This window comes from Glycine max, chromosome 2, assembly GCF_000004515.6.
Source record: "Glycine max cultivar Williams 82 chromosome 2, Glycine_max_v4.0, whole genome shotgun sequence".
NCBI classification, from domain to species: Eukaryota; Viridiplantae; Streptophyta; class Magnoliopsida; order Fabales; family Fabaceae; genus Glycine; species Glycine max.
This window is the reverse complement of record NC_016089.4, coordinates 26,590,234-26,734,412: the sequence shown is the minus strand read 5'-3', so window position 1 is coordinate 26,734,412 and position 144,179 is coordinate 26,590,234. Positions and strand designations below refer to the sequence as shown.

Below are 144,179 nucleotides of genomic sequence, written 5' to 3'. Positions count from 1 at the left end.
GTAAATCTACATTCTTATACATGACAAACTTTTTCTGTACACGCATTAGAACTCTTCTCTTTACGTCACACGGTCTATATACAAACCCTATTTACATTCAAAGATTTTTCATTTTTCCCAACACACACTTATGGTTCACACAAAAGTTTCTTCATATACACTCGTTGCTCACACACACAAGAATTCCTTTCCACGCATCATTTACACACAAGAATCCTTCTATACACATTTTCCTTTTACATACATGTATAAATAAAAACCTTTTTCTTTTCTTTATGAACATGACTTTTATTCACAACGCTTCTTTCTTTTTATTAGGATTTTTGGTTCATTTTATTTTTAGAACGACGTTCCTAAATGAAAAGCTCTACACGGTTCCGGAATTTCAACAAACACTATTGACAACAACGAAACAAGTACCGACGTAACAACTCAAATGATATGTATGTACAAAACAAAAGTCAAAACATGAAACAAACGTTAGTCCCTTAGTCAAACAAAAATATATAAAAGGAAAAATAGAAACAAAAAGAAATATGGATCAAGGGATCTCCCAATCATGTGGTCCCGCTCCCTCCTAAGAAATCAAGTAAATCGGTCATCTCCTCGTCATCATGGGCCTCATCTGCCTCGTCGGGAGCCTCTACTGGTGCCTCTGCTGGCGCCTCTCCTGCCCGGGCCTCAGGCCAATCTCCAGGCCATGCGACCTCTGCCCTGAACTGGTCCGGAGTAGGGCACGAAAAATAAGTAAAACTCTGGCTCTGCAGGCTGAGGCTCATCTGGTAAAGACAATCATGGGTCTGTACATGAGCCCGGTGGTTGGCCGCCTGTTGGCGAACCAAATGCCGCAAATACTGCTCCGTATCAAATGATCCGGCTGGACCAGCCTGATGAGGTGGCGGTGTGTCTGCGGCCTGCGGAGCATCCCCCTGGGCCTGTCTCTGTGTGCAATACTTTTCAATAAAAGCTCGGGTGATGGGCGGTCGAATTACCTTGCTAGGTGCGACGAGGACGCCGAACGACTGGCAGAGTCCTGTGATCAAGGCGGGAAATCCCAGGGCCCTGTTGGACTTATCCGGGTCCAGAGGGTGCCTGGTAGGCGCCATACCTGCAAATATATAGATGGCATCAGCGATTAAATGAGCCACGTGAATGCTCATCCGTGTCAGGATGAGATACACCAACTGACACTTCGGCAGGGGGAGGTCGGAATTATGATCACTGGGCTGGATGTTGCTAAGCAGCAAAGTCATCCAGATCTGAGTCAGGGTGGTCATGTTGGTGCGCATGATCCGCACCCGTCTCCCGGCAGCAGTCCGGGCAAAATCCTTCCCCGGTATACATAGCAAATGGGCGATGGCCTCCTCATCGAACCCATCGGACCGGTTCCTCCTCTGGCCATACTCGCACTCCTGACCCTCTTCCAGCACTAAAGGATATCCCAGGAGCTGGCCGATAGCATCTGCATCAAACGGGATCCACTGACCCCTTACCCAAGACCTCATATCTCGCACGCCTTCCTCCGTAGGCCAAGCATTGGCATAAAATTCGAGGACTATGTCTGGATCAAACTTGGCCATGGGGGTAACCAGTGATGCCCACCGCCGACGAACTATCTCCTCCTGGAAATCGGTATACTCATCATCCCTGAGCTGGACGCGTCGCTCCCGGAGAAATAACCATCCCTTGATGGCCTCGAAGCGCTGCTAGTGTTAAGCGCTCCTAAAGCGGTGACTATCATACTCGGGAGCAGAACTAGTTCCTTCGGCCGCTTTATCCTTCCTGGATCTCTTTGAGGCAAGTTTCCTCGGGGCCATTTCCTGCGAGAACAAACATTTAGAAGTTAGTTTTACAAGATAACGCTTATCTTAACGCAAAAAGGTCATGCTAATCCCTCTGAGTTAGACCAAACTCATGTAATCCATTTATGCACATGTGTATGTGTAGAAAATATCCTATTACTCATGTCAACATGCAAGAACATCCAACATATTCTAACTGCCATACACCTATATACATTCTGAAAAAGAAAACACACTTTCATGCTCAAAGTGTTGCGTCAAACTTTACACCTAATTTATATCCTAAACATTTGCTATTTACAAACTACCTACATATGTTTGAAATATATATCATACAAATTTTTTTATTGTTTCATTCACATTTATTCATATTGGCAAGCTATTTACATTATGCACACACTTGCATTCAAAAGGGAATTCCTTGCTATCATACATTCATTTAGGAAGACAATCATTCACACTTTGCTAGGAATTTCATGCTCCTTATATTTACCTATGTATACATACTATTGCAAGGCTTTTTCCACGCTACCTCTATGTAAAGTATCAAACATGGGGCAGCCCAAACTCGAGCAAAAACTCTCACAAGCAAGTCCTAATTTTCATGTTTTTCTAATTCTAAAACCAAATTTTGGATTCCTAGCCATAAGCATGTTTCCTTGCATTGAAGCTACAAGTTTGGGTTCCTAAGCTCGAAATTGCATTTGGGTACCTATTTTGAATCTCTTGTGCCGTACCTACATATAAGAAACAGTCCCACTCTCCCAATTTCACAAAATCATATTCATACATCATTGGGGCATTTCACCGAGCACTTGGTGAGCGCATGTTTGGACATAAATTGCAAGAGGATGGGGACAATGTGGCACGCCCCATTGCTTCGGAATACAGCATAGGCCTAAGGCCTTCTCATTCAAATCCTCAATTCAAGAAAACAAGCATAAAAACAAACCAAAACTGCCCCACAAATACAAGCATATTCCCACAATTTGGAGCACCAAAAGATGAAGAAAATATACCAATGGGAAGCTGAAAACATCAAGGATTGAATACTTACTTGTTGGAGTGAACAATAACACCAAAAATGAAAGCAAAAGGCAACCAAAAGTGGCTTGAGGGAGCAAGAACCGCAAGCCTTCGTAAGTCCTTTCTTTTGAATGAGGGGGGGGGGGAGTTTTTGGATGCAAAAACGTTCCCCTCCCTCGTTTTTATATTTTGAATGCAGGGGTTGCTCGCCCAGGTGAGCTTAGCTCGCCCAGGCGAGCTAACCTGCCACATTTTTTTTTAGGGGAACATTAACCATGTCCCCTCCTTCCTTATGGGTTAGTGTTTTCCCACTTGAACCTACTTAAATTAGAATTAGGTGTCGATTATTTATTTAAAACAAACAATAGTAAAAGAAACTGCGAACACAAAGGATACTGGGCTGCCTTGCAGCGACGTTCTCTGCTTGTTTAGCGCCGGGAAGGGGCAACGATCGGTCGGTCGTAACCCTATCCCCACTTGCATCCGTCCCTATGTACCTGTAAGTAGGAAACAAAAAATCCAATGGCTAATCGTGTCCGGTCATCGTCTTGCCTCGGTTGATTTCCGCAGTCGGCTTGTCTCGACTTCTAACCGTGACCTAAGAAGGCCCTGCCCCTGTTACCACAAAATATGCATGTGTATGTGCATGTATGAATGTTCCTAATGCGATGAATTTCTTAGTGAAGGCTGGTTAGATTCAATTTTAGATAAGCGTTTGGGGCACCCCATACACCGAGCGAAGAGGGCTCAAGTTATAACAAATCTAAAACACAAGGTTTGAAACCAAAGGGAGGACTGAAACCTCGCCCATCTTTTCTTTTCAAAGAAACGAGACAAATACAATGAATAGGAATCCCTAGAGGAAACCAAGAAGAACGAGAAAAACTCAGAAATAAAAACATGCAACGGTCCTCTCGATTGCCCCAGACTCCAAGCGTAATATCGTTTAACTACATCGGAGTTCACGGGCGAGGGCAACTCCTCGTCATCCATGTTGGTGAGTATCAGAGCACCCCCAGAAAAAGCTCTTTTCACCACGAAAGGTCCTTCATAATTCGGGGCCCACTTGCCTCGACTATCCTTAACAGTGTGGGACATCTTTTTCAGCACGAGGTCCCCCTCGTTGAACTTACGTGGACGTACCTTCTTGTCGAATGTGTTCTTTACTCTTCGTTGATACAGACGCCCATGGCTCATGGCTGTCAAACGCTTACCTTCAATGAGGTTGAGTTGGTCGTAGCGTGCTTGAGCCTATTCCGACTCTTCTAGGCCAGATTCTGCTATTATCCTCTGAGAAGGAACTTCTACCTCAAATGGGAGTACCGCCTCCATCCCATAAACCAAGGAATACGGCGTTGCCCCAGTAGAAGTTCGCACCGAGGTGCTGTATCCGTGCAGGGCGAAGGGCAACATCTCATGCCAATCTTTGTATGACACTGTCATCTTTTGAACAATCTTCTTAATATTCTTATTCGTAGCCTCTACAGCCCCATTCATCTTTGGCCGATAAGGGGTAGAGTTATGATGCTGGATCTTGAAGTCCTCGCACATTTCCTGCATCATCTTATTGTTCAGATTGGTACCATTGTCAGTAATGATCTTCCTGGGGAGTCCGTATCGACAAATCAGCTCCTTCTTTATGAATCTAACTACCACATTCCTTGTGACATTAGTATAAGAAGCTGCTTCGACCCATTTGGTGAAGTAATCTATCGCCACAAGAATGAAGCGGTGACCATTCGATGCTTTGGGTTCGATGGCCCCAATGACATCTATTCCCCACATGGAAAAAGGCCAAGGGGCGGACATAACTTTCAGAGGATGTGGCGGAACATTGACATTGTCCGCGTATGCCTGACATTTATGACATTTCCTTACATGAGCGCAGCAATCGCTTTCCATGGTGAGCCAATAGTAACCGGCCCTAAGGATTTTTCTGGCCATAGCATGCCCATTGGCATGTGCCCCAAAGGAACCCTCGTGGATCTCCTCAATCATGAAGTTCGCCTCTTTGGCATCTACGCATCGTAGGAGAGTCATGTCGTGGTTTCGTTTGTACAGGATGGTACCACTTACAAAGAAACCAGTAGCCAATCTCCTCAACGTCCTTTTGTCATTGTCAGAAATCCCTGGTGGGTATTCCTTGTTCTCGACATACTGCTTGATGTCGAAATACCACGGTTTCCAATCCCGCTCTTCCTCTATTGCATAACAATATGCCGGCCTGCCTTGAGATTTGAATTCGATGTACGGCAGATCCCCGTGTGGGGCAAGTTGAAACATGGATGCCAGGGTGGCTAATGCATCAGCCATTTGATTCTCTTCCCGAGGTATGTGGTGGAAGGAAATGTCGTCAAAGTACTTGGCTAACCTCAAGATGTGAGTTTGATAGGGTATCAACTTCGGATCCCTAGTTTCCCATTCTTCTTTCAACTGGTGTATCACCAAAGCTGAGTCTCCATACACCTTGAGTAGTTTTACATCAAAATCAATGGCCGCCTGAACCCCGAGGGCGCATGCTTCGTACTCGGCCATATTGTTGGTACAATCAAAACCTAGTCTAGCCGTGAAAGGAATACACTGATCATCCGGGGATACAAGGACTGCCCCTACTCCGTGGCCCAAAGCATTAGATGCCCCATCAAAGCAAACAATCCATTTGTCTATGTCCTCGTGCGTCCGCTTCTCTTCAAACAAGGCCATGATATCTTCATCTGAGAACTCGGGGTGCATCGGCCGATAATCCTGGAGGGGTTGCTGGGCCAAATAATCTGCTAAGGCACTTCTCTTTACTGCTTTTTGGGTGACGTAAACGATATCGAATTCAGATAATAGTACCTACCACCTAGCGATTCGTCCCGTGAGGGCCGGTTTTTCAAAGATGTATTTCACGGGATCCATTTTGGAAATAAGCCACGTGGTATGGCTGAGCATGTACTGCCTAAGCCGATGTGATGCCCATACCAGAGCACAACACGTCCTTTCCAGCATTGAGTAATTCATCTCACATGTGGTAAACTTCTTGCTCAGATAGTAGATGGCTTGCTCCTTTTTCCCAGAATCATCATGCTAACCCAACACGCACCCCATAGACTCGTCCAACATGGTCATGTACAGGAAAATAGGTCTTCCTATTACAGGTGGCATGAGCACCGGGGGATTCGCGAGACTCTGTTTGATCTTCTCGAAGGCCTCTTGGCAGTCACTGTTCCATAGGACCGCTTGGTTCTTACGTAACAGCTTAAAAATGGGCTCACAGGTAGGGGTGAGTTGTGAGATAAATCTCGCGATATAATTCAACCTGCCTAAAAACCCCCGAACCTGCTTCTCCGTGCATGGTTTTGGCATTTCAAGGATGGCCTTTACTTTCTCGGGATCTATCTCTATCCCTTTCTGACTTACGATAAATCCTAGCAGCTTCCCTGACTTCACCCCAAAGGTGCATTTGGTTGGGTTTAGTTTTAATTGGTATTTCCGCAACCTTCCAAACAGCTTACGCAGATTGACAAGGTGTTCGTCCTCAGTCCGAGACTTGGCAATCATGTCATCTACGTAGACCTCTATTTCCTTATGCATCATATCATGGAACAATGCCACCATGGCACGCTGATAGGTTGCCCCAGCATTTTTCAGCCCGAAGGCCATCACTTTATAGCAGAATGTCCCCCATAGGGTGACGAAAGTGGTCTTCTCTACATCTTCGGGTGCCATCTTTATTTGATTATACCCCGAGAAACCATCCATAAATGAGAAAAGGGCGAATTTGGCTGTATTATCTACCAATATACCAATGTGTGGCAGGGGAAAATTGTCTTTAGGACTGGCTCGGTTCAAGTTCCGGTAGTCTACACACATTCGAACCTTGCCGTCCTTTTTTGGGACTGGGACAATGTTGGCCACCCACTCCGGGTACCGCGCCACAGCTAAGAAACCTGCATCAAACTGCTTCCTTACTTCTTCTTTAATTTTTAAGGACATCTCGGGTTTCATTCTTCGTAACTTTTGCTTAACCGGGGAAGACCCAGGATTCAAAGGCAACTTATGCTGCACAATGTCGGAATCCAGACCGGGCATGTCTTGATATGACCACGCAAAGACATCTTGATACTCTTGAAGAAGGATTATCAAGCCTTGACGGATAGGCGCGGTCATACCGGTTCCTACCTTTACTTCTTTCTTTTCCTCCATGGTCCCCAAGTTTACCAATTCGGTTTCTTCTTGGTGAGGCTTCATTTCACGTTCTTCCTGAGCGACCAACCTCTCCAACTCTGGTGACAAGACGTCCTCTTCCTCTTCCTCGTTTATCGTTTGGCTTATATCTTGATCGAAATCGATTGTCAAACCCTCGTTGTTAGGATCCTCAAAGAATCGACCCTCATATCTATACCAAACAAAACAAAAGAAACAAAAACATGCAAAATGATATGAGAAAAGGTGGGACCGCAAGAACAGATGAAACAAGATCTCTTTGTTTATTTAATAAGGTAGGTTTCACAAAACAAAAGAGAAAGGAAATCTATAGGCTCTAATTACATTGAATCAGCGGTATAGACTTCTGACTGGCTTATCACGCGCCAGTTCCCCACTTGGGAATCGGGGTGGCATGGTTGCACAAAACTTGGTGGGTCTTGAGGGAATTCCTCTTCTATTGCTGCCACCTCCTCCTCAGACACCATTCCAGCGCTGGTGAAACACTGGCTAATACGGCCGGGCCATACTCTATCTGCCCGAAATCTTGACGGCACGTTCGTCCTCCCCGGCATCCCGGGTTCATACCCTAATCCATACTTGTATGGATTTCCCTTGATATCGACCACGTCGGCATTCCCGAGGCAGTCCTTGCCTAGACCCATTCCGGGCTCAAATCCGTTCCTGAGCATAACGCGTGCCACCATTATGGCCACTTTGGAGAGAGAAGGTAGCGACGAACTTGGTTCCACAGAGGCGCAGCTCACCACTTCAAAGGATTGGAAAGCCATTTCCAATGATTCTTCCGCCGCTTCTACGTATGGTGCGGAGGAGGGGCAGCTCACTAACATGTCCTCTTCACCTGACATTATCACTAAAAGTCCACCCACTGCGAACTTTAATTTCTGGTGAAGCGTTGAAGGGACCACTCCCAGGGCATGAATCCACGGTCTTCCCAAGAGGCAGCTATAGACGGGATTTATATCCATTACTTGAAACACCACCTTGCAAGTGTGGGGGCCTATCTGAATGGGAATGTCGATTTCCCCCATCACTTCCCGCCGAGTACCATCAAAGGCTCGCACCACCATCGAGCTTGGTTTTAAACGTGACGCACTAAAAGGAAGCTTTTCCAAAGTGGTCTTCGGCATTACATTTAAGCTCGATCCATTGTCGATAAGTACCTTTGCGACAACGTGGTCCATACATCTCACCGACACATGTAAAGCCTTGTTGTGTCCTTTCTCCTCAATGAGAATCTCTTCTTCCGCAAACGCGATATAATTGTTGGTGGTTATATGATTAACGATGCCTTCGAAACCCTCAACTGAGATATCATGCGCTACATGGGCATCGTTAAGGACCTTCATCAACAGCGCACGATGAGGCTCGGAGTTTATGAGTAGTTCAAGCAAAGAGATCCTTGCTGGAGTTTTATTCAGTTGCTCGACTACCTTAAACTCGCTTTGTTGGATGAGGCGGAGGAACTCATGGGCCTCTTCCAAAGTCACTGTTTTTCCTTGAAGTCCCTCTTTCTTTTCGGCCCCTCTTACCACTGGAGGATCTGCTTCTTTCGAGGGGGTGGCTATATCTGTGGGCTCTTGGACCATGGGCGCTTTCCCTTTAGAGGGCAATTCCGCCGGGTGAGGGGAAGCGAACACCCGACCACTGCGGGTTACGCCACTGAGGCCGGTGATGTTGGTTACCTTAGCTGATAGGGAGTCAACTTCGGTTGTAATTCTTTCGCTGGACGCGGGAGAGGTATACTTCCACGGAACGGCCTTATTACTTTGATATGCAAATGGTGTTGGCTTGGGTGCCGTTCGGGGGTATATGGGTGTGGAGCCGATCCCCTTCCTAGTAAAACATATCACTAGGGCCTTAGGGGTTAGAGGAACCTTCTTTTCTTCCGACTGCATGCAAATTTGTGGTTCTTCCCTCCCTCCTATGGACACTTCAAGCTGCCCGCAATCCATGAGCCGCTGAAGCAATTCTTCCACCACGGGACAGGTTTCCATGTCATGCGACTCCCCGAGGTGAAACAAACATTCATCCCTTTCATCTCCACCTCGGGAGACCATGCACGCCGCTTGCAGTGATTGATAGATGAAGCGTCTAGAAGTAGTCACCTCTCCTAACCTCTTTGTCCGTGACGGCCCGTCCTCTTCGACGGTGTTCACGCTAACCCCTCCATGACTAGCTAGCGGGTTGGTTTTAACATTTGGGCCTTCCTCCTGAAACGCTAGCCAGCCGGCACTAATCAGGTGCTGCACTTTATACTTGAACGGGATGCAGGAGTCAATATTGTGTCCGGGAGCTCCACTATGGTACACACACTTGGCACCCGGGTCGTACCACTTAGGGTAGGGTGGCTGGAAGACCTTCCCGGGTATGGCCACCACCAAGTGATTCTCCAATAATGAAGGCCATAACTCGGAGTATGCCATGGGAATAGGAGAGAAGTTATCTTTCGGGGGCGGGTGCTGTGCATATTTATAGCTCGCGCCCGGGGCTGTATTATTAACTGGCCGGGGAGCGGTTGGCGCTGTGCGTTGGGCCAGCGCTCTTTCTGTTGCGGGTGGTCCTTTTACTTGAGTCGGGAGGGAATTCCCGGCTCGGATTAAAAAATTTGGGGGATTGGGCTGGTACGAGCTTTGGATATTTTGGGGTGCTTTCATCCACGTCGGGGCGGTGGTGACTGCGTGGGCGTTTCCTTCCGTTTTCCTCGTGCCCACTACTGGGGCTCTTCTGTTGTTGTTGGGGGCCACATTGGAAGCATATTCGAACTTGCCTTTCCGTAGTCCAGATTCAATCCTTTCTCCGGCGAAGACGAGATCCGCAAAGTTAGCTGGCATGTAGCCTATCAGCTTTTCATAGTAGAACGTGGGTAACGTATCTACCATAATTGTGATTATCTCCCTTTCCGTCATGGGCGGTACGACTTGGGCTGCGAGATCTCTCCATCTTTGGGCATATTCCTTAATGGACTCATGCTCTCGCTTAGTCATACTCTGAAGCTGGTTCCGATCGGGAGCCATGTCCGTATTGTACTGGTACTGCCTAATGAAGGCAGTTGCCAAGTCCTTCCATGATCGGATCTGGGAAGCTTCCAGATTGGTATACCATGCTACAGCTGCCCCGGCCAAGCTGTCTTGAAAGAAATGGACCAACAATTTTTCGTCCGCAGAATACGCCCCCATCTTTCGGCAATACATCCGAAGATGCCCCTTCGGACATGTCGTCCCTTTGTACTTATCAAAGTCCAGTACTTTGAACTTGGGAGGAATGACGATATTGGGCACGAGACATAAATCCGCTAAGTCTGAGAATGGGTAATTGCCAAGGCCCTCGACTGCTCTTAACCTCTCTTCAAGCGCCTCAATCTTTTCCTTATCTTCCGTGAAGGGAACAGATTCTTTTACGGGTGTGGGTGAGGCCGGGATATGGCGGACTATGTTCGGCTGGGGTAGTTCATGTGGGGATGGATCTTTGAGGTGGAGCAGGGGGCCAAGATGGGTATCTCCTTCCTCATCGTCTTGCCCGGGATAGTCGTCATAAGGCGGGAGTTGCCCCTCAAAAGTAGGGGCTTGGCTTAAATCTTCCGGGGCGGCACGGGGAGTGAAATCTGGAGGCAAGCCATAAGGATAAGCTTGCGGACTATACCTTCGACCAAACACGGCCGTGTTTCTGTCTCGGCCCGGAGTTAAAGTGGGTTGCAGTACCGACTCCGCTTCCCTAACCGTACTGGAGGCGGTTGTCGTGGCTTTATCCTCTATGGTTTTCTGGAGTTTTAACATGACCTCCGAGATGGAAGCCATTTGATCTTTTAAGGCCGATAAATCGACCTTCATCTGTTCCTGCACGCCCTCTTCATTATCCATTTTTCTGGATCAAGTGTTATAGGGGTGCCTTGGTGTTTTCTTAGTTATGATGAAATTCCTAAAGAAATAAACAACAGTGAGTATGCCACCAAAACATGAGTATGCAAATGGATGATCGGAGCACTTGGATCCACCCCAAGGTTTTTAGATAACGTAATGAGTCCAGAACTTCTCATTTTATAAAAAGAACAAAGCTTTCATCTAGCCAAGATTATACAAAGGTGTTACAAGAGAACCTAACGATTCCTAATTATATGGGCCATCAAATCTATCATGTGTTGACAGTAATTGATTAGCCCATGAATCTCCTCGGGGGCCGTACACACTTCGGCCATGGCTTTTGCTTTGGCTAATAGACGCGGGAGGTCTTGACTTCCATTCAAGGTCAAGGCGAACCTATCCATCCACATAGTCGCTTCTTGATGCAATGCATCAATCACCCTCCCTCTTGCTTCTTTTTCGGCGTACACTTGTGCAAAATCCTCCACTAGCTTTTGTTCATGGGCCACAGACTGGTTCAACTCTTCCTTGTATTGCCCTATGATAGCTAGCATGCTTTGCTCCGTGGCTTCCAAGTGTTGAGCCAAACTCCTTTTGGACCTCGCGCAAGCAACTAACTCCTCTTTTAAGATCATGCCATGCACCCGTGACCGATCTCTCTCCTCTCTTCGGAGCTTGAGCTCATTGTTGCTACCCCACAATGCTCCTCGGAATTTCTCTCGGCCATATTCCTCCTTGTGGGCCCTTTTGGTTTCTTGTTCAAGGGCTCTTGCAGTGGCCGCGTTTTCCTCTTGTAACTCGGTGCACACCTTTCGGATGTGTGTAGCAGCTGATTTGAACTTCTCCTTGGCGAGTCTTGCCTTCCCTAGCTCTAATTTTAGAGCTCGGACTTCTTCATCTTCCTCCAGAGCTTCGAAGTTCTCCTCATCGATAACTTTCAATTTGGAGAGCCAATCTAACCCTTGCGCATGAATTCTTAGCCATCCATGATAACCTCCAATGACGCCATTTTGGATGCCCCTAAGCTCCTTGTCTTTCTTCAACGGACTCCTCCACGCCTTGTGGATTCTTTGTATAACCTTGAGACCTTGCGCGCCTAGATCCCTCACAAGGAAAGGCGAGAGACTTTCTTCGATTGGCGCTCCCCTCATGGGATACCCTAGCTGTCTTATGGTGAGTGCGGGATTATAATTAATACAACCCCTAGTCCCTATCAGTGGAACATTAGGGTAGTCCCCACACGAGAAAAGAACTCCTTCCTTGCCTTCCTTCCAACGAGGAAACCAATTGATCGCGCTGCCCCCTATCCCAGCCAAATGTTGGTCCCAATCGACTCCTCCTTTTTCGGCGCATGAGCGATAGCTTTGAAGCGGACACGGGTGTCTCGTGTCTTGTCGGAATAGGTGTGAAATCAACCACACACAGAGAGCGGGTAAACAACAAACAATCCGTGCACTATTTTTCTCACACCTCCGGTCAAAGGTGTCAAACAAATCTGCCAAGATAGCCACCACTGGACTTTCCTTGCTATGGTGATATGCGAGGAAAGCATCAATGGCGGCTAAGTCTACCAAACCGTCAACGTTCGGAAAGAGGACAACCCCAAAAATTAGCAAAGCTAAAATATCCGCAAACGGGCCCCACTTCTCTTGCCTCGCCATATCCCTTGCCTTGCCTTCCAAGTATTTCCGTGGCAGGCCCACTATTCCATTGTGAGTTTGTTTCATGCGATCCAACTCTTTTGCTGAATCTCCAATCACAGCTGCAATCTTGCTCAAGGAAGGAAGAAAGCCGGAGAAAAGATACGATTTTCTCCCCCCAAGAGGGCATCCTAATATCTCCTCAAACTCTTCAATAGTTGGTACCATTTGGAAGTCCCCAAACGTGAAACACCTCAACGGCTGGTCATAGTATTGGGCGAGGGATACGACAGCTTCCGTAAATACCTCCGCTGCGGCCAAATCTAGAATCTTCCCGTACACTTTGCGGAAGGCTTGCCTTTGGAGAGGTCCCATCAATCGTCCCAATTCCTTGAGGCTAGTGACATCTAGACTTTTAACCTTGACTTGATAAAACCTTTTGCCGTTTTGATTTGTCCCCATCATTTACCTAAAAAAGGGGTGGATCAAGACTCCGACATGAATGATGCGATGCGTATGCATGAAACGGAAAGAAAACAAGAAAAAGGGGTAATTCATACATACGAGACCGCAGAGACCCAATTTTAATGCTACGTTTTGGGCATGATGGCGCCTCAACGTAGCATTAAAAAGGTTACGTATTACTCTAAAGAAACCAAACATCACTAGCAAAAACTATAAACCAAAAATGCATGAGAACGAATGGCACAGGAGCGTGTTTGCTCTTTGCCCCTATTTGGGAACCTATATGACAATATCTAGGGGTCTCTAATAACTACTTCCCAACAATTTATAACTCACACGGCTGTTTTCTAGAGGTATTATCACTCAAGATGATAATATTGTGGCGGTATGGAATACCAGCGACAACACATTATAAAGAGAGAAAGCTCTAGACGAGGTTTCACTATTATCAAGCAAGTCGGAGACCTAGCATGATGATAGATTCACCTCCACTCCTTAAATTCCCATGAACCCGGGTATAGGGCCCCTTTCTTACTCAAACCCGTGGGTGCTTAGAATGCAGTGTAAAGAATGCGAAATAGACAACAATTATTTACATTTTACACAGTTCAACAAATGCACACACAAAGTTTCACAAATCCACAATTCCTTAAAATAGGCCTAACTCACAAAAATAGTCCCCAGTGGAGTCGCCAACTGTCGCAACGTGCCCTTTTGCGGGTGAGCAAGGGCGAGGCTCATGGGTGCGCTTTCCAAAGGAGGAAAGATGCGCGGAGTCGCCACCAACGTTTATTTGTGGGAAACATCGGAAAAACTGAAGGAAACCGGTAGAAATGAAAATTCTAAGTTTGGGAGTTGTATTTACGTTTGTGGTTACGGCACGACCGAACGGTCGGAATTCATTTTAATCGAAATTAACGGATGATACAATTCAAACGATCGGTGAAAATTTATTTTATTTTTAGATTAGGCGAGAAATGATTTAAATAAATGGCTTAAGCACGTCAAAAGGGGGTATAAAAAGCAAATGAAAACGAGAATAAAAATACATGAAACAAAATGTGGACCACCACGGGTACATAGAATGAATTGAAAAGCTCGGTTGGAGGTACTTACCCGTTGAAGACTGAAAAAAAATGAAGAACGAACGATGAATCTTGAAGAACGGTCGAGAATCTTCTCGTAATTACTCACGGAAACGTTACGGAAGCGCCTCGGCTTGGATTTTCTTCACGGAAACAATTTTCCTCAGCAATTTCGAGAGAGGGAGAAGTGCCAAGAAGGCTGAACCCTTTTCTTCTTCACTCCTCCCACTATTTATAGCAAAATAGGGGAGGAGCTTGCCACCCAGCTCGCCCAGGCGAGCAAGGTTGCTTCCTCCAGAAGCAACAGCCTTCTGGAGGAAGGATCTGGAAGGCCCAAGTGGGCCAGATTGCTATTTGTACCCCCTTTTTTACTAAATGCACCCCCATTCTATTTTATTTGGTAATTCTTTTTTCGTAACGTTACGAAACTTTACGAATTTCGTAACGATACTTATTTTCCTTCCGCAAGGTTACGAATCCTTACTGAATATATACTTACTCTTTTTTAGCTTTCGAAGAAGTTACGGAAACTCACGGATTACGCAAAAACACCTCTTTTCGATTTCCGCCACATCACGGAATTTCACGGATTGCGCTAGCCTGCTTCCTTTTGATTTCTGACACGTCTCGGGACTTCATTTATTGTGCAACAAAGGACGCCAAGTATCTCAAAGCGGCTAACCAAAGGTTGCATGTCAACAAGTAATAATCCCCGGACGAAATTAGGGTATGACAGTTGCCCTCTTTACTTACCTTTTATCGGAGATAAGAGGAAAGCAAAGATAAGACACTGATTTCGTCCGTCTTGCCCTTTCCGTGATTAGTCCATGACAACTCTCGTCTCTACTCCTTCTTCTTTTCTGCACAACACAAAACAAAATACAATCAACAACAAGAACAACAAACTATACATATACACATTTGGGAAAGGAAACAATCGCGAACATATCAACGATCACATTTCCCAGTCAAGAGGATCCACCCTTGACGATGAAAAACTCTGGAGAATAGAGGATTGCACTAGAGGGTCCTCACTAGTCAATCATGAAGCATAGCTCCAAACTCTTGGGTGGAGGACGCATGAACGAAAACGCAATTCATGGGGCTCCGAAAAAAGGGTTGAGAATGGAGAATTGCACTAAGCAATCACTACGCATGGCTCCAAACTCGTGGGTGGAGGACACATGAACGAAAACGCAATTCATGGGCTCCGAAAAAGGATTGAGAATGGAGAATTGCACTAAGCAATCACTACGCATGGCTCCAAACTCATGGGTGGAGGACGCATGAACGAAAATGCAATTCATGGGGCTCCGAAAAGATTGAGAATGGAGAATTGCACTAAGCAATCACTACGCATAGCTCCAAACTCGAAGGTGGAGGACACATGAACGAAAACGCAATTCATGGGGCTCCGAAAAGATTGAGAATGGAGAATTGCACTAAGCAATCACTACGCATAGCTCCAAACTCGAAGGTGGAGGACACATGAACGAAAATGCAATTCGTGGGGCTCCGAAAAGATTGAGAATGGAGAATTGCACTAAGCAATCACTACGCATAGCTCCAAACTCGAAGCTGGAGGACACATGAACAAAAACGCAATTCATGGGGCTCCGAAATGATTGAGAATGGAGAATTGCACTAAGCAATCACTACGCATAGCTCCAAACTCAAAGGTGGAGGACACATGAACGAAAACGCATTTCACGGATTGCGCTAGCCTGTTTCCTTTTGATTTCTGACACGTCTCGGGACTTCATTTATTGTGCAACAAAGGATGCCAAGTATCTCAAAGTGGCTAACCAAAGGTTGCATGTCAACAAGTAATAATCCCCGGACGAAATTAGGGTATGACAACCACTCTTACACAGATATGGATGACGTTGCTACTTAGCAACGTTTTGCCCAGCGATCGCAATGTCGATCTCCCCCTGCGGATGTATCAGTTGGGATCATGCCCGCAAGACACCCAGTGGACCCGGAGAAGTCCAACAGGGTCTTGGGGTTTCTAGCTCTGATTACGGGCTTTTGTCAGTTCTACGGAGTGCCTGTCACCCCCGGTAAGGTCATCAGGTCCCCTACTAATCAAGCTTTCATCAAGAAGTACTGCGCCCCCAGACTGGCACAGAGCAAAACACCACAGCAGCCTGGGGATGGCTGGCAGCGGGCAACAAAAGCACTGCCACCACCTCTAGAGTTCATCTCAGCTCATCCACAATAAGGTTAGAGCATTGCCTACGACACATGGCCGACCAATAGGCGACCATAGTCCAAAGCCAAAGGTAAGCAAAGTACTAGGTCCGTGACCGACAAGTCATCATGCGTCCAGCTCAAGACGTTAAAGAAGCGCTACTAGGAGGCAACCTAGTAACTTTTAAATTTCTGCTTGTTATTTGATCACCTTTTGTTTCGCAAGTCATAGTAGGACACACCTAGTTGCTCATGATCCTAGGAATTTAAATAAAACAAGCGCAAGCAAGGAAGGTAGTCATACCTCACAAAATATATGTATGTGTGTTTAGGTAGCAAGATACCTTAGATATGCATGTATGTAGCAAAAAGATATCTCACAAAATATATATATATATATATATATATATATATATATATATATATATATATATATATATATATATATATATGTATGTTTAGGTAGCAAGATACCTTGGATATGCATGTATATAGCAAAAATATCTCACAAAACATATATATGTATGTTTAGGTAGCAAGATACCTTGGATATGCATGTATATAGCAAAAATATCTCACAAAACATATATATGTATGTTTAGGTAGCAAGATACCTTGGACACGCATGTATATAGCAAAATACCTCACAAAAATATACATATGTTTAGGTAGCAAAATACCTCATGGAAAAAGAAAAAAAAGAAAAAGAAAGAAAGAAAAGAGAGGAAATGAACAAATGATAAATAACTTAAAAAAGGAAAAGGAAAAGAGAGCAAGTAAGGAAAGAAAAAGAAGGAAGGAAGGAAAAAAGAAAATAATAAGAATAAAGAGTTGTCTAGCTAAAAAACAACATGCTCGTGAAGAGAGATAATTTCCAACTTTTATTTGAAGGAAAAAATTTGCTGATCATAGCTAGTTTTTGAAAAAAATGTGTGTACACATTTGAAGGGTAAATGCTGTGAAATTTTTTCCGAACACCTAAGATAGACTCGGATGAATGCACAAATTGATAAAAGAACATATTTTGGAAACACTGGGTTGACTAAAATAGGGAAAATGAATTATGAGCCCTAGCATCACATGACCAAAAAATTTTCGACACTTGAGTGTCCAGATAGGTGCATGTATGATTAGTTTTGCATAAAATTTCCAAATCATCATTATTGCATTTTTGTCATGGAAATAATGTGGGACATCCCCTTTTATCCTAGGACCAAACCAAACCCTGACATATATCAAGTCCAGCCATGCTACAAGCCTTGAGCCAAAATCCCAATTTACCATAAATCTTGACCCAGGGTGAGAATGTCAATCCTTGCCCTCGGAAGAAAACAAAAAAGGGGAAGCAAAAAGAGAAAATTCCCAATCAAAGAGCGAGAGAAAGCAAAAAAAAAAAAGAAAAAAAGAAGAAAGAAAATTCCCAATCAAGGATTGGAATAAAAACAGAAGAAATATGCAGAAAAGTCTTTGGATCAGACAATATCTGAACAATACAGAATTGTCACCAAGTAAAAGAAAGGAAACCACGACCTAAAGTGGTCCTCTCCCTTTGATTGCCAACCTAAATCTTGTGCGTCGGTGACTTGTTCACCTCACAGTAAACAAAAACAGAAAAGGAAAAAGTCAAAAACACTCAAAGCCAAAGTTCCCACCAAATAAACACCATTCCCAAGAAAAAGTCTTATTGATCCATGATCACGCATGTAATCTTTGATTTGATCGGAAATAATTTGCAAAATCAAGTCATGGCATATCTATGGTTCGGAATTAGGATGAAACACTTACCCGTGTGAGATTGATACACTTTGAGTGATTTTCTTCTATTTTTGTTGAACCCAGTGTTTCCTCTAAATCCTCATTTAGAAGCGAAATGCTAACATAAAAAATCTCATTTATGGTTATGAGAAGATTTCATCAGTATACTTCCCTTCCTCGGTAGACACATTGTTTTTCATACGAAAAACATATGTTGCTCTGATTAGTTGGAAGTTTTCTCTCTTTACTAAAGCATGTTCGCATTTTAGTGAAGAAAACATCGAGACTATTTTTAGTCTCACAAGTTATCCAGAACTACGTAGGTTTGAGTTCCTCATTGAGGATACGTAGGAGCAAGAGCCTCGCTTTTGTCGGCCGCCCCACAATTTATGTCATACTGACACTAGAGTCACGTGACATACGGAGATACCCGAGTGGTTATCCGTTTAAACTTTCAGCATGATAGCACGCATAGACTAGCATCGTCTTCTGCACCCTTTGTCAATCGCGGCCAACAAGCTCGTTGACACGCGGAGATTTACGTCATCTTCCGCACAGACAATTTCTGTCATACTGACACTGGAGTCACGTGACATGCGCAGATACCCGAGTGGTTATCCGTTTAAACTTTCTTTTGCTATCTCTAAGACTCAAAGCATGATAGCACGCAGAGACTAACGTTGTCCTCTGCACCCTTTGTCAATCGCGGCCAACAAGCCCATTGACACGCGGAGATTTACGTCATCTTCCGCACAGACAATTTCTGTCATACTGACACTGGAGTCACGTGACATGCGGAGATACCCGAGTGGTTATCCGTTTAAACTTTCTTTTGCTATCTCTAAGACTCAAAGCATGATAGCACGCAGAGACTAACGTTGTCTTCTGCCCCCTTCGTCAATCGCGGCAAACAAGCCCGTTGGCACGTGGAGATTTACGTCATCTTCCGCACAGACAATTTCTGTCATACTGACACTGGAGTCACGTGACATGCGGAGATACCCGAGTGGTTATCCGTTTAAACTTTCTTTTGCTATCTCTAAGACTCAAAGCATGATAGCACGCAGAGACTAACGTTGTCTTCTGCCCCCTTCGTCAATCGCGGCAAACAAGCCCGTTGGCACGTGGAGATTTACGTCATCTTCCGCACAGACAATTTCTGTCATACTGACACTGGAGTCACGTGACATGCGGAGATACCCGAGTGGTTATCCGTTTAAACTTTCTTTTGCTATCTCTAAGACTCAAAGCATGATAGCACACAGAGACTAACATCGTCTTTTGCACCCTTTGTCAATCGCGGCCAACAAGCCAGTTGACACGCAGAGATTTACGTCATCTTCCGCGCAGACAATTTCTGTCATACTGACACTGGAGTCACGTGACATGCGGAGATACCCGAGTGGTTATCCGTTTAAACTTTCTTTTGCTATCTCTAAGACTCAAAGCATGATAGCACGTAGAGAATAACATCGTCTTCTGCACCCTTTTTCAATCGCGGCCAACAAGCCCGTTGACACGCGAAGATTTATGTCATCTTCCGCGCAGACAATTTCTGTTATACTGACACTGGAGTCACGTGACATGCGGAGATACCCGAGTGGTTATCCGTTTAAACCTTTTTTTGCTATCTCTAAGACTCAAAGCATGATACCACGCAGAGACTAACATCTTCTTTTAAACCTTTTGTCATCTAGAGGCGGCGGACCCGATGACATGCGGGAACCAGTTGGTCCCGCATCTTTACCTTTATCATTCAAGAGTAGCAAGTTGGGCGGTAAACGCGCATAGACAAATTTTGCGCCTTTGTCATCCAGGGACAACGAGTCAGTTGCATGCGGAGATATCTTATGGTCACCCACGACTTTCGTCAACCGAGAGGAACAAAATTAGTGTCTTATCTTTACTTCCCTTTTATCTCCAATAAAAGACAAGTAAAGAGGAGCAACTGTCATACCCTAATTTCATCCGGGGACCATTGTTTGGTGGCATGCAACTTTTGTTTGACCACTTCGAGGTACTTGGCACCCATCGTTAGGCAATTCGTGAAGTTCTGTGACATGCCGGAAATCAAAAGAAAACATCGTTGCACAATTTGTGGAGTTCCGTGACATGCCGGAAATCAAAAGAAAGCATCGTTGCACAATTCGTGAGGTTCTGTAACATTCCGGAAGTCACAAAAAGGGGATGGTTGCGTAATCTGTAAAGTTTTGTGACATTACGGAAAGAAAACAAGTATCGTTACGTAATCCGTAAGGTTTCGTAACGTTACGGAAAAAGAATCAGCAAAGAAGGGGGTGAACTTATCAAGATAGGGGTGTAAATAGAAATTTGAATCTAGGCCCTTCCGGAAAATTTTGGAAGTTGGGTTGCTTAAGGAGGAAGCAACTGGGCAGCAAGCTCCTCCACGTTTTTGAAAAATGGTTTCCGGGGCTTCCGTCGCTTCCGTAATGCTTCCGTAAAATTTCTGAAAACCTTGGGTAAGCATATTCCACTTAACATTGGTGAAAGGGAAGAGAAAAAAAGATGAAAGTTAAGTCATATATGCTTCCGTAAGGCTTCCGTAACTTTTCCGTAAATTACGAAAGAAGGTGGGGTGAACTTATCAAGATATGGTTGTAAATAGCAATTTGGGTCTAGGCCCTTCTGGAACATTTTGGAAGTTGGTTTGCTTAAGGAGGAAGCAACTGGGCGGCAAGCTCCTCCACGTTTTTGAAAAATGGTTTCCGTGGCTTCCGTAATGCTTCCGTAAAATTTCAGAAAATCTTGGGTAAGCATATTCCACTTAACATTGGGGAAAGGGAAGAGAAAAAAGATGAAAATCAAATTCGAAACACTTCTATAAGGCTTTCGTAACTTTTCCGTAAAATACGAAAAGGGGGTGAACTTAGTAATTCGGGTGCGCTTAGAAATCTTCTTCATTAAGTCTCTGGGCGGCAAGCACCTCCCTTTTTTCCTATAAATAGGGGAGGGGGAGCTGTTTCAAAATGTTCAAGACTCCTTGGCTATGCATTTCGGCTATTTTGGGCAAAAAACACGTTTTTGTGAAGAAAAATCGAGTCGAAGTGCTTCCGTAATGCCTCCGTAAGCGATTCTGTGGAAATTCTTCATCGTTGTTCGTCATTCTTCACCGTTCTTCATCCATTCTTCGTTCTTCAACGGGTAAGTTTTCGAATCCGAGACTTTCAATTCATTTCTTGTTTTGTGTACTTTCACTTTAATTTCGTTTACTTTCAGTTTTCTTTTCTTCTGTTTTTAACATGTTTTAGTCATTTACTTAAGTCATTTTCTCGCCTAATCACAAAATAAAATAAATTTCCACCGATCATTTAAATTGTAACATCCGTTAATTTCTGTTAAAATGAAATCCGATCGTTCGGTCATGCCGTAACCACGTTGGAAACCAAAAAGAGGTAAAATAATAATATAATAATAAAAAATATCTTTTAGTAAAATAAATCAAAAAAATCAATCGGATGTTTTTCTTTGGGATTTCTCTTTCTTAAATCGAATCGACTAATAACCAAACTGAAACTAAGGCTAAAATCAATTCATAAACCAAACTTTTGTCATCGCCTAAAAAAGCCATTTTCAAAGGTCCAACGCCTTGAAATGGTCTTTTCCGCTTTTATTGGTTAAGTGTAGATTTCTAAAAAGCCTAAAATCAATATGTAACTTTGTTACCTCATTCAAAAATAAAGAAATCATTAGTGGTCCAATGTCGTAATGTTTTCTCACTTTTCAAAAGAATCAAAAGATTGTCTAATGGTCCAACGCCTTAAATGACCTTTCATTCAATAAAAACTAAAAAATAACTTAACCAAAACGCTTTGTTCACAAAAGAACTACGTAGGTCTGATTTTCTCATCAAAATTGAGGAATACGTAGGAGCAAAGGGAAACGCCCTTATCGACCACAAAAAGATAAAAACATAAAAAGGCATAAAAAAGACATAAGAACGTAAAAAGGGAAAATAATATAAATTGAAGTCATATTTGCACATTTGATTAAAGGCTGCCGTCTCTTGTGACGGACGGGTGGGGTGCTAATACCTTCCCTGTGCGTAAATACAACTCCCGAACCTTTCACTTAAAGTTCATAGGCTACGTCTTTTTCGTTTTTTCCGACGTTTTCCTCAAATAAACGTTGGTGACGACTCCGCGCGTATTCCTTTCTTGGAAGACGCACCCGCGAGCCTCGTGTTGCCCTCCCGCCGAAGGGTAGGTTGCGACACCTCCCATGTAGGTCCCTAAAATAGGGGCACGAAGCAAACACGTTGCGTGCCATTTTAACACTACCATGCATGTAGTCAAATGTCGTGTACCCCTTTGGTTATATTTGTTTGTGGATATTGTCGTGTTGTGCCTTTCGTATATGCATCATGCACGGGTTTCATCTTGATCCCCTCACTTTGGCAAACCAACGGAGGGTCCGTGTCACCTTCTTAAATACATATGTCGGGTGTCGTGCTGCCCAAACGTTGTATCTAAGAAGGAGACAATTTCTCGGGCTCCCGTATTCATAAAATTTCATCTGTGTCATGCATTTCTTCATGCATTCAATCCATTCCACCCATGATAGATGTCGGAGTTTTGATTCGCACTGGGTTTTGTTTCACCTTAGTAAAACATGGGGACAAATCAAACCGGAAAAAGATTCTATCAAGTCAAGATTAAGGGCCTAGATGTCACCAGCCTTAAGGAGTTGGGGCGATTGATGAGACCTCTCCAAATGCAAGCCTTCCGGAAGGCGTACGGAAAGATTTTAGATTTGACCATAGTGGAGATATTCACGGAGGCCGTTGTATCACTCACCCAATACTATGACCAGCCTTTAAGATGCTTCACATTTGGAGACTTCCAATTGGTACCTACTGTTGAAGAATTTGAGGAGATTCTAGGATGTCCTCTTGGGGGAAGAAAACCGTATCTTTTCTCCGGGTTTCTTCCCTCCTTGAGCAAGATTGCAATTGTGGTCAGGGATTCGGCAAGGGAGTTGGATCGTGTAAAGCAAACTCGAAATGGTGTAGTGGGCCTACCACGGAAGTACTTGGAAGGCAAGGCAAGGGATATGGTGAATCAAGAGGAGTGGGTCCTGTTTGTGGATGTATTAGCATTGCTAATCTTTGGGGTTTTCCTCTTTCTAAACGTGGACGGTTTGGTAGACCTAGCCGCAATTGATGCTTTCCTTGCATATCACTATAGCAAAGAGAGCTCAGTTGTAGCTATCTTGGCGAACATATTTGATACATTTGACCGAAGGTGCGAGAAGAGTAGCACACAGATCATCTGCTACTTACCAGCTCTTTGTGTATGGTTGGTTTCGCACCTATTCCAACAAGACATAAGACACCCATGTCTGCTCCGAAGCCATCGCTCGTGTGAGAAGAGTAGATTGGGACCAACACTTGGCTGGGATAGGAGGTAGAACAATCAACTGGTTTCCTCGATGGAAGGAAGGAAAGGAGGGAGTTCTCTTCTCATGTGGGGACTACCTAAACATCTCGTTGATAGGGACGAGGGGTTGTATTAACTACAATCTCGCGCTTGCTATAAGACAGTTAGGGTACCCCATGAGGGGAACACCAGCGGAAGAGAGCCTCTCTCCTTTCCTTGTGAGAAATTTCGGCACACAAAGTTTCAAGATTATACAAAGAGTCCACAAGGCGTGGGAAAGCCCGTTAAGGAAAGATAAAGAACTTAGGGGCATTCGTAAAGGCATCATCGGTGGTTATCATGAATGGCTGAAAGTTCGTACACGAGGGTTAGATTGGCTCTCCAAGTTGAAAATTATCAATGAGGAGAACTTCGAAGCTCCGGAAGAGGATGAAGAAGTCCGAGCTCTAAAAACAGAACTAGGAAAAGCAAGACTTGCCAAAGAAAAATTCAAGTTAGTCGCTACAGACGTCCAGAAAGAGTGTGCCGAGTTACGAGAAGAAAATGCAGCTACCGCAAGAGCCCTTGAACAAGAAACCAAGAGGGCTCGCAAGGAAGAGCATGGCCGAGACAAATTTCGTGGAGCTTTTTGGGGCATCAACAATGAGCTCAAGCTTCGAAGGGAAGAGAGAGACCAGTCACGAGCACATAGCATGGTCTTGAAAGAGGAGTTAGCTGCTTGCTCAAGGTCCAAGAGAAGCTTGTCTCAGCGTTTATGCGAGACAGAGACCAACATGTTAGCCATCGTCAGCAAGTACCAAGAAGAATTAAATCTAGCCATGGCCCACGAGCACAAAGTGGTGGACGAGTATGCCCGAGTGTACGCGGAAAAGGAGGCTAGAGGAAGGGTGATCGACTCGTTACATCAAGAGGCAACAATGTGGATGGACCGATTTGCCATTACTTTGATCGGGAGTCAAGAACTTCCCCGATTGCTAGCCAAGGCCAAAGCAATGGCGGACACTTACTCCGCCCTCGAGGATATCCACGGACTTCTCAGCTATTGTCAGCATATGATAGACTTTAATGGCCCATATAATTAGAAACCGCTAGGAAGTTTGTATTGTCACTCAGATCTTGACTAGTTATAAACTTTCTGAATAAAATGAGTTTATCCCGCATTTTTACTCCAAAGATCAGTGTGAATCAAATCACTCCCGCATTTTATCTTTAGCATGCATTCATTTTTCTTTACCTACTCCTCACGTTTGGTTTTTTAGGAAAAACACCATAACTAAACATGCCCCAAGGCATCCCTATCGCACCAGATCCAAATCTAGGACGATGGGTGACTAAGAGGAGATACAGGAACAGATGAAAGCCGACATGTCGGCTTTGAAAGAGCAAATGGCTTCCATGATGGATGCCATGTTAGGAATGAGACAACTTATGGAGAATAACGTGGCCACCGCTGCCGTTGTTAGTTCGGCTGCCGAAGCAGACCCAACTCTCCCAGCTACCGCGCACCATCCTCTCCCAAACGTGGTAGGACGAGAAAGAAGCACATTGGGGCACATCAGCAACCCCCATTTGGGATACAACCGAGTGGCTTACCCTTATGGGTTACCACCTAATTACACGCCACCAGTCATCCGTGATGACGTGGGTCATGTCCCTTCCCCCATCCTTGAGGGGGAGCCTCCTCGACAATCGGACGATGTTCACAAGGATCGTAGAGAGTATGCCCAAGGAGACATCGATTTCTACCCCCCGGTCCCCATCGAGGGGCCGACACCCAACATACTCCCTCAGCCCAACCTCCCAGCACAGTCAATATTCTTGTCCACAGAAGGACCACCCCCGGCAGCGGAAGAAAGAAGGAAACTCGATCTCATTGAAGAGATATTGAGAGCTGTTGAAGGCTTTGGCGACTATCCGTTCGCGGACATGGCAGATCTTTGCTTAGTACCGGACGTCGTCATCCCCCCAAAATTCAAGGTACCTGATTTCGACAAATACAAAGGGACGACTTGTCCTAAGAACCATCTCAAGATGTATTGTCGCAAGATAGGGGCGCATTCTAGGGATGAAAAGTTGTTAATGCACTTTTTCCAAGATAGCTTGGCTGGAGTCGCGGTCATTTGGTACACTAATCTGGAAGCTTCCCACATCCACACTTGGAAGGATCTGATTACTGCCTTCCTTAGGCAATATCAATACAATTCCGATATGGCTCCCGATTGCACTCAGCTGCAGAACATGGTTAAAAAGGAAAGTGAGACCTTTAAAGAGTACGCTCAGCGGTGGAGGGACCTGGCAGCACAAGTGGCCCCTCCCATGGTCGAAAAGGAGATGATTACCATGATGGTAGACACCTTGCCGGTGTTTTACTATGAGAAGTTAGTGGGCTACATGCCCTCCAGCTTCGCGGACTTGGTATTCGTCGGAGAAAGAATTGAAATAGGTTTGAAGAGAGGGAAGTTCGATTACGTCTCCTCCACAAGTACCAACGCTATGAGGATCAGAGCAACTGGGGAAAAAAGGAAGGAAGGAGATACCCATGCCATCACTTCAGCGCCCACATGGATCAAGCCACCGTAGACCTCTCGCGGTACCCATCAGTACGTGCAACATCACCCGAGCTTCTCAGCTCGCGCCGAGGACTCTTCCAATTTAGCACCCATACAACCTAGAGCGCCCGCGCCCATCCAGAGGGAGGCCCCCCAAGCTCCGGCTCCAACCCCGACTCGCCCAGCCGGCAACGCCCACTTTGGCACCGGTTCCAACGCGATAAGGAACTTTCCCCCGAGGCCAACTCCAGAATTCACCCTGATCCCAATGACGTACGTAGACCTCTTATCATCCCTCATCGCCAACCAGATGGCTGTGATATCTCCCAGGAAGATCTACCAGCCTCCTTTCCCAAAGTGGTATAACCCTGACGCAACCTGCGCTTACCACGGGAAAACCCCGGGCCACTCTACCGAAAAATGTCTGACCCTTAAATACAAGGTCAAACATTTGATAGACGCAGGATGGCTGACGTTTCAAGAGGACCGGCCCAACGTGAAAATGAACCCGCTCGCCAATCATGGTGGGGAGCAGTTAATGTCGTCGAGTCGGGTAGGCCGCGTAAGTCCAAGCCTTTGAAGGACGTGACGACCCCTAGGAGGTTTATCTACGAGGCCCTACAAAAGGGGGGTGTAATTCCTCGTGGTGGGCACGGGGAAGATTCCTGTTTGATGCATCCCGGTGAGCTACATAACATGGAAACATGTTTAGCAGTGGAGGACCTGTTGCAACAGATGATAGATCGAGGCCGGCTGGAAGTCGACGATGAGGGGAGTGAAGAGCAGCATATATGTATGCAGTCCGCAGATGAGGGAAGTTTTGGAAGGCCTAAGCCTTTGGTGGTATATTTCACCAGAGACTCAACTCCCCAAACGCCCCGATACCCCTCGGTAGTTAAACCTGTTCCGTTTCCATACCAAAACAGCCACGCAGTTCCATGGAGGTATGCACCTCCAAGCGAAAGGAAGGAAGAAGCCTCCGACATCAGCTCGTTGTCGGCCAAGGTAACCAATATCAAGGGACTGAGCGGTGTGACCCGCAGCAGTCGCATGTTCGCACCCCTTGACCTGCCGACACAACCCGTAAACGTTAAAGGGAAGGCAAAGATGGCGGAAGAACAAAATGACAAAATGATCCCCACTCCGAACGAGGATATTCCAGTGAAAGGTCTTCCAGAGAAAAAGGATGGTTGTGGCAAGAAAGAAGTATCGCTAGAGGAGGCAGGCGAGTTCCTCCGCATTATTCAGCAAAGCGAGTTCAAGGTCATTGAGCAGCTCAACAAAACCCCGACCAGAGTCTCTCTTTTGGAACTACTCATAAGCTCTGAGTCTCATCGGGCTTTGCTAGTAAAGGTCTTGAACGAGGCTCATGTAGCCCAAGACATCTCCGTAGAAGGCTTTGGAGGACTCGTCAATAACATCACCGCCAACAACTATCTCGCCTTCGTTGAAGAAGAAATCCCTGTCGAGGGGAGAGGGCATAATAGGGCTTTGCATGTGTCAGTCAAATGCATGGACCACGTCGTGGCCAAGGTACTCATCGATAACGGTTCCAGTTTAAACGTAATGTCCAAAAGCACGTTGGAGAAATTGTCGTTTAACACTTCCCATCTAAGGCCAAGTTCCATGGTGGTCCATGCCTTCGACGGCAGCCGCCGAGAGGTGAGGGGAGAGATCGACCTCCCTGTACAGATAGGCCCCCATACCCGTCCAGTTACCGTCCAAGTAATGGATATTAACCCGGCTTACAGCTATCTTTTGGGACGCCCATGGATCTACTTGGTGGGAGTCGTTCCCTCTACACTCCACCAAAAACTGAAGTTCATAGTAGAGGGCATTTGGTCATTGTGTTGGGGGAGGAAGACATCTTGGTATGTTGCCCGTCCTCTATGCCATATGTGGAAGCCGCGGAGGAGTCATTGGAAACAACCTTCCAATCTTTTGAGGTAGTAAGCATTGCCTCTGTAGATTCCTTCTCTGGGCAACCTTGTCTGTCCAATACAACAATGATGGTGGCCCAGGTGATGTTGGGGAATGGCTACGAGCCCGGAATGGGTTTAGGCAAGAACAACGGCGGCAGAACCAGCCTAGTAACCACCAGAGGAAACCGCGGGAAGTTTGGATTAGGCTATAAACCCACGCAAGCGGACATAAGGAAAAGTGTCGCGGGAAGGAAGAGCAGAAACCAAGGTTCTCAATTGGAACGACAAGTCGAAGGGGGCTTGCCCTGCCACATCAGTAGAAGCTTTATAAGTGCGGGTCTAGGACACGAAGGCCAAGTCATTGCAATATGCGAGAATGACTCTTCGGGTGGGTCGGATTTGTTACAACCAAGCCCTCCTGGTTTCCGACTAGGAAATTGGCGAGTGGAGGAGCGCCCGGGCATTTACGCGACAAGCATAATGTAACCCTTTGTGGCTTTTAAACTCTACGGTTGGGCCTAGGCTTTAGAGTTTCCTTTTGTTAAGGCTTTATGTTTTTTGTTCCTGAATTTATAATATAAAGATCTTTCTTCATCTGTTCCTGCGTCTCTACCCATTCTCATTCATTTGCATGTTTATTTCTTTACGCTTAAAACGCCAGATCCAACAACGAGTCCCTCGAAGGTACTAATACCTGGGACCCGACCATCGATTTCAAGCAAAAAGTGGATCAGACAGAGAGTGAAGAGGACGAGGATGTGGGACTTCCCCCGGAGTTGGAGAAGATAGTCACCCATGAGGACCAAGAGATGGGGCCACATCAAGAAGAGACGGAACTAGTAAACTTAGGAACCAGCAGTGGGAAAAGGAAGTGAAGATAGGCACAGGTATGACCACACCCATCCGTGAAGAATTGATGGCCCTGCTAAAAAACTACCAAGACATCTTTGCCTGGTCATACCAAGATATGCCCGGTTTGAGTTCTGACATCGTACAGCACAAATTACCTCTAAATCCTGAGTGTTCCTTGGTAAAACAAAAGCTGAGGAGGATGAAGCCCGAGACATCCTTGAAAATAAAAGAAGAGGTAAAGAAACAATTTGATGCTGGTTTTTTGGTTGTTGCTCGGTACCCAGAATGGGTTGCCAACATTGTACCTGTCCCTAAGAAGGATGGGAACGTACGAATGTGCGTAGATTATTGGGACCTGAATCGGGCCAGTCCCAAGGACAATTTTCCTCTGCCAGACATCGATATCCTCGTGGATAATACGGCCAATTTCGCTTTGTTTTCCTTCATGGATGGGTTCTCCGGTTACAATCAGATAAAAATGGCACCGGAGGATATGGAAAAGACTACCTTCATCACCCTGTGGGGGACGTTCTGTTATAAGGTGATGCCCTTTGGACTCAAGAACGCTGGGGCAACTTATCAACGGGCTAATAGGTTCCTGAGGCTAAAACGCATGTTCTCTATCTAACAATGCTCATGTATTCCTATGTTGTCTCCTAGACTGCTAGACCCCGATTCATTATGATAGCGAAGCCTAATCTTGATCAAGCCTCGTCCGTAGATTCCTCTTGTAAGACTAAACTCAACCAGAACCGCATTAAGACACACATACACAACTAAGTTCTTGTACCCCTATTCCTCGTGATAGTACAACAACTTAGCCCCGTACTATCAAGGACTTTAGAATCAGACCAGTTTCCACTGTTGAATGACCCCAACAAAGCATGCATCTACGTGATCAAGGTAAAGGCATACTGGAATGAAAAGCAGATAGTACAGAGAACACACAAAACATCATTACATAGATAGAAATATATTTACATCAGGTACTTACAGGGAAGATCCAATAGAGGATTTAGCTTCCCATAGTCCGGAAACCTCCTTTACAACAAAGAGAAGAACAAGATGAAAGATTGCAAAAATACAAGTGGTGAGGATGTCTCCTTCACCTATAGGATCTCACAATCACTCGCAAACTCATCTCAAGCTCTCAGAACGGCTTCTGCTTTGAGCTCTCATCTCTGCAGATCTTCACATAGAAAAATCTCTCAGAACTCTCTAGAACTTGGACCTTTCTCTCTCTAGAACTTCCTAAACATGCAAAAGCTTCAAGCTAAGGCCAGACTCTCGTGCATGCAGAGGCTTCTCAAGAAAAAATGTCAAACTCCTGCAAAAAATCTAATTTCAAGCTTAAATAGGTGGGTTGGTCTGTGCTTATAATATTACAAAACAACTGTAAATTGGAGAAGTTTGATATAATATAGACAAGTTTTATACACAAAAGTTAGTCGTATTCATTGACTAACAACTCCCTCAAATTTACAGTTTTTCTTGTCCTCAAGCAAAAGAGAACAGCTCACTTGTCCTCAAGTTGTAAAACATGCAATGTTTATGTACAATGGTGTATGCATCAAAATTTATTGATTGCATGATGAGAAAGATGAAGCAATGTGTACCTATCACTTGTTTTCACAAAATATGCAGGTAGACAAAGAGGAGAACAAAATGTGAACTATACAGTTAGATGAAATTAATCATAAGACAGATAGCAAGGAAAGTAGCTCAAACCATAATCTCACGGCTACTATTTCACTCAAGCACAAGTGTTTAAGCTATTCATTGATAACAACTAACAGGAGGTCCAATCTTTGCATTTCATCTCATGCCATCAAGTCAAAAATGTATAAACAAAATCAGAAGGACTTTTTCAGGCTTGTAGTGAGGTTTGGCTACAAAAATTCATTGGTTTTTCTAGGATTCAAAGGTTTAGATTCTAAGAGAGCACAAGTCCTAGACTTATCCCAATGATCTTTTCTTGTATCATAAAAGTAGCCTTCTCATTATTTTTCTTCTCTTAAGTCGCTTTTGACCTTATTGAAACAACACACTTATTCTTTTCTTCTTCCTCTTTTTTTTTTAACATATAACTTATTTGTTGTGTGTGCTAATGCTTAAGTTTTTTCTTTTCATTCTAATTGACTTTCTTCCCCCAAATTTAGAGTAAATTTGCCTTGAACCATATGCTCTCCTAGAATCTAAACAAGGTATCAGGAGATAATCATTTAAGTTTAGGGTTCAATTCATGACAAAAATCATCCAGCTTATAGAAGGAGCAAAAGATACGGTTATCATTCAAGGTGAGCTATTTTGTCAAAAGAGCTTGTGTATATACAAATCATGGCCTTCATCATGTTCTAAGCTATACATATCATTCTAGAATTCAGAGATTCATGCAAAGATCATTACTCACAGTTAGTTGTTCACTCATAGAGTAAGGTCACACTCTCACCGGTTTTTGGTTCAAGCTTTCTCTTTCACAATCAGTCTGTCTATTGACTAACAATTCTACTGCAAGTTCACACTCTTGTTCTTTCTTTGTTCAACATGCATATTTGTTCAAATTCATGAAAGGAAACACAAACTCCATCACAATCATGCATTCAATTCAAAAGGGAAGCATACATCCATTTTTCACAGAAAGATAAAAGTGTTTCACTGCCATGTCATCAAAAATAAGTTAAACTGTTCAAAATGCTTCAAGATAAGCATACTAACTATTCATAGATAAAACTAGCAGTATATATAGACATAAAGGAAATATTGTACGAAAACCAAAATTATAATAATAATAAATAAATAAAAAGTGTCATCAGGAATTAAAATTCCTGTGACTGGTCCTGATTGTCCTGTATCTGAACATTCTTCTTATCTGTTAGATGCCATACTGGAGTAGCTGGAGGAGAAGTGTCCAAAGGTAGAACTGGTATGGTCTGGCCCTCATGTATCTCTAAGACAGGAATGGAAGAGTCTACTGCGTGCAGAGGTGAAGATGGATCCACTCTTGGAAATGGTGCATCAGTTGACGCTAGCACTGGTTCATGATGAGCAGCCTCATTGGATCTCGTCTCTAATCTTCTTTTTTACAATCAACAGCTCCAAAGATGGTGGTTTCAGATGAGTGATCATTTTCTGGTTCTGGCTCATGCTGTTGAGGTGCCTGGGCTGTAAAACTTTCATTATCCCCCACAAAAGAAGGTCGGGGGCTCCTGGCCAGGCCACCTTCTCAACGAACTGCTCTATACTCATAATTGGTCTCTACTGAACTAGTTCCTACAAGCTTTGTATAATGAGAATCTATCCTTCAAACAAGCTTTGAAATTTGGCATCTGAAGTCTGAGAGCTCTGGGCAGATAAGTCTGCTAAAGTTGGAGGTGGGGCCGAAGTAGAAGATGCAGGGATGCCAGCTATTGGTGTAAAGGAATAGGGAACATCAGCTGCTCTGAGCTTGGTCTTCCTTGTCTCTGGAAAATTAACTGTTTGGTCATTCGCATTCCAATAGTTCTTTATGATATAAGCTAAGTCAATGGCCAGTCTTAGGTTTTCATAGGAGGTAAGGGCATCAGATCCAACTCCCCTTGATCTACACAAGGCTGTGATTAAAGCTGGGAAGCCTAATCGAGAAGGGTTAGACTGGGCGATCATGGTCATTTGTCCAGAGATCAAACTGCCAATGTTCATCATGTCCATCCTTGTGATTAAGCCATAGACCAACCTAGCTCTGTCTGTGTTCAAATTTGAAGTGTGGGAGGTAGGAACTAGGTTTGAGTACGAGAAAACGCTCCATGTCTGAGTCAGGGTGGTAAGATCTTTTTTAGGAGCTTCCATGGTTGGCCCTCTATGTTTAGAATAAAGCCCTTTGTAACGACCCGCCTCGTCGCTACGGTATCCACACTCTAATATTGGATAATTTCAATTTTTATAAAAAGAACTCCCTTAATTTTTTATTATGAAAATAGAAGTGATTTTGTCACAACATAAATTCATCCAACAACACGTCATTACTTAAGTGAATATGCATAATTACATAGAAACAATAATTCAGTACATGTCATACACATAACGAAAATTAAATATGTTCATATATATATAATTAAAATTCCAGTTTTACATCTTTAACTCAACAAAATAAAACTTAAAAGCCAACTACGGAGGAGTTGATTACAAAACACAACTCTCTCCCAAAATAACGCCAACATCATCACGTCGGCTCGGCGGCTCCTCACCAGAATCTTACTCCCTACACCCTGCAACTGTATTTCTGCTCCCACGAACAAGGTTCGTGATCATCACAGGTATCAACCACACGATACAAAATTGCAAGGGTGAGTTTATTATAAAAGAACCAATACCAATTCCAAATAACCACAATTAGCAAGGAACATAGGCAAACATGATAAGCATACACAACAATCATTATTCAACACTCATATCCAACAAATATTCATCATTCACATCCAACAATTACTCATCATCCATCCATGGACCCAATCAAGACTGCACAGAATGATGCATGCACCTAACTCAACACTCAGATGCAATGTGGTACGTACCAACAACAACCAAACCTCAGGAAATAGCCTAAGCGTGTCCACACGACACTCTCACTTAGGGAACTGTGCTGAGTTTGTCGAGACCACCCGGTTGTGCACGTAACAGCCCCCCTCCCATAGGTGATCAGCTTGGGAGCCCAAAGGTGTTCCCTACCAGGTGACAACCCCCTAGTACAAAGTACACTTGGCCGCAGTTACTCTATTTCCTGTGTCGTATGAGCTATGATCATGGCCAAAAGTAAGTGCCAAAGACCATGGACCAATTAAAGCACCTAAGCATCCCCTCAGAAATGCTTAGATTCTCTAACCACGCTAGTTACCCACGTCTGGGCCATTCGACAAGGTCAGTGCACTCTACCCCCCATGACATACACTTCATACGACGTATGATCGTGGCCAAAAGCTAGTGCCAAAGACCCTGGAAGGTCAGTGCACAGTGCCCTCCACGATCATACACAACATCCAACGTATGAACGTGGCCAAAAGCTAGTGCCAAAGACCCTGAAAGGTCAGTGCACAATGCCCCCCACGAACATACACAACATGCACATGCCAATGCATTTCCAACATCAATCAAAAAATCGTATTTCCATGTCATTCACAACATAAATATCATCTCATCTCGATGACGTTATCAACAACAACAACAACCTCATTTCATATTCACATATTCATCAATAATAACAATTCATGTTGACATGGTCTTTATTAACAACATCATCTCAAATCAATATCATCATAATAATCATTATCATCACATATCAATTAAAATCCTCAATAGCAACATCAACAACAATTCAAACAAACACAACAATATCATTTCCACACGCACGGTCTTCAAACAACACATTTCAAACAACCAAAACAATAGCATTCATCACAATACATATATATATATATATATCGCATCCCATTAGTTAAAACGTAATTTTCTTTGAAGAAAAATCAGCATGCAACAGGGACAGGCAGATATCCTCATAGCTAGGTTCCCTGACCCTAACTATGGTGTTAAATCGGTAAATTTTATAATAAACTCCCCTTACCTATCGTGAGCTACCCCACGGATTCCTCATCGTGTCACTTGAAGATTCCTTTTTGTCCTTGCTCGTCGATTCCACGCAAGCCTCTACTATGCCAAAACGAAGGAGACTTAGTATGGATTTCAAAAAACAAAGCTAGTAACAGTGCTCTGGGTCAAACACCCACATCACTACATGAAAGAGCTGAGAGCATTTCGGTTTTTACAAAGGAACATCATTTGGAAATTCCGACCACGCCAATGTGACCGGGGTTCAGTGTAGGTTACGAAAATAACATGCATTTCATGAAAGGATAACGTTTACAAAGTCTCTTTCTCTAAGGTTTTTCAAAGGAAGCATAAGACATGCAATGGCGGTTCCAAAGTCAGAAAAGATGCAAAGACAAGATGAAACTAACAAGAAACAAGCATAGAACCATGGTTACCTCGAAAGAAAATGAAAGATCAGATTAGGGTTTTCGTTCTCTACCGGAACCACAAGCCAAGTTGGAAGATTCCGCTTTGGTTGAAAGGTTCCTCTCGGTGTGGGTTTTCAATGGAGAACAATGATGGTTTGTGGTGGCTAATGGTGGATGTGGGTGATGGAGAAAGTTCTTGGAACTTTAGAAATGGCTTTGGAAGAAAGAAAGAAGAAGAAATGACATTTTTCCTAAGCTACACGAAAGGAAAGGCTGAAATGCTTAAATAAGAGATGCTCTCGGGAACGGAAGCTTCTAGCACACTCCAGACATCTTCTCAAAGATCCCAATGGTTAGATCATGGAAAGTTGTCTTTTAAAGTTTCAAACAAAATTTCGAGATGATCCAACGGTTAACTAAGGCTGGGCAGCATTTTTACCGAGGCAGCTACATGTAGTTTTCTCTAGAAGCTTCATTAAGAGGCTTCCTCTAGAAGCTTTATTAAGAGACTTCTAGCACACTCCAGACATCTTCTCAAAAATCCCAACGGTCAGATCATGGACAAGTGTCTTGTGAAGTTTAAGGCCAAATTTCGAGAAGATCCAACGATTAATGAAGGCTGGGGAGCGTTTTTACCGAGGCAGCTGCATGTAGCTTTCTCTAGAAGCTTCATTAAGAGGCTTCCTCCAGAAGCTTCCTCGTGGCTTCTTTGAGAAGTTTTCTCAACAGGCTTCTTTGAGAAGCTAGATCCTTATCTATCCACACCCCTCTATTAACTAAATTAACTTCCTTAAAAATAATTACGGATGAAAATAACGTAACAAATAATCAAACATCAAACATAATTACTAATAATATATAGATATATATATCAGGGTGTTACACCCTTGCCCAGAATGCACAGTCTAGCCTCCATCTCTCTGGGATCAAACCTTAGTCTTCAAAATCTAGAATAAGTGGGTAAAGATTCCCCCTCCTCTAATAACACTAGAGTCTGGAGGAACTCATTTAAGTTGTCTGTACCTATCTTGATTAAATGGCCTCTTATTTTTAGCACATTTAGGAGCTTGATCTGCTGGACTATAGAAATTGGCATAAAATTCCTTAACCACTGCCACATCTATGCTTCCTTCCTGAAGGTTGGCGAGACATTTGTGCAGGTTTCGCCTCTCCAATTCTATTTTAAACTCGTCAAATTCAGAATGATAAAGTTCCACATTCCTTTCTGGAAGAATCCTTCGGTCTAAAATATTATCGATATATCGATTCCAGGCTTCCTCTGATTGAAATCTCCTGTTATCATTCTGATCCTGTGGTCTAGAATCGCTATTCCTATGTTTCTTAGAGGCCATCTGCATATTGAGAAACCAAACAATAAATCAGTACACAATTATTCAAAATTTAAAAAAAAAAACTAAAAAATAAAACTGAAAAAGGCACTGGCCGCTTAGCGAGACAAAATTCGCTTAGCGGGCCTTCATAAAAGACACACACCCGCTTAGCGAGACATAGGTCTCTTAGCAGGCTTCACAAAAAATGACACTTGGCTTAGCGACAGAGGAGTGCCGCTTAGCGGAAAATGCTAAGTTACCGTGTCTGCAAAGTTGGCTTAGCTGGCAAGGAGCCCGTAAAGCCTAAGGTTAGCCGCATAGATTTGCGCTTAGCCAAGGATAAGTTGCGCTTAGCGGCACTAAACTGAGCAAAAATTTCACTAAGTTATGTAGGCTTAGTGAACAGGGCCGCTCAGCTCAGCAAATGCCGCAAGGAATTGTGCTTGGCTCAGGAATGCTCGGCTTAGCGCGTGGCTATCACCAAAACAATTGGTTAAGTTACCTGGGCTTAGCGATTTAGCCTCGCTTAGCCATAGGTAGTTCATCAAGAGGATGAGTGTTCATCCTCAAAGGATGAACTCTCTTAGCGCGGTAAGCATGCTTAGCGAGTTCTTCAGATAACGCTTACTTACAATGAGTATTGATGAAGTCGCTTAGCGCAGCATGCTTGCTTAGCGAGTTCATCACGTTTTCTAGAAAACACAGCTCGTTTTCTCGCACTTTTCAAGCCTCTAAAAGGCATATCAGACATGCAATGTGTGCGTTATACTCAATTCAGTATACAAGTTGTTAGACAAGTGGCCTCAGATATCTTAAGAAGGGGGGTTGAATTAAAATATTGCAAACTATTTCCCCAATTAAAATTCTATTTCAATTTCAATGCAAGTTACAAGTTCCCTTAAAAATGAACTCTTCAATAATGATTCAAATAGAACAATCTGAATATAAATGTAAAGCAATAATAAATAAAAGAGTTTAAGGGAATAGAAAGTGCAAACTCAGATTTATACTAGTTCGGCCACACCCTTGTGCCTACGTCCAGTCCCCAAGCAACTCGCTTGAGAGTTTCACTATCTTGTAAAATCCCTTTACAAGTTCTGAACACACAAGGACAATCCTTCCTTTGTGTTCAGATTTCTTTACAACAAGAGACCCTCGGTCTCTCAATCCCCTTTGAGAATGTAGAAAGAAGAGAAGAATAAATCTCTCTTGAAAGAGATAGATTGTACAATCTGAGCACTCAATTAATTCCTTATTGAATTGCAAGTGTATTGGCCAAGGAATTCTTAAGAGGATAAAATGTTTTTACTCTTTGAGAGAATAATACTTTTTGTTATGAAAAACTCTGAGCAAATTCGTGTTCCAAGTCACATATAAATAGACCTTTGGTGGCCATGTAAAAACCATTTGAAAATATGTGACTCTTGGAAATAATTTTCCGAAAATCTCCTCTGATAATCGATTACAGGATTTGTGTAATCGATTACAGGTTTTAAAATTTGAATTAAAACATTTATTAACTACTGGTAATCGATTACCAATATTGTGTAATCGATTACACAGTCTAAAATTTGAATTCAAATTTTAATAGTTGTTGTAAACCATTTTTGGCCACTGGTAATCGATTACATCCTCTGGTAATCGATTACCAGAGAGTAAATCTCTTGAAAAAAACTTTTTAACTTAAATTTCTTGGCCAAACCTTTTGCTATTTCAATTAGGAATTCCCTTCCTAAAATACTAGTGATCTTCTTGATGTTGTATCTTGTATTCTTGAATCATTGTCTTGAATTAATCTTGAGAAGCGCATTTTCATCAAATCATCACGATCATAATCAAAACATCAAAGACAAAGTCAAAGTCTTTACTCCTACAATCTCCCCCTTTTTGATGATGACAATTTAATTCCTGAAATCAAGATACAAGTAATGTATATTCACGATATATTGCATTCACTCATTCCATACTCCCCCTATGTTTTGGAATTGATGATCACTTGATTTCAAAGCTTCATACCACCCCATTTCTCTCCCCCTTTGGCAACATCAAAAAGCCAAAGTGCGTGGTAGTAACAATACAATATCATTCATATAATTCAATATAACACGAAAACACTAAGACAAAAAATAATCCAAACAGTCATAAGTTAACTAAATAATCCAAACAATCAAAAGGTAAATAAATAATCCAAACAGTCTTAAGTCAAACCATTTATAATCCTAAGCATAAAAGACTAAAGTCCAAATACCAAAAGATAACTAAAGTGCAGAAAATAATAGCCTAAAGATCATAGCCAAATACAAGGCTTATAAGAAAAAGAGAATTATAAACTAAACACTAAGAAGGTGGTGGTGGTGGTGGAAGATCGAAGCTCTGACGAATATATCCCACATCTTCTTCAAGCTGTGTGAGACGGATATCCATTCCTGCAAAGCGATTATCCAAAGAATCAAAACGTTCACCAACATAAGTACGAAGACCCCGTAACTCGGAAAGAACTTCAGTAATAAGGGCGAAATCATCTCGCTGAGGAGGAGGAGAAGGAGTACGCTCATCTTGTGTAGGAAGTGCATCTTTCTTCAGCCATTGACCATTCTGATCCTTACGGTATCCAAATGAAGTGACTGCACCAGCACTTATAGCAAAGGAAGGCTTGACTTGAACAAAAGGTTCATCATCAAGCAAAATTTGAAAATGACGGAGAAATAGAGTGACCAATTGAGGGTAAGGAAAAGGTGCATTGGCCCGTAATGCCTTATGCATTTGGTACCGAACCAAGTGAGCCCAGTCGATCTGACGACCGGTAAGAAAAGCCCACATCAAAATCAAGTCCTCCACAGAGGCTTGAGCCAAATTTGAAGACCGGGGAAGCAAAATTCTAACAATAATGTAGTGCATGATGCAATTATCAAAGGTCAATGATCTGGCCAGCAATCTACCGGTCATTTCAGCCTGGTCATTACAGACCATACGGCGAGCATCATGACTAGAATAATCAAATTTCCAGTCATCAACAATGGTGCCCTCAAAAGGTGCACCTTGACTGGGTAATTTTGTCAAAGAAAAGAACAATGATTGATCAATGATCATGGAAATACCATGCACCTCAGAAGAAATAATGCCATCCTAAATTTTTAAATTGTTGTAAAAACTTTGACAAGTTCAGGATAATAAGGCAATTTTAAAGACATGAAATCAACCAAGCCAGAGTTTTGAAACACTTGACAACAGTCAAATGTCTCATCATTGAAGAAATCTATGTCTAGGTACTTAGGGTCTAAAATGATCCTAGCAGAAAATTGAGAAAGGTACCGTAGACGTTGATCATCTAAAGAAAATAGAGTGGATGATCTTGGAGATGATAGGGAAGGATGGATAGGTGTTGTGGGTGCTTCAGATGGTCCGTGGTGGCGATGGCCAGCAGCTGTGGTGGTGGAGGATGATCCCTTTCACTTCTTCGATGATTCTGCCATTTGATGATGTTTTAGTGAATTTCAATCATTGAAATCGAAAGCGGAGTGAAAATGAGGAAGATTGGGCTTTACGAGACGTGTTTTGGTGAAGAATTGAGGAAGATATGAGGATTTGATGATTAGGGATGAAGGAGGCACGAGGAAGAGAGTGTGGCTGCGTAGCATGACTGGTTTCATAGGTATTTATAGAGGAGGACGAGATGTAATCGATTACAAGGTGTGGTAATCGATTACAAAAGTAGTAAGCCTTCTGGTAATCGATTACAGGCTGTCTGTTCTTGTGTAATTGATTACACTGAATGGTAATCAATTACCAGCTAGTTCCTCTAAAAAATTACCTATGTCTATGCTAAATACATCTAACACTATTAATCATCACTACTAAATGTATTTAATTTAATCATTTAAACATCAAACACATAATAATGCATCAACCCATCATAATAACAAGAATTTAAACAAAATCAAGCAAAGTAACATACTTAACACAAAACAATCAATCATAAAAAAATAATTCAATCAATTAATCCTTATTTATCTAAATTACTAACATCTAAGAGGCCTAATTCCCTTCTAATAGAAAAGAATGTTTCTTTGGGGAGAGGTTTTGTGAAGATATCAGCAAGTTGATTCTTTGTATCAACAAACTCTAACACACAATCTCCCTTTAGAACATGATCTCTTAGAAAATAGTGCCTAATTTCTATATGTTTAGTCCTAGAATGTTGAATTGGATTGCTGGAAAGATTAATTGCACTTGTATTATCACATCTAATAGGTATATGGTCAAGAAGGATTCCATAGTCAGAAAGTTGTTGCTTCATCCATAAGATTTGTGCACAACAACTGCCGGCAGAAATATATTCCGCTTCTGCAGTGGATAAAGCAACACTATTTTGTTTCTTACTATGCCAAGAAACTAGAGCAAATCCAATGAACTGACAAGTTCCACTTGTGCTCTTTCTATCTGTTTTAGAACTGGCAAAGTCTGAATCAGAATATCCAATTAAGGTGCATGTGGAATTTCTAGGATACCATAAACTTATGTTCATAGTGCCTACTAAATATCTTATGATTCTTTTAACAGCACTAAGATGTGATTGTTTAGGATTTGATTGAAATCTAGCACACATACATACACTAAACATTATATCAGGTCTGCTAGCAGATAAATAAAGAAGTGATCCAATCATACCTCGATATTTCTTAACATCTATTGACTGACTGGTTTCATCTTTATCTAGATAGCAAGCAGTGCTCATTGGTGTAGCCATGTGCTTAGCATTTTCCATGCCGAATTTGTGGATTAACTCTTTGCAATACTTGGATTGATTGACAAAAATACCATCCTTGGTTTGTTTAATTTGCAATCCAAGAAAGAAATTAAGTTCTCCCATCATTGACATTTCAAACTCACTTTGCATGTCATGAGAGAATTCCTTGCACAATAATTCATTAGTGGATCCAAAAATAATATCATCAACATAAATTTGAACTAATAAAATATCATGTGATTTTCTCTTTATGAACAGAGTAGTATCTACTTTTCTTCTAGAGAAGTCCTTTTCTAAAAGGAACTTACTTAGACGCTCGTACCAAGCCCTAGGGGCTTGTTTCAAGCCATATAAAGCCTTTTTCAATTTATAGACATGATTTGGCTTATCCAACATTTCAAAACCTGGTGGTTGTTCAACATATACTTCTTCTTGAATTAAGCCATTTAGAAAAGCACTTTTAACATCCATTTGATAAAGCTTAAAATTCATTATGGATGCATACGCTAAAAGCATTCTAATGGCTTCTAATCTAGCAACTGGAGCATATGTTTCTTCATAATCTATACCTTCTTCTTGATTATATCCTTTTGCAACTAATCTAGCCTTATTTCTAATGATTATGCCATGTTCATCTAACTTATTCCTAAATACCCATTTTTTTCCTATGATGGGATAGTTTTTAGGTTTCTCAACAAGTTCCCACACATTGTTTCTTTCAAACTGATTTTTTTCTTCTTGCATAGCAATTATCCAATTACCATCTATTATGGCTTCTTTTATATTTTTAGGTTCAATCATAGATACAAAAGCCATATTATTGCATAATTCTTTAAGAGAATGTCTAGTTGTTACCCCTTTTGAGATATCACCAATAATGTTGTCGAGGGGATGATCTTTTGAGGTTTTCCATTCTTTTGGAAGTTCATTATTTGATTTGGCTTCTTCTGGAGGATCTTCATTGCTTCCTTTCCCTTTTCCTTTAGAATCTTGTCCATGAATATGAATTTGTTCTAAAGATTTTGCAATATCATCTAGTATATTCTTTCTTGACAAAATAGCATTAGATTCATCAAAAGAAATATGAATGGATTCTTCAATACTCATAGTTCTTTTGTTATATATTCTATATGCTTTACTTTGCAATGAATATCCAAGAAAGATGCCTTCATCAGATTTTGCATCAAATTTTCCTAGATTATCTTTACCATTATTAAGCACAAAACATTTGCAACCAAAAACATGAAGATGTGAAATGTTAGGTTTTCTACCATTATATAACTCATATGGGGTTTTTTTTTAAAATGGGTCTTATTAAGGCCCTATTCATAATGTAACATGCAGTATTGACGGCTTCAGCCCAAAAATATTTTGGAAGAGAAGTATCATTTAATAAAGTTCTAGCAATTTCTTCCAATGACCTATTTTTCCTCTCAACAACTCCATTTTGTTGAGGGGTTCTAGGTGCAGAAAAATTATGCTCAATACCATGTTCATCACAAAATAATTCAAAATCTTTGTTTTCAAATTCACCCCCATGATCACTTCTAATAGATGCAATCTTAAGATTTTTCTTGTTTTGTATAACTTTAGCAAGTTTCCTAAATGCTTGGAATGCATCACTTTTATGAGTAATGAATAATGTCCATGTATATCTAGAGAAATCATCAACTATGACAAGAGCATAGTAATTTCCTCCAAAACTCATAGTTCTAGATGGACCAAATAAATCCATATGCAATAATTGTAAGGGTTGAGTAGTTGAAACAATATTTTTGGGTTTGAATGAGACTCTAGTTTGTTTTCCCTTTTGACATGCATCACATAGTCTATCTTTTTCAAATTTTAATTTATGCAAACCAACTACTAAATCTTTTGCAATTAATTTGTTTAAGTGATCCATGTTTATCTGAGCAATTCTTTTATGCCATAACCATGGATCATCATCTTTGCTAAGAAAACAATGATTGTTATCTAGTTCCAGGCTTAAGTCTATCATATATACATTGTTGACTCTATATCCTACATGCTTTATATTAGTGTCATGCTTATGTTCTATAAGACATTTTTTAGAATCAAATGATACTAGATAGCCTTTGTCTCATAATTGACTAACACTAAGTAGGTTGTGCTTAAGACCTTCAACAAGTAGAACATTTTCAATGGAGTTTGAAGAATTTGTACCTATTTTACCAACTCCAAGGATTCTTCCTTTGTTATTGTCACCATAAATTACATGCCCGCTTTTCTTGAGAGAGATATGTATAAACTTTGATGCATCTCCAGTCATATGTTTTGAACATCCGCTATCTATGTACCATTCCTTCCTCAAAGACACCTACATGATCAAGTTTTTGACTTAGGTACCCAAACTTTATTGGGTCCTTGTGCGTTAGTGTAGACTGAAGATCCTTTTGGGACCCATATCATTTTAATGGTGTTGTAGTTTTTCTTAAAATAACATGTAGATGTGTCATGCCCTTTTCTTCCACAATAAAAACAAGTGATAGAACTAGAATTATATTTTTGTGTGGAAGCAAAGAGGTTTTTATGAAATTTTTGTTGTTTTTCAGGTTTATATCCTATTCCAGCCTTATTAGAGACACATCTTTGTTTTCCTAATATGACATCTAAATTATTTTTACTAAAAGAAAATTTTGCAAGTGAGTTTTTCAAATCTTTAATTTCTTTTTCATATTTTCCACAACAACTACAAGCATCAGATATTTTCTTGTCAGAAATAATAGAGATATAAAAATTTTCATTTGATTTAGAAATTGAGACTCCAGTTCTAAGATGATCTAATTCTTTATTTAATTTTGAAATTTCATTTTCTAAATCTGAAATTGTTTTCTTAGAAGATGAAACTAACTTTGCAAGTTTGATTGACTCTTTATGCAAATCAGCAAATGCATCTTGTAATTCATCAAAAGAAATGGATAAGTTATTTGAAGATGTTACCTCTTCATTGCTTTCATAACTTTTAGCCATTAGACAGAGGTTTATCTCTTCATTTTCTGAATCTTCAGAAGATTCCATATCATTGTCATCCCATGTGATGTAAGCTTTCATCATTTTCTTTTCACTAAAATTTTTCTTTTCAGATTTCTCCATCTTTTTTCTTGAAGATAGGACAATCAACCTTCAGATGTCCAGGTTGATTGCATTCAAAGCATTTTGGAGTAGAAGATGAAATTTCTGTCTTTCTTTTAGATTTAAAATTTGGCCACCTTTGACTTCCTCTGACTTTCAGAAACTTGTTGAACCTTTTTACAAAAAGGCAAAGATCATCATCTTCATCTAGATCAATTTCCTTATCACTTTCTTCTTGGATTGAAGATGAGGCTTTAAGAGCAATTCCCTTCTTTTTCTTGTCATTTTCTTCATGTTGATTTAATCTCAACAATTCCATTTCGTGTTCTTGTAACTTTCCAAATAGAGTAGCAAGAGTCATGTTAGATAAATCTCTTGATTCAGTAATGGCTATTACTTTAGGGTGTCATTCTCTGCTTAAACATCTTAATACTTTGTTTATTAGATCTTCATTTTGAAAATCTTTCCCTAAAGCTGCAAGATGATTTACTATATGTGTGAACCTCTTTTGCATGTCTTGAATGCTTTCATTTGCATTCATCCTAAATAGTTCATATTCATGAGTTAATGTGTTTATCCTAGATCTTTTAACATCTGTTGTGCCATCATGTGTTACTTGTAGAGTGTCCCACATTTCCTTAGCACTCTTACAATTTGAAACCCTGAAATATTCATCCATTCCTAGGGTAGATGTAATTATGTTTTTGGCTTTTAAATTATATTGTACTCGTCTTCCATCCTTTTTAGACCATCTATCTCTAGGTTTTTCTATTGTTGTGCTTCCACTTGTTGTGCTTTCATCTATTGTGGTTCTTTCTACTGTGGTGGGTATATAAGGCCCTATTTTTATGGATTCCCAAATGTTTAAGTCAATTGCCTCAATAAAAATTTGCATTCGGGTTTTCCAGTAGTGGTAACCCTTTCCATTAAAGATTGGAGGTCTATTGATTGAATTTCCTTCTGGAAATAAGAAGTTTGTTGAGGCCATTATTCTTGAAGCTTCTAAACTTTATACAAGAATGAAGCTCTGATACCACTTGTTAGACAAGTGGCCTCAGATATCTTAAGAAGGGGGGTTGAATTAAGATATTGCAAACTATTTCCCCAATTAAAATTCTATTTCAATTTCAATGCAAGTTACAAGTTCCCTTAAAAATGAACTCTTCAATAATGATTCAAATAGAACAATCTGAATATAAATGTAAAGCAATAATAAATAAAAGAGTTTAAGGGAATAGAAAGTGCAAACTCAGATTTATACTGGTTCGGCCACACCCTTGTGCCTACGTCCAGTCCCCAAGCAACCCGCTTGAGAGTTTCACTATCTTGTAAAATCCCTTTACAAGTTCTGAACACACAAGGACAATCCTTCCTTTGTGTTCAGATTTCTTTACAACAAGAGACCCTCGGTCTCTCAATCCCCTTTGAGAATTTAGAAAGAAGAAAAGAATAAATCTCTCTTGAAAGAGATAGATTGTACAATCTGAGCACTCAATTAATTCCTTATTGAATTGCAAGTGTATTGGCCAAGAAATTCTTAAGAGGATAATATATTTTTGCTCTTTGAGAGAATAAGACCTTTTGTTATGAAAAACTCTGAGCAAATTTGTGTTCCAAGTCACATATAAATAGACCTTTGGTGGCCATGTAAAAACCATTTGAAAAGATGTGACTCTTGGAAATAATTTTCTGAAAATCTCCTCTGATAATCGATTACAAGATTTGTGTAATCGATTACAGGTTTTAAAATTTGAATTAAAACGTTTATTAACTGCTGATAATCGATTACCAATATTATGTAATCGATTACACAGTCTAAAATTTGAATTCAAATTTTAATAGCTGTTGTAAACCATTTTTGGCCACTGGTAATCGATTACATCCTCTAGTAATCGATTACCAGAGAGTAAATCTCTTGGAAAAAAACTTTTTAACTTAAATTTCTTGGCCAAACCTTTTGCTATTTCAATTAGGAATTCCCTTCCTAAAATACTAGTGATCTTCTTGATGTTGTATCTTGTATTCTTGAATCATTGTCTTTAATTAATCTTGAGAAGCGCATTTTCATCAAATCATCACGATCATCATCAAAACATCAAAGACAAGGTCAAAGTCTTTGCTTCTACACAAGTGTACATAGCTCTAATCTTAAACTAATTCTAACAAAACATAAAAACCCTAAAAAATCTAAAGCTATAGTTAAAGTCTTCTTCCCTAGAGTTAAGACATGAAAAAGAGGAAAAGAATCAAGGAACTTACTTGGATGGTGTATGATTGATGCTTCAAAGTCGAAAATGCACAAAGAAATTACATATGCAAAATGTGCAAATTTTTTGAGAAAGAGAATGCAGAGACGAGGTTTTTGTAATCTGGCAAATGTGAGTGTAACTGCTGTTACACTCACTTGAGCAGCTTTTCAATACTTTCGCTTAGCGGATCGTTGCGCTAAGCGAGCAAGAGAGACGTTTGGTTTCTCAACCAGGCTCGCTTAGCGAACACATGCGCTTAGATGACATTTCAAATTCAAAATCAATTTTTTTTCTTTTTTTTTTTTTGAACAGATACTCGGCTTAGCGCGAGGGTACGTCCACTTAGCGAGACCTCCAGATTAGAAAAGCTGCAACTCTCGCTAAGCCTGGCCCTGGCTAGCTTAGCTAAAATGATGCATCTTAAGTACAGAGGAGCACGCGCTTAGCTGAGAGGTACTCGCTTAACGCTCATATTGCTGCAAAGAATCTCGCTTAGCTGCCATGACTGGCGCTTAGCGTCATGGTCCTCAATTAAAGCCGTAAGGAATTGCGCTTGGCGACAATAGATCCCGCTTAGCCACGGAAAAGCTGTCGCTTAGCGATCAGGCTGAAGCTTAGCTGAATTCAGATCGAATCGAAGTTAGCTTAGCTCAACCTTGGCTAGCTTAACGGACCAAATCAGCCTCAGATGCAAGGGTTGGGTGCTAAGTGCTTAAGACTCGCACCTTAGCGCATGAATAGAACTGTGCTTAGCACGAGGCTTGCGCTTAGTGAAAGGACCGTTTTTCAGAAAATATTTTCTAAGTTATTTTTCAATCCTTTTTCCATGAAATTGAAACCCTTATGTTAAGCATTCAAAGATTGGCTGATATAATCCTATGTACAGATTACATAGCAAGTTCCAAATTATCAAATGCATGAAAAACAAAAAATAACACAAATTGAAATTGGGCTGCCTCCCAGGGAGCGCTTCTTTAACGTCATTAGCTTGACTTTTTACCTCACTGGGCGATCTTACGTTTTGGTCCTCACCTTCAAAACCTCTTGACCTTCTCCCATTACCCGCAAGCAAACATTGTGTTCTAGAGTAGGCTTGTCTACAACAAACAAGTCAAAATCAATTTTCTGGTCTTCAAAACCTAACTCCAGCTTCCTCTTCCCCATGTCAACTATGCAGCTTGCGGTCAACATGAACGGCCTCCCCAAGATTACAAGGATGTCAGTATCTTCAGAGATATCCATGACCACAAAGTCATTCGAGTGGGCATAATCTCCAACTCTCCCAATCTTCTGCACCTAGAGAGTAGCATCAAATTAATGTTGGCTCCCAGATCAATTAGAGCCATTCCCACACTGACTTCTCCTATTGAACAAGGAATAGTTACACTCCCAGGATCTTTATGCTTAGGTGGAAGAATCTTTTGGATCACAGCACTACAATTTCCTTCCACTATGATGTTTTCCTGATGAATGTACTTGTGCCTCCTTGTCAACATATCTTTCAAAAATTTGGAGTAGAGTGGCATCTGCTGCAGAGCTTTGCCAAAGGGCATGTTTATTTCTAGTTTCCAGAATATATCCAAAAATCTTGCCAAATGACGATCTTTTTCTTTCTTGGAAGGTACCACAGGATATGGTACTTCCACACCTTTGTCCACAACCTTTCCACTTCTACTCTTCTCTGAAATCTTATTTTTTTCTTCTTTTTCATTTTTCTCATTTTCTATTTCTTTTTCTCCTTCTTTTTCTTTTTCTTGGTTCTTCATCTCTTTATTCTGGACCATTATCTTCTTCCCTTTTTCCTGATTCTCTTTACCCTTCACATCATTTTCCTTAACCTCAGCACCTGACCTTTTACTCCTAGTCATCACAGCCTTGCATTCCTCCTTAGGATTATTTTTCGTATTTGCTCCAAAACTATTGGATGACTTGTCAAGGTTCTTTAGTGCTGACTTAGTACTCTTATGATTTGACATCGTTACTTGTATAAACTAAGTCAAGGTCTCTTCCAACTTAGTCGTCCTCTGAAAGATGTTATTGTACACCACACTCTCTTCATCCTCAACTTTCAAAAAACCTTTTACTCCTAGTCATCACAGCCTTGCATTCCTCCTTAGGATTATTTTCCGTATTTGCTCCAAAACTATTGGATGACTTGTCAAGGTTCTTTAGTGTTGACTTAGTACTCTTATGATTTGACATCGTTACTTGTATAAACTAAGTCAAGGTCTCTTCCAACTTAGTCGTCCTCTGAAAGATGTTAGGCCCTTGTTGAATTGGCCTGTTCGAGGATCCACCCTGGTCTTTATTGAACTGGTTGTCAGGGTGTGTCCTCCATTGTCCTTGCTGATTATAAGGACCTTGCTGGAAGCCTGAAAATCCTCCTTAAGTATACCCTTGCCTCTTCTGATTCCCCATGAAAAGAATTTCTTGAGTGTTTTCTTCAATGGGGATGCATTGGCCTATCTCATGAGCTTCACCATAAATGGTACAACCTGTGACCTGCAAAACAGAAGAATGTGTAGGTTGTCCAATCGACAGTTTAGTTGGCAGCTTACCAAGTGTTTCCGTTAGGATCTCAAGTTGCTTAGATAGCAACTTGTTCTGTGCCAACAAAGCATTGTGTGATGTTAGCTCCAACAAGCTCTTCTTTGTGGGTTGATGGGTTCTATCCCTCGGAATGGCATGATCACTGGCTGACATGTTCTCTATGAGCTTAGTTGCTTCTTCTTGGGTTTTCAGCTTTATTTTTCCCCCAGCAGAAGCATCTAGTAATTGCTTGGTTTGTGGTCTCAGCCCATCTATGAACATATTCAATTGGATTGGCTTGGAGAATCCATGGGTGGGAGTTCTTCTCAGTAAGTCTTTGAATCTCTCCAATGCCTCACTCAAGGATTCATTAGGGAATTGATGAAATGAAGATATTGCTACCTTCCCTTCAGCAGTCTTAGATTCTGGGAAATACTTCTTTAGGAACTTTTCCACAACTTCTTCCAAGGTTTTAAGACTGTTACCTTTGAATGAGTGAAGCCACCTCTAGGCCTCTCCTGTAGTGAAAATGAGAAAAGGTTGAGTTTGATAGCTTCATCTAGTACACTGGTAATCTTAACAGTGTTGCAAATCTCAATAAATGTTGCCAAGTGTGCATAGGGATCTTCATTAGGTAATCCTTGAAATAAATTCCCTTGTATCAGATGGATCAAAGAATATGGTAGGTGATGTTGTGTGCTTGCACTTCAGGACGTGCAATGCTAGTGAAAAATTGTGGTACCAAGCTACTTGAATAGTCCTCAAGGGTAGTCCTCTGGTCGTGCTCATTTGCCATGGTAGCAGTTTTAGACAATTGATTAGTGGATTCTCTTGATGATGGTGAATAAGGTGATGATGAATCCGAAAAATGGGTCTCTTCCTCAAGAATGGATGCTATTGTTCTGTCTTGCAATAGTTTCCTTCTCCTCTCAGCCCTGTTCCTTCTCAGTGTAGCTTTAATTTCTATGTCCAAAGGAACTAAAGTGCCTATGGGATATCTATGCATAAATAGTACTAACATAATAGTGGTTATCCAGTTCAATAAGAGAAGAAAAATATAAATTAAAGAACAAATATTCATAGAAACAATCAAAGAATAACAAATAAAGAATAGACACCAAAGAATGAGCTAACTTCCCAAATAAAAAGAAGTTCCCCGGCAACGACGCCAAAAACTTGTTCGCAGCCGGCAAGTGTACTGAATCGCACAAGTAGTATAAAACAGTAAGAACCGAGTATCGAACTCTCGGGGAACTTGTGTTATCTGGCAAGCTATTTCAGTAAATAGATGTCTGGTATGAAAAGATGATTGTGGTTATGAACACATATGTAAACTATCTATGCAAAAAGAAAGAAAATCACGCAAGAGAAATGTTGTGTAAAAACAAGTAGAGAACGCGTTGGTCTTCCTAATAGGTTCCTGATGCTAAAACGGATGTTCTCTATCTAACAATGCTCATGTATTCCTATGTTGTCTCTTGGACTGCTAGACCCCGATTCCTCATGATAGCCTAGCCTAATCCTGATCAAGCCTCGTCCGCAGATTCCTCTTGTAAGACTAAACTCAACCAGGACCGCATTAAGACACACATTCACAACTAAGTTATTGTACCCCGATTCCTCGTGATAGTACAACAACTTAGCCCCGTACTCTCAAGGACTTTAGAATCAGACCAATTTCCACTGTTGAATGACCCTAACAAAGCATGCATCTACGTGATCAAGGTAAAGGCATACTGGAATGAAAATCAGATATCACAGAGAACACACAAAACATCATTACATAAATAGAAATATATTTACATCAGGTACCTACAGGGAAGATCCAATAGAGGATTTAGCTTTCCATAGTCCAGAAACCTCCTTTACAACACAGAGAAGAACAAGATGAAAGATTGCAAAAATACAAGTGGTGAGGATGTCTCCTTCACCTCTAGGATCTCACAATCACTCACTAACTCATCTCAAGCTCTCAGAACGGCTTCCGCTTCGAGCTCTCATCTCTGCAAATCTTCACACAGCAAAATCTCTCAGAACTCTCTAGAACTTGGACCTTTCTCTCTCTAGAACTTCCTAAACATTCAAAAGCTTCAAGCCAAGGCCAGAGTCTCGTGCATGCAGAGGCTTCTCAAGAAAAAATGCCAAACTCCTGCAAAAAATCTGATTTCAAGCTTAAATAGGTGGGTTGGTCCGTGCTCGCGCGCTTAGCGCAAATCTGAATCGCTTAATGCGCATAAGTGGATTTTGGCTTAGCGCGCTTTTCTCGCTTAGCGGATGAGCTGAAACGGTGTGCTCAGCGAACCTGACTACTCATCTTCTTCTGGCTTCTTCCTCGCGCTTAGCCACTGAGTGTCACGTGCTCGCTAAGCCAGCAGATTGGCTTAGCGAGAAGTTGAAAACAACATTTTTGCCAATTTGCCTAATTAACCTGAAATTGAGACAAATTGATTATTAAACACACAAAACAAAAGTATAAATTATCTATTACCTATATTTTATAGAAAGTACTTATAATATTACAAAACAACTATAAATTGGAGATGTTTGATACCATATACACAAGTTTTATACACAAAAGTTAGTCATATTCATCGACTAACACCTATTTGCTGAAATAGCTTACCAAATAACACAAGTTCCCCGAGGGTTCGATACTGGGTTCTTACCATTTTATACTACTTGTGCGATCTGATGCACTTGCCGGAAGCCGAACACTTTACATGCCTCATGACACCTAAGCACACTTAGTGGAGAATCTTGGAATCGATCTTGGATTAGTGGGCTGAACCATAACTGAAATTCACTAATCATAATTAGTGAAATTTTGGCTCCAAAATTTGGCTCCACAAATTCAATTTCAAATTCAAGTGAAATTTGAATTGAAATTCAAATTTCCCTCCAATTTTGTGTGACACTTAGGCTATAAATAGAGGTCATGTGTGTGCATTTTTCAACTTTGATCATGTGAGAATTAAACTTCAAAGTTCAGACTTCTTTAGAGGCAGTAAATTTCATGCTCTTCTCTTCCTCTCCCTTCATTCATCTTCTTCTACCTTTAAGCTTTTATCCATGGCTTCCTATGGTGGTGAGCTTCTTCTATACCCATCTTCTACTTGATGTGAAGTCTCCATTCATCTTTCTCCTTCTATATTCTATCGCAATCAAACCTCAAGAAGCAAAGGAATCCATTGATGAAGAAGATCCAAGGCCTACAAGCTCCACATGGAGCTACATCAAAAAGAGGGAGAGAAGTTGAACTTTGAAGTGTGTCTCACAAGACTCTCATTCATCAAAGTTACAACAAGTGTTACACATGCTTGTATTTATAGCCTAGGTAGCTTCCTTGAGAAACTTCCTTGAGAAGCTTCCTTGAGAAACTTCCTTGAGAAGCTTCTTTGAGAAGCTTCCTTGAGAAGCTAGAGCTTAGCTACACACACCCCTTTAATATCTAAGCTCACCTCCTTGAGAAGCTTCCTTGAGAAGCATCCTTGAGAAGTTTCCCTGAGAAGATTCCTAGAGAAGCTAGAGCATAGCTACACACACCCATGTATAGCTAAGCTCACCTCCTTGAGATGAGAAGCTAGAGCTTAGCTGCTACACACCCCCTATAATAGCTAAGCTCACCCCCATGCAAACATACATGAAAATAGAAAAAAGTCCTTACTAGAAAGACTACTCAAAATTCCCTGAAATACAAGGCTAAAACCCTATACTACTATAGTGGCCAAAATACAAGGTCCAAAAGAAGGAAAAACCTATTCTAATGTTTCCAAAGAAGAGTGAACCTAACCTTGGCCCATGGGCTCAGAAATCTACCCTAAGGTTCATGAGAACCCTAGGGCCTTCTTTAGCAGGTCTAGTCCAATCATCTTAAAGTCTTCTATCTAATACCCTTGGGGGGTAGGATTGCGGGTAGGGTTGCATCATCCCTTCCCCCTTAGAAAGGATTTAACCTCAAATCCCGAGGTTCTTGATACTCTGGGCTCCTTCCCTCGACACCTATAAAAAGAATAAAAACATATATATTAGTGGTGTTGGGTATTTTAGAGTAGGGTAAGGTCTGAAAACCCCTTTCCTGGGCATCTACCCATGAAGGAACATGGTTCCTCACCAACTCAATGAGCGGTGCTACAAGTATAGAAAAATATGGGACAAACCTTTTGTAAAAGTTTGTTAAGTCATGGCAGCCCCAGATTTCCCTTATACTTGGTGGAGTGGGCTCAGAAATCTACCCTGAGGTTCATGAGAACCCTAGGGCCTTCTTTAGCAGGTCTAGCCCAATCCTCTTGGAGTCTTCTATCCAATACCCTTGGGGGTAGGATTGCGGGTAGGATTGCATCAAAATCATTCTCTTGCTTTGATAAACCTTTGGACGAAACACTTAATTTGTTATCAAGTAGTTAATTTTTTGTTTTGCAAATTTATTTGTATTGTGTTAAACTTTCATATCCTCACATTGTGAATTGATTACCTTGTAATCTTTCAAACTTATTGCTTAAGAATATAACGAGTTACTTAATGTAAAGAATACTTGGGATGACAATCATAGGTTAAGATTGTTGTTAGTTGTAGACAGAAGTGGTATAAAAAATATTTTTTGTAACCTTGTTTGGTTTGTGAAGCCCTTTTAAGGTTAAAGAAAAATTGGATGTAGCTTAGGTTAGTGAACTAACGTAAAAATACTTTTGTTCTTCTCTAGCTTTCCCTCACTTTTTTACTTGGACGAAAAACTTTTATATCTCGTGTAGAATGCTACTATTTGCGAAAATTTTACTAAGTGCATTCACACACTATTCAACCTCCTCTATGGTGTGTTCTTTGTTATTTCATAATCATTCAAATAATTTGATATTTTTGTCATTAAATTGAATACTTTTGCTTCTACTGCCTTAATCATTTTTTAAAATTTCCTTAACTAAACTTAAGCCTATTCTTTCTAATAGTGTGCTTGGTTAGAAGGAAAAAAGGGTGACAAATAAAGTGGTAAAAGTAAGGAAGAGAAAATTGGAAAGAATGGAAACAAGGATGTTTGATTTAAGAGAAATAAGAAAGAAATAGGAATGAGAGAAAATTAAAAAATATTCATAAATCTTTGATCAGGATTTTATGTCCAACTTTAACTTTGTAGATCTTTAAGTCTTTGATTAGGATTGTTCATCAATCAATTATGGTTGAGTTCAATTTAGGTAGATTAACTATATTTTTATTAGGATTTCTTGCCAAGTGGGATTTTAGTTTAGGCAAATTACAGGCTTGACATGTTCAAGGTATTTCGAATGAGTTCAAATAAGTTGAGTTGATGTTTGGGCTATATGATTTCAATCTCACCTTTACTATTAATCTATAATAATGATATGAAAGTGCTATAAGAAATTATAAATTAAAAAAACCCGACTAAAATAAGACAAAAATTTAACTAAGAACTAAAATTAAAATTCAATATTTTTAATACCTAAAATTAAATAATAAAGGGTAAATTATAACTTAGTCCCTAAACTTTTTTACTTTGATGTTTTTGGTCATTTTCAGAGATAGGTCTTCCTCCCCAAACTTTTTTTCCGTTCAGTATTTTGGTTTTTTCCATCTACTCTACTGTTAAATGATAATGTGTTGTTTACTTTTATTATTATTATTATTATTTTATAATAATTTTTTTTGGCGGGATAAAAACCGCTAGAAATTGCTTGTCTAAGCATAATAAACAAATTTCTCATCCTCTAAAATTTAAACCAAAGATGAAACATCAAGGTCAATGAAACATCAATGCTTAGATCTCAAAAATCAAATGAAAATATTTCTTGTTCCTAATTCAAAGACACAAACACAAAAATAAAAATAAAAAATGCAAAACTGTAAAGGCAAATATCACAAGAAGGGGAGGGGTTGCATTGTGATTTAGCGTAAATATGAAAACTTTTTCAAACCAACAAAGTTTTTTGTCTGTGAAGATAACTTTCTAAGAACAAATAACAAACTTTATTACAAGAACATTTATACAATTTGAAAATGTAGACAAAGGATCAAGCTGAATGTTTTGATGATGTCAAAGGTTCACATGCGTCTCAAAGCTTTATTCAAGACAAAGAAATTAAAGATATTCAAGATGGATGATCAAGACAAGTCTCTAGTCTTAGAAATGGTATATTAAATAGGAGGGAATTCCAATTGAAGTAGCAAAAGGTTTGGCCAAGAAATTTAAGTTAAAAAGTCTTTTACAAGAAATTTACTCTCTGGTAATCGATTACCAGAGGATGTAATCGATTACCAATGGCCAAAACTGATTTACAATAGCTATTAAAATTTGAATTCAAAATTTGCACTGTGTAATCGATTACACATATGTGGTAATCGATTACCAGCAATTTCTGAACATTTTAATTCAAATTTTATAGTTTGTAATCGATTACACATATACTGTAATCGATTACCAGAGCAGATTTTCAGAAAATATTCTCAACAGTCACATCTTTTTGTGTGGTTCTTGAATGGCTATCAAAGGGCCTATATATATGTGACTTGAGACACGAATTTGCTAAGATTTTTTCAGAACAAAAAGGTCTTATCCTCTTATAAAGCAAAATCGTTTTATCCTCTTACAAATTCCTTGGCCAAAATACTTGTGATTCAATAAGGAATTATTTGAGTGCTCAAATTGTTCAATCTATCTCTTTCAAGAGAGATTTCTTCTTCTGTTCTTCTTTATTCTGAAAAGGGATTAAGAGACCGAGGGTCTCTTGTTGTGAAAGAATTCTAAACACAAAGGAAGGATTGTCCTTGTGTGTTTAGAACTTGTAAAAGGAATTTACAAAATAGTGGAACTCTCAAGCGGGTTGCTTGGGGATTGGACGTAGGCACAAGGATGTGGCCGAACCAGTATAAATCTGAGTTTGCACTTTCTCTTCCCTTAAACTCCTTTATTTGTTATTGTTTTATATTCATATTTAAATTGTTCTATTTGAATCAACATTTAAGAAATTCATTATTAAGGGAATTTATAACTTGAATAAAAAGTTAAATAGAATTTTTAATTGGGGAAATAATTTGTAATATCTTAATTCAACCCCCCCCCCTTCTTAAGATATCTGAGGCCACTTTTTCAACAGAAAAATGAGTCCACAAAAATGGAGGCTATCCTCAAACGATTGAAACACAATTCAAACCTAGAGTCAGTTAAATGCAGAGAGAAAGCAAAGAGTAAACAAATACAAAAAGTTATACTAGTTCATCTCTACCACTAAGACTATATCCAGTTCTTGGTAAACCACTAAGTTCCACTAACTTTTCACAAGCTACAAGTATTATGTCACAACCACTTCTGGCTCTAACAAAAGCAAACTCTACCCCAAGTTTGATCAACGCCCAATATTCTTTGTTCTACCAAGCCACAACTGGCTCTAAACATGTCAGAAAAGATTTGTGGTTAAGGATTGCTTAGAGACTAAAACAGAATCGCCTTATAGACGCATAAGCAAAAACAACACTTAGTCCTTTTCTCTCAAAGTATTCAAGGTATTTCGACAAATTTTTCTAATTTTACAAGAGTATATAGAGAGTCTTGTTAAAGGAGAAGAGTAGGAAATATTTGTGCGAGGTTAACTGCTTTAGTCTTGAAAGCTTCTAGTTTATATAGGCCTCGTCTTCAAGTATTCATTGTCTCATAATAGGTAAATCTTCATTTGATCTTTGTCTAATAAAAGAGGATCGTTGGGTGTATTTAATACACATCATTTCCTCATGCAGAGAAATCTTTGTTTAAGGCTTGTGTGTACTGGAAATTGTAACAAGTAGTCACATCTTTGTGTTAGAGTAGGTCCTGCACAGTAGAGCTCTTCTTTTGATAGTGAAGATGACATATCAGATCTTGACTTCATTCATTCTTCGTAGGATTCGGCAGATCTTAGGAGAATGTTTCTGCAAACAAAATCTTAGACAGTAATAAATGAAGTTTTAAAAGTTATACCACATGGACAGCAAATAATGACTTTATCTGCTTATTGTCTGAAAACATCAGACCCATATGTTATAAAGATATCGACACATACCACACATCATTTTACAATTGTATTTGTTTACAAATAATCAAAATAATTAAGGGTCTTGATTAGTTTTTAAGACGTAAACAACATTTTGACTCAAAAATCTCCCTTTTTTTTATGATGTCAAACAATCACAAATGTAGAAGATGAATACTAACTTAAAGTATTTCGATGAAAAGTACATTAGTAGTCTTATCAGATATAAGGAAGTATAAGACGAAAAAAAACTTAAAGCATCATAAGACTCCAAGACAAAGTTTGAACAAGTAACCGAAAGCATTTCTCCTCTTTTTTTTCATGTAAATAATCTCACATCAAGGAGATGTGTTTTGGAATACAAAATAAACAGATAGGATAGAATTCAACATAGGAGCTCCCCCTTAGATTGTGCTTCCTTTAGACATAAGAGCTCCACCTTAGATTCTACTTTCTTCAAACTAACTTTGATGTTTTCCCACCAAGTGCTATCCTTTTAGAGCTTAAGGAAATTTAGCTTTTCCTGCTCTAACTTTTGCATCTCATGATCAAGTACCCAAGTCCCAATATCAACTTTGTTTCTCCAGACTTTGTTACAGGTTTTCCATTCCAAGATTTGATGTCCTCTAAAGTTAAGGTAGAATATGACATTCACATTTGGTTCAACAGGAATATTCTTTGAGGGAATACATGGAGGTAGTGACCTTGAAGGAAGTAGCCACTCAGTAGCTTGTTATTGATCCTTCCTTGTCAGATGTCGATCAAAATTTCCAAAAGAGAGTTGACAATCTGATAGGTTCTACAGTAGCTTGTAGCACTTTCCTTTACTTTAGACCCGCTTGTACATCTGCAATATTATTAGTGGTCGATGGTCCATATATAGCCTCAAAGCTTATGATGGTGTCTTCACTTATTACTTCTGATAAGACAACATCAATTTGTCTTTCATTAGCATCAGACACTAGATTTGATCTAATGGGTTCAACTCCAAAGCCTGTCTCAATAACATGATCCTCAGACTCATGGAGGAAAGCTTCAATATCAAATTGAACCAAGGCTTCTTCAAGCACTTCTTTCTCCAAGGGGTTCAAGTCTTTAGAGACTAGGGCCAGTTCAAGTTCTTCTTGTCATCCAACAACTTCCGCAGAGAATACCTCAGCTCCATGCTTAGCCATAGACTAAAGCCTCTCAAGCTCTTCCAACTCAGCTAATTTAGCTTCCAGTGCAGATTGTGCTTACATAGACTCTATGATGACTTCTTCTGGTACTGGCTCACCATCAATAGCAAATGTGGTAGCCTCTTTAGTTGTTTTCCTTTGCACTTCTGGAATTTCTTTAGACTCTTTATTCACCAAGACCTTCAGAGTTGCGTCCTTAGCCACTTTCTTCTTATGTTATTCTATAGACATGGCTTCAACAAACACAATGATGCCAACTTCTATCTATATGACATCTTTCCCCTCTAGATGTTTATCCATCTTAGCTTTTCTTCTAGAATTCGCTAGAGATTGTTTAGTTGTCTTGGCAAGGGAAACAACCTATTTCTTGCTTATGATGGGAGAGGTTGGTTTGGGTGCAGGTTAAGGTGGATGTACTAAAGAAGGTGAAGGTTGAGTGGTTGGTGTGTTAAGAATCTCAACTTCAAAATCTTGGATGCTTAGTGGTAATGTTGGTTTGGGTGGTGAAATAGGCCAAGGTTGAGGTTGTGGATGTTTGATTTTTATGGTTGGTCTTTTTGGTGGGGGTTGAGATTCAGGTTCAGACTTAGAGTTTGATTCCTTCCTCTTTTAGGTTGTTTGAAGGTTGGAGGTTTAGGGTCAAATGGTGGTTGGTTCTTGGATTTCTTGGATAGGTCTCAGGGTTTTGGGTTAGAAGATGGAGGTGAATCTTTTCTTTTGGCATAAAGTTTCAATGTAGGTTGGCTAGGATTGGAGGGTTTTGGCTTGGCTTGAGTTTGCTCTCCTTGAGTCTGCTGAGATGGTGCCCCAGACTCTAGATCAACAGATTGCGACTGAACTTGCTCTGACTACTCTACCAATGATTATGGTTCCTCTTTCTTGACCTTTCTTCTTATATGCTTTTTAGAATATTTAGGGAAGTTATAAGCTATTCCCATTTTAACAAATGCCAAACCTTTAAGCTATGTGGTTCTTGCACATGGTTCCATCACAGAGACATATACTCCACTATTCTTCATGATCTAAGTGAAAAACATTCCATAAGGAATAAGGTTCTTGATATTCTTGGCATGGAATCTATCCTTGAACGCTTAAAGCCAATAAAAGAAGATGACTTCAAGCATATTTACCTTTTCGCCTACCATCACCTTATAGATGCAGAATTTGTCTCTGTCACTCACATAGTCTATTGATCCTACTCTAGGCACAACTATGTAAAACAAAAAGCTATGAATGAGTCTGCACATAAAGGTGAGATTGGCGGTCCATAGAAAACTGACCAAACCCTTTTTATCAGACAACTTTGGGTGATGTTTTCCATAGAGCATAAAATTCATTGTTTCTTGGGTTATCTCCTTTTCCCAATCTCTATCATAAGTTAGACCTTCTTCTGAACACATAATCATTGTAGCAATAGTCTTAGGAGAGATGATCACTTCTCTTTCATTTACAGTCCCGTGAATACTGACTTCATCCTACCTAGTTGTTCCCCAAAATAAGTGTAGGACCCATAGTGCCAAGAACTAAACATCTCCAAGAATTGCGTCCAGCCGACACGATCAAACAAATCTGATGAGAATCTTGAAATTGGCCAAATACAGGCTAAAGGCCTAAGTGGAGAAGGGCGAAGGCCCAAGTGGAGAAGGATAAAGCCCCCGAATGGAGAAGGATGAAGGCCCAAGTGGAGAAGGATGAAGGCCCAGAGGCAGAGACACTATCAAGACTATTAATTGTTGCTGAAGGCCCAGATTAATTTGAAGGCCCAAGTTAAATATGTTTTTTAGTTATAATTTTTATTTATTGTAATTTTGGCCCAAATTGTTTAGAAGGCCCATGTCTATTTTTAACTTTTTGTTCAGATACACTATAAGTATTGGTTTTTATTTTCAATAAAAAAAACTTTTGGCATTTTCATAAAATTGGGTGAGAGTTTCTCTCTGGGTTCCTTGTTGAACCAATTATCAGACTTATCAAGGTAATCCTTGTGGCGTCTATCCTGACTTATCTTCCTTCACCGGAAGTGGTGTCTACCCTGACTTATCTTCCTTCACTCGAAGTGGCGTCATCCAAAACCTCCGTAGCCTGTATTAAACGATCCGCTCCTACTCAGGTTCACATCATCTGGTATCAGAGCTTCGGCTCTTGATACAGGTTCTATCCTATCCTATTATTTTTCTTTGTAATTTGTCTAGGTTCGTGTTTTGTCCTTGTTTTGTTATTTGCGTTTTTGTTTACATCTTGTTTCGTTCTTGTTTGCGTCTTGTGTTCTGTTATTTGCGTTCTTGTTCTTGTTTATAACTAAAAAAACATATTTAACTTGGGCCTTCAAATTAATCTGGGCCTTCAGCAACAATTAATAGTCTTGATAGTGTCTCTGCCTTTGGGCCTTCATCCTTCTCCACTTGGGCCTTCATCCTTCTCCATTCGGGGGCTTTATCCTTCTCCACTTGGGCCTTCGCCCTTCTCCACTTAGGCCTTTAGCCTGTATTTGGCCAATTTCAAGATTCTCATCAAAATCCTTCACAATAAGTCCTTCTTCCATCAGACTTTGAAAGTTCAACCATTTTCCAGAGATGAACCAGTCTTTAGGAAAGGCCTTCTTTGTGTCTTCAACGCTATTGATAGTTGAAACCTTAACAAGATAATTTCTTTTGGAAGCCATTGTTCATATAAAGATTCAAAGTTTGAACCAAAAAAAAATGAAGAATCGAGTTCCCAGATGATAGTAAAGACATAAGAGATTTTTTAGAGTTCGAGTTTTTCAAAAATAGATTTTTTAGAGTTCAAGTTTTTCAAAAAGAGTTCTCAGATGATAGTAAAGACATAAGAGAAACATGCAGTAACAGTTCAAAAATGCATTAAATTTTTTAAAGGAGTTTCACAATTATGGTAGGAAAAGATGGTGGTGCACATTTTTTAAGAAAAACTGAAAGGTTTTTTATCTTTGTGAACATGCCTCCCTACCGTCTGTAGACTTGAACATGTGTTTAACCATATTTAAATGTTCTCTTATACAGACAAAATGTTCCTTAGACAAAATTTTAGTGAAGATATCAACCTATTGATGATCTATGTCTACAAATTTTACATCAAAAACCCATTTTTGCACATAATCACGAATGAAATTATATCTTGTCTGGATATGTTTGGCCTTTGAGTGTTGTATGGGATTTTTAGACAGATTGATTGCACTAGTGTTGTCACAATATAATGGTATGTTGTTTTCAATACTAGAGTAATCTTCTAGTTGATACTTTACCCATAGCAGTTGTGAATAGCAACATGCAGCAGACACGAACTTAGCTTCAGCGGTAGATAGTGCAATGGAGTTATGCTTCTTACTTACCCAAGATATCATAAATGGTCTAAGATAATGACATTCATCACTTGTACTTTTTTGTTCAATTTTATCTCTTGCACAATCTACATTGCAATATCCTACCAACTTGAAATCTTGATTTTTTCTTACAGAATAGACTTTGGTTAGTGGTGCCTAGTAGATATTGTAAGATCCTTTTAGCATCTTTGAGATGTGATTCTCAAAAATTAGATTGAAATCTAGCACACATATATATGCTACACATAATGTCATATCTAGTGGCAGTGAGATACTGAAGCGATCCAATCATACCTCTATAGATATTCTAATCTACTGGTTTACCTGATTCGTCTTTACTTAGAGGATTGGAAGCATGAATAGGAGCTTTCATTAGTTTAGCTTCTTCCATCTTAAAATTCCTCAGAAGCTCTTTAGTGTATTTCTGTTGATGAATGAATATACCTTTGTTATCTTGTTTGATCTAAAGTCCTAAAAAGAACTTGAGTTCTCCCATCATGATCATTTCAAACCCACTCTTCATTATATCAGAGAAATCCTTGCACAGAGATTCATTAGAAGCTCCAAGGATAATATCATCAACATATATTTGAACTATAATGAAATCTTTGCCAACTTCTAGAAAGATTTGTGTCTACTTTTCCTATTATAAAACTATTTTCTAAGAAAAAAAGAGCTTAGTTTGTCATACCATGCACGTGGTGTATGTTTCAGACCATACAAAACCTTTTTAAGTTTGAAAACATGGTCTAGAAGAGTTTGATCCTCAAAACATAAGGTTGTTTGACATATAATTCCTCTTTAATACAACCGTTTAAAAAAGCACTTTTAACATCCATTTGAAAAAGCTTAATATTTTTGTGAGCAGCAAAGGCAAGCATGATTCTTATAGCTTCAATTCTAGCAATATGAGCAAAGTTTATTGTGAAATCTACACCTTTTTGTTGGTTAAATCCTCAAGCCACTAACCAAGCTTTGTTGCGTACTACTTTTCCTTGTTCATCCAGCTTGTTTCTGAAGACCCATCTTGTTCCAATGATGCTCTTGTTTTTTGGCTTAGGAACAAGTGTTCAGACATCATTTCTGATAAACTGATGAAGTTTTTCTTCCATTATGATGATCCAATCATTGTCTATCAAAGCTTCGTCTATAATTTTAGGTTCGAATTCAGACTCCAAGGCATAAGACACAAGGTTTTTGAATAATGATCTAGTTTTAACTCTTTCAATCTAATCTCCCATGATCTGATGTTGTGGACGATAATGAACAAATTTCCAGTCCTTCATATGAGGTGGTTGATCTGAGGGTTCTTTAGTCTGAAGAAGATCTTCATCAGATTGTTTGACTTTATCTATTTTAGATATATCAGACTGACCTATCTATATATCTACCAAATCATCCTTAAGATCCGATAGTTTCCTATCAGATGTTATAGAATTTAACATGAATAAATTCTTCCACGACTAAAGTCCTTGAATTTAAAATTTTGTAGGCTTTGGATGTACCAGAATATCCTAAGAAGATTCCTTTATCTGTTTTTGAATCAAACATTCCCAGTTGGTCCTTAGTGTTTAGGATAAAACACTCACATCCAAATGGATGAAAGTATGAGATATTGGGTCTTCTTCCTTCCCATAGTTCATAAGGAGTCTTTTTGATGAAAGGTATGATCAATATTCTATTTTGAACATAACATGTTGTGTTTACTGCTTCTACCAAGAAGTGCTTAGGAAGTGAGTTCTCACAGAGCATGGTCCTAGCCATTTCTTGCATAGTTCTATTTTTCCTTTCAACTACCCCATTTTGTTGAGGAATTTTCAGTGAAGAGAAGTTGTGGAAAATACCATTCTTTTCACAGAATGATCTGAACTTAGCATTCTCAAACTTAGTCTCATGGTCACTTTTAATAGAAGAGATACAAAAACCTTTTTCATTTTGAATTCTTTTACAAAATATTTCAAAGAACTTAAAAGAATCTTGTTTATGTGCAAGGAAGTAAACCCATGTGTATCTGGAATGGTCATCAACTATAACAAAGTCATATTTCTTTCCTCCCAGACTTAACTTTCTTGTTTGTCCAAACAAATCCATGTGTAAAAGTTCTAAAGGTCTCGAAGTGGAAAATTTATCTTTAGATTTAAAAGAAGTTTTCATATATTTCCCTTGTTGACATGCTTCACAAAGAAGATGAGTTTTCCAATAGATCTTGAGTAGTCCTTTTACTAAATTATTTTTGGAAAGTTTTGGAATGTGCTTCATATTGACATGTCCAAGTTTTTAATGCCAAAACCACATTTCATCTTCTCTAGAAAGTAGACACTTTACATGTTGTTTATTGAGACCTATTAGATCAATCTCATAGAGATTGTTATGTCGTATGGCAGTAAAGCGAGACTTGTCTTTTTTTTGTCTTGACTATACACTAGTCTTTGTTGAAGGATACAATATAACCACTATCACAAAATTGACTTATGCTCAGTAAATTATATTTTAGACTTTCAACATATAAGAGGTTGTCTATGGAAGCTAAGGAAAGAATACCAAATTTACCTATACCAATAATTTTTCCTTTTCCTATGCCTCCAAAAGCAATTGTTCCTCCTTTAATGGGTTTTAGGTTGAGGAACATAGACCTTTCCTCCATCACGTGTTGTGAGCATCCACTGTCTAGGTACCAACTTAAACCCTAGCCTTTTCCTACCAAGGATATCTATAATGGGAACAATTTGAGATTTTGGTACCCATATCTTTTTGGGTCCATAAGCATTAGTACCCTTAGACATTTGTTTCTTCTTATGGATACATCTGAACTTGCAGTGTGCAGACTTACCATAGAAGTCACACTTTTCTGCTACAAATAGTGACTTAGAAGATGTTGATGAAATTTTAGAAGCATGAGTTAAAGTGTTGGAACTTTCCAAAAACTTTCCAAAGTCTTTTGTAAGACAAGTGATCTTCTCTCTTGGTTTTCTAACTGTATAGGATTCATCAATCTTACTGGTCTGACTCAAACTCTTTTCCAAAGCCTGGATTTTCTCTTGCAGAACTTCATTTGATTTCTTCAGTTCAGTATTTTCACAAGCAGATATTTTGTATTTTTCCTTATACTTTTTCCATTTAAGAGAAATCATATGACTGTTTTGAAGAAGATCATAGGGCATATCTTCTCCATTGTCTAACGAAGAAGAAGAAGAAGAAGAGTTAGATTCAAAGCATGTTTTTACCTCTACTTTTTCATTCGTGTTGGCCATAAGATAAATGTTAGCTTGCTCATCGTCTAAGATGTTGCTCTTTTCATTGTCTGAGTCATCCCAGGTTACCATCAGGCTTTTCTTTTTCTTGTCTCCAGAATGTCCTTTTCTCTTTATCTGTGGACATTTTGCCTTTATATGAACATGTTTCTTACACTCAAAGCAGATGATCTCATTGTTCTTCTCCTTGTGTTTCTTTTTAAATCTTGCATCTTTTCGTCTGGAGAAGTGCCGAAACTTTCTTTTCTTCTTCATCATTTGTTTGGATTTTCTTGACGTAAGGGCCATTTCATTATCTATGGATTCGTCAGAGTTGTCATATGAGGCGTCAGACTCAACCATCTATACATTCAGATCCCTAGATGAGCTCTTACTTTCTTCATGTCAGGAGTTGGTTTCTCTAGTATTTGGGGGTAGTGGAGTTTCTTTTTGGGAGATGATCTTTGTTTTTAAGATGAACTTCATGAACTCTTAGAATACCTAACAATTCATCCCAAGATAGAGTTTTTAAATTTCTAGATTCTTGGATAGTTATTGCCTTTGGTTCCCACACTTCAGGAAAACTATCTAAGATCTTCAGGTTGATCTGAGCTTTTGTGAAGGTCTGTCCTAGAGCTTCAAGTCCATTTAGAAGGACATGCAATCTTCCAAACATACCATCCACAGATTCTCCTTCCTTTATACAAAAACTTTCATAGTGACGTGCAAAGTGGCAGCTTTTCTAAGTTGAACATCTTTAATTCCTTCATAATTTATGCTTAGAGAGTCCCAGATTTCATTAGTTGTCTTTAATATGCATATCTTACTAAACTCATTTTTGGAGAGAACATATGTTAAGGTATAATGAGCTTTTGTGTTTAGCTCCATTATAGCCAAATCTTTATTTGTCCATTCTACTTCAGGCCTGATAATAGGTATGTCTCCTTTGTGATGATCAACCAGAGCCTGTAGTGATTGGACTGGATGTACATCTTCATTCTATCTTTCCAATATGGATAGTCTTAAAGACAAAGTAACAAATGAAGTTTTAAAATTTATACCACATGCGGTACTAGATCATGACTTTATTTGCCTATCGTTTGAAAACATGACGAGATGTTATAAAGATATTAGGCGCATACCACACAACATTTTACATTTATATTTGTTTGCATTTAATCAAAATAGTTAAGGGTCTTGATTCATTTTTAAGACGTAAATGTTCTTTTGACTCATCAAAAACCCATGAACACAATTTAGTCACCTCAACCATCCATCAAACTAACATTCTCCAACACCAATCTAAAATTCCAACAGAAATAGACACCAACAAAATAACATAATTAAAAAAAGCCATACTAAGTAAGTGAGAGAACAAAGAGAGTCACATCCTCGTTGCCCTCTATGCATCTTGTTGTGGCCAGATCTGTGCTCGCCGCCATTGGTAGCTCCTCCTGGTCGACAGTGGCCTTCAACAACAGACCCTTTTCATCTTGCTCTCGCTTCCATTACTAAAGCCCCTTCTTCTTCAATGCTTCATTTAGAGCCCCCTTGAAGCACCATACAACAAACGCTCCAAAAATTTATATCTAAGTCAGATCAAGATCGTGGCGGAAGGAAGTGGAGTCATATCTATGGGATTTTGAATGAGAATGAGAAGAGGTGTCAATGTCGCATGATATCAATGGTAACAAAGGTGACACCTCAGTGGTATAGCAATTGATGTGATCGTGATGGAGGAGGGCGTGGCGAGGTCAAGGGGCGACATTTTCGACGAGGGATATGCCTACATGATAATGGTGGTAAAGGAGAACACTTCCTGCAGAGTGACAATAAAGAGAGACAATTGTGAAGTCGTGAAGAATTGAGAAATTGTGTTTATTTTATTTTTGTGTTTCAAACTTTCAATATGAATTTGAAATTATGTATAGGTTGAATTTGGATTGGGATATAACAATTTTTTTTACTGCTTTTAGATACTAGAATATGTTTATGACCTTTAAACAGGTTATGTAAGCAATTTTTGATAATTTTTAACTGTTAGAAAATATAACAAAATAAAATAATTATAAAAATATTGTCATATCATCATTTAACGGTTAAAGTGAATGAAAAGATCAAAACATTGGATGAAAAAAAAGTTTAAAGACGAAGATTAATCCCTAAAAAATTAAAAAACAAAAATCATAAGAGTCAAAAAGTTTGGGGACAAAAACATAATTTATCCATAAAATTTTATAAGTACTAAAACTAAATTCTTAAACATTAAATGACTAAAAAATATTTTTTAAATAGCTTAATGTGACATTACACCACAATTCTGCCACGTGGCAAAATACAGTCAGTTGTGCAATGTTGACCATTAAAATATGCCGTTTTCACAATTTGTACGAATAATTCCGATAACGATTGACCTAAGTTGAATAATAGTGTTTTCATTCATTTTTCCATGGCACATTTATTTTTATTCTTAAAAAAATAAAAATAAGGATATTAATGAATAACCCGACGCAGGAGAAAGCAAGAGAGAGCGAATCGCGTTTACGCAACCCCGGGACGCGAGGAACACCAACAGCAGCAACCCGCTACTGCTGCAGTGTGGTGGCAGTTGCCATGCTTGCAAGTTAGAAAGAAAGAAACAGTGCTCGCTCGAATTTCGAGAACGAAAGAGAGGAAGAAAAAATGTACAGCAGTGGTGGCGCTGAAGCCGAATCGGAATCTGAATCTGAGCGCAATAGAATGGGTGATGATAAGGAAGAACAGGGCTCCTCGTTCAAGAGCTGGGCCAAACAAACGGAGGAGAGTTATCAGCTGCAGCTCGCTCTTGCTCTTCGTCTTTCTTCTCATTCAGCTTCTTCTTCGGATCACCCCTCTTCTTCGGCCCAGACGCTCACGCACCGGTTTTGGGTATTCACGTCTTTTCACAATGAATTTGTTCTTCGAAAGTATATGCTAATTGGTGTCTGTTGTGGGTGAAATATGTTTTAGGTTTCAAGATTGGTCTTAATTTCTGTATTTTTAAAAAGGATGATGATGTTGGTCTTTTTTGTTTTGTGTGATTGATGAATTGCGTCCCCTTTTTTGGATTCTTTTATGGAATTTAGGATACTGGGGTGAGAGACCAAATTCACTGATCATTTTAAAAAATAAGATAACATGATTTATAAAAGATAGGACTAAGATCAATTTTACTTTTACAGACTATTGAGATTTTTTGAATCGGATCGAATCCGGTCCGTATGGTCTAATTGTAAGACAATTACCATGCCTACTGAGGATCCCGGTTGCAGGATATTGAGATCCTAACACAATTTTATGCTATTATTATTAAATTTAATTGAGAGGGGTAAGAAGAGAGAATGGAGATAGAAGAGAGGGAGAGGAGAGTGACTATTATTATTATTATTATTATTATTATTTATTGTGTTTTTTTAAAAGCCACTATAATCTATCTATATATATAGGCAATTCAACACAAACTAAACTAACTTCAAATCTGCAATTTCCTAACAGAATCAGTTATAAGAGATTACTGATTTACAAAATTACCCTTAGTCACCATGACAATACGTATCATAAATATACAATTTTGTCTTTGTAAGTGACTAACCTATATTGATTTGAAAGGTATGCGTGTGTATAATTCAGTCCTCACTTGTGAGACTGATATTAGTTTGGGGCAAACAGTTTAGAATCAATTATATCATAATTAACTCTGTCAAAATTTTAATTAAATGGATACTTAATCGAAGAATTTGTTCACTTCATGAAAAATTTAATCCCCAAATTTGGTTAACTTCACAAAAGAAGGATTAAGTTAACAAGATAAATTTAAAACAGTTATCTGTCAATGAAGCACCATGTATGCATACCAGAGTTTTACTGGATATATATACCAATGTACTGATTCAGCTTAGTTGAGTGTAGCATGTTTCATATTAGTCATCAATAATTTGGGTATTGATAGTATAAAGTAACTTTGGAATTATCCATGCACCTTTAAATTGAATGCTTAATCGATAGAGCTAGAATTTCCATGTGCCCAAGTTTTGTGTATATCAAGTATTAACCTTTCCTTTAACTGGAAATATATTGAGTGTTTCTATGCTTTCATATTGGCCAGGTAGATGGTTGTTTGCAATACTCTGATAAAATTATAGATGGATTCTACTTAATCCATGGGATGGATGTATATACATGGACTATAAGTACTGATCTGCAGAATGTTGGTATGATTCCGTCATTTGAATCACTGATGTCAATTGAACCTAGCGATGACTTGTCAATCCTAGTGGTTGCTGTTGATAAATCTAGAGATCCTGGTTTGAGAGAACTGCAAAATAGGGTAGCAAGTCTTTCAAATAACTGGATTACCACGAAAGATGCAACTGATCAGCTTGCAAATCTTGTTTGCAATAGGATGGGGTCAGTTACCTGTCTTCAATTTTTTAAGAAATTTTTTTTAATTGTTTTGGAAAGTCACAATTGCATTGACATCTTCCTAACGAGCTTTCACTGTCTTCTGAAGGGGAGGATCTTTAACTGAGGAAAATTTAGGTACACGCTGGAAGGAATGCACCCAACTTCTTAAAAGCTGCCTGCATTCCGTCATTCTTCCAATTGGAAGCTTACCCATTGGCCTTTGTGTCCATCGAGCTTTGCTGTTTAAAGTATTATTCATTATTTAATGCTTTGTTTATACGTTGATGATTTTCTGGTTACATTACTTTTACATCAATGTCACTCAGATTAACATTTATCTTTTAGTTCTTTATTTATTCTCCTTATTGACTCATAGTGATGCAAACAATTGGGAGTTTCTAACTGAGAATATTCTTTGTTTTGCATACTACTGAAGTTTGGTTGTTCTATATTTGAATTGAATACCCTATAACAATTTAAAATGCAGGTGTTGGCTGACTTAATCAATCTACCATGCCGTATTGCAAAGGGCTGCAAGTATTGTAGGAAGGATGTGGGTGCCTCATGTATAGTGCAATTTGGTTCTGACAGGTTTGTTGCATTAATAAATTAATAAATCAAATAAAAGTACATGGAAAATTTGAGTATGAATAGTTTTTTTTTTTAATTATTTGCAACGTTGTGTGGGTAAAAGTGATCAAAAAGTAAAGATGGGTGTTTCAGAATATTTTTGTTAGAACTTAGATGCTTTTGAAATACAAAGTGGTTTTCCAGTATGGATATATACCATATTTTTTTCCCTATTTTCTGGTTAGAAATTACATTTTATTTGGATGAGAAGTGAAATAGGGAGTAAAGAAATTTGGAAAAGAAATAGGAGGGATTAGAACTAAAAGGGGAATAGGGTAGAAAAAATGTATTATTTGGCTGAATAGAAATAAGAAGGAAAGAAGTGGAGAAATTTCTCGTCTTATTTGAATAAGTGGAAGAGAGAGTGGAAAGAAATAAATAGATTGTACAGAATGAATTTTTATACTTATTTTAAAAAATAAATTTATCGCAAATCTTTTTAACTTTTTACTCTATTCTTTTTTATTAACAAAATTATTTATCAATATTTTTCATTTTTTTATGTTATAAAAATCCTTTTAAACTTTTAACTAAAATACAAAAAATGAAAGTACTTAAGTAAAACACAATTTCCCTTAATTATTAGGGAATGGTGGCATTTTTTTTTTTCTATGATGTGAAGTGCCTACTATTGCCTTTCCCAATATATGTGTGTGTTTGGGATAATTGAAGGTGGAAATGCTTTCACTAGCTGTAAATAAAGAATGAAATCACAGAATAATTAGAGATGAATATATGAAGGTACTGTTTAAACAAAATTTCGCCGGTAAAGTTTGAACTTTAAACTACTTTCTTCTCGAATATATATGGTTTGCCAACAACTGGAAAAATATCTTACCATGATTGGCAACCTAGATTCCACACACACACATATGTGCATGTTCAATTAATTTTCCCAATGAATAATAAATAAAATGTAATGCTTAATCAGAAAAAAATAGTAAAGGTCATAAATTAACAAATTATGTTAAAAATATTAAATATAAAAAACTCTTTTAATATATGCTTACTCTGTTGTTTTATAAAGAAATTATAAACATAAATTACAACTAATTAAGTAAAAATTTTGACATAAATAATCCATATGAGCTGATACATATTTACTCTTGATATATTTCATGAAAAAATAAAATGCCCCAAGATATATCTTTACTTTTTTACTCAATAAAAGAATTGTATGACACCCTGAAATTTGAAAATAAATTTGACAAACATGAAACATCTGTTGGGGCTTTTATAGTTTCTTTCCATTGTTCTTTGATTTTTTCCTCTTCCATGTTTGTTTTATGTTTTGTTCTTTGTTTTAGAAGGATTCCTTACAGCTGTTGGTCTGTAATTCTTTCTCTTCATTTCATGAATTTATTCTTTTACAACATAGTGTATAGGTCCGTGAAGCTAAGCATACAAAATTTTCCATCTGTAAGGAAACTGATTATAGTTGTTGGTCTATATTGGTTATTTTTTTTTTGCACAGCAAAAATAATTATATTAATAATAGGTCAGTATTAGCAATACTGACGAATGACGATTAGATACAATAGGCAAAACCTGCCAATCCCAAACTACTAAAAAAGACCAGCACAGAAGCTGGGTACCCAGCAATCAGACAACCCTACGACATTTCTTCCTTCAATCTGACAGACCATTGATTAAAGTGAGTATGGAAATCTTGCTCCATACAACGTAATCATGACCAAGTGTGGAATAAAGCTTCATCCATGACTTTTTCGGAGCTGAAAGTCTGATTTTTGAAAATCAGAGAATTTCTATGCTTCCAAATAGTCATAGATAAAGCTATCCAAAGCACTTGCCACCTTTTCTCTACTGAGGTTTTCCCACTCCAATAACAGAATTGCTGAAAGTGATATCTAGGTTCCAGTGGGAAAGGACCCACTCTATTGACCCAGCCCAATGCCTCCCACCAAATTTGTCTAGTTTTTATGCATGAATACATAACATGGCCTACATATTCCTCTTCCATATCGCAGAGAGGACAATTAAAAGAAAGCAACTCCACATGTCTCCTCCTTAGATTATCCTTGGTAGGTAATCTGTTCTTGAAAATTCTCCAAGCAAATGCAATTGCTCTTGGTGGAATTTTTAAAGTCCAAATGATCTTGGTGGCACTGTCTACAGGAGCTTGTCTGTCCTCAGCCTTCAAAAGAGTGTAAGCTGACTTTGTTGTATAAGAGCCACCAGGGTCGGCATTCCATAAAAGAAGATCCCTAGCTGAAGGTTGTATATGAACATGTTCAATATCTGCCATGAACTCTGCTGCTGTACTAATTTCGTGCTCAAAAAGATTTCTCCTCCACTGAAATTGCCATTCCCATCTGTTATCAACTAGGAGGCCCATTGAGTTGATTGAATGATTCTGCTGAGTGCTAATCTGGTACAAAGATGGGTATTTGGCTTGTAATGTTAGGTCTCCTTCTCTCCATTTATCCTTCCAAAACCTGATTTTGGCCCCATCACCCACCTTCCACCTCATGTTATTGATGAGGCTATGATTATGCTGTTGCTGGAAAACAGCTCTTAGGTCCTTCCACCAAGGGGAGCATTCTGCACTGTTTCTTCCAAAACATAAAGCATTCCACCCACCATACTTGGACATCAAAACTCTAGCCCAAAGCTGATTCTGGTTATTAGCCAGATCCCATCCCCATTTACCAATCAAGGCCTCATTAAACTTAGACAAATCTTTGATCCCCAACCCTCCTTTAGTCTTGGGAAGACAAACAATATCCCAGATCACCCATGGTATCTTAGCTGTTTCAGAACCACCCCCCCACAAAAAGTTCCTCTGAATAGAAACTACCTTATGTATCACTTTTTTAGGAATTCTGAAAAAAGAGAGAAGGTAGATAGGGAGGGCTGTTGGGACAGAATTGATGAGGGTTATCCTGCCCCCCATAGAAAGACATCGCTGCTTCCATTTTGCAAGCTTAGCTTCATATTTGTTGATGAGAGGTTGCCATACATTCCTGCTTCTAGAGCTCGACCCCACAGGAATTCCAAGGTAGGAAAAAGGAAACTGCAGCTGGCCACAATTCAGAAACAGAGCTGCCTCCCTACACCAAGCTTCAGATTTGCCCATACAACCAAATTGGCTTTTAGCATAGTTGATCTTAAGGCCAGAAGCCATCTCAAAGATTCTCAAGATAGATTTCATAACTCTAACATTAGCAGTAGTTGCAGAACCAAAAAACAAAGTATCATCTGCATATTGCAGAATATTAATCTCTTCCTTTTTGCTCCCCACTTGGTAACTGCAGAACAAATTCTTAGAGATGGAAGTCCTTATCAATCCGGTAAGACCCTCGGCTACTATGTTAAAGAGGAAAGGTGCAAGGGGGTTTCCCTGCCTTAAACCTCTCTCAGGCACAAACTCTGTGGTGGGGCTGCCATTAATTAAAATAGAGATAGTTGCACTAGACAAGCATCCATAGATCCAATTTCTCCATCTATCACAGAATCCCATTCTCACCATCATATAATTTAAAAATCCCCAAGAAACTGAGTCGTATGCTTTTTCAAAGTCAACTTTGAAGATCATACACGATTTATTTTTGAATTTGGCTTCAGCTATAATCTCATTAGTAATCATCACTCCATGAAGGATGTGCCTTCCTTTCATAAAAGCAGTTTGTCTTTCATCAATGAGATGATGTATAACATGAGCAAGCCTATTAGCCAAAATCTTGGACAGTATTTTATAGACACACCCTATGAGGGATATAGGTCTATAATCATTAATGGATTGGGGGTTATTAGTCTTGGGGATGAGGGCTATGAAGGAAGCATTGCCTCCTTTGGGGAATCTTCCATTGATGTAGAACTCATCCAGGAATCTGCTTATATCAGGTTTCAGAATTTCCCAAAACTTCTTGATGAAGTTGAAGTTCAAACCATCCGGACCAGGGCTTTTATCTCCCCCACAAGCCCACACAGCTGCTTTGATTTCCATTTCAGAAAATCTGGCGACAAGGCTTTCATTCTGATCTTGGTCAAGGGAAGGGAAATGAACCCCATCCAGAGTTGGCCTATTATGGTTCTGTTCTGTGAATCTATCCTTGAAATGTGTGAGTACTGCCCTCTTTACACTGCTGGGGTCATGGACCCATTCTCCATCCATGAGCAAGCCTTGAAAAGCATTTACCCTCCTTCTATGGTTAATCAATCTATGAAAATAAGCTGAATTTGAATCCCCTTCTCTTATCCACTTCACTCTAGATTTCTGCCTCATCATAGATTCATAAGCTGTAGCTGCTGCCCATAGCTGTTCCTGCAAGGATTTTTTGAGCTCCATTTCAGCTTGAGACATGGTTGACCCATTGACTCCAGCCTCCAAAGCATTGAGATCCTTCTTTAAATTCTGGATTTTAGTAGATGTAACGCCACCATTTTGTAAACTCCACTGCCTTATTTGATTTTTGATGAGCTTTAATTTCTGTTTGAGAACAAAACCTCCCCAACCACTAGGATGATAATTACTCCAGCTGTGAACCACCATATTCTGAAAGCTTTTTTCCTGCATCCACCAATCCATTATCTTGAAAGGTTTAGGTCCCCAATCATTGGCTCTAGACCTTAAAAGGATGGGGCAGTGATCAGAGAAGTCTCTATCCAACACGAATTGAGTAGTATCTGGCCATTGGGACAGCCAATCATCAGAAAGAAGGAATCTATCCAATCTGCTCATGACAGACCCATTGGGTCGACACCATGTGAAGAATCTCCCAACAGACCTAACCTCCTCAACCTCCATATCCATAATCCAAGAATTAAACTCAGTGGTACTAGTAGAGCTTCCCACTGATTGGGATGAAGTCGTTCTCTCATGTTGATATCTAATGGAGTTAAAATCACCCATAATGCACCACAGGTCAACATGAGAAGAGGATTTAAGGTGTTTTAACTCATCCCACTGCTCTCTCTTTCCTTGTAAATCACAAGGGGCATATACATTGATGAGGCAGACCTTTTTATTTCCTTTAGTCCACGTGCCTTCTAACAAAATAAAGCCTTTTCCAGCCACCCTTTTATCCACATCGAAAAACTCATTATTCCATATACTCAGCAGACCTCCCGCTGCATTGCTAGAAGGGACAAATTCCCAAGAGACATTTCCATCCCCCCACATATATTGACATAGGCTTTTGTCAATGGACTCCCTTTTAGTTTCCTGAATACATAGAACATCAACATTGTTAGCCATGGTTAACTTTCTAATTGCTGACCTCTTGACTCCACTGCCCAGCCCTCTAGAATTAAGTGACAAAATATTCATGGGTCATGCTGCTCCATTCCCATCACTACTGCTGATTGAGGGAAAATGCTACTATTAGTAACACCATGCTTCCTCTTCTCCTTACAAAAGTTTTTATCATCATAGGCCACACCCAGCTTTCTAACAATCTCCCTATGGAGATCCTCCTCATACTCTAAATCACTGTTATGGAAGCTGTTATTAGTGGCAGGGGATTGTGAGGGACTATCTTGTTTAGGGGTTCTCCCAACGAAATCTGGGGACTGAAGGAACATCTCCTCCCCATTTTCTATTTGATTAATCTCAGGGTCCTTAGTCCACGAAGCAGAGTCAGCCTTACAACATCCTGGGTTACAGTTTTCTTGGGCCAAAAGGTTTACTGCAGCAGACCCCTTTCTTCTAACATACACCTTGAAGGCTGAAGGGGTCTGGTTACCTTTGGAACTTGGGCTGATATTAATGAGGCCCAGATTATGGTCCACTGCTCTCTCCATCAGATTTGAAGAAAGCTTTTCTTGAGGACTTATGGTGTTTGACCCTCGTTTGACCCCTAAAGAGGCTTTTGGGCTATTGACTGAGGGTTCATCCCCTTGTACCCAAGGGGTAATGGCTTTTATTAAATCCTCTTGGCTTTTGTCCACAACGTTCATTTCTACAAATGGAAGCTGCTGGTGGCTAGGACAGCACCTCCTATCATCTGCCATTCCTTCCCCACGAAAATCCGAGAGTAGGGGACCGTTGCTGTCCATCTGACCCATGCGACCACGTGTCAGGCACCCAGTCGCTACCTGAGGCACGTGACGGCTTGGAGGTGACGCGTCAGCACCTGGCGGTGACTCGCATCCATGGCGGCTGGGAGATTTGCCTAAGTTCCCTCATCTCCGGCGACGTTCCGCCATGCATGACTGCGTCCTGGTGGACGACCCGCCGACGGACCTGCCGGAGAAGCTACTGGGAGAAAATCGTTGTAGCCCATGGCTGTTTGGTTCGTTGTCGGAATCTACTATGGCCGTAGAAAAAGGTGACGGCGGAAACCGAACCTCCTCCTCCAACCGCTGCCCTCTTCCCCACCCAGCCTCGAACTCCTCTCGCACGTAAAGGCCGTATTGGATTACGTCCACCATAACCACCACCAAACGATCTATGGGCAGTTTTTCATTCGTCCGGACTAGGACCCGCGCCATGTCAAACCGCGTCCTGTCCTCCGTCGCCGCGTCTAGCTCAATGAGTTCTCCACAGACTGACACGATGCTTGCTAGGCTCTCTGCGTCCCAAACCGTCAAGGGCACCCCCCGAATACGAAGCCATGTTAGTCGGTGTGAAGGCATCATCTCCGGCTTCCATCTCTGCACAGAGAAGAAAGGAGACCCTCCATGCACTTGTTCTTTGTGATTGAGCGCACTGACTGCTTCTTCTTCCAGGTCATAGATAATAACCATGTCGTCACCCCAGTACGTGGTCTTCACCTCCACCCCAAACATTCCATGAAGCTCCTCCTCCACCTTATCAAAGATACCCTTATTTTTTAAATGCCCCACCCAAGCCTTCTCAAGCCATTTGGTTTTTTCTTTGTTCGTCTGAATGTTTATGGGCCCTGTGTTCACCATTGTTGACCCATTTGCAGACGCGGGTCCTCGCCTCTCCTCCCCTTCCTTCTTACAATTTTTGACGACCTCCACGTATGATCTCAGCTTCGTGGCCATAGGCACATGCGTGTCAGGCTCCGTCGGTGCAGTATCAATTCTACTATGAAGGCCAGCGAGTGGCTTGTGTACCCTGTTGCCTCCCCTCTGGTATTTAGGCTTGTTAACAAACATCTTAATCCCCTGAAAATATATTTTGTTATCAAGAATCCTCTCCAACCTATCTCCATCCTTTACCCCTTTGAAACGCACAAAGCCATATCTATGGCCTTGTTTGTTCCTCTTCTGTGGTATGAAGACCTCCCACACTTTTCCCCACTCCTGAAAAATCTTCCAAAGATCTTTTTCACAGACCTCCTCAGGGAATCGGGAAAAGTAGAAGGAAGTTATGTCCGACTTCTCCCTCCACGATGATGGTTGCATAACTCTCGCAGAGGTCTGGTGAGGGGCTTTCAGCTCGTGTATAGTCCTTCAGGTAGCTGGAAGGATCTTTGAAGGTGCCTTTCTTCTTCTTTTCACTGGAATCCATTGTCCTTCCTGCAGGTTGTCACGACTCCGGCTACGGGCGTTAACTTTTCCATCCACTCCCCCTCCATGATGATCCCTTAAACCAGGTCGTCCTCTTTCCTGTCCTTTTGCTGGCCCCAACTCTCGCTTTCTCTGGTTCTCTCTCGCTTTGTCTATCTCTCTCACTCTCTCTCGCTCTGTGTCTCTCACTCGCCTTCTTTCTTTCTCTCTCACACGCCCTCTTTCTTTCTCTCTCTCTCTCTCTACCTTTCTCTCTCATCATCTCTTTACTATCCTAACCACGGTCTATATTGGTTATAGCTTCAGTATTTTTATAAGTTTGCTTCACAGCTAATGACTTTTAAGAAAACTGGAGAAATGCTTAAAAAATTTAACCATAATCTCGTAATATTTTCAACCAAAAGCCTAGTAGCATATTTATCAGCATTTTCTAATGGGGGATTGAACTTATCTACAAGCTATGCGATAGACTGTTTATGAATATTTGTCAGGGGTTGGAATTATATATCAGTTTAATGGTATTTAATTGTTGAAGTCTTTGTTTAGAGGAACTGGAGGGAGCTTTTTCATCAATGTGTTTAATTGTTTTACGTTTTCTTATTACATAGAAAATGTGTATGACACGGTTTTATTAGCAGAAACAAAAACAAGCTCAATTAACTTAGGAATATTGTATACACCTTTCTAGGGAGTATATGATTGATTTAGTTGGAAGACCTGGGGCAACATGCCAGCCTGATTCTTCACTGAATTCTGCATCTTCAATGTTGGTCCCTTCACCATTATGTCATCCAAAGTTCAAGCCAGTTGAAACAGCTGAATATACAAAGACACTAGCCCAATTGTATTTCTTGGACAGTGAAGCACTGCATCTTGTATTTGATACCACATCAGGTTATTTTTTTTGTCACTCTAGATGCTTTTTATGAATATAATTATCATGTGGAATAAGAATCTTGAGAAAAATGAGGCAACTTTTTATTTGCATACTGAAAATTACCGTCTCATCCTTGGTTTTGATGGCCTGTGCTTTCATAGTTATATCTCTGAATTTTCTAACCTTAACTGTATTTTATCTTTTATTTTACATGAAACATTGAAAGTTAAATTTACCATGCACAAAAGGCAAATGAATTAGACCATTTGGATTATTATTGTATTGTTTCTTACAATATTAAGTATGTTTGAGTTTGGCTCGTACTAGTTGTAATTGGGTTATTGTTTTATATGTCAACATCACAATTGTTCTAGGTATTGTTAGTTAAATATACTCTAGTTAGGAGGAAGTAGACTTACTTCTGGCATGGAAAATTTTATGCCATCCTTTGGCTGTAATTTAAGGGACCTAGTGATGTACCACGTGAAATATGAAAGATTGAATATTATTGATTGATTTTCAGTGGCAGTTAAGATTGCTTCCCCCTAATAGGACTTAGGATTAGACAAGTGGGATCAAGGTAATTGAATCGGTATACACAACATGCATCAAAATCCCTATTTTCCAAATTGTGAATCGAATCATATCGTAAATAGTACGATTCATGATCATTAAAAAAAATAGCATATATATATATATATATATATATATATATATGTATATATAAGACATATATTAACACTCTAGTAGCATTTTAACATAAAGAAATATATGAGAAATGAAAACATGCATACATATTTGAAGTCAAATAACTAACAGTGACATATAACTGATATAATATAAGGTTCATGACAAACAAAGATAGAAAGGAAAACAAAAGTTATTTGCTGCTGCACAAGTCAGCGACTTAGCCTCCAACAAAAACACTGCATAAAATCCTAAACCAGTGGCTGTTTGTAGCTGCACAAATTCAGCAACAGCCACCCAAAAATATAAGTGTTGTTTCTTATATTCAGCAGTATAGCCGAGGAACAGAGGAAAGGAGAACGTTAATGAAGAATGAGTATGAGAAGTGAGAACACTTAAAAGGGTGGCAATTAGGTCATGGGTCATTGAAGATTCAATGGGAGGGAAACAATCGGCCCATTCCCTCCCTCTTTCTCTATTATTTTGAAAAAAAAAATTGTTTTTAGGGTTTTTACGAACCGGGTTGTGCATGACCTGACCCTTTTCGCAGTGCAACCCGCTTGGCCAGCTGCGGGAGAAGAATTGTGTGATTCGTCTAGAAATCGTGATTCAGGCATGATTCAGTTCTGATACAGCGACTTGAGCTGCGATTCAGGAACAAAAACAAGATAACCTCTGATTCGTATCGGTGGCAGCTGGAATCGCATCGTATTGTATGATTCATATTGCTAATCACACAATACTAACTACCATGGTTGGGATAGCAATTGGAATAGAAATTTTCTCGTGGTTTTGAGCAAGGGGTTATTTTTTCCCTTTCAACAACACTATTCTGTTGGGGAGTATCAAACACATGTGAGTTCATGAACAATACCATTCTGTTTAAGGAATTTAGTAAGATTTTGATTGACATACTTCCTGCCCTTATTAAAATGTAAGTGTTTAATAGGTTTTCCAAATTGAGTCTGAACCGTCTGGTAAAACTGGACAAATGATTGGAGTACTTTGGATTTATCTCTCATGAGAAATAGTCATGTGATGCAATTACAGTCCCCAATAAAAGAGACATACCATTTGGTGCTAGAAATAGTAGAGATGGATGTGGGTCTCCCATACATTCAAATGAATGGGATCTTAAGGTTCAATACTTCTATCAGAATTAGGGGAAAGAGTTGCTTGTTGATGTTTAGCAGGCTCACGTACGTGCCAATGAATTGAATCAACAAATTCTCACAACCAAAAATGGAAACATAGACTTAAGTTAAAGGAGGATGCCCAAGACAATTGTGCTGAAGCCAAATTTGGGAAACAAGGGACTCTACCACTCTAATGGCAGGAAAGTAACAGCTTGTGACTATATGTGTGACAGAAGTTTGTTCATTACGATCTCCAATCACAAAGGTGGTAGTGGCTGGTGGTGGATGATGTGACAACGATGGGTTTGGTGTCTAAAAATGGAATTGAGTGCATTGAACAAACCAGAGAACAAAACATAAAGTAGCATTGCAGCAATAAAGGTCGCTGTTATGACAGTTACAATGGCAGTCTGTTAGGAACCATCCTAAGTTCCTAACACAGTATAAGATTGATTTGTGAGAGGAGAGTCTGATAGATTGTGCGCTCCAATATCAACTTGAATAAAAAAAGGATAAGGACATGATGGATGATCGAGGCCGTACTCGAATCAAAAAAACATTAAAATGCAGTAACTAGGAAGTGATCTTAGGTCGTTTCCCAACGAGCAATGATAAACCAAATGTTCATAATATACTAGCAGTAACACTAACAATGGGGGGGGGGGGGGTTGTTTGTTGTGTGAATTAAAGAACAAACAAACTGGAATACGAAATTAATAATAGTAAAAACGTGTTGTTTCCTCTGATTCAGAAGCCATTCTCTTGTTCTAGGTTATGAAGGATTCGTCCCTAACAGTTAACCACTTAATCCAACCCTATTTTAATTTACTAAGCGAAAATCAATTTAGGGCTGTCAATATGTGATTTTTTTTTTGAACTGCAAAGATAATTTATATTAATGAATAAAAGTACCAGTGGTACTACAGAATACAAAGAAAGATTGACTTCTGAAGGAGCTAAACAAACAAACAGCCATCACAATAACAAACCACAAACCCTGCCCTTCCTAGAAGCATTAATTAAAAGCTAAAGACATTGCTGAGGACCACTGGAGAAAAGGGACACTGAAATCCCTTTCCCACCCCTTCAACCAGGTCCACATAAGGAAAAGAGTACTATTTGCCAGCTTAGAGATATCAAAGGATTGACTATGGAAGATGATATCATTTCTGAGCTTCCAGATTGAGTTTGTAGCTACCAACCACCAGATTTTCCATCTTCTCTCAGTAGCCAATGTTCCTACAGTAGGTGAATACAACAACAACAACAACAACAACAACGCCTTATCCCACTAGGTGAGGTCGGCTACATGGATCAACTTCCGCCATAATGTTCTATCAAGTACCATACTTCTATCCAAATCATTAAGTTCGAGATCCTTTTTGATAACCTCTCTTATAGTCTTTTTGGATCTTCCTCTGCCTCGAATTGTTTGCCTTCTCTCCATCTGGTCTACTCTCCTCACTACAGAGTCTACCGGTCTTCTCTCTACATGCCCAAACCACCTAAGTCTATTTTCCACCATCTTCTCTACAATAGGCGCTACTCCAACCCTCTCTCTAATAGCTTCGTTTCTAATTTTATCCTGTCGAGTCTTACCACACATCCACCGCAACATCCTCATCTCCGCTACACCTACTTTATTCTCATGTTGGCTCTTGACCGCCCAACATTCTGTTCCGTACAAAATCGCCGGTCTTACCGCAGTCCGATAAAACTTTCCCTTTAGCTTGATCGGTACCTTTGCATCACATAACACCCCCGATGCTTTTCTCCATTTCATCCATCCTGCTTGAATGCGATGATTCACATCCCCTTCAATTTCTCCATCATCCTGTATTACAGACCCAAGATATTTAAACCGTGTGACTTGAGGGATAATATGGTCTCCTATTTTCACCTCTGAGTTAGAAACCCTCCTTCTTTTGTTGAACTTACATTCCATATACTCCGATTTGCTTCTGCTTAGGCGAAAGCCATGTGTTTCTAGAGCTCGTCTCCAAGTTTCCAACCTCTTATTCAACTCCTCCCTCGACTCTCCAAGGAGGACTATGTCATCTGCAAAAAGCATGCATCTCGGCGCTATCTCTTGGATTTGTTCCGTGAGGACATCCAAAATTAAGGTAAAAAGGTAGGGGCTAAGGGTTGACCCTTGATGCAAACCAATTGTGATGGGAAAATCGTCTGACTCTCCACCCTGTTTCCTAACACTAGTCAATACCCTATCATACATATCTTGGATAGCTCGAATATATGCAACCCTAACCCCTTTCTTCTCTAGAGCTTTCCACAAAATCTCTCTAGGCACTCTATCATACGCTTTCTCCAAATCAATAAAAATCAAGTGCAAGTCTTGTTGGTCCATGCGATATTGCTCCATCACCCGCTGTAATAAATAAATCGCTTCCATGGTCGACCTTCCCGGCATGAAACCAAATTGATTCTCAGTAACTTGAGTCTCCTTTCTTAATCTCCGTTCGATCACTCTTTCCCATAATTTCATGGTATGACTCATGAGCTTGATTCCCCTATAATTTGCACAATTTTGTATATCCCCCTTGTTCTTATAGATTGGCACTAACGTGCTTCTCCTCCATTCCTCCGGCATGCGTTTTGACCTCATAATTTCATTAAAGAGTTTGGTGAGCCACTCAAGACCTCTATCTCCAAGAGTTTTCCACACTTCAATAGGTATGTTGTCTGGCCCCACCGCCTTACCGTTACTCATTCTTTTCAACGCTTCCTTTACTTCCTGTTTCTGAATCCGACGATAGTACTTATAGTTCTGGTCCTCTTCTCTTGTGTCTAGACTGCTAGAGTCATATCCATATCCATCATTAAATAAGTTGTGGAAATACGCCTTCCACCTTTCCTTGATATCTTTTCATGCACTAAGACTTTGCCTTCTTCATCCTTAACACACTTTACTTGATCCAGATCTCTAGTCTTCCTCTCTCTACCCTTAGCAAGCCTATATATAGATCTTTCTCCGTCCCTGGTTCCTAGAGCTTGGTATAGTCCGTCAAAAGCTTGGGCTCTTGCCTCACTCACTGCCTTTTTGGTTTCATTTCTAGCTATCTTATACTTATCCCAAGTTTCAGAATTTCTACACCTAGACCACTCCTTGAAACACTCCTTTTTTACTCTAACTTTGCTCTGAACACTTTCATTCCACCACCACGATTCTTTACCCCTAGGTCCAAAACCTCTAGATTCACCCAACGTCTCTTTAGCCACTTTAATAATCTCTTGGGACATCTTGTTCCACAGATCATTTGCACTTCCTTGTGATTGTCCACACCATCCCTCCCATATCTTTTGTTGGAAGATTCCTTGTTTCTCACCCTTCAAGTGCCACCATTTGATCCTTGGTGCTACCATAGGACTTCTTCTCTTTGCCCTATCTCTAATTCTTACATCCATAACCAAAACTCTATGTTGGGTAGTCAAGCTCTCTCCCGAGATAACTTTACAGTTCAAGCAATACTTCCTATCAGACTTCCTGACAAGGAAGAAATCTATCTGAGAACATGTCCCTCCACTTTTGTAAGTGATAAGATGTTCCTCTCTTTTCTTAAACCATGTATTGACTATAGAAAGATCCAAAGCCTCCGAAAATTCCAAGATGGATTTACCCTCCCCATTCATCTCCCCTAGGCCAAAACCCCCATGCACCCCCTCAAAACCTCTAGCCACGCTACCTACATGTCCATTGAGATCTCCTCCTAGGAAAACTTTCTCTCCTTGGGGTATATCCTGAAGTACCCCTTCTAGATCCTCCCAAAATTTTACCTTAAAGTGTTCTGCTAACCCAACCTGAGGTGCGTACCTACTAATAACATTAAAGGTGTCCTGTCCCACTACCAATTTTAAGGCTATGATACGATCTCCTACTCTTCTTACATCCACGACATCCTTCTTCCACTCCTTGTCCACAATAATCCCTACCCCATTTCTTGATCTGATTTTTCCCGTATACCACAGCTTAAATCCCGAGTTGTCTAATTCTTTCGCTTTTTCACCTGTCCACTTAGTTTCTTGTAGGCACATAAAATTGATCTTCCTCCTCATCATAACATCCACTATTTCCATAGATTTTCCAGTAAGTGTGCCTATATTCCATGTACCAAAGCGAATCCTTCTGTCATGAACTAGCTTCTTTACCCACACCCGTTCACGAAAATGTGGGAACCCTTGCTTACTTTTCACTACATCCGGGCGGCGATGCAGCGGCCCTTGCTCTTTTGACACTGTACTCGAGCCATACAGCGCGTTGCTTCCGGGCAACGACCTAGCATTCACATTATTACGTAATTGATCCATGTCGTAGAGATTCGACAAAGTTTTACGTTGGCTGTCGAAAGCCTAACACAACCCTCTCCTTTTATCCGGGCTTGGGACCGGCTAAGAATAGCAAAGCTAACCTAGGCAGGATTACAGTAGGTGAATGTTGGAGAAAATTATCCATTGGTCTACAATGGATGATTTTGACTTCCTTCACCCAGGATAAGAATTCCCACCACAGGGGCTGAATTTTGTCACAAGTGAAGAACAAATGGGATGCAGACTCAGGCTTGCTGTGGCAGAATGGACAAATGTCACTGTCAGTTTGAATTTGTCTCCTAGCTAGGTTATCCTTAGTAGGAAGTTTATCCCATAACAATCTCCAGGCAAAGGACAAGGCTCTCGGGGGGATTTTAATATCCCAGAGTTGATGGAATGCCAAATGCTGAACTTCAGAATGCTGCTCATCTTTTAAAACTTGGTAAGCAGATTTGGTAGAGAAGATTCCATTAGTGTCAGCTCTCCAAACCCAGGTGTCCTTCAAGTTGCTATTTAACCTGATTGCTGAGATTTGGTCAATGAATTTTGAAGCTATTCCCATCTCATTATCAAACAGGTTTCTTCTCCAAAGAAGATTCCATTCCCACCCACTTTCGGAGAAGGATCCCATATCAGCCACTATGTGGTTTCTTTGGGAGGAAATTCGGTATAATTCTGGAAATTGGTCTTTGAGGGGAATCCCATCATCAGCCCAAGCATCTTCCCAAAACAGAATTTGGTCAGAACGCATGTGATTAAGCAACACATACACCAATTAACTCCTTGTTCATTAAGCACGAACGCAATTTAAGCACAGAGGCAATTAATCGAACACGAAGCGTGCACAGATTAACAGAACGCATGTGGGTTAATTGGTGAAGGGAAAACTGCCAGGAAGCTACATTATAAACAGAACCTCGAAGAGAGTTAAGCTTCGTCCTCAGAAGGAAACAACACCAGAAATTTAGCCTTCCATAATTTCAACCAAAAACAGAAAACGCAATTGAAGCTAAAGGTAGAAACGTAAATGAAACTGGAAATAGAAACGAGAATGAAACTAAAGCAGAAACGAGAATGAAACTAAAAGTAACAGAAGAAATAAAGACGAAATTGCAATTAGAAGTAGAGAATGAAAAAGTGCATTACGTGAACAGTAACAATAAGCTCAGAAAAACGTAAAACCCTAAACCCTATGCTCTGAATAATAGTCTAACAGAATAGCCTTGCACGAATCCCAAGGCTGCTATTTATAAGGGTCACTCAAAGTCACTGGCCCTATTACATTATTCTGGCCCAAAACGAAATAAACACTAAATAACATAAAATAAAATTACAATCTCCTAATTAAAAATTAACTAAGGTAAACGTTGCTTTATTTGTCCTCTTTAAGTCCACGACCAAAATATGGATTAAGCCCAATGCTTCATTAATTCCTGAAATTAGATTGAAAACATCAAATTAGCTGAATGAGCTCAAGTAATAAAACTGCCTAATTAATTTGACAATTAAGACTAATCAATAATTAAAATAGTGCAAAAAGGGTTAAGAAATAGGAGAAAATAATGGCACATCAATGGAATATTATCTTCTGAATAATGAAACTGTACACAACTGTGACAACATTACAATATATAGACTAAACTGAATAATTACTTTCCTAAAACATGGGTAAATCTACATTAATTAATAATCTGCCCTCACAGTTTTACAATAATTACATTAATTGCTAATATAGTCAATGTGGGACTGTTACAACTTAGTGTGTAATATTTTGTTGTTTGGTGGTGAGGGAGGAAACAATATAATAATAATTTCATGATATAAAGGTTGTATGAGCAATAGAAAGAGATTAACATGGTTTGTGTACACATGGTCATACACCTCTAAAATTACTGATTTCCATCATGACAGGACCTGCTGTTAATCATAGTGGCAGAATGGATCTACAGAAAACTGAAGCTCTGGGTGCAAATTATGCGGGTGGGAACAGCCATCTGATTGCTTTGAGTAAGAATGAACCATTTTTCCTATCCCAGATAAAAAGTAGAAAAAGAAAGAATGGAACCATGTCTTTCTCAAAGAGCATGTCGTACATGATTGGAACTGAGTGATGTATAGATTGCCAAATATGTTCTTAGTAAATAAGCTCAAAATGCTCTGTATGCTCTGCTCTCTATTGTGGTGGCATTGGATTCTTGACTTTTGATATTCCATCTTATGCAGTTCCTGGTGCAGAGGAATATGAGTCTTTCAATGAAGCAAACCAGTCAATAATGGATTACCCAAGTCATGAAGTTGATCTTGACAAGGAGGATCTGGATATTCCATGGAGTGAACTTATTTTGAAGGAGAACATTGGGACAGGTTTTGTATTTGAATCCTCATGCATGATATCTACTCTAAAAAATTGCTGATTTTGCCCAAGCAATCTATTTATCTTATTAGAGAAAATGTGTCATGAAACAATGAAATAAGGACAACGATAACTGTTTTTCAGGGTCATTTGGAACCGTCCTTCGTGCGGACTGGCGCGGTTCTGTAAGCATTTCTTTCTTTAATTCTTGACATATTCATTTGTCCATATTTTATGGATAATTGTATTCCTGCTGTTGCTAATTCTATGTCATTCACCGTAGTTAGAGAAAATTAAGAATGGGAATGCGTAACTCGATGTTCAAAAAAGAAAGAACTACTTACCAATAGGACTATCATTTATTAATATCATTCTAACTCTTGATTTATGTTTTCATGGTGTCCTTTCTTTGTTGGATGGGGTTATAGTATAAAATCTGTACAAACTAAATTTTGGATCTTGCTAGCTTTTTCACTTGATTTGGTTATTTGGGTATTGACTGGTAGGTGTGTTTAGGTGTGCTAACTGAGCCACATGTGTGTTGCCATAACTGACAAGTTTCACAGTTAGGTAGAATGAAAGTAAGAGAGAGAGGGAGAGAGAGAGAGAGCGAGTCACTCAGAGAGAGAGAGAGACTCAGCAAGAGAGAGAGACCCAGAGAGAGAGATACTTAGAGAAAAACAGAATGTTAGGACTAGAGAAAGAGAAGGAGAGAGAGGACGGGAGAGGGAACGGCGTAGGTCCTATGCGCCGGTGAAGGGAAGAGGTAGAGGGAGAACGGGTGAGAGTGGACGTGGGTTTTTGAAGGCTACAGGACAGTGTACGGGGAGACGGAGGAACTTGGCTTGTATGGATGCACAGCACGAAGGGCAACGATCCAATAACCGAGGACGTAGTGATGAACCTGATGAGGAGGAGAAGTGGACAAGGGTGGTGAGTAGAAGGTCCATGAAAGCGGTGCAGAAGTTCTCACCAATGGGAGGACAACTAGAGGCAGGGGGCAGAAGTATACAGCTTAGCCGAAACTGGAGGCATGAGGCTAATATTACCTCCTTTTACTTCACACACTTCCCTGTTGAAGCTAATGAGAAGTTGCTATGGTGGCACTTCAAAAAATGGGGCGACGTCCGTGAAGTATATATCGCCAAAAGACTCAACAAGGAAGGCAGGAGGTACGGGTTTGTGCGCTTCAAGGATGTTAAGGATGCAAAAGGACTGGAGCTAAGGCTGGATAACATTTTCATTAACGAACATAAGCTTTATGTCAACCTTCCGAGGTTCGACAGGTCAGCCCGACAGGAAGCACCGCAGGCAAACAAACTTGCTAGGGGGAAGAAGACGATCGAAGAGAGATGTAGGGATGCAACAAACCACGGGCCTCCTCGGAGGTCATATGTGGACGCAGTGACTATGGGGGGATGTCAAGGCCACAAGAGGGTAGACGAAACTCGATATTCACCCGTCTACATCAACCTAGAAGTTACAGGGCGTGCATGGTGTGAAGGAACCTGGACGGGTAAACTTAAGAAGATGATGGAGGTAGACGCTCTGGAGGATCGCCTTGCGTGGGAGCTTGGGTACAGTGTCGGTTCTCAGTTCCTAGGAGACGATATGGTGCTTCCCCCCGGGTTGTCCGACGAAAAGGCTCGGGCCCTTATTCAGTCGGAGACGGAAAGAGGTGACTCCATCTTCTATGAGTTGAAGAAGTGGTCGCCGTTGTCCAGACCCAGTAATAGGATCGTTTGGCTCCAGTTGTGGGGCTTCCCGGTACAGGCATGGGAGATTCAAAGCTTCAGGAAGGTGGTGGCTGCTATTGGTGATATTATCGAGCCCGACGATGACACAGAGGACCGTCGTCGTTTCGACAGAGCTCGTTTACTGGTAAGGACCCCGCTGCCACCAACGATAAGGTCAGCCGTCAATGTCCGTGTGGGGGAGCTCGAGTACAAAGTCTGGATTGTGGAAGAAGCAGGTTCCGACGGTGGTCTGACCAAGAGAAGACCCTCGCCGTCGGAGGGTTGGTCGGAGTCAATAACGTCCGACGACGACGGGGTGGGCTGCGATGAAGGGGATGACGTTGACACCAACTTTTCATTCTCGCCGGAGTTATCCAACCGGAGTTCTTCCCCGACGTTTAGCCAACGGGTACACTGTAGGACTCATGGTTGCAGCAGAGATGGCGAACCTCTGGTTAATACCCACACTAACGAAACCTTCCAGGATAAGGCAAATAGTTTGGAGGCTACTATGCTGGAGTCCATTTCCGGTAAAGTCAGCCTAGGGGACAGCTTTGCAGCACCTCAGAAGACAGCAGCTTATACGAAAAGGGATACTGGCCAAAACATACCACAGGATGGTTGTAGGCACAGTCATCACACACAAGGTAATAATTTGAATGTTGAAAGGAAAGATGTAGAAGGCCAGACCTGCATTGGGGAGCTACAGAAACAAATCATGCAAACCCCCTCCCCTATTCCTCTGGAGCAGAATGGGCCTCAACGTCTAAAGGGCCCATTAGAGTCCCAAGGAGGGTGCAATAAGGAATTTCTCTACCCAGTGGAGCATATGGGTATTAATGAAGGTCAGACTCACAAAGAGGGTCGGCCAAGCGAAATCACAGGCCCATTAATGTCAGTTGAAGGGTGCCACAGAGAGGAGCCCAGCTCTGAAACTCATTCTTTAAAAGTGAACTCAGACAAGTTTGTTAAAGTTTACTCCCGACAAAAGCCAACTTCCCAATCTGGGGCCCGGATGTCTCAACCTGCAATCCAGCACTCTTCAATCCCTCTTTGTAGTCTAAATCCAGCAGCCACTCAGCCTGAGGTTCATAATCAGCCTCCCGTGAATTCTGGTGGGAGATTAAGTAGTGTTATTCAATGCAGTGATGAGTTGAAGTCAGAGGCTCAACACCTATGGAATTTGGGAAAGGAATTGGGCATGGAAACAAAATCAGATAGTTCAGAGTTTCTTCAGAATTATACTTCTATGGAGTGCAGAGACAGAGATGAAGCCAAGGATTTGGGGAATAGGAGATTTTCTCAATGAATATCCTATCTTATAACGTTAGAGGGCTGGGTAGAGGAATAAAGTGGGCCTCTATCAGGAACTTGGTTGGGAAGCAGAGGATAGACCTTCTCTGTTTGCAAGAAACAAAGAGAGAGTCTATGGATAAGGTAGTGTGTAAGGCTTTATGGGGACAATCTGAGTTTGATTGGGAATGGGTCCCTGCAGTTAACACAGCAGGGGGCCTCTTGTGTGTCTGGGACAATATCAACTTTAGGGTTGAAAATAGAAGAGCTGAAAGGGGATTCATTTTGCTGGAGGGGGTCTGGATGGCTGAGGGTCATAGGGTTGTGGTGGTAAACATATATGCTGCCTGTGATCCAGCAGTTAAAAGACAGCTTTGGCAGAGACTTCTAGATCTGAAGAGTCAGTCCCAGGTCCAATGTTGGTGCCTTGTAGGGGATTTCAACTGTGTTAGGAACCTGACTGAAAGAGTGGGAAACAACCTTGGGCCTCCAGACACTAGCATCATAGCAGATTTCAATGACTGGCTAGCTGACATGGAGATAGAGGATATCCCTTGTTTGGGCAAACCTTTCACCTGGGTCAGACCAAATGGTTCTTGTAAAAGCAGGCTCGATAGAGTACTTCTTTCGGATGACTGGATTGCTAAGTGGCCTGATAGTTCTCAGTATAATCTAGAAAGAAACTATTCAGACCATTGTCCTATCATGTTGTAGTCCAAGTTAACTGATTGGGGCCCAAAGCCTTTTCGAGTCTTCAATGCTTGGCTATCTAATAAAGACTTTAATAAGGTGGTGAAGGATTTTTGGTCTGCAACTCAGCCTATGGGTTGGGGAGGTTTTGCTTTGAAATGTAAATTGCAGAAACTTAAATATAGGCTTAAAATCTGGAGTAAGGATCAGTGTGGGGATCACAGCAGTAAGGTGAAGATTATTCAGCACAAGTTGAATGAATTGGAGGACTCCCTAATAGCTCAACCTACTGATCAGCAGGTTCTAGAGCTTAAGAAACTCCAATCAGACCTATGGGAGCAATCTTTTATTCAAGAATCTATGCTGCGTCAGAAATCCAGATGTAAATGGCTTAAACAGGGAGACAGTAACTCTGCTTACTTCCATAAAATCATCAACTCAAGTAGAAGAAGGAATACCCTAAGGGGGATGCATCTCAATGGAGGTTGGGTTGATAAACCCTCAGTCATTAAGGAAGCAGTTCTCAAGCACTTTAAAGACAGATTTGCAGAACCTTGTTTGCCTAGACCTAACTTAGATGGAGCTATGTTCAAAGCTCTGTCTTCTTCTCAAAGTCAGATGCTGGTGGAAGCTTTTAAGGAGGAGGAGATAACTAATGCAGTGTGGGCTTGCGGAGGAGACAAAAGCCCAGGGTCTGATGGGCTAAATTTTTGTTTCATTAAGCATTTCTGGAGCATCCTGAAACCTGAATTCCTTAGGTTTTTCTCAGAGTTTCATGTCAATGCAACCTTCCCTAAGGGCCTAAATTCATCATTCATTGCTCTTATCCCCAAAATCAAAGATCCCCAACTCCTTTCTGACTTTAGACCAATATCCTTAATTGGATGTGTTTATAAAATCATTGCTAAAGTCCTAGCTAATAGGGTCAGCAAGGTTATGAATCACCTCTTAGATGAAAGGCAATCAGCCTTTGTTAAGGGCAGACAGATGCTTCATGCAGTTTTAATTGCTAATGAGGTTGTGGAGGAGGCTAGGAGATGCAAGAGACCTTGTTTGCTGTTTAAAGCTGATTTTGAAAAGGCCTACGATTCCGTGTCGTGGCAATTCCTCTTTTATATGATGAGAAGAATGGGTTTTCAAGATAAGTTGATAGGATGGATTAAAGAATGTTTGTCATCAGCTTCTATATCCATTCTAGTGAATGGCAGCCCTACAGAAGAGTTCAAACCCCAAAGAGGGCTGCGCCAAGGGGACCCTTTGGCCCCTTTTTTATTCAATCTAGTAGCTGAAGGATTGTCAGGAATGATGAGAGAAGCTGTTTCAAAAAACCTTTATCACAGTTTTCTGGTGGGGAAGAATAAGGTGCCGGTAAATATGCTCCAATTTGCTGACGACACTATATTCTTTGGGGAACCGTCTATGGAAAATGTCTCTCTTATAAAAGCTATGCTCAGAAGCTACGAGATGGTATCTGGCCTTAGAATTAACTTTGCCAAGAGCCAATTTGGGGCTATTGGCCAATCTCAGCAATGGAGTCGATCTGCAGCTGAGCTCCTTAATTGTGGACCTCTGCAGCTTCCTTTTACCTATCTTGGGATGCCCATTGGAGCTAACCCGAGAAGGTTAATGATGTGGGAGCCCATTTTTCGAAAATTTGAGGCTAAGCTTAACAAGTGGAATCAGACGAAAGTCTCTATGGCAGGAAGGATCACTTTAATTAATTCTGTTTTGACAGCCTTGCCTCTGTTTTACCTGTCTTTCTTCAAAGCTCCTTCAGCAGTGTTAAAGAGGCTTATTTCGATCCAAAGGAATTTTCTATGGGGTGGAGGTGCTGAAGGGAAAAAGATTGCTTGGGTGGCTTGGGATCATATCTGTGTTCCTAGAAAACAAGGAGGGTTAGGAATCAAAGCTATCAAGGACTTTAATAGAGCCCTTCTCATTAAATGGAAGTGGCTGCTGTTCCACCAATCAGACTACTTGTGGAGCAGAATTCTTACCTCAAAATACAAAGGTTGGAGAGGGTTGGAGGAGAATTCCCACAAGCAGACTCATTCCTATTGGTGGGCTGATTTGAAGGCTGTAATGCTCCACAGCAGTATGGAAGGGGTTCTCAATCAGATTAAATGGAAACTGGGCAGTGGTGACCAAATTTTATTCTGGGAAGATGCTTGGATGGGTGATGGAAGAACTCTCAGAGAAAGATATTCTGATTTGTATCAAATATCTTCTCATAAAGCTGAGACAGTGGGAAACTTGGGGTCCTTTGGAGAAGCAGGATGGCAGTGGAATCTCTCTTGGAGGAGGAACCTCTTTGATCATGAGATGGTCAGTGCATCAGACTTTATTGACCAGGTTTCAGCCTTATCTCCTAATGCAACCTTCAAGGACCAGTGGGTTTGGGGTGCTGATCCAAAAGGAACTTTTTCTACATCCAGTGCTTACCATTTTATTAGAGAAGCTCAATCAACAGCATATCAGAATCAAGCTTTCAGTCAGTTATGGGATATCAAAGCTCCTCCAAAAGCCCTAGCCTTTGCTTGGAGACTTATGTGGGATAGACTTCCGACTAAGGATAACTTATCTAGACGGCAAGTCGCGCTTGACAGTGACCTATGTACCTTTTGCCAAAGCCAAGTGGAATCTGCCTCCCATCTTTTCTTTTCTTGCAATAAGATTATGCCACTGTGGTGGGAATTTTCCTCTTGGGTCAACGAAGATAGAGTCATGCATTGTAGGCCTGTGGATCACTTCACTCAGCACCTCTCTTTGGCTGCTTCGCAAGCTATTAATAGAAAGTGGAAGGTTTGGTGGGTAGCAGCCACAGTTTCTATTTGGAATTATAGGAACGCCATGATTTTTAAAAATCATCAATTTGCCATTTCTAAATTGGTGGATGATGCAATTTATCTTACCTGGTCTTGGTTGAGGGGGTGGGAAAAGGACTTTGCCATCCCGTTTAATCAATGGTCATCTTCTATGTCCTTTGCCTTCTCCTAGTTTGGGAAGGATGGGTGGTTTTTGTAAGGTCTCTAGTTGGGGAAGCTGTGTAGTTTTGCTTTATATCCTCAGCCTATGGCTTTCTTTTTGTATCTCTGTAGTATCTCTGGTACTATCCTTATTTAATATCTAATATATGATACTTTTGGCCGTTCAAAAAAAAAAACTAAATTTTGGATAATAATTAACTTAGATGAGTGGACCTCAGCAACACACTAACCCCTTGTTAAAAGCCTCCTTCACTACCAAAAATGCTCAGATACCCTATAACATTCCATTCCCTCCCCTCTATGATTTCTTTCATCATTACACCTGTGGTTCTCCAATTCTCTCCCTCAATCTCCTCTTGCCAGCAGTCCATTCTATTAAGCATTTTTCATTCCTCCACTCCTTTTCTCCTTTCTTACATCAATTTTCCATTGTTGCACTTTTTTTCTCCTCTACTCTCATAGACCAACAGGTCTTTATTTTTTGGTTCTTTCTTCTCCTATATATGTGGGTCAATGGCCCATCAACACCACCCCAATCAGTTTAACCTTGTCCTCATGGTGGAAATTAGGGAACTAACTGTGGGTATCCTGAAAATTCTCCCATTTAGTGAGAACATCCCTAAAACCATTAAGTAGTTTGTGTGCAACAAACACTTCTGCCTCTAGCCCCAATTTTTTTTTCCTTTTTCTTTGCTCTCCTAACTATCTACCATTTTAGGATGTTGCTGTGAAGATTCTTAAAGTGCAGGGTTTTGATCCTGGGCGATTTGAAGAATTTCTAAAGGAGGTATGCATGATTATTGTTTTTGATAAGTTATACCCATGTTCTTTTTTATATTTTCAAATGAGGTTGGGGAATAATTCTATATTAGATTTGCACATATAAATTTTTTTGTCCTCATTGATTGCACTTCAGTATTCCAGTTTATTTTATAGGTCTCACTCATGAAGCGCCTCCGGCATCCAAACATTGTACTTTTGATGGGTGCAGTTATTCAACCCCCGAAGTTATCAATAGTAACAGAATATTTATCAAGGTACAATAATTTCTTGAAACAATGAATGTTCCTCGCTTATGTGCATAATATAATTGGAAACGATTTGGGCTTTGTGTGATATTCTTATGCAAATAGTTTCCTTGATTTGCAGAGGCAGTTTGTATGAACTTCTGCACATGCCCAATGTTGGATCATCACTTAGTGAAAAGCGTCGTTTAAGTATGGCTTATGATGTTGTATGTCTTCGATGATTAAAACTGCTAGTCTTCCTCTTTCTATGTTTTTTTAGGCTTCATGCAGATGATGATACTCTCAATAAGACTGTGACAAGTTCATATGTTTGTCTAGGCAAGCGGAATGAATTATCTTCATCAAATGAGACCTCCTATTGTTCATAGAGATTTGAAGTCTCCAAATCTTTTGGTTGATGATTCATACACTGTTAAGGTAACTGTTCGAATATCTGAAAAACATGCCATCATATTATTATTATTCCATAAAATATGTTAATCTTATACAATATTTTGAAAATGGTTTTCATATTTCATTATATTTCATACCATGCTTCCTTATTTAATTATGATTGGGAGTTTAGTATTAATATAAATAGGGTTTTTGCTTTGTCTTTTCTTGTGTCACATCAATCCAATATCAATTTCAGATTGTACGGTATCTATAGGTTTATTTCACCATCACCTCCTTTCATACCAATCTTCCTTTTTTCATTGGGATTGATTGAGAGTTTAGTATTAATATAAATAGGTTTAGTGCTTTGTTTTTTATTTTGTCACATCGTATCATCAGTTCATGAAATCAAACCAATATGAATTTCAGACTCCATATTCACCTTTCTTTCTCCCACATCTAAAGTCCTATAGTTTCAACATGGTATCAAAGGCAACAACATCGTTCATAACCTAGATTGAAACAGTACAGTTTTTTTTTTTTTGAGAGGGAACAGTAGAGTTCCACTTTTAATATATAAAATAAAATAAAGGGATCTCCTTGTTATTATACCTCTTGTTTTTTTTTTCTGCCCATAAAAAATTGAGTTGGAATTTGAGGATGTATCCCTTGCCATGACAGTTGATGGCTGAAAGGTCATAGTCTAGTTGTTCCCCATTTGGCAGTACCTATTTATTAATGCTTCACGTTGCCTGGATTGCTATTATTTTCTGTACCAACACCCCCACTCCACCCAACCTCCCATATAGATATTGGGTGCTTACGACTATTTTGTTTAAAATATTTACTTCAGGTATGTGATTTTGGCCTTTCACGTACAAAGGCAAACACATTTCTTTCATCTAAAACCGCTGCCGGAACTGTAAGTTCTATTTATTAACTAAAACACATTCGTGTGTTAGATTTTGTTACATTTTTCTTATGTTTAATAAATATTTGATGATTTGACATTATAAAGTATTCCTTTTTCCCTCTATGAACATGTTCAGCCTGAATGGATGGCACCTGAAGTCATTCGAGGAGAACTGTCAAGCGAAAAATGTGATGTATTCAGCTTTGGTGTAATCTTGTGGGAACTAGTGACCCTGCAACAGCCATGGAGACAATTAAATCCTTCACAGGTTATTTGCTTTACCACAGTGCTTTGGATTTAGCTAATTTCTAGAATACTAGATACTGTAGATAGAATAAAAGAAATTGTGCTTCCCTTTGAACTTGGTGATTGCTGAGAATTCCACATGGTACATTTATTTATTCACAGTTAATGGAGAAAAAGAGACATATTAAGCCTTATGTTTCAACTACACAACAGAGAGCTGTATAAAAAAGTATTATTGCAAAACTCCTTGAGGTCTGTCCCAAGTATGATAAAAAAAATTATAATTGTGTAATTATTGTAGATTATATGATTATTAGGGCAGATTCTATTATTTGGACAGGTCTGAAATTAATTGCCTTTGATTTAGCTCTATTTTAGAAAAGTAGTTATTAATCTTAGACATGGGCAATCATCCCCCTTAGCTAACTTTTTTGGATTGAGTTAGGTTCAGTCTATTTCTAATTTGATATTAACGTCTATCGAGTCTTAATGTTGGGTCACTGATAGATGTTCAATCCTGCAAATTTCACTCTTCCCTGTCCATTCTTGGGCATGAGGAGGAGGGGTGTTAAGATGTCCCACATTAACTAGGAATATGGCCAAAATAGACTTTAAGAATTGGAAAACTCTCCCCCTTTGAGTTAACTTTAAAGGTTGAGTTAGGCCTAGTCTATGTAATCAATAGCGGCTGTCACGCTGGTGTGGAGTGGAGTGGCCCTTGGCCACGACAAGTCCACCTGTTGTGGAGCAGTTTAAAGGAGCTGTGGTCGTTGCTGCAATCGCAGCGGTGCGGGGCGGTGCTGTTGCGGTCTGTGTTGCAGTTTCGAATGAAAACCTGAAAATACTCGTGCTGTGGACCTCCCTCTCTTCCACTTGAGTGTTGTGAGTTTCACTTTAACAGTGGTGGCATGAGCAAACAGAACGTGGATAGATGGATCGGGTCTTAGGGTTTTAACCTTTTAGGGTGTTTTTTTTCCTCTTTTCTAACCTATTTGGCCTTGGGCGTCAATTCCACCCACCATCTATCTGCCAGATATTCTTATAAGTGTGACTTTTAAACTTGTTACCTGGACTGCTATGCGGTAAAACAAATATGTGAACTGTTAATATCATAAACTAAATAATTATAATAATAATACTAGTATTAAAAATGTAAAACATACTATTTTAAAAAATATAATATGATAAACTTTATAGAGCATAATATATGATACAATAAATAAATCCTCCATGAGGAAATCAGAAACTTTATAGAGCATAATATATGATAGAATAGATATAGTCTCGTAAGTTTAAAAAATTTCTTGCAGATAGTATATTCTATAAGAAGCTAAATAATAAAAAATTCTAAATCATATAATATATATTTTAAAAAATTTCAGAATATGTGAAAAAAATATATTAAAATAGCATTTATCCCGCTATACGCTATTTCACTTTAGGGGTCGGCCACTCCGTGCCGCAATGATGGGATTGACAACTATGTGCCTAGTCCAATTTTAATATGGTATCAGCTAGTGAGTTCCAATGTTGGATCACCTGCATGTGTCTTGTCCTACAAATTTTGTGCCCATTTTGGTGTGATAAGGCTCTGTTTGTTGTAATAGTTTTCCCCTAGGAGAATTAAATTTGAGAGCAACATTTAAAATAATAGGCTTAATTGCAAAAATAATTCCCCCTATTTTTCCCAACTTACTAAATTGGTCCCCTATATTTTAATTCACTACTAGAATTCCTCTTTTTTTCCAAATTGACTATTTGAGTCCCCATGGTTAAAATTGTACATTGACTGTTAACAAAAAACATTGACTGTCACATATTACTATCTAATTAATGACACGTGACAAGTCAACAACCAATTACATAATGACATATGACAGTCAACATTTTTTGTTAATAGTCAACGACCAATTTTAGCCATGGGGACTCAAATAGTCAATTTGAAAAAAAAGGGGTACTCTGAATTAAAATGTAGGGGACCAATATAGTGAGTTGGGATAAATAGGGAAACTATTTTTGCAATTAAGCCAAAATAATGAGTGGTTAACAATGTTTAAAGAGTAGTAAAAGGGTTATCTCTATATTGACTTGATTGACCCTTTTTTTATTAATTATTCATAAAGTGAATGACTTGGGTAATGGCCTTACTAATGGAGTTTCCCTGGTACAAATGTTGATGGCTTGAGCAGCTTTGTTCCAGAATTTCTCTTTTTTTACTTCGTTGTTTTATGTTTTGTATTTTTCTAAGGAGGATTCCTTATCTTACCTTCTGTTTGTAATTTTTTCCTATCATCTTATTAATTTCTTCTTTTAAAAAAATGTTATTCCTTACCTGAATATTTTGTCCAATTCTCATTATAATTCATCTACTTAAATTTAGAGGCTCATCAGGGGCTGTTAGCGGTTTTAATTGATCATTTTCCTGGATCTCATTTTTTCACTAGCCTCTCTTTCCGTACATCATGTTTTATAATATGCATCAAGTGGATTTTAATTTGATAACCAGAATGCGATTAGTGTAGGTTGTTGCAGCTGTTGGTTTTATGGGCAAAAGGCTAGAGATTCCAGGGCATGTGAATCCTCAAGTGGCTGCCTTGATTGAGCTCTGCTGGGCCACGTAAGTAGATTAAATAAATAATTTTTGATTCTTTCTTTATAGATGAAATTTTGGGTCATGGATGGTTGTTCTGTTCTAGGGTCAGGGTAGTAGCCCATGCTAAACAAGTACTTATAAACATGGTTGCCAAATGGCAGTGCCATGGAGAATGGCGTGGTATATTTTATGCCAACTGCCATAGGCAATTTTGTGAAGGGAGCCCTGCAATGGGGACACCATAGGCTGCAATGGTGTGCTTATATGGTGGAAAATTTGCCTTCCACCATATTCTGCCATCCACCATTGATAACACTGTTTAAGTGCTTATAAGTAATTGCAAATTAGAAGTTACCCATCAACAATGGCCCTGGTAGATTCGAACCCCGACCAACATAATTAACATGATTCTCCCTTACCATTTGTACCAACCAATGTTGGCCAACTAATATTAATTCTTTGTTGAACAGATTCTGACACTTGTAATACCTTGTCTTAATGTTGAATCTGAAATTATAGTATGATATTCAAGCAGCCCATATTTCAAACTCCATTACAATCATTCTATTTACTATCTGTTGGTGCTGTAGGGAACACTGGAGACGACCTTCTTTCTCCTATGTTATGAAATGTTTGCAGCAAATAATTGCTGATGCTAAAGGGTGAACAAGTTTACCCTGATAATCTTCAACCTGTATACAGACAAGAAACAGCAATATTGAACAGAAAAATAAATGGGATTCCAGTTTATTCAGGTCAGGTGCTTCCTAATTTGAATTTATATATGTGCTGCATTTTATTATTTAAAGAGTTGAAAGATCTAAAGATCTTGTTAGAAATATTGTGCATAGGAAAATATGAGTTGTATGTATATTTATGGTAATTAGGGTAATAGTTTGTATTAATGACTCTAATTATAGGCAAGAGTCTCTGCTGTGTAATTTAGATACGCATTTCACATTTTCACCACATGTTATCTAGAGCCTAAATGAGAGGCAATCTGTGAATAATCAAAACTACCCCCCCACCCTGCATTAGTTATGCTAAAATATATACCTTACATGTGATTTTCCATGAAAAGATGATGATGTTTATTGCATATCAGATTTTGCTGATTTGTGTATATGTTTGGTTTGACAGGAAATTGCTGAAGAATTACAATATACCGTTTTATAGAGTAACCTACGAATTTTTGTTGTATATGCTATTTATATAATCATTACTCACATTGTCATATATATTACTATTTGCTTTGGATGTACCTATAATAATCGTATGACACTGGGATTCTAATTTATACATATAAGAATTATTTTTATCTTTTAAAAGAAATAATAATAAAGTTTCCTTTCCCCCCATCATTGTTATTACACTAGGAAGGATAACTGTACATGAACACCCACTAACATTGCAATTCTGCACTCGCAACCCATTTTTGTAACATCCCATTATTATTATTACCATCTCAGCTATATTTTTATCTTTGCTTAAATAGTTATTGAAGTTTACATTAATTTATTTTGCGAGCATGTTAACCGAATAAGTATTTTAGAAATGTTCATTTTATATAATCTTCAAATTCTTAGTTTATATTTGGTAAAATGTTAAAGCGATGTTTAGTATACTTTAAAAAAATATTAGGATGAGGTAAAAGAAAATGATATATTATCATTTCAATCGAAAAGATGCAGATAAGAACAGAAAACACTTCCGCTTCTTTTTATTTCATTCTGGTTGATTTACATACTAAGATTAACTAAGTAATTAGTCTTTAAACTTTTTAAAAATTTGGGTTTTAATCTCTAAATAAAAGTTTAATTGGTCACAATTCTTCAACTTTTTTTCATTAAATGTTTTAGTCCCTAATAAAGAATTTAGCCTGTTAAAGTTTTTTAACTTTTAAAATATTTGACTTTTTAATCCTTGAAATCTAATAAATCATTAAAATAATGTGATTCAAACTTTTGTTCCTGCGCTAATTTTTTTGGGATATGCTAGGTGCACACAACAATTTTAGTGAATGGACCATTTTGTCCTTTAAGTAAAAATTTAAAAAAGGCGCTCCTCTTCCCGGAATCACTTCCTGCTGCTTCTTTTCTTCTTCCTCCGTGCTTCTTCTCTGCGAGACCAGCGAGCCCGGCTGCTTCTTCTTCTCTGCGAACCATGCCTTTTGCCTTTGAGGTAGGTGTCCTTAACTTGCCTTTGCCTTTATTATGCAGTGTAGTTGTAGCATTTAGGGTAGGATAGTAGAACCTTAGGTTAGTGGAACCTTAGGGTAGAAGACGCCTGGAAAAATGGGGAAAGGAGTGGTTACGGTGACGGCTTCTGGAAGATCCGTTTAGGGTTCTTCTAGAACTTCTGGAAGGTGTTCCGGAAGATTTCTGGAAGAAGGGTTTTTCCGGAAGTATTGAAAGGTCTTCTGGAAGAACCGGTCTTTCGAAAATCTTCCGGAGTATCTCTTCGGAAACTTTCTGGAAGAAGTAGTTCTTTCGGAAAGTTTCTGGAAGAAGGGTTCTTCCGGATGACCTTTCAGTACTTTCGGAAGCACTTTCCGGAAGAATCACTTCTTCCGAAAGTTTGTTTTTTTTTTTTAAATATTGTTTTTTTTTAAATATTCCTTTGTTTTTTTTAAATTAGTGTATTTTATTTATAAATAAAGTTGGTTATTTGTATAAATTAAGTTGGTTATTTTTGTTAATTGGTTTTGTTTATTTTTTATATGATTTTAGTTGAGTATTTTACTAATTATTTAATTTTAAACTAGTTATGTTTTTTTTTATAAATGAAGTTGTTTATTTTTATAAATAAAGTTGTGTGTGATTTAGAAATTATTTTTTAAATACTAATCATGTTTTATAAATGATATAAATTAAGTTGTGTATGTTTTGAAATTTTTTTCCCATTTTTGTTTTATTTTTATATATAATTTTAGTTGTGTATGTTTATTAATTATATATTTTGAAATTAGTTGTGTTTTTTTGTTTATAAATAAAGTTTTTTATTTTATTATAAATAATGTTGTTTATTTTATTATAAATGAAGTATTTTTTTTATAAATTACTTTGCGGATGTTTACTAATTAATTATTTTTACATTAGTTTTTTTTTTATAAATGAAGTTGTTTATTTTTTTTAAAATTAAGTCATGGATGTTTACTAATTAATTATTTTTACATTAGTTATGTTTTTATTATAAATGAAGTTGTTTATTTTTTTTAAGTTAAGTTGTGGATGTTTACTAATTAATTATTTTTATATTAGTTGTGTTTTTTTTATAAATGAAGTTGTTTATTTTTTTTAAGTGGATGTTTACTAATTAATTATTTTTACATTAATTGTGGTTTTTTATAAATGAAGTTTTTTATATTTTTTAAATTAAGTTTTGGATGTTTAGTAATTAATTATTTTTATATTAGTTGTGTTTTTTTTATAAATGAAGTTGTTTATTTTTAAAAAAAATTAAGTTGTGGATGTTTACTAATTAATTTTTTTTACATTAGTTGTGTTTTTTTTTTATAAATGAAGTTTTTTAATTTTTTTTTAAATTAAGTTGTGGATGTTTACTAATTAAGTTTTTTTTTACATTAGTTGTGTTTTTTTTTATAAATGAAGTTTCTTATTTTCTTTTTAAAAATAACTTGTGGATGTTTACTAATTAATTATTTTTACATTATTTGTGTTTTTTTTTATAAATGAAGTTTTTTATTTTTTTTTAAATTATGTTGTGTATGTTTTCAAATAATTTGATTTAAATTAGTCTTATTTGTTTATAAATAAACTTGTTTTATTTTTATAAAGAAAGTTGTGTATATTTTGACCGAAAAAAATATTGTTCCTCATGATTTGTAGATCATGGCTAGAATACGAGGTTTAGGTCGTGCTATAGGTAGACTTATAGACAGAGATAGACATGATGACCATGATGCAGCTGATGTTCCCGAGAGGCGTAGGCCTACTGCCTCAGCCCGTAGGCAACGGGTTCATCAAATGACTGCGGATGCACCTGATATGGCTGAGGATGTTGCTGACATGACTAAGGATGTTCCTGATCTGGCTGAGGAGGCACTTGAGATGATTGCGGACGTACAGGGTACTGATGGTGCTAAGGGGTCAGATGTTGATGATGTTGAGGGATTCCTTGGTGAGCCACGTGACCCGTCAGTACTGACATCATTTGCGGACCATGTTGCTCACGCTGTTTGGAGTGGACAGGTATTTTAATTTGTTAATTATTTATCATTGTTGATTTGTTTTTCATTAATTTTTTTTAATAATTGTATAATTTGTACTTCAAATTAGGAACATCCTGATTTGAAGTTGGTGTCACATGGGAGGAAGGTGACATTGATTGGAAGACCAGTGCTTGAGATTGAAGGACTGGTAGGTGCTACAGGATTAAGTCCACTGATCGATTGTTCAGTTGTTACTGGCGATCTTGGACTTGTATCCGCATTTGTGGAGAGGTGGTACAGCGAGACCAGCACCTTCCACCTTTCGGTAGGAGAGTTGATGATCACATTGGATGATGTGTCGTCACTCCTCCATTTGCCTATCACTGGCGCGTTGCACAATTTTCATGCTCTTTCTGCGGAGGAGGCGATCTTTTTGTTGACCGAGTTGCTAGAGGTGTCTGCTGAGGAGGCTAGAGCCGAGACAACACGATCACGTGGAGCATACGTATGACTGGGATGGGTTTGAGACATTTATGAGATGAGATGTCAGGCCCGACGGTGGATTATAGCAGCTCGTGCTTATCTGCTGCACCTGGTCGGTTGCAGTGCAACATATGTTCATGTGGTGCACCTAGACGCTTTTCGCAACCTGGGTCTGAGTGGTGGTTATGCTTGGGGAGTTGCCGCGTTGGTTCATATGTATGACTAGTTAGATGAGGCTTCTTGGACCACCACACGACAGATTGCTGGGTACCTGACTCTACTACAGGTAAATTTTGTGTTTTTAAATATGTTACGTTCGATTATGATTTAAACATGTTTTATGTTATGTTAACCTCAGTTTTTTTTGTAGTGCTGGATCTATGAGCACTTTCCTAGTGTTCATCAGTGCGTCGCAGATGATGCATACCAGGAGATGTCCTCACGTGCTTCCCGGTGGCTGACGTCGAAGGCGCATATGAAGGGAATCACAGGAGCACCTTACAGGGCACGTTGTGATGCTTTGACCGTCACAGATGTGTCCTGGTTGCCTTACACTAAGCATCAGGGGGTTAGGGCCTTTGAGCTTATTTCATCATTCCAGGGTCAGCTGAGATGGGGTCCTATGGTGGTCACAGCTCGACCAGAGAGGGTGGTATGATAGTTTGGTTATATTCAGAGCATCCCTCCGCCGCCTGTTAGTGCTCGATTGTCACATGATGATATAGATGACAGGTGGATGCATTTTGCGGACCACATACTAGCTGTGGGTGAGCTTTGTCTAGTGCCTGGGCAGGTATCTGCGGATTACATGGAGTGGTTTTTCTGGATATCTCACCTATTCATGATACCGACCCAGGCAGGTGACCAGCCTAAAGATGCACCAGCAGCAGACCCTGAGGAGTACATATAGCCGCCCAGCCCTCCACATCCAGTGGTAAGATTTGTCGCGCGTTTAATGTTTGTTGAGTTGTTATGTATTTTAAATTTTATAATAAATGTTTTTAATGACTGTCATAGGATGATTATGACGGCTATGAGGTGATTGCACAGAGGTTGGAGCGTGTGCTCAACCTTAGGATGGTCACTGCAGGCACAGAGTTATATGATATTATGCAGGATTGCCTGACGATCGCCAGAGGGGGAGCCAGTGCTGATGGAAGTGTCAGGGCTCGACAGAGACGGCGCACAGAGCATTGATTATTGTATTTATTTTTTGTTTTGTTGTTGACATGAATTTTTGTATTTGTTACACTTTTTAATTTAATATAGTTGACTTGTTTTGTACAATTTATTATTTTATGATATTGACGTATCGATTCTGATTCCAATCGTGGTCCTTAAGCGAAGTTTTGGAGTGTTTTAATTTTTTTTTAAAGTGAAGCTAAAATCATGAGTTTTGTTCGTAAGAATTACATTAAAAATAAATGTTTTTATAAGAGAGGCATGAAATCCAAAAAAATAGAAATCAGATCCTTTTTTTTATGTTCAAGTACCCATGTTTGGGTTTTTTTTTTGTGGGTGTGCGAGTGGCGTAAGACATCGGAGGGGCGTTATTTGTCATGTTTGGACGTCAAAGAACACAAAAAAATTATTGCCTTTCCCAGGTTCCATCAAATTACACCTAAAAAAAGAGCCAGAAAATCCAAAAAAATGAGAATGAGACCCTTTTTTTATGTTCAAGTACCCATGTTTGGAGTTTTTTTCCGTGGGTGTGCGAGTGGCGTAAGACAATGGAGGGGCGATATTTCTCATATTTGGACGTCAAAGAACCCAAAAACATTATTCCCGTTCCCCGGTTCCATCAAATAACACCTAAAAAAAGAGCAAGAAAATAAAAAAAAATAGGAATCCGACCCTTATTCATGTTCAAGTACCCATGTTTGGGGTTTTTTTTCTGTGGGTGTGCGAGTGGCGTAAGACAATGGAGGGGCGATATTTCTCATGTTTGGACGTCAAAGAACCCAAAAAAATTATTCCCGTTCCCCGGTTCCATCAAATAACACCTAAAAATCCAAAAAAATAGGAATTCGAGCCTTTTTCATGTTCAAGTACCCATGTTTGGGGTTTTTTCCGTGGGTGTGCGAGTGGCGTAAGACAATGGAGGGGCGCTATTTCTCATGTTTGAATGTCAAAGAACCCAAAAAAATTATTCCCGTTCCCCGGTTCCATCAAATAACACCTAAAAAAAGAGCTAGAAAATCCAAAAAAATAGGAATCCGACCCTTATTCATGTTCAAGTACCCATGTTTGGGGTTTTTTTCCGTGGGTGTGCGAGTGGCGTAAGAAAATAGAGGGGCGAAATTTCTCATGTTTGGACGTCAAAGAACCCAAAAAAATTATTCCCGTTCCCCGGTTCCATCAAATAACACCTAAAAATCCAAAAAAATAGGAATCCGAGCCTTTTTCATGTTCAAGTACCCATGTTTGGGGTTTTTTCCGTGGGTGTGCGAGTGGCGTAAGACAATGGAGGGGCGCTATTTCTCATGTTTGAACGTCAAAGAACCTAAAAAAATTATTCCCGTTTCCCGGTTCCATCAAATAACACCTAAAAATAGAGCCAGAAAATCCAATAAAATAGGAATCCGACCCTTTTTCATGTTCAAGTACCCATGTTTGGGGTTTTTTTTTCCGTGGGTGTGCGAGTGGCGTAAGACAATGGAGAGGCACTATTTCTCATGTTTGGACGTCAAAGAACCCAGAAAATTATTCCCGTTCCCCGGTTCCATCAAATAACACCTAAAAAAAGAGTCAGAAAATCCATAAAAATAAGAATCCGACCCTTCTAAGTATGCGTAATGTTTTAAGGTAAAACATTTAAAATAAATTATCTTTGGACCATTGAAACAACACATTGAACTTTATTATGGGATTTAAACACGCCGTAAACAGATAAAGGTTACATCAATGAAAAAGCAAAAAAATAAACATTGCATTCAGTTGTTTAGCTATGTCGCAGTCACCTCGTCTTCGATTTTCACAACATATTTAGTAAAGACAGCTAAAATTTCTATTGGCCCATATTTTTCCCAGTAGTTAGATTGTACTAACACCTTCAGCAGTTCTTCGTTGGTCCTCAGCTCATTTATTTCATATTTTATAAGCGTATCTGAATACTCAAACCGACCTGGTTGGCGGAAAAACAATCGTCTTACCGTTTGTGATTTGTGAATTCCAAGAGGGGGAATTCCTTTAGGTGCAACTTGCTTTATTAAATTCTTCAGTTCATCGATGGTACATGTTGAAGGAATTTGAAATTTCTTAGGATTTTTTCCTGTGAACGCGCATCCAACAAATTTGTTCTACGGTGGCATGTTCCATTTCCCGTTGTAATACAGGATCGCGTCATGAGTACCGAGCATAATGCATTGAAGTAAGTTTATTATTCCACCCGGTGTTCTTCCAACGGTGCATAATAACTCAATCGGACCAACACAAGAAAATTGATCATTACACATTAACATTGTGTTGGCATCGTCATCATTTATCAATTTCATACATTGAAAGCGAATTTGGTTACCTGTATCGGTGAATGGCTTCTGGTAGTGAATTTCATCCAAAAATTGTTTGTCGGATAGCTAAAGGGTATTGTGTATTCTGGTTTTTAGGGTTGCAAAATCACAGCTGTTTGGTACTCGAATGGGCACCAGAGTTGAAGTTTGAAAGTAAACCCCAGTATCATTGTGAATAATTGATCCATTTGGAAAAATGAAAGCCAACCTTGAGTTGGCAATCGTCTAACTGCTAGTTTCTCCTAAAAATGCCATTCTTTGTGTATCAATTGGGAGACTATGTGAAAGCAAGATAATGTGTGATTTATTAGCCGTGTCTGCTATATATATATAGATGGTTGTGACCGAGCGATTGCTTCACTTTGTTTACAAAAAAATAGACACGCGTGAACATGTTTCGTGTTTATGTTTCCTTCAGAATGTGTAGTCAAGTCAGTCAATGTGTTGTTGCGCTCAAACTTTAATACGCATGCATGTCATTATGTGTTTTCAATTATGACAATGATGTATGCTACACGCGTAAATGATTTTTGTTGGACCAACAATTTTTTTGCTTAACGAAATGAGTACTTAATAATATTAATTGGTTACTAATGACTTACAACAAATTATATCGCATAATGAATACAATTACATAAACAATGCATGTTTAGTCTTCATTTAGGTCGACATAGTGTCTTTTGAATGACATCAAGCTTGTGTATTGCTGCATTCTACTAATATATGGAGTTGTCCACTGCTTTGCCTGAGAATAACAATTGCTTGACTACAACAACGTTGGAGGCAGTAAGGGACAATGGTCTTTCAAATAAACCTGTTGTACATGAACAAAGATTATATCATGCGGTGACCGTGTCAAATGAACCAGCGAAGTCATTGCATAATTGTTATACTAACTATATTCAATGTACCTGAACAAAATGATTTCCAAACACGTGACCAACACATATCATGCGGTGCCCAGAAGAATCAGGTGGTGGTTGACTTCTAAGAGGAAAAAATGTCATGCATTGTTGTCAGGACAACGATACAAGGATTACGTTATATCGTGATGCAATCACATATCCCATCTCCGTTATATCCATCCACTTGTTCACACTAACCTGAATCAACCAAACATACACATGTAAGTAATTTAAAGTTTGTTATTAAAAAAATTAACATAAAAACATACCTTCGAAAATCCATCAACAAGTAGGGACAACTTTAATTGTTCAAATCTCTCTGTGCCACCGAAGAGGTGCATGTACTCATGCGACCACTTGCCAAGTTCTTTAATCAATTCATTATGCACTAACGACCATGAATCTTCCCCCATACCTAATAAAGCGGCAATGGATCGATATCCATAGTTACCATCCGCTTTCACATCTACAACGTCACGAATGAAACCTTGAATGAATGGCGCAAATTGATCCAACATCGGGATGATCCTTGTTGGCTGAGGCGGTTCAGAACATGATACACTACGTTTGACTGGAGAGTTGCTGCTTTGAACAGAATGAAAAGCATCAACATACTCCCAGTAAGACGGATCACGCTTTGTGGATCTTTGACTTCTTTTCATCAGTTTCTTTGGTGCACCTTTAGTGTTGACCTTTGACGGAGGAGGGCACATAGAGTTATGATCAGGGTATGCAATTTCTCGAAGTTTACTCTTCAGAGTTACTTTGCTAGACACATCAAGTTCATCAAACCTTTTAGATATGGTCTCTATCTCTTCCTTGATGCTGACTTCCGTCGCACATAACCCTTGGTCTGAAAAGCAAAGTCTCCTCCAGAAAATATGGACTGACTCCACTGGGATGCTGCCAGCAGTATACCTAGAAAGCTCACATGCACAAGGAAGACCGTGCGTGCTTCTCATCACACAACCACAAGAAGAAGGATTGTTGCTGAGATAACGTAAACGGTCAACCTCAGAAGTAATCTGATTTAAAGCGTCCCTTGAAACCATCCTAAGAAGCCTCTTGTATAAGGTTTTTTTATATACATGCCCAACCACATGCGTACTGGTTTCAAAGGATGCTTTAATTTCAACGTGTTGCAGCGTGATCATGTTGTTCATAGCATCCCAAACACTACATAGGTCTCCAACGCTATTTTGTAGTACTCTTTTGAGAGCCCAATGAGCTGATTCAACCCTACATTTAAAATACACAACAAACATGAAAATATACAACAATTAAATACGATTTATTAATAATCCTTACTAACAAATAAAATCAGTTCTTAATACATGTTTGTTGTTGTGTTGCCTAGGTGCATGACCTTATTCGTCCATGCTGTAATAAATTTTTCCTTGTGGGGGATAATCCATGTGTCGTTAACATAGTCAATGAACATCGGCCAAGGCAAACAAACAATTTGAAACTTCTGAAGCGACTCAGCAAACTGGTGTTCGGACGGACAATCAACCAAAGTACCCCAGTTATCCATTACATAGTCCCACGCATTTTTTTCACCGATTAAAGATTTGCACTTCGCCTTCTCATTCTTATCGATATGAAACTTGCACAACAAATCTGTACACTTTGGGAACACAGTTTTCACTGCATTCATCAGTGCTAGGTCTCTATCAGTGACAATAACAATAGGGAGGCGGTCGTTTCTTAAAAATAGGCCTCAAAATTGTTCCAAAGCCCATACAATATTATTAACACGCTCAGCCTCCAGATATGCAAACCCAGCAGAGAATGTCATCGCCGTTGGTGTCACTCCAACAAAGTCAAGTAGTGGGAGTCTGTACCTGTTTGTTTTGTAGGTACTGTCTATAAAAAACACCAGATGACATGCATTGCATAACTTTACTGCATCTAGGTGACACCAAAACAGATCACGCACCACAACTTCATCCTTCAATCTATACCAATGAATGTATTGATCACGTTCGAGAAGCTTCATCAGATGTTGCATTTCGGTATCAGCTCCTCTTATTGAAGAACAATATGCACTTCTTGCTTTGTAAATTTGCTTTATCATGGTGCAACTGTTGGCATTGTGTTCCTTCAACGTTAGCAAGATGTTTTTTGGTTTCACCATCGACTTTGTCATATCAGCAATAATTTTCTTTTCATCCTTAGTCAATCGCCCAGCGTATGGATGTCCAACTAAGGACTTGGCCAATTCATGATTGTGAATACCACAGATCAACTTTACCATCCAACCTTCCCCTCCATGCACTGGTTTCCCACGAAGCCTGAAGGGACAACCACATTTCCTACTCCTAGTGTCTTTTCTAACGAATTCTTTATTCCTACACTTGTACGTACCACTCCTTTCACACCCAATTAAGACAAATGAACTTCTTCCTCTGCTATCGGTATCTTTGTCAGACCTCATAATCACTGCAACAAATCCATTTTCATGGGCAACTGTTCGAGCCCACTACAAAACATCATCTCGAGTACCAAATACCTACAACGCAACCCCAACATATTAATTTTTATACAAAACATCAATTCAACCAAATGACTCAAACTAATCAACATCACCTGAGACGTATTAAAAGCATTTGAACAATTGACATGTGGTTCAGTCACACCATATTCTTCTTCATTATCATAATCATAACCCATATGAACTTCTTGTGACATCGCATAGTCATACGCCCATTGACCTTCGTCCATCTTAAGGACATATGCATCATACACAAGTACATACAAATTATCATATAACCACATCCAAAAATTTAGTACATATTAACTAACAAACATATTAACAGGACATATACATCATACAAAACTATATTCAAATTATTATATAACCACATCCACAAATTGATTACATATTAACTAACAAACATATTAACAACTAATACAAATACATTCTAAATTTATAACTACATTATTTACTTAAACTAAACTTAACACTATAATAAACAACTAATAAAATAATTTTCTACTACAACAAAATACAATTATGTTACCTAAATCATTTAATATTATACCAAAATTAGTATACCTAATTAAACCAATTATCCACAATTGAAAAACAAATATTATAAATGATAATATTCACACACACACACACACACACACACACACACACACACACACACACACACACACACACACACACACACACTAGTAACTTCCGGAAGTTACCATTCTCATTTTGGAACTACTTCCTCCTGTGGTTAAAATTTCTTCCGGGAATAACTTTTTACTATTTATCTTCTCTAAAAACTACCCAGAAAATGCAAAAAATACCGATAAATTAATGCGTACCTCCGACGAAATAGGAAGAGTAACGACTAACACAACTTCAAATATGGAACAGCTGCTTCACGGGACCACCAAATCTTCAAATATGGAACAGCTACTTCAAGGGACCACCAAATCTTCAAAGCTTTTTACGGAAGGAGAGCAATAGCAAGAACACAGGGATGCAGGTGAAATGGAAGGGTGTAAAACAAAAAACCAGTGCAGTAAATTTAAAGAAAACTACACAGGGGCAAAATCGTCATTACATATGCATTAAATATTATTTTATTTTTAGTTATTATTATATAATGAAATTTATTTTTACTTAACGTTGTTATAAAATTATAATTATTTTTTTATTATATATTAAGTTTTGTAATACAAATTAAATGTTATCATAATAAATATTTTATATTTTTTTATCAAATATACGAATTAATTAATTTTTATGATTTAAATTATACTAAATTGTCACACAAATTATTATTTACAATTACATGCGCGTAAAAAATAAATTACAAATATTAGTCATAATTATGTTCACTACAAATTTATGTACAATAATATTATTTATTTTATAACGTAATTTATTTATTAAAATTAAATAATTAGAAAACATAGTATTTTTAAAAGAATAAACAAAGTCCGGAAGAGCCTTCTTTCGGAAGAAGAAGGTTGTCTTCCGAAAGACTCTTCTTCCAGAAACATTCTGGAACACGTTCTTTCAGAACGTATTTCGGAGTTCTTCCGGAATCACACCTTCTTCTTCCGGAAGAAGAGTCTTCCAGAACGTTTCCGAAAGAAGGGTCTTCCGGAATAATTCTGGAAGAAGGGTCTTCCGGAAATAGCCTTTGTGGAAGGGCAAAATTGCCATTCACTGTTTGCTGGGTGCCCCAGCAATATTGCTGGGTGCACGTAGCAACTCCCATTTTTTTTTAAAGTTTAGGGGTCTTGATCAATTAAATTTTTATTTAGGGATTAAAAATTTAAAGAAGCATGACCAATTAAATTTTTGTTGAAGGATTAAAAATTGAATTTTGAAAAAATTTAAGGAATAAAAGTTTAGTTAACTTTAAATACTAAATGTTATTGGTGCTCTTTAATTGAAGCAATTTGAGCAAAAAGCGAAAAATTACTTAAAAAATAAAAATTTGAGAGCTATAAAATACTTTTGGATAAATGGTTGTTTAATTAAAATGATTTATTTTTATTTTTTCCCAAAATCTTCTATGAGCTCTTTTGATTTTAAAAGATGAACTTCTCCAAGGAAGCACTTAAATAAAAAAGCTTGTGCTTTTTGTTTGAGTGGATGCTTGATGCCCTAAAAATTCTCTCAACTTTCAAAGAAATGAACTTTGAAAGAAAGGGGTTTGTTAGGTGCACCCAACATTTTAAGTAAAGTGGTAAAATTGTCCTTCACTTAAAATTTTAAAAAAGTCTTCCTCTCCTCTCCCTCTCTGTACATGCTGTCGTATGTGCCTTCAATAATGCCTTGCCATTAGTCCCTGTCACTGTCATCCCGTTCGCCTTCACCATAAGTCCCTCTTTTCCACTTGTTCATTGAAAATGGGATTGTGTAGCCATAATACGGATTGAGAATCCGTATAATGCATATGGATTGACAATCTGTATAATTCACAAGGATTGCTAATCCGTATCCATTATATGGTGGATTCCAACCTGTATAATTATTTTTAAAAATTTATCAATTAATAAAATAATAATTAAACAAATTATTGTTATTTAATAATAAATTAATATTTTCGTTGTTATAATATGTATTTAATAAATAAATATTGTTTTATAATTTTAATGTGTTATTTAATTAATTATATGTTTTTGAAGTTGGTTTTTAATAATTAATTAATTCAATAAATAATAAATTTATGAATTTTGTTTATTTAAAAATGAATGTATAAATATTATTGTTATTTATTTATTTTTAAAATGTAAGCAATTTAATTATATTTGATATTTGAAATAGTTATTTATAAATTTTTTTAATATCATTAATTACAAATTTTTATAAGTATATATTGTTGAAATTAGTTTAACAAGAAAATCTAAATTTGTAAATGACAAATTTATTTTTATTGATATAGTCATACAAATTATACTAATAGTAATAAACATTTATATAAATAGTCTTTGGAAGTATAACATTAAAATTTCTTCATTTGTTTATAAAATTTTTAAAGTATTCAAATACTAATTTGTTAAAAAATGAAATACTCATTTATTAGAAATAAAAAACAAAATTGTACTTATATTTTTATCATATATTTAAGTTTACTAGAATTAGTGATGTGAAGTCTATAAATATTTAAAAATAATTTCTATATTGATTTATGAATATATAAAATAATTAAAAAAGTTAATTAAAAAATTATTAAATTTTTATTTATAAATTGTTAAATACTAATTTATTCAATATTTTAAATTATATTTATTTATTAGGCAATATGTTTGTTAGTTTATGAAACTCAACTATTATTTGATTGATGACATTAATTATTATTACTGTTTACATGTTCAGATTATGGTTAGAACCAAATGATTGTGCCCAGCTTTAGGCACAGTTATAGGAAGAGCCTTAGGGGCAGAAGTTAGTAGTGATGTGGATGAAGTCCCTTAGTGGCGAAGGATGACAGCATTTGCATGTAGGCAATGAGCAGCTCGACCTATTGCTGAGGATGTTGAGCATGTGAATCATGTGGCTAAGGAGGTTCATGAGCAGCCTCAGGAGGTAGTTACTGTCGACGTAGTTGCTGATGCCCAGGGTTTTCCAGGCGAGCCCCACAATACATCAGTTTTTATGGAATATGTTCATCATGTGCCAACCACAGTTTGGAATGGAGAGGTATTTATTTTTTAAAATATATAATATTTTCATAACTATTTTTTATTTAAGTTGAAATGATTTAATTTTTTTTAGGAACGTCCTAAGTTGAAGTTGTCCTCCCATGGTAGGAAGGTAGAGAAATTTGGAAGGCATGCTCCAAAGATTGAAGGCATAGTGGTTGCCACATGATTAAGTCCTCTGTTGGACAAGTGGCCTCAATAACTTTAGAGGGAGGTGAATTAAGTTTTAAAATTTTCCCACTAACAAATTTTAACCCCCTTTTAAATGATATATGATAGGCTCAAAATTTAGAAGAAGAAGCAATCAATTTAATAATGTTCTTTTAACTGCGCAAGACAAAGTAAACTACAATAAAATAACTGAGATAAGGGAAGAGAGAAATGCAGATTCAATTTATATTGGTTCGGCCACTTCCCGTGCCTATGTCCAGTCCTCAAGCAACCCACTTGAGATTTTTCACTATCTCTGTAAATCCTTTACATACTTTGAACACACCTTAGGATTCCTCACCCTTATGTTCAATATTCTCACAATCCAAGAGACAAACGATCTCTTGATTACAACATAGTTTATGAGATGAACAGGAAGATTTCTCTCCTTTAGAGTAGATGATACAAATTGAAGATTTTAGAAGAATTCTCAATAGATTTGCAAGTGTTTGGCCAATAGTTGTTTAGAGAGCATTTGACAATTAAGTTCTCTTTTAAAATCTCTTTATCTTCTGCTTTTCAAAGTCAGAAACACACATATATAGGCCCATTGTGCCTTTTCAAAATGGTTTGAAGAGATGTGTTGGTAATCGATTACACAGTTATATTTCTGAAGAGTCATGACTTTTCAAAGGTTTTTTTTTTTAAATATCTTCACTGGTAATCGATTACAGAATTCTAGTAATCGATTACACATATCAAAATTCAAACAGTTTTATGTTGTTAGTCAAAAATATCTTCACAAACTCTCTGGTAATCAATTACCAATTCAAAAATATCTTTTTGAACTGATTTAGCCTTTGATAAAAGAGTGTTTGATACTAAAGATGTTGAGGCCAAACTAAAGCAATCAAATTGATATTCTTTAGACAAATTTACTAAGTTCTTATCTTAGATTTACTTGATCTTGTTCTTTTGACTTGATTCAATCCATGCTCATCAATTAACCTTTTTGGCATCATCAAAACCTGCATGATATTCATTCACATTCTCCCCCTTTTTGATGATGATAATCATCTTTAGGTAATACTTTGGCTTCATCAAAACCTGCATGCTATATGTTCGGCTTGCTTGAAGTCAGTTCACAGGAAGCAAGAGATGAGACATTTCAATGCCATGGGACATATGTTCGGCTATCCTGGCTGTGAGACATTTATCGTAGCAAATGTGACGCATGACACTGGACAGTAGCATCTCAAGCATATCTTTTGCATCTAGTAGGTTGCACACTCTTTGCTAACAAGAGTGCCACATATATTCATGTGGTATTCTTGGATGCATTTCATGACCTCAGCCAAACTGGAAGCTACTCATGGGGAGCTATTGCAGTGGTCCATATGTATGAGAATTTAAATGATGCGCCAAAGAGAACTGCCAAACAACTTGCAATTTCCTACTATTGCTTCTTGTATTGTTGATGAAGATTATCATGAGAGGAAACCACATGCTTGCCATTGGAAGTCTGGGAAGGCATTACCAGTTTTGACGTATCATAAGCGGTTGGATAGATTGGTATCTGATGTTGTGCACTAGATTCCTTATGGTGACTACTATGCATTCAGAGAATTTGAGTTGATCTCATTATTTTGTAGACAAATTAGATGGTGTCCATTTATTGTCATACACTAACTAGAGAGGGTTGTGCAACAGTTTGGTTATGTGAAGACCATTCCTCCAACCTCTGCTGCCCCATTTTTATCTGTAGAGGAGATTGATGATAGACGGATGGACTTCTTTGAATACCTTTGCATTGGTGGGTCAAATTTGTGTTGCTCCTAGACAGTGTGCAGTAGACTACATGGAGTGGTTCTACATGATATCTCATCCCTCTATGAGTCTGACACAGCCTGAGGATCCTCCTAGACATCCACCCGTGGTTCTACATGTATATGTTCGATCGAGACGAAGGCGCCAGACGCATGAAGATTGTTAGGATTTTTAGGTTTTATTGGAATTATGTTGCAATATGATTGAACAATGTTTATTATTTAGTGTTATTTGATAAGATTTTTTTATTTATTTTTGTTTATGTAGTATGTGAATAATAAATTATTGACCTAGGTAGATCATTATGTTAAACCTTGAACCAAATTATTTAATCCCTCAACCATAAATACATAATTCGTCAACACTAAAACCCTAAACCTTGATTCAATTTAATTAGTCAACTAACCCTAAATAAAACCCTAAAACATAAATCAGTATATACTGTTTTATGTTTTGTTTTGTTTTGTTTTTTGTAATATGATTATTTGTACAGTCGATAATTAAGTTAAATAAACAATTATATGAACTTCCAGTGAAACACATGTTAATTATCATATTACATGGCAACCCCATAAGTATGTCACAACTATGTACGTTACAAATATTGGCTTAATAGTAATTAAATGTTCAATCTTCCCTTAAATCAACAAAGTGTATTTTCAACCTCATCAAATTTGTATGTTGCTGCATTCTACTAATATATGGTGTAGGCCACCGCTTTGCTTGATAATGACAATGTGTACACCATAACAAAGCTGTTGGCGGTAAGGGACAATTGTCTCTTAGAAATACTTGTTACATAGGGACATACACATTCAAATTATAAGAACACATTTTATTACATAAATTACACAAACAAAATGATCATGCTTTTAACACGATGTACATAACAATCTCTTGGTGGTTGATGCAATCACATATCCCATGTCGGTTATATTCATCCACTTATCCATGGTAACTTGCATGTAACAATTTTAATTACATTTATTTCAAGCAAAATTAATCCATCAAAGCATAACAAAAAACTTATATACCATGGATAATCCATCAACAAGTAACAACCGCTTTAATTCCATAAATTTGTCTATGCCACCAAGTAGGTTGATATACTCATCAGACCATTTTGCAAGTTCTTTAAGCAAATGATTACAAACCAAAGACCATGAATCTTCGCCATACCTAATAATGCATCAATTGCATGATATTCATAGTTACCATCAGATTTGACATCGACAATGTTTTCAATGAAATGATGAATGCATAGATGAAATTGATCCAACATCAGCATGTTCCTTCTTGGTTTTGGTTGTTCAGATGATGATGCACTACGTTTGACTGAAGAATTACTATTTTGCACAGAATGTAAATCATCATCATACTCCCAGTAAGGTAGATCACATTTTGTTGATCATTGATGTTTGGTCATTGGTTTCTTTTGAGCAACTTTTGTTTTGACTTTTCCTAGAGGAGCACACATAGAGTTTAGATCAGGGTAGGCAATTTCCTGAAATTTACTCTTTAGAGTAACTTAGCCACAAACATCAAGCTCTTCAAAACCGCTTGGATATGGTTTTCATCTCTTCGGTTATGCTGACTTCGGGCTCAGATAACCCTTGGTCTGAGAAACTTAGCCTCCGCCAAAACATATGGATTACGTCAAGAGGTATGCTACCGACAACATATCTAGCTAACTCACATGCACAAGAAAGACCGTGAGTAGTTCTCATTACACATCCACAATGAGAACTGTCAATACCAACATAACTTACACATTCAAACTTAGCAGCAATTTGGTTTAAAGCATACCTTGATACCATGCCAAGTAGTTTATTGTATAAGATAACTTTAAAAACATGTTCAACCACATGTGTACTTGTCTTAAAAGATGCCTTAATTTCAATGTGTTCCAGCGTGATCATGTTGTTCATGGCTTCCCAAATACCACATAGGTCTCCAAGGCTATTCATAAGTAGCCTCTTTAAGGCCCAATGAGCAGACTCAACCCTGCATTTCAAATACACAAACAAGTAAACAAAAAAAAATATTTTTATCTATTAAACCCTAAACCCTAACACCAAAATATATTTACAATTTTCATACAAGTTAGTTGTTGTGTTTCCTAAATGCACCACCTTATTCGTTTAGGCTTTAACAAATCTTTCTTTATGGGGAATCAACCATGTTTGTTTCATGTAGTCAACAAACATTGGCCATGGTGAGCAAGCAATTTCAAACTTTATAAAGTAGTCATCAAACTCTTGCTCAAAAGGACAATCCACCAAACTTCCCCAGGCTTCCATGACATAATCCCATGCATTTTTTTAGCAACAAGGGTTTTACATTTTTCCTTCATATTCTTATCAATGAGAAACCAACACAACAAATTGGTAGGCTCAAGTAAAATAATTTTCACTGTATTCATCAATGTTAGATCTCTATCGGTACCAATAACTGCAGGGAGTGCATCACGTCTCAGAAAATACCTTGAAACTGTTCTAGATCCCAAACAACATTATTTAGAAGTTGTCCCTCCATATAGGAAAAAACAACAGAAAATATCATCCTTGTCAGTGTCACACTAACAATGTCAAGTAACGGCAACCTGTACCTGTTTGTTTTGTAGGTACTATATATGAAATTAGAGGCATTGGATAATTTGACTGCATCAGGATGACTCCAAAATATATCACATACAACATCTTCATCCTTCAATCTATGCCAATGAATATACTAATCACATTCAAGAAGCTTCATTAGTTGTTTCATTTCAGTATTACTGCCTCTTATGGAATAACGATATGCATATCTTGCATTGTATACTTGCTTGATAGTTGTATAACTGTTGGCATTGTGCTTCTTCAATGGTAGAAGAATATTTCTTGGTTTGACCATTGACTTTGTCATATCACTAATAATAATATTCTCATCCTTAGTCAGTCAACCAACATATGAATGTCCAACTAATAACTTAGCTAATGCTTGATTATGACTCCCACACATTAACTTCACCATCCATCATTCACCTCCCACCACTGGTTTCACTCGCAGCTTAAAGGAGTACCCACGTTTTCTACTACTAGTAATAGTTCGTACTAAATCTTTCTTTCTGGCTCTATACTGATCACTCATTTCACAACCAATTAAAACAAATGAGGTTCTTCCTCTAATTCTAGTATCTGTGTCTGACCTCATAATCACCGCCACAAAACCAATATCATATGCAACACATTGAGCCCAATGCAAAGCATCATCATGGGTAACAAACACCTACAATGCAATCCATACATGTTTAGTCTTCAAGGGACATTCATTCACTTACTTTAACAACAAAAAATCATATTAATACCTGAGAAGTATTGAAGGCATCAGAACAATCAACATGTTGATGCACACTGGGTTCCTCTCCATTTTCTTCATTCAGACCAGATTCCTTTTCATTTTCCTCATTCATATCAACTTCTTTAGACATTATGCTATCATGCATCCATTGATCTTCGTCCATCTTAACAAAACATTGAAAAAAAATTAATAACAAACAAACGACCCCTAACCACACCATACATATACTACCACAAATTTTATTAATTTTTTTTACTGCATTTAATAATATAATAAATTAAAATTGATAGCCATATATATATATATATATATATATATATATTAAAATTTAGACTTGCATAAACTAATATATCACACAATATAATTATTTTTTACTTCCATAAAAGTATTTAACTTAATAATATTTACACAAATATTATAAATGTTTAAATACTCATTGAGTATTAGCTACCAAAAAAATTATGAACTCTTTTAAGGACTTACCTTTTAGTCCTTGCTACAAAAAAAATAATATACATAGGTAATTACCTACAACTTAGTTATAAATGTTAACTCTTTTTTATTACAAATTATATTGCGATAAATTACTTACGAATGTGTTGCTAATATTTTTGTAATTAATTATAATTTATAAATTATTAAGGACTAAAAAATAAATTTTAAATAAACTGACTGAAATAAACTAAAAGTCTAAATTATTTTAAAATAAATACCACTTTCAAACTATAAAAACTAAAAGGTATGAAAGAATTATGAAACTATACGTATTTAAAAATATTTTAAATAATAATACTAATTATATTTAGAAAAACAATAATTTTTTTTTTAAAAAAGTTAAAAAATATAACTTATGAATTACCAATGTGTAAGAAACTTACGGATTTACAATCCGTATGTTACTTACAAATTGACAATCCATGAGAACCATACGGATTGACAATCCATAAGTTTCTTACGGGTTGGCAATCCGTAAGAACCATACAAATTGTCAATTCGTAAGTTTCTTGCGAATTGGTAATCCGTAAGTTATATAAAATTTATGAATTATCAATCCATAAATTATATATAACTTATGGATTATCAATCTGTAAGTTTTATATGGAAAAAAACTAGATCGAAGTTGCAGTACCTTACCGCCGTCGTTAACAGCCACACTAACCACCACCACAACCACCACTTGCCGACGAACCACTGTAACCAATGCACCTCAACCAAAGAGGACACAACAACAAAGGACCTCTCACAAGAATGAATGAATGCGAGGAAAGCAATAGAATGAATGGTGAGTGAAGAAGGCAAAAGGAAGAAGTAGAAGTACTGGGGATATTTTTGGAATTTCAAAAAATTATTGGGTTCACAAGAAGAATACTGGGTACACAAAGCAAATCCCCAAAAGAAAATATACTAAAATTACTGGAAATTGATCCACGAACTATGAAAGTGCAATGTGGATGCCTACACAATATGAGGGACTACTTAATTATGACATGTTGTGTAAGCATCCACATTGTACTTTCATAGTTTGTGGATCAATTTCCAGTAATTTTATGATTAGATATGATCTAATTTATCTTTTATGTTTTACATAATTAGTTTATCTTTTGGAATAATTTATCTTTTAAATGATTTTTAGATAACAATTTATTTGAATATATATTGGTAAACATGTTAAAACCCACACCTTCATATTATACAAATTAAAACAAGTAATGGAAACATAAGCATAATTCTTTCAATTAAAATTAATAATAAGTCTCTGTCTCTCTGTCTCTCTGTCTCTCTCTCTCTCTCTCTCTCTCTATATATATATATATATATATGTGTATATGTATGTATATATTTGTTTCAATTAAAATTTTATTAAGAAAAATCATTAATATAAGAAAATGTAGTTTAAAATATATTTCATTAGAAGTGTTGATTGTGATAAGATATAAGATTACTTTATCTTTGAAATAGTTAATATTTTAAATGAATTTTAGATAACAATTTATTCCAATATACACAGTAAACAATGTTGTAACCACTACTTTATATTATACAAATTTATCATTTCCTCTAAAACTTTGTTTATTAAAGAATCACTACAACCACCATTATCATTGTTGTCATCAAGGTTTTAAATATCGATTGTGGTCACATTATGGTTTCATCATGTTTGTTGATATCATAACAAATCATGAACAAATGCGATCAATGCAGTTCCAATTGTGATCGCGGATAGTTAAAAAAATTTGATGTTGCAACCCAAATCATAGTCACGGACTGTTTTTAAAACTTGGTCATCATTGTCATCACCATTATTGTTATTATTATTGCTACCATTACCGTCACCAGTTGCTACCATCATTGGATCCACTGCCACCCCTTCTATCAGGATAGTTCCTACTTCCTACCTTCTTTTCTTGTCAATGTATAATCATTGGCTTATAAGGAGATCTAGGTCCCTTCTCAAGGCACATTGATGTGAAGTTGTACCATTACATCCCCGTTTAAGGGTTAATTTCCGGTTCAACATTGATTAATTCAAACATGATTTGTAGCAAAATTTAATCATGACCATGGAAGCATTACAACGCATGCTTTATCATGTATTTCTTGCTCTTGTGCTTGCATTTTAAATATGTAAACCGTTTTGTATGAGACACAGGCTGAAGCACATTCTTTCTTGTTTTTGTTAACTGAAGCGCTTCCTTAATTTTGGTTGTGTTTTCTTGCAAAATTATGGTGATGAAGAAACTTTTTAACTATAAACTTTGTTCTCACCCAACAACTTAGGAACATGGAGAAGAAATAGATAAGTTTTGAAATTAGTGTGATTAATTTTTTATTATAACAATTTATATTATTTTGTAAATTTTGATATAATCCTGATCAAGATATTTGTTTTATTGATCTTATCAACAACTAGTAGGAAAAATTTATTTGAGGGACTATGTAGCATGATTTTTAATATTTAAGGGAGTACTTAAGGTAAGGCTGAAAACCCATTTCTCGGGCATCTTCCCATGAGGGAACATAGTTCCTCACCAACTCAATGAGTGGTGCTACAAGTATAGAAAAATATGGGACAAACCTTTTGTAAAAGTCTGTTAAGTCATGGAAGCCCCAAATTTTCCTTATACTTGGTGGAGTGGGCCACTCAGGAATGACCTTTATTCTCTTAGTGTTCGTGGGAACCCGTTGATTACTATTTAAAAAAATTAAAGAAAGTAATGCAATAAAGCATACCTTTTTCTGTAATTTCATGTTGATTATTCCTACCAAAAAGTACGCCAAACCTAAGGTGTCCCATATGAGCACCTAAGTTTGTATTGAAACTAAAAATAAGAACAAACCTACCTAATGAGTCCCTATCTACACGAATCTTGAAGATGTTGGGCACATGAGTGATTTTACAAAAGAGGGTTGCACCACTCAACACATTCATCATATCACCTATTTTAGGGATTTGATGCCCAATAATACCTATTTTGGGCACCAACAAAGCACAAGGATTTAAGCTCTTATGAACCAAACCCTCATCCAACAACTCCTTTACTTGAGGAATAATATCAAGCCTAAGAGGTGTGGCAGTGCTAACAAGATCAATGAATTTGTGGAGCCAAAATTTTACTAATTATGATTAGTGAATTTTAGCTATGATTTAGCCCACTAATCCAAGATCAAGTCCAAGATTCTCCACTAAGTGTGTTTAGGTGTCATAAGGCATGTAAAGTATGAAGGACATGCACAAAGTGTGACTATATGATGTGGCAATGAGATGTAGCAATCAAATGCTCACCTCCCCCTCTAAAATTTAATTGGATTGGGCTTCTCCCAATTCAATTAAATTTATTTCCCAACACACACATCAAATATTCACTTAATGCATGTGAAATTACAAAACTAACCCTAATACAAAAACTATAGTCTAGGTGTCTTAAAATACAAGGGCTGAAAAATCCTACATTTCTAGAGTACCCTACCTACATTATGGAGACATAAATTCAAGGCCCAAAAATAATGAAACCTTAATCTAATATGTACAAAGATAAGTGGGCTCATACTTAGCCCATGGGCCCAAAATCTACCCTAAGGCTCATGAGAACCCTAGGGCCTTCTCTTGCATCTCTGGCCTAATCTTCTTGGAGTCTTCTATCCAATGCCCTTGGGGGGTAGGATTGCATCAAAACCTATCATATGCTTTTGGTTTTTCATTCACAATGAAAGTGGAATATATAAGTGTCATACCCTAATTTCGTCCGGCGACCTTCATTTGCTAACGTTTCTTGCTAGCTGGATTGAGCTGCTTGACACTAGTTGCCGCACAATTCAAAGGTTTTTCGATGTTTCAGAAAAGAATACAAAAAATACCCAAAAGGCAGGGCAAAATTGTCATTTGGTGACTTTTACAGGCCCTTGGCTCACCTGGGCCACCAGAAAACTTAGGGGTGAAGTTACCAGCTCGCTTGGGAGAGCTGAGCTCACCTGGATGAGCTGTTGTGCAACCTCCACCCCTAATTTCCTATAAATAGGCCTGAGGGGGTAGAGGAGAAGGGGTCAACATCATATATTAAGAGGTTTTAGGTGAAATTAGTGAGAAGAAGGAGAAAGAAGAAGAAAAAAATGAGGTCGAGGCACTTTCGAATCACTCCCGTGACCGATTCCTACACTGTTCTTCGTTCGTCGACTGATTAGTTTTTATTTTGAAGCTTTGAATTCACTCTATGCACCCTTAGGGGTCCCTCTTGTTGTTTTTCACATCTTCATCTCATTCTTCTACCATCAGTGATCTAGTTTCTTTGTATAAAGCGATTTCGACCGATCGTTTGTGTCGTAATCTCACTTTATCACTGTAAAATAAAATTTCAACCAATCGTTTGTGTTGAAATCTCACTCGATCATTGTAAAATAAAATTTCAACCGATCATTTGTGTTGTAACCTTTTTCCATCAATGTTAAATAAATTTTTAACCGGTCATTCACTTTGCAAGTTATCTTTTAATAAGTTTGAAAGTAAATAAGTAGAACCAAAGTTAAAATTAACACATAAACAAGCTTTTATCCATAAAAATTGCTTGAATCCGTTCAAAGGTTCAACGCCTTAACGGTCTCTTTTGCCCTTTCAAAGTTGAGAGAATCGTTCAAGGTCCAACGCCTTAACAATTCTCTCCGCCTTTCAAACTTGAAAAGATCGTTCAAGGTCCATCGCCTTAACGATTCTCTCCGCCTTTCAAACTTGAAAGATCCTTCAAGGTGCAATGCCTTAACGATTCTCTCCGCCTTTCTAACTTGAGAAGATTGTTTCAAGGTCCAATGCCTTAACGATTCTCTTTTCTTTTCAAACATCATTTCAAGGTCCAACACCTTAAACGACCCCCTTTTGTTCGCAACTAAAATCAATCTTTCAAAAAGATAAAAATAAATTTAACAAACAAGCTTTTAGACTTGAAGAACTTTGTAGGTCTGAATTCCTCATCGCACCTTAGGATACTTAGGAGTGAGGGAAACACCCTTGTCAACCCCAAAGAAATATAAAAAGGGAAAATACATAAAAAAATAAAAAAGGGGAAATACATAATTTGGAAGTCATGTTTTGCACACTCAATTAAAGGTTTCCGTCCCTTGTGATGGGCATGTGGGGTGCTAATACCTTCCCTATGCATAAACAACTCCCGAACCCTTATTTTCAAAATTCACGAACCTGCGTCTTTTTGATTTTTTCTAACGTTTTCCTGGAATAAACGTTGGTGGCGACTCCGCTCGTTTTCTCCTTTGGAGAAAAATGCTTTGGCCTATCAAATTTTGGCCTTTTCGCACCCTCGCCGAAGGGCAGGTTGTGACAGTTGGCGACTCCACTAGGGACTGTTAGAGAGTTAGGCTATTCAATCAGTGTGCAATGCTTTTATCATGACTTCTTCTTTATTTATTTTCCCTTTTCTCTTTTGTTTTGTCCATATTTGTATATAACCTTTGCTATGTTGTTGTGTTTGTCTATTAATTACATTCATAGTTAGAAATATTTATTCTACGCACACATGGCGCCTACACCTCGCACACACATTGAGATGCTAGGCCTTATACCCGGGTCTATGTGAGCCATAAGGAGTGGAGGTCGATCTGTGGTCATGCTGGGTCTCTGACTTGCTTGAAACAGTGAAGCCTCATCTAGAGTTTTCCTCCTTTGGTGATGCATTGCCGCTGATAGTCCCGATTGCCATGATGTATCACCTAAGAGGATGATATCTCTAGAATTCAGTAAAGTTACATGAAACCACCCTTGGAAATTGTCACTAGAAGTGGACTTTTGGATCCTTTCCATTAGGTTCCTGAATTATGGGGCACATAGCAAACTCACTCTGGCATGTTCCTTGATTGCATCATGCATCTCTTCATGGCATCATAATGGACATATCATTCTTGTGTTTTATCATTTATCATATTCACGCACTGCATTTGCATGAGCCATTGCATTATCATTCATCTTCGTTTGGCATGCTTGTGTTCTGCCAACTGCATACATTCTATTTTCACAATTTGCATGTTATGTTCCCTCATGCATCATCCTTGCATTTTCCTTTGAAAAAAAAAACAAAATAAAGCAAAAAAAAAAACAAAAGAAAGTCACACCACATTCTTAGTTACATGTGTTCGGTACCATGATGATGGATATAAACCAATCATGTTGGGATTATACACTCATTTCTCTTTAAAAATGATTGAAGATCATGTGAACATGATACCTAATGCATGGTTAACTAGGAAAATAAGGGTTCCTGGGGCATCTCATGTCGATCTCATAAATACATGCATAGCATAAGTATGCCCTAGTCATTCATCTCTATGATATGTTGTCGAAGTATTGGCGATCAAAATTTCTATTCCTTGGATTATGGGGTTGAACCAAGAACATGTTTTAAGGAAAAGTTCATCAAGTCAAGGTCAAGTATGGAAGTAACCAGCTTGCAAAAGTTGGGGCAGAAGATGGATCGGTTTACATCGCTTCTTTGTCTACTGCCAACACATGATCGAGCTAAATAATTTACAAAAAATTAAAGACAGTTGACATCCATGTTTTATATCCATTTTCACTTTGACAATATGTGATGAACCATGTTGTTTTAATGAAAATCTAAATTGATTCGACCCTGTGTCCTATGTAAAATTCGCAATACTTCAACAATGCATCATTCACGTACATCCATGCTTATTTTTCTTTTCACACTTGTGGCATTGCTTATTGCATTATGTCCTTGAAATCATAACTGTAATCATTGTAATCAAAAGGAAAGAATGCACTTTACGGTGCCCTTGCTGAACGCGTGCCAGAGCTAGAGTAATGAGTGAAATAGAGGAGGTGCAAGGGCAAATGAAGTCTGACATGGAGGCCATGAAAGAGCAAATGTCCACAATGATGGAAGCCATGATGAGTATGAAAAGAATGATGGAGGTCAATGCGGCCACAGTTGTTGCCTCAAGTACCACCACAGAAGTGGACCCAACTCACCCATTTGGCTTCGATCAAGTAAATCATCCTGCCTCAGATATGGTAGGGCAGACAAGTGAAGCATTATGAAGTACGGGTGGCCCCCATTTTGTGCAAGTTCAAAACAAGCATTCCTTCCCATCATATGGCTTGCCTCCTAACTATATGGCACCTAATGTTGCACACACTCCCAATGAGAATGTCGACAACTCCGTACCCATGCCCATTGAGAGCCAACAACCTCAATCTGATCATGCACATGTCTCTCAACTCATGGGGGAGATGCATGAAGCATCTCGAGACCACAATCTAGTCGACTCCGAGCTTTGCCTCGAACACGCCACTGAGGGGTAGGCGTTTTGTGGCGTACCCCTACCAAACACTTTGGGGGGCCTTCAGTTTCGCCCACAACCACAACCCTTGCATTTTGCGGTGGGGAGAGTCCCTCCTGCTATGGTGGAAAGAGGGAAATTTGATCATATAGAGGGAAGGCTCAAGGCCATAGAAGGAGGAGAAGATTATGCTTTCGTTGACATGGCAGAATTGTGCTGAGTGCCTGACATCGTCATCCCTCTGAAGTTCAAAGTGCCAGATTTTGATAAGTACAAGGGGACTACCTGCCCCAAGAATCACCTGAATGTGTATTGCAGGAAAATGGGAGCATACTCGAAAGATGAAAAACTGTTGATGCATTTCTTCCAGGAAAGTCTTACTGGGGTAGCCGTCACCTGGTATACTAATTTGGAACCTTCCCGAGTCCATTCTTGGAAGGACCTAATGTTTGCCTTCACTAGGCAGTATCAGTACAATTCTGATATGGCTCTGAATAGGATGCATCTATAGAGCATGTGTAAAAAAGAGCATGAATCTTTCAAAGAATATGCCCAACGGTGGAGGGATCTGGCAGCTCAAGTAGCACCTCCCATGATGGAAAGGGAGATGATAACAATGATAGTAGACACATTACTAGTGTTCTACTATGAGAAGTTGGTGGGTTACACGCCTGCAAGCTTTGCCAATGTAGTTTTCGCTGGCGAAAGAATTGAAGTGGGTCTGAGAAGAGGCAAATTTGACTATCTTGCTTTGATGAATGGGAAGCCTGGGGAAAATGGAGAGAGTAAGAATGAGGGAGGAACCCATGCTGTGACTGTCATTCCTACATGGCCAAATTCTCCTCCAGCTCAACAAAATCAATACCCACCACCCTACCAGTCAAGAACGCCCAATCATCCGCAAAAGCCACCCCTAAATCATCCAATACCAAACACCATCCATAACACAAACCAAAACACCAACCAGGGAAGGAATTTTCCAGCCAAGAAGTCTGTAGAATTCACCCTAATTCTGGTGTCGTATGCTAACTTGCTCCAATATGTACTCAATAATGCAATGGTAGCCATAACCCTAGCCAAGGTTCCTCAACCTCCATTTTTCCGAGGATACAACTCAAACGCAACATGTGCTTATCATGGAGGAGTCCTGGGCATTCCATTGAGCATTGTAAGACCCTAAAACATAAGGTGCAAAGTATGATTGATGCAGGCTGGCTAAAATTTGAGGAGGAGAATCGCTCATAAATTATGATGTTGTCAAGAAATACCATGTATGATGCTTGGGGCAATGTGAAGGTTGTTGTTATATGTCTCCAATGACTCATTAGGATTTTCAAATTTATTCCATTACTGTAAACAACAGTCACAATGCTAATAATATTGATAAATTTGATGTCCTTATCTCACTCTCTCATAATTACATCTTTGCTTATTTAACTTTCACTGGAACGTGAATGTAAGCCGTTGGTTTATTTGCTCAAGTGACCTACACTCCTGAGTTGATCTCCAAGTCTGTTCAATCAGATACTTCTCGTTTGGTAGAGGTGCTGTAAACAACAAGTAAAGTAAAAAAAAAAAGAAAAAAAATGTTTGATTGACTGTTTTTTTTTTAAATCAAAAGTACAGACATTCACGTGACCTCATTCTTAAAAGTTGTCTTTTTGAGAGGAAAATGAGTTATCAAGAACAAGAGTCGTTTGACTTAATCTGTCAATTCGGTCCTTTCAATATTTCTCGTCCTTGAAAATTCATTTTCGAGAACCTGCACAGTTTCTTTCATTTTTCCATGCTACAAGGTCATGACAAAAGATAACAATAGATGCCTTAGAGCCCTACACTGGGGCAATGAGAGGCACCATGCATGAGCTTCAAGGGAACCTAGGGGCAGATCAAAATGTCTCATCCGATAGGTTGAAAACCCGAAAGGGCAGCCTAAGCAAAAATTAGGGTTGAAAAAAAACAAAAAAAAAAAACAATTAGGGGCGTGTTATTAAGGTTTCGTCCCAAAATCCAAACTAAAAAAGGATCTTAGTTAAGATTTGAAATGACGCATGGCCATGTTTCAACATCCCAAACACTAATTTATCCCTTGCTACCCTCTATGAGCCAAAGCACATTTGTTTTCTAAAAACAACAAAAAAAATAGCAAAAGCAAAATAGAAACCCTGAGTGGGAACTACCGGGAAGAGCAATGCAACAATACATGCATGAAGTTGGGCAACAATAAAAAGAAAAAAAAATCCGCCAAAAGGCGAGTGAAGAAAAAAAAGAGAGACAAAGATCTCTAGATTTTACAAGAAAGGCACAAAAGCGCAACGAAAGATTAATGTATAAGGCAAAAGGAGTGAAGCCCAACCCAAAAGGTACAAGCAATTCTCTCAAGGTTCTTACTCAATATAACCCTCAAACACTCTTTGAGCCTCTCTAATCCTTTCTTTCATAGCCCTCTTACCTCTGACCACGTTACAAGCCCAATAAAGCCCATATGGATCAAGGAATGACTAATTTTGCTTTTAAGTTGGGATTTTGGAATGAAACCCTCATACGCTTGTGATTGTTGAAAAATATATGAAAAAAAGAGAATCCTCGAGGTTTCGTACTTGCACATTTGAGAAGAAAACTTATTCAACCAGAAGCTCATGGAAAATGCCCAAAGGCAATGGTGATAGTAGGGTACATTTGATATAGTCGCTTAGGCATGACTCCTTAGGGTTCCTTTTGAATCCAAGGGTTGCCTTTGTTGTATAAATTCTTTCGGGATCAGCTCATGCATCTAGTTTCAGTGGGATCAACAGACCCATGGCATCACTTTATGACCTTAAATCAAGAAAGTTTCACTTGGTCATATACCAAAATGCAACAGTCCATTGCCATCCTTCAATGGTGCATGCGATTGGTCCCAAAGCCTTATATTTTCTTGCTGTGCAGAATAATCGAAATTTTCTTAAAAAAGAAAGGGGGAAAACCCTAGGATCAATATTTTGGTTGATTGATTAAATGTCAAATGACTCCATTGTCGTCACTTCGAAATTGTCAAGTGATTAAATCAAACAAAACATACACTCTGAGGGAGTCCCCGAAGAGATTTGCAAAAAATAGGATGAGGTTGCATGAGTTATCACATTTTTTTTTTTTTAAAAAAAAGTCAATCTGTGTTATCCACAAAAAGAAAAATATCAAATCAAAATCAAAATCACAAAAATAGGAAAGAATGTCATGAGCATTACACAATTTTCATGGTTCAAAACCATTTGCATTACTAGCATTTCAAGATGAAGGTTGCATGCATCTACATCCCAAAAATCATGTTCGTAAGTGCATAAACTTCTCTGTATATACCAATTTTCCAAATCTAATGTCCTATCTTTTGAGTTTAGGATGAAAGGCCCTCTCAAAGAGTCAACCTCTTGCTTTCTCACAAGGTTGAGCCCCTTGGTACTAATACCTATTGGCTTGTTTCATAGGACTCAAAGTCCTCGCTTTTATCTTTCATCGGACTCAAAGTCCTCGCTTTTATCTTTCATAGGACTCAAAGTCCTCACCTTTATCTTTTCACAGGACTCAAAGTCCTCGCTTTTGTCTTTCATAGGACTTAAAGAGGTCTTTATGCTTCCATAGGACTCAAAGTCCTCTGTCATCTATCATGGTCTTTTGTCTTTCGGAGACAATCAAGGTCATCTGCTCATTTTCAAAGACCATCATAGTCTTTTGTCTTGCAGAGACAATCAAGGTCATCTGCTCCTTTACATTTCAAAAGACGACAATGTCTTCATTTACATTTCAAAATACGACAATGTCTTCAGTCATTTATGATTTCAAAAGGTGACAATGCCTTCATTTACATTTCAAAAGACGACAATGTCTTCAGTCATTTACGCTTTCAAAAGGCGACAATATCTTTATTTACATTTCAAAGACGACAATGTCTTCAGCCATTTACGCTTTTAAAGACGACAATGTCTTCATCTCAAAAACTTCAATGTATTTTGTCCTTGTTTGTGGTTCATAGGACTCAACGTCCTTTATTTCTATGCTTTGAAAAAAAAAGAGAGAGAGAAGAACTTCAATGTCTTCATGTTTCCTCAGTTTCACTTCCTTGGTTTTCGCCAGTTGCCTGGTCGAATAGCAAGGTCGCTCGAACGAAATTAGTGTCTTTATCTTCACTTCCCTTTTATTTTCAATAAAAGATAAGTAAAGAGGGGCAACTGTCATACCCTAATTTGGTCCGGGGACCTTCATTTGCTAACTTTTTTATTCTTGCTAGTCGGATTGAGCTTCTTGACACCAGTTACCGCGCAATCTGAAGGTTTTTCGATGTTTCGGAAAAGAATACAAAAAATACTCAAAAGGGAGGGAAAAATGGTAATTTGGTGACTTTTACAGGCCCTTGGCTCGCCCAAGCCAGCCTCTGGCTCACCTAGGCCACCAGAAAACTTAGGGGTGAAGTAACCAGCTCACTTGAGCGAGCTGCCATGCAACCTCCACCCCTCATTTCTTATAAATAGGCGTGAGGGGGCAAAGGAGAAGGGGTCAGCATCATATATTGAGAGGTTTTTGGTGAAATTAGTGACAAGGAGAAACAAAAAGACAAAAATGAGGCTGAGGCACTTTCGAATCGCTTCCGTGATCCATTCCTACACTGTTCTTCATTCATCGACCGATTAGTTTTTATTTTGAAGCTTTGAGTTCACTCTATGCACCGTTAAGGGTCCCTCTTGTTGTTTTTCACATCTTCATCTCATTTTTCTACCATTAGTGATCTAGTTTCTTTGTATAAAGCGATTTTGACTGATCATTTGTGCCGTGATATCACTTTATCACTGTAAAATAAAATTTCAACTGATTGTTTGTGTTATAATCTCACTCGATCATTGTAAAATAAAATTTCAACCGATCGTTTGTGCTGTAACCTCTTTCCATCAGTGTGAAATAAAGTTTTAACCAGTCATTCAATTTGCAAGTTATCTTTTAATAAGTTTGAAAGTAAATAAGTGGAACCAAAGTTAAAATTAACCCATATACAAGATTTTATCCATGAAAATCGCTTGAATCCGTTCAAAGGTCCAACGCCTTAATGGTCTCTTTTGCCCTTTCAAACTTGAGAGAATCGTTCAAGGTCCAACGCCTTAACGATTCTCCCCGCCTTTCAAACTTGAGAAGATCGTTCAAGGTCCATCGCCTTAACAATTCTCTCTGCCTTTCAAACTTGAGAAGATCGTTCAAGGTCCAAAGCCTTAACGATTCTCTCCGCCTTTCAAACTTGAGAAGATCGTTTCAAGGTCCAATGCCTTAACGATTCTCTTCGCTTTTCAAACATCATTTCAAGGTCCAATGCCTTCAACGACCCCCTTTTGTTCGCTACTAAAATCAATCTTTCAAAAAGATAAAAATCAATTTAACAAACAAACTTTTAGACTTGAAGAACTTTGTAGGTCTGGATTCCTCATCGCACCTGAGGATATGTAGGAGCGAGGGAAACACCCTTGTCGACCCAAAAAAAATATAAAAAGGGAAAATACATAAAAAATAAAAAGGGGAAATACATAATTTTGAAGTCATGTTTTGCACACTGATTGAGGCCATACCCGAATCAAATAAACATTAAAATGTAGTAACTAGGAAGTGATCCTAGGTTGTTTCCCAACGAGCAATGATCAACCAAATGTTCATAACAGATAGTAGGAAATAGTAACAAATTGGGGGGGGGGGGGGTTGTTTGCTTTTGTAAATTAAATAGCGAGTAAAATTGAATTAGAAAAATATCAGAATTAAAATACGTTGCTTCCCCTTGATTCACAAGCAAGTCTCTTATCCTAGGTTGCTTGAGTTTATCCTTTATTAGTTTAACCACTTAATCCAACCCTAAATTAAATTACTAAGCGAAATTCAACATAAGGCATTCATTATGTGATTAAGCATCACATACACCAATTACTCATAAACGATCACTAAGCATGAACGTAAATTAAGCGTAGAGACAATTAATCAAGCACTAAGCATGCATGAATTAAAAGCAACAAATTCAGAGTAATTAGTGAAGAGGAAAAACTGAACAGAATTTAACAGTAATAATAGAACCTCAAAGAGAACTGTGCTTGATCCTCAAGAGAAAACAACGCGATGGACTTAGCCTTCCATTAATCAAATAGAGAACGAAATTTTATTGGTAAAACTAAAAGTCTGAACTGGAATTGTAAAAAACGAAAATAAAAGAGAAAGAGAAGAGAGACTAAAACTGAAAACGAAAAATAGAAGAGAGAGAGAGGAGAGAGAGAGAGAGAGCCTAAACTTGAACCTTGGTGCTGTTATATAGTTTTCCAACCCCAAAGCTTACAAATCTGTTTTAAATTCAAGCCCATAAATAAAATAAAATCAAATCTAGATAAGATAAGATATGATAAGATCTAGATGAAATAATATCTAGATGAGATCAAATCTAAATAATATCTAGATAAGATAAGATAAGATAAGATATAATTTTGTAGAATAAAATAGTCTGCCCTCTTCAAGTCCAAGCCCAATTATGGATTCAAGCCCAAGCCCAATGCTTCATTAATTCCTGAAATTAGATTTAAAACATCAAATTAGCTGAATGAGCCCAAATAATAAAACTGCCTAATTAATTTGACAATTAAGATTAATCAGTATTTAAAATGGTGCAAAAAGGGTTAAGAAATAGGAGAAAATAATGGCACATCAAAACCCCCCAAACTTAGCCTTTTGCACTCCTGGGCAAAATGAAATAAAGAACAAAATCCAAGGATATCAAAGAGAGACAAACACAAACATTTACATATTTCTCAATGAATATCAAGGAATGAAAGGAATGGGTAACATCTAACATGAAGAGATCCAACGAGTCAAGACATTCGTGAAAATCATCCAAGCAACCCAATCATGGCAAAATAGTTAATTAGCTCAAGAATGAAAAGTGATAAAGTCTCACAAGATATACACTCTATCTCTCAAGTGTCTAGGCTACTGTTTACTCTCGAAGCACCCATGAAAACAACCACCACATAGACTTGGCAAAATTCTAAAATTGACAACAACTTGACAAACACATGCACATGAGGATCAAAAGGTCTTTAAAGGTTGTAATGGGGCCAAGGACAAGGTAGGGAAGAAGAATATGGAATAAGTAGCTAAATCCCAAAGGAATAGAGGAGCAATGGTGAATAAGTGGAAATTAAGCACAAGTAGTAAACCCAATCCCTCTAATATCAACAAAATCAACCAAGGCTCCCAAATCGAGTCTTCATAACAAGAACTCATTTATTCAACTTCACTTCTTTTCTTCTTTTATTTTCTTTTTTTTTAGCAATACAAATTTGCAGCAATTGAATTTTTTTTTTGACGAACGAATTTGAAGATTAAAGCAAGAACTAGGCAATATACAAATACATCAATCATGGCCAAAAATCATATCTTCCAATGAAATATACCCCCACACTTATTCCCAGCTTATTCCCAAAACAATTTCAAAGCTCCAAAATTCCTTAAGGGTAAGGTGATATCATGGTTTTTTACTTAAGGCTTGTAATGAGCTTCAAAACAAAGAAAGGGGAACATAGGCTCAAAGGGGCTATCAAAGGAATTAATTCAAGGTAAGTCCATTTGGCTAGAAGCTTATAAGAACAAAATTGCCTAAATCATTTTCAAATATGCATGTCAATTAGGAAGCATCAACAAGAATTAAGCCAAGGCTATTGTGCAAGCTATCAATGGGGCAAAACACACCAAAAGATTATGATGATGGATGGCTCAAATTCTCACAAAGGTAAACCTATCACTTTCAAATTGAGCTTTCAAAACTATCATGACATGTAGGGGAAAAACAAGGATTTCAAATCACACAATGTCAAGAGACTTTTATTTTCAGAACAATTACCCATTTCTTGAACATATCCTATAATTCAAAGAAAAACATGCAAAGTTGTACATGCAAACAAAATTGACCAAAATTAAACTAGAACCCAACAAAACTAACAAAATTAAACTAATTTAACACAACTAACAAAACCAAAACTAAAGAACACCCCCCCTATACTGAAACAACACATTGTCCTCAATGTAACACAATTAAAAGATTAAGAGCAATTAAACCATCAAATAGAATCAAGCAAATGTAATAAAAGTAAAGAAGGAGGTTGGAAAGAAAAAATCCCTAAGTCATGGTGGAGGAAGAGTAGGGTGGAGTAAGGAAGTCTCTTCTACCACTGCATCCACTAAAGAAGGGTTTGTGAGGAATGGCTTAAGTCGGTGTCCATTGACCTTGAAGCTCTTGTTTGTGGAGTCACTTTTGATCTCAACTGTACCATAAGGAAAAACATTAGTAACAACAAAAGGACCAATCCACTTAGACCTCAACTTACCACTCATGAGTCCGAGCTTAGAGTTATACAATAACACTTTTTGCCCAACCATGAAGTCCTTCTTAATTATCATGCTATCATGGAACTTCTTGGTCTTTTCTTTGTAGAACTTGACATTCTCATACGCTTCTAGGCGGATCTCATCTAACTCACTCAGTTGCAACTTTCTTTCTTCACCAGCTTGATCCATAGAGAAGTTGCAAGTCTTCACTGCCCAATATGCTTTGTGCTCAATCTCCACTGGAAGATGACATGCCTTTCCAAAGACAACCCGATAAGGAGGCATTCCTATGGGTGCTTTGTAGGCAGTCCTATGTGCCCAAAGAGCATCATCTAGCCTGGTACTCCAATCTTTCCTGCTTGGTTGCACAATCTTCTCTAAAATTCTCTTGATCTCCCTGTTAGAAATTTCTGCCTGTCCATTGGTTTGGGGGTGGTATGGTGTGGATACCTTGTGGACAACCCCATACTTTTTAAGCAAGGCATGCATTGATTTGTTGCAAAAATGGGTTCCTTGATCACTAACGATTGCTTTAGGTACTCCAAACCTGCAAAACAGATAAGATCTGACAAAATCTACAACAACCTTAGCATCATTAGTTCTAGTGGGCTTGGCTTCCACCCATTTTGAAACATAATCAACTGCAAGGAGAATGTAAACATAACCAAAAGAAACAGGAAAAAGGGCCCATGAAATCTATACCCTAGACATCAAACACCTCACAAAATAGCATAGGTTGCTGAGACATTTGTTGTCACCATGTAAATGCACTTCCTGCTCTTTGACACTGCTCACAAGTGCTACAAATCTTCCACGCATCTTTAAAGATGGTGGGCCAATAAAAGCCACAATCAAGCACTTTGCGGGCTGTCCTTTGAACACCCAGATGACCTCCCGGTGCGGAAGAATGACATAACTGCAGGACTGAGTCAGTCTCATGATATGGAATGCATCGTCTAATGACATGATCACTACACAATTTCCACAAGTAGGAGTCATCCCAAATAAAATGCTTAGCATCACTTTTAATTTTATCTTTTTGGGCCTTAGATGCTAAAGGGGGAAAAACAGAAGCAACTAAATAATTGACAATGTTAGCAAACCAGGGAGTAGAAAGAGAATCAAAAATACTATACAATATATATAAATGATCATCCGGGAAATCATCCCGAATGGGTGAGTCCTCATCAGACACATGTTCGATCCGACTCAAATGATCAGCAACTAAATTTTGTGCTCCGCTCCTATCACGGATCTCCAAGTCAAACTCTTGGAGCCAGAGCATCCATTGGATCAACCTAGGCTTTGAATTAGCCTTCTGCAACAAGTACTTTAAAGCTGCATGGTCAGTATAAACAATAATGCGAGTACCAAGCAAATAAAAACGAAATTTTTCAAGAGCAAAAACTATGGCTAGTAGCTCTTTCTCAGTAGTAGTATAATTCGCTTGGGCAGCATCTAAAGTCCTAGAAGCATAATATATCGCCCTAGGTAATTTATCAATTTTTTGAGCAAGGACAGCCCCCAATGCATAATTTGATGCATCACACATAAGCTCAAAAGGGGCTGTCCAGTCGGGTGCCTGGATTATGGGGGTGGTAGTCAATGCTCTTTTGAGGCAATCAAAAGCCTCTTTGCATTTATCATTAAAGTCAAACTCCACCTCCTTTTGCAACAAGTTGGATAGTGGAAGGGATACTTTGCTAAAATCTCTTATAAAGCGCCTATAGAATCTTGCATGACCAAGAAAAGATTGCACCTCTCGCACGCAAGAAAGGTAAGGCAATTGTGAAATAACATAAATTTTTGCAGGATCTACTTCAATGCCTTTATTGGAAATAATGTGGCCTAAAACTATACCTTGCTCAACCATAAAATGACATTTTTCAAAATTTAGAACAAGGTTAGTTTCAGTGCATCTATTCAAAACCTTTTCCAGACTATCCAAGCAAACATCAAAAGAGGATCCATATACAGTGAAATCATCCATAAACACCTCTATGCAATTTTCTAAAAAATCACTAAAAATACTAGTCATGCACCGCTGGAAGGTATCAGGGGCATTGCATAGGCCGAAAGGCATCCTCCTATAGGAAAAAGTGCCGAAGGGGCAGGTGAATGTGGTCTTTTCCTGATCCTCAGGAGCAATAGTGATTTGCATATAACCAAAAAAACCATCAAGGAAACAGTAGTGAGACTTACCTGCCAAGCGTTCAAGCATCTGGTCAATGAATGGCAGGGGAAAATGGTCTTTTTTGGTAACCTGGTTTAGCCTCCTATAGTCGATGCATACTCTCCAACTGTTTTGCACCCGAGTAGGAATCAGCTCATCCTTCTCATTTTTTATCACGGTGAGGCCGGTTTTCTTCGAAACTACCTGGACGGGACTCACCCATTGGCTCTCGAAGATAGGATAAATGATTCCAGCTTGCAAAAGCTTGGTTACCTCCTTCTTCACTACATCAAGAATCACCGGGTTGATTCTTCTCTGTGGCTGTCTTACTGGTTTAGCCCCATCTTCTAAATTTATTCGATGCATACATGTGGATGGGCTAATACCAGGAATATCTGCCAGGGTCTAGCCTATAGCTTTCTTATGCTTCTTGAGAACAGATAACAACTTCCCCTCTTGCTTATCAGCAAGGGAGGCAGATATAATTATTGGAAAACTTTTGCTATCATCCAAGTAAGCATATTTTAAATTTGATGGCAGAGGCATCAATTTTGGTGTGGGCGGTTGGATAGTGGTAGAAAGAGATGGTTTCTCAGCCTGCACCTCATGAAGAAAGTCCGAGGTTTGTGTACTTACTGAAACATGGTTAGTTCGATCTGACTCTATAAAATCAATCTCAAGAGGTAAGACATCACTAGACATGTAATCAATATCAAATTCAGATTCACTCTCAGCTTCAAATTTAGACATATGATCAAGTGCAAATTCAGATTCAATGCATGAAGAGTGACAGGCATGCAGATTAGAATGAAGATCAGTCATGTATTCATCAACAATATGGTCAATTATTTCAACACGAAATACAAAAAGATCTTCAGATGGGTGTTTCATAGCATCAAGAATATTAAAATGAACAGTTATATCACCAAACTCCATAGATAGCGTGCCTGCATATACATCTATCTTAGTTCTAGCAGTTTTCATAAAAGGTCTGCCTAGAACGATGGGAACTGATCCTTTAGAAAATCCCTCCTCCATATTTAAAATATAAAAATCAATAGGGAAAATCAGCTCACCAACTCTAACTATGACATCCTCTATGAAACCAGCAGGATAGGAAACACTTCTATTAGCTAAATGAATTACCACATCAGTTGACTAGAAAGGACCTAGAGATAGAGAATTAAAAATAGACATAGGCATAACACTAACAGAAGCTCCTAAATATAGCATGGCATTGTCAAACTTATTGTTCCCTATAATACAAGGTATGCTGAATGTACCTGGATCTTTACATTTTTCAAGGATTTGGGGAACAGATTTACCAATCAATGCGGAAACATTTCTGCCCATACTAATTCTTTCACTTCCTTTAAGCTTCCGCTTATTAGTGCACAACTCCTTCAAGAATTTAGCATATCTTGGAATTTGCTTTATTGCATCCAGCAGAGGTATGGTTACCTCTACTTTCCTAAATGTTTCCAAGATCTCCTTCTCTGCCTCTTCCATTTTTTTGTTGGAAATTGCTCTTGGAGGGAATGGAAGAGGGATATGCTGCTTCTCTTTAGATTCACCTGCATAGAAATTGTTAGGTAACTTACTCTTTAAATTTTTGTCATCATCTTTTTCTGGAGTAGAGTGAGGTTGGGCAGGTTCATTGGCGGATGAGAAAGATGCTACTGGTTGAGGTCCTTGACACTGCTTTCCTGACCTCAATGTAATGGCACTCACATTTTTGGGATTTTGGACAGATTGAGAAGGAAATCTATCAGAATTCTGGTACTGTTGTTGATTTAACTGTGTAGTCAACTGTCCCATCTGATTAGTTAAGCTCTTAATGGAGGCTCTGGTCTCTTGCTGAAATTGCATGTTTTGCATAGTCATTTGCCTCACAAGTTCTTCAAGGGAAGGTTACGGAGGGGCCTCAACTGTTTGCTGTTACTAGGGCTGTTGCTGTTGGATTGGTGGAGGAACGTATGGTCTGCTTGGGCCAGTAGCATTTTGAAAATAAGTCTGTTGTTGTTGCTGCTCCTGCTGTGAAGGATTCGACCATCTAAGGTTGGGATTATTCCTCCATCCGGGATTGTACCTGTTGCTGGAGAGTTCATAATTATTCTGTTGTGGCTGATTTTGTTGTTGAGGTTGAGGAGGTCTGTTGTAGATGTTTGCAGCATAAGCTTCAGGCTATTTAATTGCTTTAGATTGTTGCACAGAAGGGAAAAGGTATGTGTGGTGATCGGCAGAGGAGCATAAACCACAGAGTCTGGCGACAGGTGCATATTTTTTATTCATGGCCAGTTGGGTTACCAGGTTAACCAAGGCATCTAGTTTACCTTCAAGCTTCTTAGTCTTACCTGATGAATTCGTGGCTACTTCATGCACTCCTCTAATGACAATAGCATCACTTCTGGCACTAAATTGTTGGGAGTTTGAAGCCATCTTCTCAATTAGATTTCTGGCTTCAGCAGGGGTCATGTCTCCAAGGGCTCCACCACTGGTAGCATCTATCATACTTCTCTCCATGTTGCTGAGTCCTTCATAAAAATATTGGAGAAGAAGCTGCTCTGAAATCTGGTGGTGAGGGCAATTGGCACATAATTTTTTAAATCTCTCCCAGTATTCATGTAGGCTCTCTCCACTGAGTTGTCTAATACCTGAAATATCCTTTCTGATGGTCGTGGTCCTGGAAGTAGGGAAAATTTGTTCTAAGAATACTCTCTTGAAGTCATCCTAGCTCATAATGGACCTTGGAGCAAGGTAATATAGCCAGTCCTTTGCCACTCCCTCTAAAGAATGAGGAAAGGCCTTCAGAAATATGTGATCCTCCTGGACATCTGGTGGTTTCATGGTGGAGCAGACAATATGGAATTCTTTCAGATGCTTGTGTGGGTCTTCACCTGCAAGGCCATGAAACTTTCTAAGCAAATGGATCATTCCAGTTTTAAGAACATATGGGACATCCTCATCAGGGTATTGGATGCACAAGCTTTCGTAGGTGAAATCAGGTGCAGCCATTTCCCCTAGAGTCCTCTCACGGGGTGGAGGTTGTGCCATATTCTCAGAATGTACAAAATCAGAATGTTCAAAATTATAATGCTCAAAATCACCAATATCAGAATGCTCAGGATGCTCAAAAGGTACTAAATGATGTCTAACTAATCTATGAAATGTCCTATCTATCTCAGGATCAAAGAGTTGTAAGTCAGATGGATTTCCTCTAGTCATACACTAAATTCAGCATGCACAACTAGTTGCCTTCTTATGCAAGTAACAGTGTGGGTTTGAACTACAGCTACCATTAAATGATATCCAAATGACTTGAAATTTTGTGAGAAACCTTATAAAATGATGAGAAGATAGCACATAAAATTTCAAACAAAAATTCAGAGTCTAACTATAGAAGCTAAAATTGGTAAGTTAAGAAAAATAAGAGAATAAAACTTGGAAAATAAAAAACTTTTGACAGAATCACCTTTTTTGGACGATAGAGACCTCAGCTGGCCCACGGCTCATTATTGCAGTGTAGGAAATATTTTTGTACCCCAAATACATATATAATAATAGCGATTCTGATAACCGGAGCAAAAGTTATGGCCGTTTGAAGTTTTGACAAAAATAAAATTTGCTACTTTTTTGAAACTTTCAAATATGACCAAACTAAAGGCTCTAGCTATTTTTCCCACAAAATATAGATTAAAAGAAGTTACCACAAAAAAATTCAGCCAAAAATAACAACTCTAGATACTAAAACAAAAAATCCCAAATAATTTAGCAAGGGTGGTCGCTAAAATCCATCGCTACATGATTTCCACTACTACTCTGTTTTGCCGCAAGCAAAAGTGGTCGCTAAATCCATCGCAAAACATTATTCACAGCAAAACACCCAAAACTGAAACAGGGGAAGCGCTTAACAGAAAAACTAAAACAGAACACACACTAAACAAAATACCAAGACACTAAACAACACTAACACACACACTAACACAACACTAACAATTAAACATAAAACACGAAAGAATTAAACACTAACACGACACTAGCTATTATGAACCTTTGGACACTGCTCCCCGGCAACGGCGCCAAATTTGATCGAGGTCGTACCCGAATCAAATAAACATTAAAATGTAGTAACTAGGAAGTGATCCTAGGTTTTTTCCCAACGAGCAATGATCAACCAAATGTTCATAACAGATAGTAAGAAATAGTAACAAATTGGGGGGGGGGGGTTGTTTGCTTTTGTAAATTAAATAGCTAGTAAAATTGAATTAGAAAAATATCAGAATTAAAATACATTGCTTCCCCTTGATTTACAAGCAAGTCTCTTATCCTAGGTTGCGAGAATTTATCCTTTATCAGTTTAACCACTTAATCCAACCCTAAATTAAATTACTAAGCGAAATTCAACATAAGGCATTCATTATGTGATTAAGCATCACATACACCAATTACTCATAAACGATCATTAAGCATGAACGTAAATTAAGCGTAGAGACAATTAATCAAGCACTAAGCATGCATGAATTAAAAGCAACAAATTCAGAGTAATTAGTGAAGAGGAAAAACTGAACAGAATTTAACAGTAATAATAGAACCTCAAAGAGAACTGTGCTTGATCCTCAAGAGAAAACAACGCGACGGACTTAGCCTTCCATTAATCAAATAGAGAACGAAATTTTATTGGTAAAACTAAAAGTCTGAACTGGAATTGTAAAAAACGAAAATAAAAGAGAAAGAGAAGAGAGACTAAAACTGAAAACGAAAAATAGAAGAAAGAGAGAGGAGAGAGAGAGAGAGCCTAAACTAGAACCTTGGTGCTGTTATATAGTTTTCCAGCCCCAAAGCTTACAAATCTGTTTTAAATTCTAGCCCATAAATAAAATATAATCAAATCTAGATAAGGTAAGATAAGATAAGATCTAGATGAAATAATATCTAGATGAGATGAAATCTAAATAATATCTAGATAAGATAAGATAAGATCTAATTTTCTAGAATAAAATAGTCTGCCCTCTTCAAGTCCAAGCCCAATTCTAGATTCAAGCCCAAGCCCAATGCTTCATTAATTCCTGAAATTAGATTAAAAACATCAAATTAGCTGAATGGGCCCAAATAATAAAACTGCGTAATTAATTTGACAATTAAGATTAATCAGTACTTAAAATGGTGCAAAAAAGGTTAAGAAATAGGAGAAAATAATGGCACATCACACACTCGATTAAAAGTTACTGTCCCTTGTGACGGACGTGTGGGGTGCTAATACCTTCCCCGTGCGTAAAAAACTTCCGAATCCTTATTTTCAAAATTCGTAGACCTGTTCCTTTTTGGTTATTTCTAACATTTTCCTCGAATAAACATTGGTGGCGACTCCACTCTTTTTCTCCCTTGGAGACAAACGCTTTGGCCTATCTCATTTTGGCCTTTTCGCACCCTCGTCGAAGGACAGGTTGCGACAACAGGTAACCTATAAATGAAGAACCCCAACAACAATCAACCTACCGTGAGTTTCTTTAAATTAATAATGATAATATGCGAGACATACCATAGCTATGGCATTTGTATTGTGCAACAGAACGTATGATGCCCTAGCCAGGTGCTCCTTTAGGCCATCCACTCTATATATTGACATGCCAAATATTTGCTCTGTACCATCCAGTATAGTTTTTTCATCCACTGGTTGAGCACCCTAACAATTTTTCAGTCTTGGCTGAGGATCAATATCTTAAATGAAAAAAAATCATATTTGAGCTCTATATATATTTATATTTACTTACATACAAAAGCAAGGTTTTCAAAATTAGTACATAACTACAATGCATTGCCACATTTGTCTGCAACCACAATTCAGCTACATACATTGCCACATTTGTCTGCAATTTTCAGCAATATTAAGGATTATGAAAAAATTGTAGATGCAACCACAATTTAAACCATGAAAAAAAAGTAGAGTTGATTAATTGCTATACATATCAAAAAGGAAAAAAAAGAAAAAGAGTAGTCTTCTAGAAATTGGAAGGCTGTTGAATTTATGGATCCCAATATAGGATGAAACTTAAACAACAAATGAAAATTATCACTTGGTACCTCAAAAGTTATTTGTAATGGAAGGATAACCCTTCATCTAGAAACAAAAAAAATGCTAAACTTAATCTTTATAGGGTGCATGACATTCTCAAACTCTGAAAGCAATTTAGGTTTAACATGAAGTCACAATTACTCAAACTCTCATATTACAAAGACTAACTTAAGTTGACCTAATTTGAGGGTGCTATACTGGTTGCACAGAAAAATAAATAATTAAATAACCACTAAAAGAATCACCTCATTGGTCCTCTTTGATATTGCTTTCTGTTTGTTCAATTGCCAAACTAAAGAAAAGCATAACAAAAGTTACTAAACCTTTTTCATTCAAACTGTGCTATGCACAATTAAATATCTACCATATAGATTACCTAACAAACTCATATGACACAGACAAAAAGTTAAGATTATGCACAAGATATTATATGAATGTTAATTCCCAAATAGAGTTAGCAATACATCGACACATGAAATGCATAAAGGAACTGAGGAAATAATTCCTCCCTCATTAAAGCAGCAACACCACCTCCAGTTCCACCTACAAGTGTAGAAGCAAGCTTCATGATGAATCAAGATTGATTCAAAGAGTTTTGATGATAACAAAGATGATGACAAAAAGCTCAAAAGTCAAGAACACTTCATGATAACAAAGATGATGACTTCAAGAATCAAAGAATGAGTTCAAGATTGAATCAAGAACACTTCAAGGTTCAAAAGGAAATTTGATTTCAAGAATCAAGAATCAAGTTTCAAGATTCAAGTTCCACGAATCAAGATCAAGATTCAAGAATCAAGAGAAGACTCAATCAAGATAAGTATTAAAAAGTTTTTAAAAAAAAACTTAGTAGCACATGAGTTTTTCTCAAAACCTTTTACCAAAGAGTTTTTACTCTCTGGTAATCGATTACCAGATTATTGTAATCGATTACCAGTAGCAAAATGGTTTTCAAAAAGCTTTCAACTGAATTTACAATGTTCCAATTGATTTCAAAATGTTGTAATCGATTACAATGATTTGGTAATCGATTAC

The 144,179-nt window shown here is 38.6% G+C and overlaps 2 protein-coding genes and 1 non-coding gene across 5 annotated transcripts; all 3 read left to right on the top strand.

The window, feature by feature from the left end:
• Positions 1–66,909: 66,909 nt before the first annotated feature.
• Positions 66,910–99,534, top strand: LOC100807496 (serine/threonine-protein kinase CTR1). 3 transcript variants are annotated; one of them, XM_014767718.2, is made up of 17 exons: positions 66,910–67,354; positions 68,571–68,872; positions 68,976–69,117; positions 69,357–69,460; positions 77,628–77,833; positions 85,874–85,969; positions 86,186–86,326; positions 86,460–86,500; positions 93,740–93,808; positions 93,958–94,058; positions 94,171–94,255; positions 94,368–94,466; positions 95,278–95,346; positions 95,474–95,605; positions 98,106–98,200; positions 98,767–98,931; positions 99,317–99,534. In XM_014767718.2, exons 1-16 carry the CDS (start codon positions 67,130–67,132, stop codon positions 98,840–98,842), a joined length of 1,983 nt encoding a protein of 660 aa, XP_014623204.1. In that variant the 5' UTR covers positions 66,910–67,129; the 3' UTR covers positions 98,843–98,931; positions 99,317–99,534. The 3 variants fall into 3 exon arrangements, with proteins under 3 accessions (XP_014623204.1, XP_014623210.1, XP_040863068.1); XM_014767724.2 differs by lacking the exon at positions 98,106–98,200; XM_041007134.1 differs by lacking the exon at positions 99,317–99,534 and having other exon boundaries at positions 98,101–98,200; positions 98,767–98,911.
• A 148-nt stretch (positions 99,535–99,682) lies between these two features.
• On the top strand, positions 99,683–104,105 carry LOC102667619 (protein MAIN-LIKE 1-like). Its single transcript, XM_006575126.3, has 5 exons — positions 99,683–100,357; positions 102,025–102,387; positions 102,475–103,116; positions 103,201–103,764; positions 103,848–104,105. Exons 1-3 carry the CDS (start codon positions 100,340–100,342, stop codon positions 102,856–102,858), a joined length of 765 nt encoding a protein of 254 aa, XP_006575189.1. The 5' UTR covers positions 99,683–100,339; the 3' UTR covers positions 102,859–103,116; positions 103,201–103,764; positions 103,848–104,105.
• Positions 104,106–139,640: 35,535 nt separating this feature from the next.
• LOC113001004 (small nucleolar RNA R71) lies at positions 139,641–139,747 on the top strand. The gene has a single exon (XR_003266317.1). It is a non-coding gene; the product is annotated as a small nucleolar RNA R71 (small nucleolar RNA).
• Positions 139,748–144,179: the final 4,432 nt, after the last annotated feature.

Bases quoted from the DNA above. Each gene is read 5' to 3' on its own strand.
- LOC100807496 (XM_014767718.2), top strand. From the start codon at position 67,130: ATGTACAGCAGTGGTGGCGCTGAAGCCGAATCGGAATCTGAATCTGAG. The intron at 94,059-94,170 runs GTACAATAATTT...CTTGATTTGCAG, and splicing joins GTAACAGAATATTTATCAAG to AGGCAGTTTGTATGAACTTC. The intron at 95,347-95,473 runs GTAAGTTCTATT...GAACATGTTCAG, and splicing joins CTAAAACCGCTGCCGGAACT to CCTGAATGGATGGCACCTGA.
- LOC102667619 (XM_006575126.3), top strand. The intron at 102,388-102,474 runs GTATTTTAATTT...ACTTCAAATTAG, and splicing joins ACGCTGTTTGGAGTGGACAG to GAACATCCTGATTTGAAGTT.